At 40.6% G+C, this 144,179-nt stretch overlaps 1 protein-coding gene, 1 long non-coding RNA gene and 1 pseudogene across 7 annotated transcripts; 1 reads left to right on the forward strand and 2 right to left on the reverse strand.

Moving 5' to 3' along the window:
• Nucleotides 1-7,486: 7,486 nt before the first annotated feature.
• Usp15 (ubiquitin specific peptidase 15) lies at nucleotides 7,487-105,132 on the reverse strand. Of its 6 annotated transcripts, XM_021173674.3 has the most exons (22): nucleotides 105,015-105,132; nucleotides 89,664-89,791; nucleotides 83,861-83,991; nucleotides 79,318-79,444; nucleotides 76,447-76,592; nucleotides 71,798-71,859; nucleotides 61,261-61,347; nucleotides 54,637-54,781; nucleotides 29,693-29,866; nucleotides 27,941-28,099; nucleotides 27,630-27,854; nucleotides 24,885-24,968; nucleotides 24,702-24,796; nucleotides 24,419-24,610; nucleotides 22,299-22,414; nucleotides 21,898-22,170; nucleotides 21,459-21,529; nucleotides 20,981-21,096; nucleotides 20,423-20,572; nucleotides 18,021-18,124; nucleotides 15,588-15,676; nucleotides 7,487-10,071 (listed from the first exon to the last, which is right to left on the reverse strand). In XM_021173674.3, the coding sequence occupies exons 1-22, from the start codon at nucleotides 105,101-105,103 to the stop codon at nucleotides 9,889-9,891; spliced, it is 2,946 nt and encodes a 981-aa protein (XP_021029333.1). In that variant the 5' UTR covers nucleotides 105,104-105,132; the 3' UTR covers nucleotides 7,487-9,888. The 6 variants fall into 6 exon arrangements, with proteins under 6 accessions (XP_021029333.1, XP_021029334.1, XP_085699344.1 ...); XM_021173675.3 differs by lacking the exon at nucleotides 61,261-61,347; XM_085843218.1 differs by lacking the exons at nucleotides 71,798-71,859; nucleotides 89,664-89,791; nucleotides 105,015-105,132 and having other exon boundaries at nucleotides 83,861-83,882.
• LOC115032166 (uncharacterized) lies at nucleotides 105,091-107,657 on the forward strand. The gene is made up of 3 exons (XR_003837823.2): nucleotides 105,091-105,198; nucleotides 107,158-107,260; nucleotides 107,345-107,657. It is a non-coding gene; the product is annotated as an uncharacterized LOC115032166 (long non-coding RNA).
• Nucleotides 107,658-142,971: 35,314 nt separating this feature from the next.
• LOC110303778 (eukaryotic translation initiation factor 3 subunit K pseudogene) lies at nucleotides 142,972-143,736 on the reverse strand (annotated as a pseudogene).
• Between the last annotated feature and the right edge of the window lie 443 nt (nucleotides 143,737-144,179).

Here is a 144,179-nt window from a genome sequence, read left to right on the forward strand (position 1 = left end):
TTTGATATGAGATTGTCTCCTAGTAACAAGAGGCAAGTTTTCTTTTAGCACTCAACTATCTCTTCAGCCCCTCCCCCCCTTTTTTGTCCTATCATTCTGTTCAGTAGGCAGCTTAGTTACTGACTAGTTCCTCGATCTTATTAAGACCTTTCCCACCCTTTAAGGCATAGGCCTCATTCATGGCTTCTACTCCTAATACCTAGTCACTTAAGTTTCAGTGGAAAAGCCAAGTCCTTTGTAAAGTTCCTCTGTGTAGTCACGCCTGAACTCCAAACTGTCTCCTTCATGCTGAACTACATTTGAAATCACTGAGGCTTAGCAGCTATTATTTTCCCTGTAGTTTCTACTCTGGGTACAGTGTAGGAATAAGCCAGTAACTTGGAGTTTGAAGGTAGCCATTGTAGCTGCCTACAATGGCACCACCATTTAAAAAATTCCTCCTTTGGTTATTAAAGATACTTGGGCTTCCCCAAATGATGATCCTCTGTATCATGAGCCAGCACTGTACATGTAAGCCCTCTGAACTGCATGGAGTTTGTTAGGATCACAACCAAACGTCTCAGTGCCCCCAGTTAATGCTATTCTATATCTAGATACTTTGTCTCAGTGGTTTTGAAAGCAGGCTTTAAGTTTTTATTCTTAATTTTAGTCTTCTTTTCTTTTTTCTTTCTTTTTTTTTGCGACAGGATTTCATGCAGCTGTGATTGGCTGGAACTCATTCGATAGCCAAGAATTATCTTAAATTCCTGATTCTTCTGCCTCCACTCTACAGAGCTGGGATTACAGGCATGCATCACTATGCTCAGAAATCTTATTAACATAAAAAAAATTACACTTTTTAAAGACAGGGTTTCACCGTGTTGTTCTGCCTGGCCTGAAACTTTTTTTTTTTTTTTTTTGTCTTTCAGTACAGGGTTTCTCTGTATAGCCTTGGCTGTCCTGGAATTCACTCTGTAGACCAGGCTGTCCTCCAACTCAGAAAGCCGCCTGCCTCTGCCTCCCAAGTGCTGGGATTAAAGGCGAGCCCCACTTTGCTTTGGTAGACCAGGTTGACTTTAAATTCAGAGGGATCTGCCTGCCTTTGCCTGTGACTCTCAAGTGCTGAGATTAAAGGTAAAGGCTTGCAACACTGTAGCCCAAATCTTTGTTCTTTTAAATTAGCAAATAACAAAACTGGATCACTGCATGATTACCGTGCTACATGCACAGTCCATGTCTTCCCTTGCAAGGTGGCTGAGGGTGAGAACAGGAACAGTATAAGGGATGATGAGTGGTTTGGAGAAGGGGCAAGAAAATTAAATGTACAGATATAGCGATTAGATTGACCAAAACATGTTTATTACATTTATTGATATTACAAATGGCAATTTCATACATTGCAAATGCAGTAGCTGTTTACATAGTGTACATTCATCTATACTGTGAACCATGTCACTTGATATGATAGCGCCAGAGACTGAGGATGGAGCTGAAGGGTGGGTGTTTGCCTACCGTGTGTGAGGCCCTGGGTTAGAGCCATAGCACCTGAAAAGAAAGAAAAGGTCCCCGGATTGAGAATTTCATGAGCAAGAGCTTTGTGCTAGAGTTAAAAAAATTCTGTTTTTCTTGCTTTCCAAGTTCAAACTTCCCGAGACAAAGCTTGTGGGCTTAGAGATGGAAGGATATACTCTTGGCTCCGAGGACTATAATCTTGGACACTGGCCACAAAGACTGAGAGGATGATCACAGCTGATGTGACACCTCTGGGTTCTCACCCCAGTTTCAAGATGCTACTTTGTGGCTTTTGAGAAAAACTGAACAGAGCTTTTGTTAAAGAAAGACCCTCCACTTTCTAAAAGGTGAAGTCTGCCAGCTGACCACCCTTCTGGACCCCGGCTCCAGCAGGTCTAACTCAATGTAAAACACGGGCACGAGTAGAATTTACTTTTTAAAAAAAAAATCCAGAATTTGCAGAGAAGTACTAGAATATTCCAAACTGACAAGTTTTAAAGGACTATCAATACAAAGTGACAGAAATTGTTTCTCTCCGTCCACCATGTGGGCCCCATGGATGGAACTAGGGTCATAGGCTTACAGGCTAGGGCCCTTACCCATTAGCCATCTCAACAGTCGTAGATGACAGTTCACTTCTGTCATCTAAACATTTTCTAAGGTCCTAGGTACATGACTGAGGCAAACGAGTCACAAGAAAACCCCCAGAAGTATAACCAGGAAACTGGATCACCGAACTATCCGAGCACAGCCGAGAGATGCTTCACATTAAAAAGGCTATGCTTGGCTGCTTCCAGACAGGGCTGTCCATATGGAAAGAGGGCCCCACACAAATGGAAATCTGGGTTGATCTCTGATAAGACCAAAATATAGCAGCAATGTCTTTATTAGAACAAAGAATTCCTTACAGTAAAAGTCCCTTAGAAAATCTACATGAAATAAGAACCATTTAATAACAGCCACTTACTACATACTCTATTTTACTCTGAGTCCAACGTACACCTTCCTGAAAAACATAAAAGCTTACACTGAGAGCGTTATTAAAAATACAAAACCCCCAAAAAACCATGTACTAAGCTGTAAATCCATAAACATGCAAACGGGAGCCTGAATAGCATCTCGGGAAAGTACAGACAGGCACAGCACTTTGGACTGTAGGGAAGTTAATCTGAGTGAAAATCAATATACGTCCAAGTTTGAATCCCAAATGTCATAAATGTACTGGATTTCAAATCCCTCCCAACCCCCATCCCATACTGGGGACACAGGGAACTCCTAGCCCTACGCTATTTTTTAATGCACACCCAAAAATCGTATTTACGTTTAAAACTTAAAGCATGTGCTCATTAATGCTAGAAACATAAAATCACAAGGGCAGCGATGCTTGAGAAAGCTTGTGTGTGTGCTGGGGGCTGAAGCAAATGCTCTACCACTAAGCGATGCCCCCAGCCTGCATTTTCTATGCTGAAGACAGGTTCTTTCCGAAGTCCTAAGTCTGGACTTGAACTCAGTCTGTAGTTCAGAAGGCCCTTAAATGTATGATCCTTCTGTTCCTGTCCCAGCCTCCTGGGATGGGAGTACAGGGTCGCTGTGAGGAAATGTCTGTGTGAAACAGTTTATGTACAGAAATACTATCCTTGATCCCACTCTATTCTATCAGGTGTAGTTGGGGAGGACGGGCTCGGGACTTACAGCCAGTGCAGCAAGCGACTGAAGACAGGTGACTGCCTTTTGGATAGATTTGCCTTGGGAAGAAGTGTCTGGCAGTAGAGCAAACAGACCAGGCAAGGAGAGGATGCATGGGGAAGCCTTATAGGGATGGTAAAGCTGAAGAATGCCTTTGAGGAAAGGTAAGCAGTTGGATGAAGGCCATTCCTAATCCTTTTCCTCAAGCACGATCGTAGCAGACGACATGGTTCTAGCAACTATTGATTACCCTGTGTCTGTTTCCTTAGTAAAAACACCCGTTGCACTCTTTATAAAACTGAAGAAAATCCAAGCCTTAGGATCTAGCTCAAGGGAGTTCTCTAGTGCTGGGGCCGGAGTCTGGTGCACGGGGGACTGTGGTTTCCACACTGGTCCTCAACAATAGAATGGGACATCCGAAGGCATTTCACTGGTTGGCTAAGCAAACAGTTTTCATAGACCAGATTTTTGTCTTCTAATTAACATCTACCTCGGTCTAAGTATTTTCTGAGGAGATTCTGGACTTGCCCTACTTTATAAATGAAGAGAGAGAGAGAGAGAGAGAGAGAGAGAGAGAGAGAGAGAGAGAGAGAGAGAGAGAGAGAGAGAGAGAGAGAGAGAGAGAGGAGTGCACACAAGTGGTAGGCCCACGACACCAGTGGTCTAGCCCTGTGTCTAATGCACACTTACACGTGAAGGGGTTTATATCTACTTGCCTGGGTACAGAGTACCCAATTATTTTGGCTGCTTCCGAGCATGTTCTTGGACGAGATGAACATTAAGTATGGACAGTGAATATGCTTGCCTTCCCAGTGTTGAGTCTCATTCCAACTAAATAAAGGTCGGCATGAACGAAAGGGTTCTGTCTCCCCTTGTGCTTGACTGCCCTGCGCTGGCACCCCTGTCCTCTCTGGCCTCTGGATTCAAAAGGGAACTGGCTCTTCTTGTTCTCAAGCTTGCTGGCTTTCAGGCTGGAAGATTGTCCCTGGCTTTCCAGGTTGTATGGGCATTCTTGGGTCTGGCTTGATAACTGTCGGTCTTAGAAGCTGTTAGCTTCACTCACAGAAACTTTCTAGTTGTACAGCCTATTGGTCTTGTTTCTGTGGAGAATCTGAAGACAGAGGTTAAAAGAGAATGTTAAGGTCAAAACTTGATAGAGGGCACTCTGGTAGAACAGAGAATGCACCGAAGTAGCAGGGACTGGGCTGAGCGATACAATCCTAGAGAGCAGACCTTTCTAAAGATGGAGCTTATGCCACAGGCTGCCGTTCAGTAACCCTTACGCTGAAATGGCTAAGGTTACATTACGATGAGGCCTTATAAACAGGGACAGCTGGCAGGCTGTTCCCTGCTCTCTTGACTATGTGAGGAGTCAGACAAGTATGTTAGCCACAAGCAAATCTGAAAGGTCACAGAAGATGAAACTTAGCCCCCACCCCCCACCCAATTAAACCGATGAAGCTATAAATTCCTGATATGTGGGGGGGGGGGGAACATTAGCAAAATACAAAATAAGCAACAAACCTGGCAAGCTTTCCTACTGGAGAACAGTCAGCTGCCAAAACAACGTAAACATTTAGAGTATTTGATTTTGTGCATATTAAAAATGCAGTCTTGGGGCTAGAAAGAGGGCTCAGCAGTTAACAGAGCACTTCCAGCGCTTCCAGATACTTAGTTTCCAGCACTCATGGTAAGGCAGCTCACGAGCACCTGGAACTCCAGCTCCAGGGCACCCAATCCCTTCTTCTGGCCTCCGTGGGCTTCCCCACACGTGTGGCATGCACTCCACACACACACACACACACACACACACACACACACACACACACACACACATACACACACACAGATAAAAAATTATTTAAAAATGTAGCTTTATTTTTACAGTACTATTTAAAATACCATTCCCAAAGAGATGGTTGTATTTTTAGCACCTTTGCAGAATTTGGCGGGGACCAGACCTCAACAACAAACCAACAGTGAGACCCATCAGACTGGTTGTTGTTGTTTTTTTTTTTCCTTTACTTCTTGAAACTCTTGCCCAAAAAAACAACTTGATTTTTTAGTAGTTTATCTACTTTTGAATTCACATAATAATTTAGGGTCTTTCCCTTCAACTACTCTGGCTAGTTGCAGGAGCCCCAAATAGCTGGGGAATCCTGAGAGCACAGTATGATACAGGTATGTATCTCAGTGCTTGTATTCGCCACAAATAATCTTTGGACTGTGTTTTATATTAGCCATTTCCTTAAAGACAAGATAGGGAAAACAAGGCTTGCTTAGTATTTGAATTTTTACTATACATATATTTTATTTTCCCAAATCTGCTATTTTGGAAACCATGTCCCTTATAAAAATTTAATATATTTAGCTCTAAACAAACATGTCATCTAAACTATTTAGCAATTTCTTCTGTAATTTATAGTAAATATGAATTAAATACACAAAGCATATACATACTGGATCAAAATGTCCCAAATCTGGAATGCTTAAGAAAAATATTTTTTTTTCTCTCATTAGGAAAATCTGGCCACGAAACAATATGTAACACACACCTGTACCTGCACCACCAAGGGAACAAACACACTTGGTTTTTTTCTCTTTATCTTCTGGTCAAGCAGCACTCAAAAGAATTACCTGGAAGCATCAAAATTATTTTTAGAAGAAACTATTTCAAAGTTCCCCAGGCAGGCTAAATTACTCAGGCAATAAAAGAAATCAATTCTGTTATAGAGTAAGAAGTAGGAAGGCTGCTACTGTTCTTCGGCGTCACACAAGGTGGCATTCAATCCTTTCAAGGACCCGACTCCTCAATGGGACACAAGGTCTCTTCACATTGCTATCTTAGCAACACTGGCAAGAGAATCTAACCTGTGTAACTATGCACCAGGACAAACAGCAGCCCGTAGAGTTGAAAGGCAGAAAGCCTGACTAAAAATCGGCCGGGTACCAGTGCTGAGCATGGCCACAGGTGGGAACCGCCTCCTCTTAGGCAGGCTCTTCTTTGACTTTCTCCTTTGGTATGCCACCTAGGACACGCTCACCTTCTCTTAGAATCTCTCGTGGCTTTCTTCTAATAAGATAGCCTTACCTCACCAAAATGAGCTCAGAAAGAAAAAGCGCTGCCCTTGTGCAACATCTATTAAGTTACGAGTTGGTTTTCTTTATGCTGAACTCAATGTTTTGTGTGGTTCTTAATACCTTGTTGTCTGCCACGCAAGGATAAACACAAGAATTACTAAAATCAGATAAGCCAAAGCAAGGATTACTTAAAAGCACCAGGCTACAGCTTTGTCAGAGGTCATTTAAATATAAACACAGGGCCTATGAGATGGCTCAGTGGGTAAAGGCGCTTTCTATGAAACCCTGATGTTCCAAATTCCATCTCTGGAAGGAGAGAAAAGATGCCACTAATCCTCTAGCCACCCTGTGCTCCCCATAGTATACATGTGCCCTTCCCTGAACTAACAAAACAAATGAAGGTAAGATGGCTCAGCAGGTAAAGGCACTTCCATCGATCTCAAGGGGCCCACGTGGGAGGAGAGGAGACCACAGTGCTGCAAGTTGTCCTTTGATCTCCACACGTGCCATGACATGCACCCTCCTTCCCAAATAAAATGAAATATAATAGAGAAATTACATGTGAAGTTTAAAAAAAGAGACTTGAAATTCAGGTTGAAATTAGGGAAATGGTTTAAATCATATACCACATAATATTTAACATGCAATCAAAATAGCAAATAGTGTGATACGTCGATAAAGTTCATTTTGGAATGAAAAGCTAAGTGTACCAGCTGCTACTCTTCCTACTGGAAGCTAAATTCTCTAACAACGGCACTTGCCACGCAGACAGAAGCAATCAGCAACAAGTGCCACATTGTTCACAAAAGCCTGCCTGCTGGAAGACGAGATGAGCTCATTGGAGTTGTGTGGTGAGAAAGGCACTGTGACACAGTGAGGCGGTATGCGTCTGAGGGGACGATGCGGACGTCACCACACAGTAACTGTGAGAACTTTGGGACACAACATAATGTATGGGAGGTGAGGATGATGAATGGTCCTACCACACAGCTCTTGAGGGATGAGATGGGAGAATGTGCGCACACACACACACGTTTTAATAGAGTGACTGGTTTAGAGCAAGCCCTCCATAAACAGTGGCTACTGGAGTTGTCATTACTTTATAGGTCAAGAGACAGGCTAAGAAAGAGTAAGTTCAAAATCATACGATTACTAACAGGCAAAGTTACCAGTAGAATTCTAATCTAAATCTATTCCTAATGACCCTGTATTCCATATGAACATCTCCTTTTTAGTTCTTTTTTTTTTTTTATGCTACAAGGTTAATTTCTGCAGATGAAGTGATCGTCTGACAGACTCAACGGCATCCACAGCATTCTCTAAATGTTTCTTCTCAGTGAGAAAAGGACTTGATGGCATGCATTGAAAGGATGTGGTCTGAGTCAGGGCATGGTGGTTCTCATCTGCAGTCCCGGCACTTCAGAGGCCTAGGCAGGATGATCAAGACTTTGAGCCTGGCCTGGGCTTCAGGGGCGGTGAAGGCCAGCCTAAGACCCTCTCAATAGCCAAGCAAATGGATTAGGAATAAACAACACAAACAAAATACAACAGAAAGCAAATGAGTCAGGGTGGATGCTATAATCTAGGTCTATGAGAAGTTAACATGGACTTTAAACATATGAAAGAAAGTTTAAGGGCAGAATGAATGCATGCTCCAAAGGCAAGCAGAAAACTGCGCTGTCTGCTCAATGAGTATGTGAGTTAAAACAACACCGACCGAAGTTTAAAACATCCTCAATAGGATTTGATTCCCTTTGTAATACTAACTATAATGTCACTGTACAGTCAAGTCGTCTATGCAGAAAACTGGATTTACTTCAGTGGTTTCAGAGTAAGAAATAAAAGACTAAATAAGGCCATCAATAGCTTTATTGAAATCTGTATAAATAAACATGCACATTTCAAATGTAAACTCAAGTGAACCCAAGTGCAGACAAAATATTAACCTCTGTCATGCAGGAGGTCAGTTTACATTTAAAAAAAAAGAAGAGAGAGAAAAAGAAAAAAAAGAAAGAACAGAAAGAAAAGAAAGAAAGAAAGAAAAAAAGAATCGATACCCAAAGCAGCTTTTAAAAGACCAGGATCAAAAACCAGCTTTAATATCAAGATATAAAGCAAAGCCATGACCAACATACCTTACTTATCCTGGCCAAATGCATTTTTTCCCCTTTCTTTTAAAATGTTAACATAAATAAATAATTTACCAAAATGTGCACTCACAGAGTGAACTTTTATTTACAATACACAATTTATAATCTATTGTATTCGATTAGTTCAAGTGAAGAACATTATACTTTCTGCTTTAGTAACAGTGGGACACAAAGCGGTTTCTCAGGTAGTCGGGTGGGAGATGGGCCCCAGCGTTTAGTTTCCTATTGAAGGCAGCACTGCCTGCCTGTCACCCATACATTCCTTCAACTGGATCAGAGGGAGAGAGAAGCAGCAAACGAGAATGTGTCAAATGCTCACACATAGATTTGGCGTCTTGGATCCTTGACTGTGAGAAGCTAAATGAAACCCAAGGTTTGTGTGCGTCATGTGCTGCAAGGCTCTGACTCTGGAACATGCAGATGCTATTTCTCTTACACAAGTTACCTTCTGAGAAAAGCTGTAAGGCGATGGTGAATTCCATCAGGAACACACAGAGAGAGTTAACAGACCTACCTCTATAGCCAAGTTATCGATGAGTTAAAGGCTAGTACGTGAACAGAAAGCCTCACCTAACTGTGATGCAATTCTTACTACAGATACAGAGTGCTAACCAGCCTGCCTTAAAGCTACAGTAACTGGGAGAGCTAAAAAGTTGCCAAATTACCAAAATGGAGTAGGGACTAATAGACAGCCAAAACCTTTAATATTGAACCAACAGTGGAGTGAAGATAAGCATTCTAAACCAAAACAAAATTGAAAAATTTAAATAGATTCCAATTGCAGTGAAAAATACATACATGTAGCTGAAAATGATTCTGATGGCATGTGAAATCTAGAAGGCGTGGCGTTCCCACAGCGAGTGAAGTCAGTGTCACGCCCTGCACTTTAATGAGACAACAAAAGGGAGCTTCCTCAAGACTGTGCCTCATGTTGTGGGAACAGACCCACACTGATTACCAGGGACAGATCAGAACATGTGGTGTACCAAGGACACTCTGCAGTATTTGAGCCACACTGACACAGCAGCTAAGTACCCGAATGGCGCAGACAGGCAGCCTAACGCACAGGAACTAGATTACCCAAGAACTAAGTTCAGCCATGGTTTTCTTGCAGTATTATTAGAGCAAAATTAATGACCAACATCCACAAATTTAACATTTGTCATCAATTAAGTCACATCCAAAAAATTAAAGAAAACATAATTCATCAAAACAGCAGCAAACTTAAAAGGGATTTATTTGTGATTTCCTATATATATTTAGCTTGTAAATACAAGACTGTAAATGTATTAAGAGACAATTTCTGTTAAAGTTTTCATTGTGTTTCACTTCAAGTACTGCACAAGTTAAAATCTGATAAAGGATTTACATTCGGGTATCTGAAACTCCTCATCTCAGACTTCTGTTTCATGTGGTGATAACTTCATCTCCATAGACACCACCAGCAGGAAAGTCTCTCCTATGGCTTCTTGGACTTTCGTTAATTAGTGTGCATACAGTTTTCATTTTCTAGGTCATTGTCATTATCATTGCTGTCTTCATCACTTTCCAGGGGGATACCTGTGGCAGCTGAAGCACCTTTAGTTTCTCGGTCAAGAGGGAAGAAGCCAGTTCCACTGAAAGTGTCCTGTCTCTGGTAGAAGAGCACGTACGCTGCTTTGGACTGTCGAACAAGCAAGGTGTGTCAGCAGTGGCAACATACAAAGATCACAGCTGGTACAGTATCAATTTTTAACTAATAACCAATTTTAGTGACATAAAAAATCAAATAGAAAAACTACACATGATCACATAGAAGCTACTAAAATTGGCTAAATGTAATTATTTCTATATTTAAAAAGAAACAGGTTAATTCTATATAATTTGGACTAAGAAATATATACAGCCAAAATACAAATTAGTGTACTTGTTTTAAAATACCCGTGGTTTTGATTTCCTTGAAGGTGAGTGTCTTTCTATCTAACACCATTACCTTCAGCTTATGCCTGACCTCTAGTGCACCTTCCCTATTATATAACATTTCCCCTGGGGGTTAAAAATGTTGAACATTTCTCTGGTATTTATTGCAAGAACACTGATTTTTTTTTATAAAGAAAGTACAAGAAGGACAATCAGGGAACAGAAAAGGGTAGGAGTGGATGGGGACAATTACAGAGAATAAAGCTTACTGAAGGATACCACTCACATCCCTGAAAATGTCATACAGAAACCTGTTCTTGGTATAACTAACATATGTTAAAGACATTTGTTTTTCCTTTGGTTTTCTGAGTCAAGCTTTTCTGTGTAGTCCTGGCTGTCCTGGAACTCCATCTGTAGACCAGGCTGGCCTTGTATTCAGAGATCTGCCTGCCTCTGCTTCCTGAGTGCTGGGACTAAAGGTGTGTGTTACCATCACAACTTGAAAATACTCATTTTAAAGGACTATTTTTCCAGGGCACGTATTCTCTTCCCAGTAGCTCTCGCAGGCACCTGGGTTTTGCTAAGCCCAGGACTGCAAGATGTTATGGCTGAGCCACTGGGGGTGGGGTTGGGGAGGGGGAGGGAGCAGCTGTTGAAGATGAGACCTGGAGAACTGCCACTCTAGATACTGCTGTGGGATTTCACCCCCTGTGGCAGGCACTGCTGGAGATTTTCATAGAGGTCATGACCCATATTACAGTTACCACTAACAAGGGCTCACCGTGGAGGGCCTGGCACACCTGAGCATGACTGCCTGCCCCACTCCTATCCATGAAGAATTCAACTGTGGCTGACCCTCACGTCCAATAAAAGGTGATGGTTCAGGTTTAAAAAAAAAAACGATCAGCAATCATCACTGTAATCTTTTATATCTACTTATTTTTTGTTTGTTTTTTACTTTGTATAGGTGTTTGGTCTGTATGTATGTGTAAGCATCAATGAGAAACCCCGTTTCTATAGAAGCCAGAAGAGGGCACTGGATCCCCTGAAATTGGAGTGAGACAGTAGTGAGCTGCCATGTGGCTGCTGGGAATGGAACCCAGGGTTCACTGCAAAGAGCAGCCTGTGCTTTTAACCTGAGCCATCTTCATGGCTCCTGTGTTGTTTGAAGAGATAGCCCAGGCTAGTGGGAATGAACACAGGAGTCTACAGGACATGAGTTCTGCAGAGCAAAGGGAACGATGAGCAGAGTGAGCTGACAGCTTACAGAACGGGAGAAATTCTTTTCTATGACTTCTATCTCAAACAGGGTTGAAATCTAAATAAAGAAGTACAAAAATTCAACCCCACACCAAAAGTGTCAACCAATAAATGGGCCAGTGAAAATAAACAGTTCTCAAAAGAAGAAACTCGAATAGATAATAAAGAGTTTGAAATATCAGCCATGCTTAGCCAACAAGAAAATGCAAATTATGAGTCCCTCTCCCCCGTCAGAATGGCTGAGATCCCGACACTGCAGTGGGAGCAAGAACCAGTGCAGCCCTGTATGGACTCAGTATGGAAGTTTCTCAGACACTAAGATGAGAAGCAGCATAGACCCAGCTGAGCCACTGCTGGGCCATCTGCAAGGACCCACCACATACCTTACCAGGGACACTGCACATCTATGTCTACTGCTGCTACCTCCACACTACAGTGAACCAGACCAGTCTAGATGTTCATCAACACATAACTTCATAGTGTGAATGAGGTATACGCACACAATCAGATTTTATTCAGCCGTCAAGAAAAAGGAAATAATAAATGTTCATGAAAATAAATTGATCTGGAAAAGTATTATATTAAGTGAGATAACCTGGACTTAAAAAGACAAAAAAAAAAAAATCACATTTCCTCATAAGCAGATCCTAACTTTTTAAAGTTGGTATGTATGTATGTTCATATTTAAGTGTGAGAGTGGATACAGGCCATGAAACCATATCACAGCCACAAGAAAGGGCCAAGAGGCTTTGAGCACATGGCACCTGTGGGGCTGAGGAGCATGACGGGCAGGGGATGTCGTAATGAGCTCGAGTACTCTGGAAACTAACAACGCCGTCCATGCTGACCTGGGGTTTGCCATGCAGTACAAGATGGCCTAGGACTTGTGACCTCCCTCCCAGCCTGCGTCTCCACTGCTAAAACAGCAGACGCACGCCACAGTGTGAGCTCCATGTGGATTATGTACATGTGCACTACGTACTGTACCAGACATGTCTTGCTGGTTTAAAAAAACACTTGCTTTATTCTGTATCAAAAATCCTTACCATAGGAAGAACTTCCATCCCAATCTCACAGCCTCTCCTCTGCTCCCCTGGGCTGCTAGAGTCTACCCAGCACCTCATAATGAGCTCCAATCCAATGCCACCTAACTTGTCCAAACCACTGTAACAAAATGGCTTTCAGGAGGGCCAGCATTGTCAGAGTCAACTGGCTGTCTTTAAAGTAGTCCATCTTTCAGTCGTACCTGATTTTTCATAGCCTTCTCTCCAGTAACTTCTGTCTTCAGTGACACTGCCTCTCCCTACATCTTTCTTCCAGTTCCTATGACATTCTTCTGTGGCCTCACTAAATCCTTTAAAGACACCATGTTCTGTCTCAGCTTGTGTTCCTCACTTGGCATTTCAAAAGAGCCTGTGGCTTCAACTGCTAGCTAAGAATAACAGGTCATACTCTAGCACTTAGCAAGCTGAGGTTAGCCTGGACTACACAGTGAGCCCATGGTTGGTAAAAATTATCCAGTTCTTACCCTGAACTGAATTTAGTTCTACAACTAGGTTATCATACACTTCAAACGTCACTGGCAAACTTCCTTCCAACTTTGATAAATCATTGCATTTCTATCTTAATAAGGAAGTCCAGTCAGGTTTTACTAATTCTATTCAAATATTTCACACGCTCCTTCTTTTTTGAGCAGAGTAATTTAAGTACGTACATCACCCTGTCAGCCTCCGGTGTAGCCTTTCTGCTGACTCAGTACCTTCAATCCCCCTTGCTCCAGTGATACCAGAGAGCTATGAAGATAGAACACACGATGCTATTACACTATCTGCCAAGCAAGCACCTGAGAGCCGCTCAAGTTGAACGTGAGAGCAGTTACGATACCACGTTCTTTCCCAAGTGCTAATCTGACCTCCAGGCTAATCCCGTCCCCACATCCTGATAGAAACTTTCTCCTTCCATCATGCCAAATGGTCTTTCATCTGTCACAAAGGCAACTGGCACCCTTGTTTGGGTGAAGTTTGGAACAACTGTGATGCTTAACTTACGCTTCTTTGTAGGAGCAGAGGAAGGCCAAGCACTGTCTTTAGACTGAAATTTTCCATACTTACTTACTTCCTCAAGCATGGTCATCCCCTTTCTGTCTCAAACTGTCATATTATGATGTTACTTTGTCTGTATCCGGGTTGTTAAGGGGTAGAGACAGTGAAATACATGGTTGTTTATAATGGAACTACGCTGTGCCTGACATACATACTCAAGTGTTCCTTGACTAAATGAAGACTCACTGTGAAAGTACACAGCATTAATTTCATCCTTGAATTGCTGATGTGCTGCCTCTACTGCCTGGGTTCCGGGACTAGAGGAGTGTAGCACTAAGTCTGGTTTATGCGGTGTGGAAACTAATGGCCTCTATCAACCAAACCTGTTTTGTGAACAAGATACATTTTGACGTGAAAGGTAGGATTAGGACAGTTCATTTTCAGATGTTGGACTGAAGGATCAGAGAAACAGAACTGAAGTGTGGGATTCATACTCAGATGGGAGGTGCTAAAGGGGCCATTTACCTATTTTTAAAAGATAGTATAGCATTCAATATATTGTCTAGGTATGTAGGAAGGTGTTGCCACGTAGGCTTGTGTAAGGACATTCTGATATTGGTACAATGGAGACATTGTTTCAGAACACTACAAGCTACAAGACTGTACAGCATAGTCACAAATACACGCTGGGTGAACAGGAGGGACGAGAGACAGAAGTTATTTTTGATCTGTTTGTTTCACAGAGTAAATGTGTGCCAGTAGGTGGGTTCAGAAGCTTATTAATTTGCTTTAAGAAGGTGAATCCTTGAAATATTATAAACTAAACACTCCTGCCTACAATTTAGTATTTAATCTGGAAACATAAGAGCCAGTCAGCATTTCTAGTATCACGGACACCTGCACTGGAAACACCACCAGGAAATGTTACTACTTCTCTTTCTAAGCAAGGAAAAGAACCCTAAACATTCAAAAATTTACATGTCTAGGTGTTTTGTTACATGTATAGCTATTCTATCTGCCGGTATACCCTGTGCAAGTCTGATGCTGTGGAGGCCAAGAGGACAGCAGATTTGGAATTAGAATACCAGGCCTCACTGTGGGTTCTGGGAAAGGTGCCCGGGTCCTCTGGAAGAGCAGTCAGCGTTCACTTCTGAGCCATCTCTTCAGCCTTGTTACATTTCTTACTCTTTATAATATTGTAATAACTAAAATTCAGAGAAGGACAAACCTCTATGGAATAACTGTTTTCTTTTTAAAACACACCATAGTCACCTTCTATCAATCAATTCTGTCAATAAAAATGTGTTGTTGTTACATAAAACAAACACCAGTGCAGAGAGAGAAAGCTGAGCAGTTTCTCTACTGAGAATGAGAAAGTGACAGTGGATCAGGGCTAACCTCGTAGAGTGACACATGACCAGAGATAACTTTTAAAGAATCTGTAAGTTCTTTTACTCACTCATGTGCTGTCACGTGCTGCCAAGCTTAAAAGACTCATGACTAAAACTCACAGGGGTCTAGCACCCCAACCACAGTAGCCAATGTCTGAGAAGCTCACTGCTACTCCCCTTTCTCCCGAGAAAAACAACTCCCATGAGAAAGTCGTTTCATCTGAAAACGGCAAGAAATGTTCACAGTGTGACTTATGTGCTGAGAAAATTCTCAAGATTAATTTCCAAACAAGCAATTTTCTGTTTCTTGAAGTCAAAATGAACACTGTTTGCACCAAGCTGCTAGAATATGGAACACAGTGTTCTGATGACCCCCTTTCCTCTTATTTATCGGAGACAGGGTTCCTCTGTGTAGCCTGTGCTGTCCTAGAACTCACTGTGTGGATCAGGCTGGCCTCAACAGGCATGCGCTACCATGCCTGGCCCTGGTACTTGAGCACACTCCAGCCGCAGTCTTCCCTTCTGCTGACTTACATGTCTTCCTAAGAGGCTGGCCCCATGACTGCAGAAACTGAAGGCATACTTACCACGATTTGGTCTTCAGATGCAGTGGAGACGCTACTGTCATCGAAATAGTACCATTTCCCATCATCTTTGTTTTTTGCAAAAGCAGTATCTAATGAAAGAATACAGTTACTTCTTGACTGGAAGCCTCACAACTCTGTGATTGCATGCCTGAGAAATATTTACTAGAAGCGTGATAAACATCTATAAGAGGTTAGTGCACATTAACCTGATGGTAAGTATCTTCACGAGGGTAGAACATACTCATGTGATGAGAAGTATCTATACAAAACTAGAACACATTCAAGTGATTTGACAAAGCCTTTGAGAATTATTTCTAGCAAATTTAAATACTTTTTTTTCTAAGTTGAAACTTGTGACATTTTTCAGAGGAAGAAAATAACATAGTTTTTTTTTTTTTTAAATTCACATAAAAAATATACCAGTGGTAATTAGAGATACTTCCATTTATGTAGTGGTTCTGTAAGCAGGTGCAATACTGTGCACTGCATCCACATTCAGGCACCACCCCGATTCTCACTGGAGAGCTAGGAACCTTAGGCTTCCAGAGGACAGTTTGCTCCAGGCAGTGGAGCTGTTACTCAGGCTGGGTCTGATGCCTAAGTCCAGCATCTTTATTCCTTCCGTTCCTATGACATTTTCCTTCCTGACAACCTTGCTCAGTCGCCCGTGGTTCTTACACACTAGGATTTCTCTGCCTTTAACATAGTATAGAACAGGGAAAGATGACAAGTGGTACTTTTTACTCCATGCTTCGTATAAATGACACTCAAACCCCCATGTGCTAACAGAACACGCTCCAACCATAGCTGTACACATACACCATTAACCATCAACATTACGAGGTGCCGAGGAACAGTGTGGCATCACAGCTTCCCCTGGGGAGCTTTCAGCCATTTTCCCTCCTTCCAACCACAAAGATTCACAGTAACCAGCTGTGAACATCTTCTGTCTGTGTTCCTTCTAGGATCCTGCATGCAACAGCCTCACGTCCTTTGTTCTGTATCCCTTCTTAAATCTGCTCAGCTGTGTGAAGCCTAATGCATGTGCTGAGTCTGTCAGTCTGAACTCAAGAGAACTGCAGAGTAGACAGCACACTTACAGAAGAAACATTCTCAGTCTTAAAGAAAATGAGAAAACTGTGAGATAGACTAAGTAAAGGATTTAGTAACATTCTTTGAAAATCTTAGCAAGCTAGACCTTTGGAGAGGGAGATTATAAAGCAACGGTGAGACGAGAATGACACAGCCCAGCAGCAGCTATGAAGAGCAGTCCCAGGTAAGCCGGACTGGGGTGCAGAAGGTAACCTTTCACAGAGGTGACAATGCCCAGATGTAGGCAGCAGCAGCAACAACAACAAGAGAAGACTGACAGTTCATAATGACACGAGATAGAAAACCCATGGGTCAGGCCCAGATGTAGGGATATATTCTAGTAGACTTGTTGGGATAGTTACTGTCCATATTGTTCTGGTGAGTTCAGAAAGAAAAACAAAAGCAATGTAGCTTGGTTTACGACGATAGATTTGATTTCAAAGTGAAGTAATATATATAAAAAAGACTATTTCACTTATGACTGAAATTGTTAAGAACTCTACTCAGTTAATGCAATCAAGCGGGCACTGAGAAGGATAAAACGATGACCATGGGAATGGTAGTCGTCTGCCCAGTGCAGTGCGAGCTGGCACAGGCGGCCTCAACTCCCATCGGCTCAGCATGGCACGCTCACTGTGTGAGGAAGCGGCACTACGGACAGCTCAGAGGCATCCTTGGATAACAGACCATAAATATTGACTCGTTTTTATTCTTACAGTAGTAGAGAGTTAAGTGTAATTTGGAGTGGAAAGATAAATGCCGTAATTGTAATCATAAAAAGCAAAAGATTAAATAGACAAAGAGGAAGTTATTGAGATCAACAGTACCTATTGCTTAACAAATAGATATACATGGTTTCAAAGTACGCAGGGCTGCAGAGATGGCTCAATAGTTAAGAGCACTGGCTGCTTTTCCAAAGGTCCAGAGTTCAATTCCCAGCAACCACATGGTAGCTCACAACCATCTACAATGAGATCTGATGCCCTCTTCTGGCCTGCAGGCATACAGAATGCTGTGTACATAGTAAATAAATCTTAAAAAAGAAAAGACTTGCAGAAGAGCACAGCCGCAGATACCTGAAAGGGAGCGAGGCTTACGGGTGGGAGGGACAGTACCTTAGACAGACAGCATGTGCCTTCCTGGCCTTCAGCTGAAGGGCATTAACTATTCCTATGTAGAACTGGCTTTTAAAATACAAGCTATACAGGTGATTCATTCACTTAAGACTACTGAACAATGATTATAATAAGCAAGATTCATTTGATATTTTATTTACTTTAAAAAGTACTATGTTACAGGAAAAAGTACATGAAAAGGTTAAAATGAAAAATGTCAACTTACAATGTCCTCCTCCCATCCCTCCATAGTGGTTGGAAACAGCAATCAAATTATAGAGGCAAGGGCCTGCATTTGGGTTAATTAGGAATTCTGACATATCCAAATCACTGTTAAAAAGGAAATCAGAGGTTAAGGCATGCTTTAAAAGTGATGAAATATTTCTCTTCTAAAGCAATAAATAGTGACTTCTGCTAATACTGACTCTCCTATATGTATTCATGTATGTGCATTAATACAACAGCATCAGCAACACACACACATACCTCATATAAGAAATTACCTAGAGATAATTTACCAAATGAATTATACATGTACCCTTGAAATTTTAGTGTTTAGGGGTTAATAATTCAACACTGAATGTTATTCTGATTGATGTTTTCATGATTCCACATTAATTTTCAGTGTTCCAGAGAAAAAAATTAAAATGAAAAGTAAAAATCAACTTTCTTAGTAATACCCATAAATTAAAAACTTTGAGAGAACCCCCTGCAGCTGCTTCTGTAAACCAGTATAACCTCTAACTGCACAGTGTTCCACGCTCACAGACGAGGGTGGCTCCATCCAGTCAGAACTGGTTAGACACAGAGACCAATGGGCCAGCCATGGGGTACTTGTTTCCACTTAGTGCATTTACAACCCAGGCCTGCACTTAAATCTCAGGAAGAGCAGGCAGGGGAGGGAAAGGCTGTAAGAGATTGTGTCTTAAAACGACAACGACAGGGGTGGTAGTGCTGGGGAAACGGCTCAGCATGAGAGACCACCAGCTGCTCGTCCACAGGGTCCAGGTTCAATCCCCAGTCCCCACATGGCAGCTCTGGCCTCTGCAGTCACTGCACACATGTGGTACACAGGCCTAGGATGCAACCCGTCTACAAAGTAAAACTAAATCTCAAGAAAAAAAAGAGGACATGAAGGGGGGGATGTGTACAGGAGAGGGTAGACTGCAGGAGTTGGGAAGAGTCTTGAATGTGATCAAATACACTGTGTTACATTTTCAAAGAATGAGTAAAACTACTAAAACGTAAGGTTTTTATCCTATGCTTCATAGTCTGCATGACTCATACACTAGAAATGGGCGGCATCTTTTGAATGCAACATACTGTTCCTTATCTATTGTGTATAAATCGAGACCAAAACCACCTTGTTTCTGGTCATCAGTCTTTTTTTTTTTGGTTTTATTTTTTGGTTTTCCGAGACAGGGTTTCTCTGTGTAGCCCTGGCTGTCCTGGAACTTACTCTGTAGACCAGGCTGACCTCAAACTCAGAGATCCACCTGCCTCTGCCTCCCGAGTGCTGGGATTAAAGGCTTCTGGGAATCTTGCATCATTAAAAGGTAATAATGTGTCCCAATTTTAAATATACTGCTATTGAATCTAGCTTTCCAATACTCACACTGTTAAAATGATATACTCTTCAAACATTATGGCTCAGTATTTTAAGAGAAAAATGCCTTATTTGAGTTTCTAGACAGCATGGTCTTGAACACATTCGTGACCCAGTGCTTCAGGGATGGTGTAGAGGTACACACTTACCCACTCAGCCCCTAGCCCTTTCACTCTCAATGATTGCAAAATGTTTTCAATCAATCAATATCAGTAAAATCCTGAGCCCGATAACTATCTTCCCATTCGCATTACCGACAGCCTTCCAACTGTCTTTGCTAATATACATGCCATCAGCATGCCTACTACTTTACACAGGGTGAAAGACCTGTCACGTCCTCTCACTCACACACACTATAGTGTCCTGCTCATGGCTGAATAATTCAGTGTGGAAGGCAAATAGTGCTAACTGTTCACCTTCTCAATTTCCAATTTTGTGTAGTAAAAACCAACCAACCAACCAACCAACCAACAAAACCCCAGAGACGCTGGCCTCAGATTTTTGAAAATTAACTTTGTTTTGCCCTCAGATTGTTCTCTCTTCACGCACCAGACCATATAAGAAGGAATGTCAAAGATAGCATCTGATGTTGTAGTCTAAGCCTTCCCTTATACATTTGTATCATTTTAGTTTTTTTCTAGAAAAGCATATTTAGGAGTGACTGATGGATGATGATAAAATAATTATTAGGAAAACATAGAGCCACTAAGCCAACAAAGTATCTTATAAATGGTACTGTAACGTAAGGTAATTCAGTACAGACTGAGTTACAATGTATCTTAAAAAAAACACAGACACAAAAACAAAAAAACATATTTTTTTCCTTTGGTCCATGAAAAATAAAAATCTCTTATGAAAAAATATTGTGAAATACTAATTCTAATAAATTATTAGAACTACTCAAAACTTCAATGTTTAAACTGGTTTAATTATACCTGATGTTTTCTAATGCAAAATAAGGAAATCATCACATAAATTAGTAAAAAGAGGCGGCCTCTTGTCTCCTGAGTGGTTTAACTTACCTGATGGGAAAATCAACTAGTGTATCCAGCTTGTCTCTCATGTAACGACTGTAGGAGAATCTCTTGAGATGCACCACAAGAACTGGAGGCAGGGACCACAGATCTAATTTCTTTGTGGCTTGCTGATGCTCTTTACAATTTGGACAATACCTATCAAGAAGAAATCATAGCGCTTGACAGAGGCAGAACCATGACTGCATTACTGAAAACTATGAACCAAAGTCACCACATGGGCAGGTTCTCCATCTTAGCAGTGAGTAATTATGGTATACCTAACAGAGGTGAACACGACATTAATCTTCTACATTTTCAGATGAGCTATATAAAGAAATACTCAAAGGAAGGAGGAAAGTGGTTTACTAGGGAGAAGACAATAGAGTCCTGAGCATAAAGGTTCCACTCTGATACTTCACAGGGCTATCAGCATCCTTCCTTAGACCAGAGCTTATTATATAAAGACACCGCACTCAAATGCCAAGGAAAGCCAGTCTTGGCCGGCCCGCCCGCCCAGCACAAGCCCTCTAGGGAGGATGCAGACAGGGCGTGTCCGGCTCTTACCAGGGGTCTTCAGCACCCAGCTTCTCCTTAGTGGTGAAGAGCTCAATGCAGTCTTTTAACTTCACAAAGGGCCTTTTTGGAGGTTTGTATTCCACGCTTTCATGTTTTTCAAAATCCTAAAGAGACATATTTCTTGAGTTACGAGAACAAGTGAAATGAAACTATTTAGTCATAGGTGGACTATGTCGATCAACAACGCCAACTTTCAGAAGCATCCCAGAGCTTACGCCCCTGACGGGTCACGCAGCACCTTCTGTGTGAGCCTCTGGCTAAGCTCAGGGAAAGCATGTTCAAGACCAGCTACACCTTAACGGCTAAGTAGCTTAATCTGGTTTTCTGCTAAAATCAACGTATCCGTAGAAGCAAAGGTAGAAGGAAGAGAGAGTATCATTAACTCCTAGTTACAGAGAGAGAGAGAGAGAGAGAGAGAGAGAGAGAAAGAGAGAGAGCGAGCGAGCAGAAGACGACGAGGCCTCACCTCTGCAGCATTCTCATCAAAGTATCTCTTCTTCAAGTCAGGGTCCCAGTCCAAAGCGAGAAAAGATCTTTCTGAGGTGCAAAAAAATTTTTCATTAAAAATGTTGTAAGCCTTAAATGTTAAAATACACGTATCTTAGTGCCAACATATACACCATAGAAGAGGAACCCCAGCATGTTTCTGCTTGCACTAGGCGGTCAGGGCAAGCCGCCGACATACATAATCTAAGAGGTAAAGTGATACAAAGCTTAAACACAAAGCTTAAACACACTTTGGTAAACACTGCCACTGTTGAAGGCATTAATTAAGGCTTTTAATTATTACTTATAGATAAGCAAATGTCCTTTTGTTCAAGACAGGCCTAAATTTCATGGTCTCTGACCTAAACACTAATTTGCTCTGCTCAAGTTCAGTGCCCACGCCACTCCCAGATACTCACCGTCCAGCCTAAGCTGCCTGTCATCGAATCGGATGTGACTGGTGTCATCTTTGATGTAGTTGATGTCATTGTTGCCTAAGTTGTTGAACTGGAATGTAAACAAGCGCTTTTTGTGTCCCGTAAGTTGACCTTTGCACGTTTCTTCAGTGCACAATCCATTTTCAGAATCGTTATCTCCTCCGACTGAATCTTCAGACTGACTGTTCTCGTTCTCTGAGGGAAGCTCTTGATCCTGGCTGGACTCATCATCCGGTTCGTCGGTTTCCATCTCACCTTAGTGTAAGGAAGGAGGGAGGTCTTTAAATAAACCCTGGAGTGCACTTCAGAGCCACCGGCTCTGCTCTCCTACATCTACTCATGTGCTCTGGGTTGGGGGAAGGAGGACTTAGAAAAAGTCTTACTTGGTGAACCCTCTTCATGTATGCCATTTGGCCCATTCCCATTAATATTCTGGTCCTCACAGCAACGTAGGTGTCCATCTGTTTCCTCAGTTTCAGTAGACATCTTGACATACCGGCTACAAAAATAAATTAAAATAAAAATCAGGTAATAAATGAGCCTGCTAGAAAATTAACTTTCCATTTTACTTAAGAAAACCAGGTACTTTAACTTAACCTCAAGACCTCACACTTGAAGTAAAGCTGAGTAATAATCTATATTTGTGTGGTTTTTAATAGAAAAGGTGACTATTTACTTCTAGGGTTTTTCCCCTTTTATACCTGTAGGCTTGTTTGTTTGTTTGTTTGTTTCTGAGACAGGTCTCATTGTCTCTCTGAGGCTGGCGTGAACTCTATGTAGACTAGGCTAGCACTGAACTCCTACCTCTCTCAGCTCTGCCATCTCAGTTCTGGGATTAAAGGTATTTGCCCCCACACCTCGCTGCATGGTCTGCTTTAACTACATTTGTCTGTGTGTGTGTGTATGCACGGACATCATGTGTGTGGAGATGGAGGCCCAAGGATACCTGTAGTCACTGGTTCTCCCCTTCTACCACATGGGCCTCAGGGACTGAATGTGGATTGCTAGCCCAGTGGCAAGCATCCTCATCTTACCTACTGAATTGTCTCTTCATCTTGGGGTTTTCCATATTTTATATATTAAAGACGTAGCACAGTGGATCATTTCTCTACTTAAAACAAGAACTTCATAAGCGGCCCTCACATGTGTGTACTGTTATCTTTATACATGGGTCATGAAATTACCATGCTTTGGTATATAGGAAATAATATAAAATATGTCAGCTATAAAGGATAAGAGAAAGGCGTCTAATGGTATTTGCCATTACCTTATTCACATTAAGGTTTATAAAAAGCGGTGTGTGTGTGTGTGTGTGGGGGGTGGGCACTGTTTCACCATGTCACCTGTTAATACTGCTGTGACGTTTTGATCCAGCTGCCATCTGAGATTTACTAGGATTTCTGCTCTGAACTAATATTAGTCATTGGCCAACCAGAACTGCCTTCCCACTGGTGTAAAACAGCGAAGGACTGGGTTCTTAAATTTGAAATAACATCAGTAATGAATTTTATGTGACCAGGGCAATGGAGTAGAATGTAATTTTATTTTTACTTTATTATTTACTTTGGTACTCTTTTTGTAGTCCAGGCTGTCCTCAAGTTTGCTATGTAAAAGAAGTAGAAGCCAGGTGTGGTGGCGCATGCCTTTAATCCCAGCACTCGGGAGGCAGAAGCAGAGGCAGGCGGATTTCTGAGTTCGAGACCAGCCTGGTCTACAGAGTGAGTTCCAAGACAACCAGGGCTGCACAGAGAAACCCTGTCTTGGAAAAAAAAAAAAAAAAAAAAGAAGTAGAATAAGAATCCCTGATTGTACCCAGATACAGCTGTCTCTTGTGAGACAATGCTGGGGCCTAGCAAACACAGAAGTGGATGCTCACAGTCAGCTATTGGATGGATCACAGGGCCCCCAATGGAGGAGCTAGAGAAAGTACCCAAGGAGCTAAAGGGATCTGCAACCCTATAGGTGGAACAACATTATGAACTAACCAGTACCCCGGAGCTCTTGTCTCTAGCTGCATATGTATCGAAAGATGGCCTAGTCGGCCATCACTGGAAAGAGAGGCCCATTGGACTTGCAAACTTTATATGCCCCAGTATAGGGGAACGCCAGGGCCAAAAAGTGGGAGTGGGTGAGTAGGGGAGTTGGGGGGGGGTGTATTGGGGACTTTTTGGATAGCATTGGAAATGTAAATGAAGAAAATACCTAATTAAAAAAAAAAAAAAAAGAATCCCTGATTGTCCCAGTTTTATGTCAGAAGTGCTGGGATTATAGGTATGTATCCTAAGACCTGTTCATGCAATGGGCCACACCTAAGGCTGAGATTACAGATGTAGATCACCACCTTCTCTGGTTGTAATCTGGTTTCTATCTGGTTCACTATCTGTCTAAAAAAAGCTGACTAGAGGCTTGTTTAACATTCTGGTAGCACCCTGCACGATGACGTTTTTTAGATATTTTATATTGCCATGCTTATTTTGTATAACTATATTTATTTGGCACTTACCACATTCTCAAGAGTAGAAGATTATAGAGTTTATCTTCAGTATTGTTTCGTGGTATAGCCATAAGAAAAGGCTGGCCGAACAGTGAAGAGCCAGTATGGTGAGTGTAACTTGAGTGTCTGAATTTTTCTCTTAGGCAAACAGGAATAACTACATGTTCTGTGTCTTCTGTCCTGTTGATGTTAATTTCAAACCTACAAGGGCGACAATGACCATAAACTCTTAAGTTTTGTGTTAGTTCTGTAGACTCTCCCGGAACAGACTGTGCATGGATATTCTACTCACACGTAAATGTCATCCCGCTCCATAATACTACTCAGGTTTTCATCCACGGCAAATATCCTGTGAAATCTATGATTGTATATGTCAGTGACTATCATCTAGAAGGAAATAAATGTCTATTAAGCTGGTTTTACAATACTGAGAAACTAAAGGCTAATTTACACGTTAATATCAGAAACACCTCACCTTATCTGCAGGTACTCCCGACAATGCAGACAGTGCTGTACAAAGATCTAGTATATTTCCAATTTTGGGCACAATAACTTTGTACTAAAAACAAACAAACAAACAAAAATGTGTAATGAATTTATTACATTGGAAAAACAGTGAGTAGCTGAGCCTGGGCTGCCGCAGGCAGGAGGCTCAGAGCATCTCTCTGGGCCTGGGAGTGAGTACCTGCGTCACAATGTCCACCAAGACAACTTTGCTGGCTGGGCTCTCCCTTGGCTCACTGACTCACAGCCTACAGGTGACTTGCCCACTCTTGGGCGGTGTAGAGGTTTCCAGTCTCTAGGATGGATTCTATTTTCCTGATGACATTTCACCATAACCCTACATTGTTATGCTGTGAACTTCCCTGCTACAAAACTCTGTTCTATTTTTTACTGAACTGTGGTCCCCATAGGCCCTTGTTTGAATGCTTAGTCGTCAGGGAGTGGCACTATTTGAAAGGATTAGGAGGTGGGGCCTTGTTGGAGGACTTGTAGCACTCCACACTTAAAACTCCACACCAGGCCCAGGAGCTCTCTCTTCCCGCTGCCTGTGGATTCAGATCTAGAACTCCTAGGTACTTGTCCTGCGTCATGTCTGCCTGCTTGATACCATGTTCTCTACCAGGATAACAATGGACTAAACGTCAGAAACTTTAACTGAGCCGCCATGGTCATGGTGTCTCTCACTAAGATATGAACTTTGTCCTAGCTGTTCGTGTATGCAGAAAGAAATGTCCCACCTTCAGTGTTGGTGAGCTACAAATGACGGTCTAATTCGACACTTCTCCTACTGCCCAGTGAACACTCTGTGTCGCTCACTTGTTCACCCTACAGAAAACATTTGAAGTCCACACCATTCTTGAACTTCCTCGTCTCACTGGCTGCAGAACACCTACTTCACTTAGGAAACGGAAGCTGCTTTGATTAGGGAAGCCTAGTTGGAACCCAGAGGTGGTTGTTCCTCTCTCTGAGCCTATGGGGAGATACTTCTTTGTGTCTGTGCATACCTGACCCTAGCACCTGAGCCTGAATCCTGTCTTCTCCTTCCTTTGATGCCCAAACCCAGCAATTACCCCTTCTTTATCTACCTTAACTTGGTATAAGTGCTGAAATATACACCAGCTTAAAAACACAACAAATAATCCCAAACTCCAGACCACAACAGTCCTTTACTGCATTCCCCTAGCAGTGCCCTTATCTCCTAGAGCCCACCCACTGCTCAGTCTGTAATTCCAGCACTGCTGAGTATGTCCCCATGGCTCCCAACAGCTGTGACACTGAACCCAGGCTCAGGCCTTCCTGGAGCTTTTCCTTACCTTCAAAAGAGGAGCTGTTTGGCTTTACGAACACCTCTGTTCGTAAGACACTGTTCTTACTATGAGGAGTAAAGGTAGTTTTGTTCACAGGGTATTTTTCACTTCTACTACGTATCTACAATCTGAGATATCTGGCCAGACCCTAAAGCACTGGGTGAGTGACACAGATCTGGATGCAATTTTGCACTAATATTGACAAGTCACAGCATGGGGCATACAAGCTCCCTGGGGAGTTGAGAAAGAAAGAGAAGGTGAAAGGAAAATCTTTGAGGTGCTGTAACAGAGTTTAGCGGAGCAAAGGAGGAGCTGTCACTAGAAGGGGTCACATGTGAAGGAATAACTTGATTGAGAAACAGAAAATGTAGCTTTTTTTCTCACAAAACACTGAGGAAGCCAGTGACAGCACACAGCAAAGGCATCAGGCATCAGCTGACATTAACGTGCACCACAGGGACTCTGCACAGAATAGGCAAAGCCTAATACTAAAGACCAGAACAACAACTGAACAAGTGCTTACTAGTGAGGTTTATTACCCGTGCCTATGGGAGTCAGAGGGTAACTGTGGGAGCAGGTTCTCTCCTACCACCCCATGAGCATTAGGGACTGAACTCAAGCCTGTCAGGTTTGGCAGCAACTGCCTTTACCTCACTGAGGAATCCTGCTGGTCCTGAACCAAGTATTTTTATACCAATTTTTTATTTTTCATCAAAATTTTGAAATGCCTGAAGGTTATTTCCACTTCTGTATGATCATTAATTATCATGACTTACAATAAATACAATAGTATTATATAAATATATCATGACTTATAATAAATACATAACAGACACATACATAGACAGCAATAAACACATAAGTAAAATACAACAGTAGCTTTACTTTTGAAAGTGACCAGGAAAAAACCTACAGCATAAAGAATTTGACTCGAGGAGGACTAGAAGACGACTCAGTGGTTACGAGCACGGGCCGCTCCTCCTTAAGAGCCAGGAGCCACTCTCAGCACCCACCATGTGTGGGAGCACATGACCATCTAATACTCCAGGCCCAGGGGATCCAAACCTCATGGTACAGAGCAATATACAGGCAAAATACCCGTAATGTATAAAATAAATACATTTAAAAATATAGACAATACTACTACTATTTTTTTAAGTGGCTATCCATCCCAAATTGTAAAACAAATATCTTAGCTGTCTTTGATGTGACAAAGAAATTTGATTAAATTTATTTTTCTATGATATCCTTTAACTTCTCATATTCTAAACAGGTGCAATTCCAGAGCATTTAGTTTATAAAATCTATTATTTAATACATTTTATTAGTGCTGGAGAAACCAATAAATGTTAAAATCGTCCCATCAAGAAATAAGAATACCAAATGTAAAGGAAGGAGTCATTACTTACTTGCATAGGTTTAGCAAGTGGATCCATTCTAACTAAATAAACTTCCAAGCTACGTTCTTTTTTCATAGGCAATGGAAGAGTCAAGTAACAGAAAGGGTCAAAGGTCACTGAGATCTTAGCACACTCAGGACACACTAATGTAGACTTGAAAAGGCCATGGAATATGTCAACTATGATGGAATCATTTCGCTTTAAATGGTTTTCCCAGGCTTCTTCAGCAACCACCTACAGAGGAAATGAACACAGTTACTACGAGGTGTCAGAAGACTGTAACAATGAAGACACTAACACCATGACGTTCATTCATTTACCTTGTCTGGCCTCCCATCAGCATCTTTTAACTGGATATATGGTTTTTTCCTAATTCTATTCAAATCCTCGTGCAATCCATCCAATAGGAAAGCTAGTAGTTCTTGGCAGTCTTGCTGTTGATATCCAGAGAATTGAGGTGCAAAACGTCCTACCTGTGTCTGTAAGACAAGCAAAATCGGCTAGAGACAGGATTCCTTAAAAAGCACATAGTTGTTCTCATTTTAACCTACTTAGTATAAAGTACTTCTATGCCCCCAAGTTGTGATACATTTAAGCCATCTGAAAGTGTTCCAGTAAACCCTGTTACTGATGTGCACGCCCCTCTGGGAAGAAGGTGAGCGAACTATACTGCCTTTTAGTTTCAGCATCGTTTTGTAATTTTCTTAGTGTTTTCTTCTTTATATTTCGGTGGTTTCCTGCCAGGCTAGCTAGTGCTTGAAACCGTTCTCACACAGAGCGCTAAGGTGTCATCTGTGTCATCTAGAGTTCATAAACACAGGGGTAGCCATGTACTTTACATGGCAAGTACAATTAGATGCATTTTGTTAAGCAGTGAGTTATACATAGGGTTGGTTGTGAAGTCAGGATTAGCCTGTTACCCATATACAATAAATCCCGAGTCAGGAACTGATGACAATGTGACAAGGCTTGATGGACTCGAATCCCGCACTTCCCTAGAATGTGCTTCTGTATTTGTTCATTTAATCTGTGATACCTTTATGGAAAATAACTTGGGAAGAATCAAAACTGGTGTTCTGCCTGCACTGTCTTTGCAGCGTTTGCATACAGTGTCCACTTGAACTGGAGTTACAGACTGTAGGTAGGTAGCTACCATACAAATGCTGGGAACTGAACCCTGGTCCCCTGGAGAAGCAGCCAGTGCTCTTAACCGCACAGCCATCTCTTCAGCTCTGATTCATTTTTTAGGAACAGCTAGATGATTGACAAAATATTTCTTAGCAGGTGATCTAGGAATGCCACTTACCTGTAAAGACCATGGCTTATAATAACTTCTCACTAAGGGTAAGATCTAAGTAATTACATCATACATACAAACACCCAAGTGTAAAAACCAGATTGAAAATACAATCAGTGACTATTTGACAGTTGTTTTATAAATTAGTTTCATTCTGATTTTGTTTTTTACAGTCTACAATGACCACAGGATAAACTTAATGGCATGTTCCAATGAAGCTTAAAACATTCATGTAGTGTTTCCAGAGATAGTCTTGACCATTCTGAAGCTCATCAGTGTAACTATGTGTGTCTGACCATGTGTGCACACGTGAATGCAAACACCCATGGAGGTCAGAAGGGGGCGTCAGACCTTCTCCTGTGTGAGTTACACAGGCATTTCTGAGCCACCTTATGTTAGTCCTCTAGGAGTGTAGCAATTGCTCTTAACTCTAAGCCATTCCTCTCCAACCCATTTCTAGACATTAAGAAAACAAAACCCAAATAAAAACCCCTAATCAGGAGAAATATAAATGGCTCCTTGTGCTGAGTAACAGTTAACACTTAAGTGAGGCTTTCAGGTCACTCACTTCCCAAACTTTTAGTCAGTCACTACTAACAAACAAAACCACCAATACTTGTTGCTGCAAAATTTGCTGCATGCCATGTCTCTGTCTTTCTGAGGCCAGGAGACACTGCGATGGGATTCTCAGCTCTCAACTGAGGAGTTTGTTGTTGTGTTGTTGATCCTCTGGAGACAAAAGCACACTAGCTGAGAATAAGTTTACCACACTAACCTTAAATGCTCTTGGAGTGACGTAGCTAAACTTTCCAGACCACATTTGCTTGATGAGTTCAGCGTATGATTTAGCTATTTCACCTCTCATTCCTAAGGGATTGTCAAAATTCAGCTCTTCTTGGTACTTATCATTGAGGAAATATTCAGTAAGTGGAGGTGTGTTGCTCAAACACTGAAAGGAACAAAAAATATTTTGAAGTAAAAGAAACCACACGCCGCACACTGAAACTGTTAAAATGGCGAGAAAAGCAAGTCAGTTCACACAGAGCAGTAGAAACGGACCCTTGTGCTGAGTAACAGTTAGCACCCCAGCGAGGCTTTCTGAGCACTCACTTCCCAAACTTCCAGTCAGCCACTACAACAAACAAAACCACCAATACTTGTTGCTGCAAAATCTGCATAATTTTAATCACAACAAACTACCTGTTAACTGGGGGCGAAGCTCAGCGGTTCCTTTCCTTCTTGACTTGATGGGCAGAAACTATGGACTGTCTAAGCACCCCAGGCACTGTAAAGTAGCCTGGGTAGGTAAAAACTGAGATGGCGTGCAAGGAAAACAAAACAAAACAAAACAAAACAACTTAAAAGAGGTACAGATGGTTTATGGTATCCATGGACTCAAATCAATTGCAGATAGGAAAATAATTTGGAAAAAATTACATTCATGCTGAACAAAATGTTTTTTGGTCATTCTACTCCAGTCAGGACAATAATAAAGGTATTATAAGGAATCTAGAGATGACTTATGTGATGACCATAAACCTCTTAATATACAGTGCTTGTGGATTTCGATACCAACAGCTCACGGATACCATCACAACCACTATACTTACTACTTCCGCAGCCAGCGCCTTATCATAAAGGTGCAGGTTTAAGCCTGTCACTCAGCTGGTAGTGGTGATTAGAAAGGGGAGAACCGACCAGGAAAGCCTCCCGAAAACCAACTTTAGGCAAACTCTGGATATGTTCTTTCAAAACTCTTAATAACAATTTAATTTTCATTTATGAAAAACTGCAAAGTTTTCTTTCAATTCTTTTTGAATAAATTCCTAATAAAAAATTTCAAAGATGGTAGAAATATATTTTTCCACAGTATTTTTTTCCAAGATGATTTGGGGTAACGTTAAGTCGATGCTGCCTTGTGCTTTCCCCTAGGGGGAGGGAAGACCATGCTGCCTTATTAACGGTGTTTCACATATGCAATGTCTCACATACATATGGACTCAAGTAAGTCACATCAATGTCCAATATAAATCATGTCCTGGGACAGTGGAAAAGTGCTGCATGAGAAATCACTTGCTTGTATGGAAAGTTTTTTTTTTTTTTTTAATTTATTTACATTTCTTTTTTTTTGATTTTTAATATTTTTATTACATATTTTCCTCAATTACATTTCCAATGCTATCCCAAAAGTCCCCCATAGCGCCCCCCACTTCCCTACCCACCCATTCCCATTCTTTTGGCCCTGGCATTCCCCTATATTGGGGCATATAAAGTTTGCAAGTCCAATGGGCCTCTCTTTCCATTGATCGCCGACTAGGTCATCTTTCAATACATATGCAGCTAGAGACAAGAGCTCCGGGGTTCTGGTTAGTACATCATGTTGTTCCAACTATAGGGTTGCAGATCCCTTTAGCTCCTTGGGTACTTTCTCTAGCTTCTCCATTGGGAGCCCTGTGATACATCCAATAGCTGACTGTGAACATCCACTCCTGTGTTTGCTAGGCCCCGGCATCGTCTCACAAGAGACAGCTATATCAGGGTCCTTTCAGCAAAATCTTGCTAGTGTATGCAATGGTGTCAGCGTTTGGAAGCTGATTATGGGATGGATCCCTGGATACGGCAGTCTCTAAATGGTCCATCCTTTCATCACAGCTACGAACTTTGTCTCTGTAACTCCTTCCCTGGGTGTTTTGTTCCCAATTCTAAGAAGGTGCACAGTGTCCACACTTTGGTCTTCATTCTTCTTGAGTTTCATGCATTTAGCAAATTGTATCTTATATCTTGGGTAACCTAAGTTTTGGGCTAATATCCACTTATCAGTGAATACATATTGTGTGAGTTCTTTTGTGATTGTGTTACTTCACTCAAGATGATGCCCTCCAGGTCCATCCATTTGGCTAGGAATTTCATAAATTCATTCTTTTTAATAGCTGAGTAGTACTCCATTGTGTAAATGTACCATAATTTCTGTATCCATTCCTCTGTTGAGGGACATCTGGGTTCTTTCCAGCTTCTGGCTATTATAAATAGGGCTGCTATGAACATAGTGGAGCATGTGTCCTTTTTACCGGTTGGGACATCTTCTGGATATATGCCCAGGAGAGGTATTGCTGGATCCTCCGGTAGTACTATGTCCAATTTTCTGAGGAACCGCCAGACTGATTTCCAGAGTGGTTGTACAAGCTTGCAATCCCACCAACAATGGAGGAGTGTTCCTCTTTCTCCACATCCTCGCCAGCATCTGCTGTCACCTGAATTTTTGATCTTAGCCATTCTGACTGGTGTGAGGTGGAATCTCAGGGTTGTTTTGATTTGCATTTCCCTGATGATTAAGGATGTTGAACATTTTTTCAGGTGTTTCTCTGCCATTCGGTATTCCTCAGGTGAGAATTCTTTGTTCAGTTCTGAGCCCCATTTTTTAATGGGGTTATTTGACTTTCTGGAGTCCACCTTCTTGAGTTCTTTATATATATTGGATATTAGTCCCTTATCTGATTTAGGATAGGTGAAGATCCTTTCCCAATCTGTTGGTGGTTTTTTTGTCTTATTGATGGTGTCTTTAGCCTTGCAGAAGCTTTGTAGTTTCATGAGGTCCCACTTGTCAATTCTCGATCTTACAGCACAAGCCATTACTGTTCTATTCAGGAATTTTTCCCCTGTGCCCATATCTTCAAGGCTTTTCCCCACTTTCTCCTCTATAAGTTTCAGTGTCTCTGGTTTTATGTGAAGTTCCTTGATCCACTTAGACTTGACCTTAGTACAAGGAGATAGGAATGGATCGATTCGCATTCTTCTACATGTTAACAACCAGTTGTGCCAGCACCATTTGTTGAAAATGCTGTCTTTCTTCCACTGGATGTTTTTAGCTCCCTTGTCGAAGATCAAGTGACCGTAGGTGTGTGGGTTCATTTCTGGGTCTTCAATTCTATTCCATTGGTCTATCTGTCTGTCACTATACCAGTACCATGCAGTTTTTATCACAATTGCTCTGTAGTAGAGCTTTAGGTCCGGCATGGTGATTCCACCAGAGGTTCTTTTATCCTTGAGAAGAGTTTTTGCTATCCTAGGTTTTTTGTTATTCCAGATGAATTTGCAGATTGCACTTTCTAATTCGTTGAAGAATTGATTTGGAATTTTGATGGGGATTGCATTGAATCTGTAGATTGCTTTTGGCAAGATAGCCATTTTTACAATGTTGATCCTGCCAATCCATGAGCATGGGAGATCTTTCCATCTTCTGAGATCTTCTATAATTTCTTTCTTCAGAGACTTGAAGTTTTTATTATACAGATCTTTCACTTCCTTAGAGTTACGCCAAGATATTTTATATTATTTGTGACTATTGAGAAGGGTGTTGTTTCCCTAATTTCTTTCTCAGCCTGTTTATTCTTTGTGTAGAGAAAGGCCATTGATTTGTTTGAGTTAATTTTATATCCAGCTACTTCACCGAAGCTGTTTATCAGGCTTAGGAGTTCTCTGGTGGAATTTTTAGGGTCACTTATATATACTATCATATCATCTGCAAAAAGTGATATTTTGACTTCATCTTTTCCAATTTGTATCCCTTTGATCTCCTTTTGTTGTCGAATTGCTCTGGCTAGGACTTCAAGTACAATGTTGAATAGGTATGGAGAAAGTGGACAGCCTTGTCTAGTCCCTGATTTTAGAGGGATTGCTTCAAGCTTCTGACCATTTACTTTGATGTTGGCTACTGGTTTGCTGTAGATTGCTTTTATCATGTTTAGGTATGGGCCTTGAATTCCTGATCTTTCCAAGACTTTTATCATGAATGGGTGTTGGATCTTGTCAAATGCTTTTTCCGCATCTAACGAGATGACCATGTGGTTTTTGTCTTTGAGTTTGTTTATATACTGGATTACGTTGATGGATTTCCGTATATTGAACCATCCCTGCATCCCTGGGATGAAACCTACTTGGTCAGGATGGATGATTGTTTTGATGTGTTCTTGGATTCGGTTAGCAAGAACTTTATTGAGGATTTTTGCATCAATATTCATAAGGGATATTGGTCTGAAGTTTTCTATCTTTGTTGGGTCTTTTTGTGGTTTAGGTATCAGAGTAATTGTGGCTTCATAGAATGAGTTGGGTAGAGTACCTTCTGTTTCTATTTTGTGGAATAGTTTGTGAAGAACTGGGATTAGATCTTCTTTGAAGGTCTGATAGAACTCTGCACTAAACCCATCTGGTCCTGGGCTTTTTTTAGTTGGGAGACTATTAATGACTGCTTCTATTTCTTTGGGGGATATAGGGCTGTTTAGATCATTAACCTGATCTTGATTCAACTTTGGTACCTGGTATCTGTCTAGGAACTTCTCCATTTCATCCAGGTTCTCCAGTTTTGTTGAGTATAGTCTTTGGTAGAAGGATCTGATGGTGTTTTGGATGTCTTCAGGATCTGTTGTTATGTCTCCTTTTTCATTTCTGATTTTGTTAATTAGGATGCTTTCCCTGTGCCCTCTAGTGAGTCTGGCTAAGGGTTTATCTATCTTGTTGATTTTCTCAAAGAACCAGCTCCTTGATTGGTTGATTCTTTGAATAGTTCTTCTTGTTTCCACTTGGTTGATTTCGCCCCTGAGGTTGATTATTTCCTGCCGTCTACTCCTCTTGGGTGAATTTGCTTCCTTTTGTTCTAGTGCTTTTAGGTATGTTGTCAAGCTGCTAATGTGTGCTCTCTCTAGTTTCCTTTTGGAGGCACTCAGAGCTATGAGTTTTCCTCTTAGAAATGCTTTCATTGCATCCCATAAGTTTGAGTATGTTGTGGCTTCATTTTCATTGAACTCTAAAAAGTCCTTAATTTCTTTCTTTATTCCTTCCTTGACCAAGGTATCATTGAGAAGAGTGTTGTTCAGTTTCCACGTGAAGGTTGGCTTTCTATTATTTGTTATTGAAGATCAGCTTTAGTCCATGGTGATCTGATAGGATGCATGGGGCAATTTCAATATTTTTGTATGTGTTGAGGCCTGTTTTGTGACCAATTATGTGGTCAATTTTGGAGAAGGTACCATGAGGTGCTGAGAAGAAGGTATATCCTTTTGTTTTAGGATAGAATGTTCTGTAGATATCTGCCAGATCCATTTGATTCATAATTTCTCTTAGTTTCTCTGTGTCCCTGTTTAGTTTCTGTTTCCATGATCTGTCCATTGGTGAAAGTGGTGTGTTGAAGTCTCCCACTATTATTGTATGAGGTGCAATGTGTGCTTTGAGATTTACTAAAGTTTCTTTAATGAATGTGGCTGCCTTTGTATTTGGAGCATAGATATTCAGGATTGATAGTTCCTCTTGGAGGATTTTACCTTTGATGAGTATGAAGTGTCCCTCCCTGTCTTTTTTAATGACTTTCGGTTGGAAGTCAATCTTATCAGATATTAGAATGGCTACTCCAGCTTGTTTCTTCATACCATTTGCTTGGAAAATTGTTTTCCAGCCTTTCATTCTGAGGTAGTGTCTATCTTTTTCTCTGAGATGAGTTTCCTGTAAGCAGCAAAATGTTGGGTCTTGTTTGTGTAGCCAGTTTGTTAGTCTATGTCTTTTTATCGGGGAGTTGAGTCCATTGATATTAAGAGATATTAAGGAAAAGTAATTGTTGTTTCCTGTTATTTTTGTTGTTAAAGTTGGCATTCTGTTCTTGTGGCTGTCTTCTTTTAGGTTTGTTGAGGGATTAGTCTATGTCTTTTTATCGGGGAGTTGAGTCCATTGATATTAAGAGATATTAAGGAAAAGTAATTGTTGTTTCCTGTTATTTTTGTTGTTAAAGTTGGCATTCTGTTCTTGTGGCTGTCTTCTTTTAGGTTTGTTGAGGGATTACCTTCTTGTTGTTTCTAGGGCGTGGTTCCTGTCCTTGTATTGGTTTTTTTCTGTTATTATCCTTTGAAGGGCTGGATTCGTGGAGAGATAATGTGTGAATTTGGTTTTGTCGTGGAATACTTTGGTTTCTCCATCTATGTTAATTGAGAGTTTGGCTGGGTATAGTAGCCTGGGCTGGAATTTGTGTTCTTTTAGTGTCTGTATAACATCCGTCCAGGATCTTCTGGCTTTCATAGTCTCTGGTGAAAAATCTGGTGTAATTCTGATAGGCTTGCCTTTATATGTTACTTGGCCTTTTTCTCTTACTGCTTTTAGTATTCTATCTTTATTTAGAGCATTTGTTGTTCTGATTATTATGTGTCGGGAGGTATTTCTTTTCTGGTCCAGTCTATTTGGAGTTCTGTAGGCTTCTTGTATGTTCATGGGCATCTCTTTCTTTAGATTTGGGAAGTTTTCTTCTATAATTTTGTTGAAGATGTTTGCTGGTCCTTTGAGTTGAAAATCTTCATTCTCATCCACTCCTATTATCCGTAGGTTTGGTCTTCTCATTGTGTCCTGTATTTCTTGGATGTTTTGAGTTAGGATCATTTTGCATTTTACATTTTCCTTGATTGTTGTGCCGATGTTCTCTATGGAATCTTCTGCACCTGAGATTCTCTCTTCCATCTCTTTTATTCTATCGCTGATGCTGGTATCTATGGTTCCAGATTTCTTTCCTAGGGTTTCTATCTCCAGTGTTGCCTCATTTTGGGTTTTCTTTATTGTGTCTACTTCCCTTTTTAGGTCTAGTATGGTTTTGTTCATTTCCATCATCTGTTTGGATGTGTTTTCCTGTTTTTCATTAAGGACTTCTACCTGTTTGATTATGTTATCCTGTTTTTCTTTAAGGATTTGTAACTCTTTAGCAGTGTTCTCCTGCAATTCTTTAAGGGATTTTTGTGCTTCCTCTTTAATGTCTTCTACCTGTTTACCAGTGTTCCTTTGTATTTCTTTAAGTGTGTTATTAAAGTCCTTCTTGCAGTCCTCTACCATCATCAGGAGATATGCTTTTAGATCCGTGTCTAGCTTTTCCGGTGTGTTGGGGTGCCCTGGACTGGGCGAAGTGGGAGTGCTGGGTTCTGATGATGGTGAGTGGTCTTGGTTTCTGTTAGTAAGATTATTACGTTTACCTTTCGCCATCTGGTAATCTCTGGGGTTAGTTGTTGTCGTTGTCACTGTTTAAAGATTGGAGCAGAAGCTGTGTTCCACTCACCAGCAGTCTCAAAATCCTGTGGCGGGGGTCGTGGGTGGCTGGCGGTACCCCGGTGCTGGTCCAGCCGGAAGAGGCCTGTGGTCCTACTCAGGCCGGTTTTCTGCTTCCCTAACTAATGCAGTCTCTGGTCCCGCGCGCAATTGGATTGGAGCAGAAGCTGTGTTCCACTCTCTAGAAGTCTTAAGATCCTGTGGCGGGTGTTGTGGGTAGCTGGCGAGTGTCAGCCGACCCTGTGCCCTAGCTGCCCCGGTGCTTTTCTCCTTGTATGGAAAGTTTTAAAGATCCATTTTGTTGAGCCTCAATTAATATTCATGGAGATCAAAGTTTTTGAGAGCTGGTATGCCACCACGCTGCATGAAGTTAAATAGGCTTCACAGCTATGTAAAGCCCAGCTTGCTGGGTGTTCATACAGGTAATGTAAATTATGTCTGTATTACGTAGTCTGGCAAAACAAGCATATTTTACTTTTATTTACTTCTTTCAAGTATCTTATGTTACTCATTTTTTGGTCTCGATTATATATTTACAAAAGTGTGTTTCCTGACTCGTCCTAATACCGCCACAGTTTGGATGTTGTCTAAATTGAGTTGCACCCTATCCCTCAGGATGGACTTGGAACTTACTTGTGTCACGGAATGCACTGTTCTGACTCTCCAAGGCCCGCCTGAGGTGCCCTCAGCTGGCAGAGAGGAACCAGTCACTCTGAGTTCCCAACATCCCCACTCCCAACCTCTTACTGTACTCCTGATTCTGAGACAAGATTTTAAGTTGCCCAGGCTGGCCTTGAGCTCACTCTGTATCACAAACAGCCATGAACTTTAATTTTCTGTCCTCAGTCCCTAGAGCAGCTAGCGTTACAGGGACGTGGTGAGGCCTCACTGATACTCTGTGATGCAGGCTGGGCTCTGCAGAGCTTCCGAGTCCTTTACATTTGCTTCCACTATAGACTCTGTCTTTGTATTAAAAGCTACGCATCGGGTAGTGGAGAGATAACGGAGATGGTAATTAAGGGAAGGATACTTTCTATGTTTCTTCCCAGGTCCTTTATGTCCCACCTGAGTTTCATTTTCTCCTTTTGTATTACACTTCACTTTTACTACAAACTCAGCACTAGAGGAGGACAGGCCACATGGATACACCACACCACAGATGCCATTACTTAGCAGAAGTATCCCGATCTGCCACAAGCAGGATCAACGGTAAGAAGACATTGGGCAAAGGGGCCAGTCACAGTAGTATCTGACAGCACTTAGTTTGCAAATCCTCACTTTGTGATTTGGTCAGGGTTATATTAATGCAGCATCTCACTAAAGTCTATTACTACACATATACAAACAACCACATTTATGGCTTTACAAATAGCTAAAAAAAAAAAACCCAAGTGTTACAAACATGAATAAATTCTGAACTTCATTTTTGCTTAATTATTCATGTGCTATAAGTCCTTGACTTGTAAGACCTTCCAAATATAACTGAAGAAAAATTACCTCTCTCTTCGTACCCAGTGATCTTTTAAATATGTTTTTAACCATGTTAATGCCTTGCTATAAAGCCTTTAATAAAGCCTTGCATTCATACTGGGTCAGTTCTTAGACAAGCCTCTTTACTCATCCTGGTCCCTTGCCAATCCCTTTGTGCTGCCCACTGCCAGCCGCTGGACTGCAATACTCCTCTCTGCTGGACGCGCACAGCCTCCTGCCTTCCTAAATGAGAGCAGGCGTTTCCTGCTGCACCTGTGCTGCCTAGTGTTCCTTCCCTCGGAGCCCAGCTCGCATCATGACGTTATTGTTGGTCTATGTCCTGTGGGCTGTGACCTCCAAGACAGTCTATGTATCTGTACTCTCAGCATTGAGTTTATCACTTAGTCCATGCATAATACGTATACATGTTTATTAACAACCTTCTGCCAGGATTTACTAATGCCTTTATTCTCTCAGCCTTTATTTTCCTCTCAATCTTAGCATACAATACTCAATTGTTTTTTGTCAAACGAAGTCTTCGCACATGTGGTAAATATATATTTGCTTATTAAAATAGTATCAAAAGTACCTCAAAAGCCCAGGGATGAAGCAAAAGGGCAGTGTGCACTGGAAACACTCCAGTCTATGCCTGACTTTCTTTTCTGTTGGTTTTACAGTGAGACTCTTTCGATTTTTCTAGACTAGCATTTATTTTCACAGGGACATATGCCAGTTTGAACTCATTATAATTCAGTACTGCCAAATTAAATAATGAAATACAAATACTTTTAACAAGTGGGGCCTGTATTACCCATGGAAATGCCCTAACCAATATTTGAATTTACACATTCCACTTGCTGACTATAATTTGTTAGAAAACTTTCAAGTTGGGTTTTCGGATTATTTGTGAGAGCATATGAATACAGAAACCCAATAGCTATTGTTTGACTAATGCAAATCACAATAATAACTAAAGTGATATCAGAAAATTCTCTGAATCTTGAAAACACTAGTACATCAGAAGTTCTGCTCTTTACAGCACGTAAGGACTAGTTACTAGAACGGCTGCACAAACGTCAAGATACAGGCAGAGTAAAGGTTAAGCATCCAAGTGCTCCCTCCCATACTGTAGGAGCGCTGCCATCCACCTTCAACAGCACCATTCTGGGAGAAAAGAAGAAACCAGGTTTTAAATTCTGGTTGTGTTGCTGTTTGATCTGAAATTATTACACACAACCCATCATTTTAAGTTTTTATATGAGCCTATCTTAAAATCATAAAAGTCTTTGATGACTGAAACATCTGCTTGGACTGCTGCTATTAAACACGGGGCTCTAAAGAATAAGTCCCTCCTTAAATATACATATGTGCACATTTCTTCACATTTACAGCATGAAATTATCCTTTCAGCCACAAAGATCTTTGGTTGATAGAATATGGACTAAAAGTCTAAAGTTAAGACTGTCCCGGCAGTCTAACTGCTTCCGTGATATAAAATTGAACAAGACAACTCTAGCTGCATAAGAAATATGGCAGTGGTCAGCAGAACCAGACCACATGAGCATGCTGTATGAAAAAGCAAAGGTAGGCACGCAATTAGTTCATCGACTGCTTTGGAAATTTCTGCCATGACACCTGTCTCTGTTCATTTATTGAAATTCAACTATTTGACACCATCACACATCAAAATCAAGAAAATCAGGTCTCCTAATTATCTGTAATAAGATGGGGCCCAAATATGAGGAAGCACTGATATTAAGACACACATGTACATGTTTTTGAGATAGGGTCCTATTACATAGCCAAGGTTGAATATGAAATCCTGATCTTCCTCCCTTAGCTTCCCTACTGCTGGGAATAAAATACAGAGATCTTACATCATGTTTTGTTTTAATTATAATGGGCTTAAAAGAGTTTGCTCTTCAAATGGAAGATAAAGTGTTTGAAGATTATATTAAAAAGAAAGTAATATTCTTGAAAAAGTCACAATGAAGCTACTAACAAGCACAAAACTTCAATACTAATTAAAAATAAAGCAATCACCAGATATAAGAGATTCTTAACAGTATCTTCAACTGTTACTGCAAAAGAGGAAAAGAGTAAGCGACTTACATTAATAAATAGTACTGTACTTGACAACTGGGCTAAATACTTCATATTTAAATATTCAAACATGATCGCTATGCAAGCTAATAGTGTACACAATTGTCAAGGACAACAGACATTTAAGTGTGAACAATCTAACTTGTCCATGGTGTCATGTGCATTTCCAATGTCGTTCTCGTTACAGAATGAAGAGAAGGGGCTGATGAACAAGCACCACAGTCATGAGAGCATGCACAAGAGTAGGCCAGCAAAGGTCAGACCAAACCCCAGCACAAAGAAAGGAGGTAGCATGGAACCCCACCCCTGGTCAAGGAGCTAGTGACAAGTGACAAATACAGGAAATGGAGCGTAGTCCCTGATAAGCCTGATAAGCCGACAGGCCACATGTCCAGAAATAAAAGGGCAACACAAATTGGATTTGATGAGTTTAAAAAACAATCAAAAACCAAAGGACACAAAGTTAGGTGGATGTGTAAACATTAAGGCAGCGGGGTGACCATGAGCAAAACATTACAGAATTCCCAAAGAACTAATTAAAAATAAATATACGCTGAGAATATAAGCAAATCAATGAGAAGTGACTGCTCGGTATCTGTTTCTGGAAGGGCCGTGTGTACTTGTGTGCTCTATACTGGACCCTGGAGATGATTACTGTTACTGACTCTTCTGGGTACCTGCACTTCTAACTCACTCACAGAGCCTCAGCATCTAGTCCAATGCTGGCCTGACAGCCCAAACCAGCGTTAACCAAGTGATAGCGGAGAAGGGAGAGACACAAACAGTCCCAGGAGAGACTCAGACACTGGTACAGGAAGAGACTCATGAAATTGCTCCAAATTATTGGTTATAATTCTTATCCAACAGTTATGCAAGTTCAAAAAGTCCTCTTAATATCTAAAGAGATCCTATGTGCACTTAACGCGGGAAAACAACGCCTGTCAGCGTCCCAATGTCTGCCAAGCTACATCTATACGAGCTAAAACTGCTGTTTTAAATCTGTAAGCAGAAACCAAGATACAATTCTACAGCGATTCCTAAACACCCAATGTCTTACTTCCTGGGCATTCTGATATGTGCTTCAATGTAACAGACCTTTACCTACTACAACTCCAAGAACTACATTATAAACAAATACAGACAGCTTCAAGTATTCCATAAAGAATTACCTATGACAAACAACCCAGTTTTACGTGTCCTTAGCACAACATGCTAGAACTGGGATACCATGTGGAATGCTTGGTTACTTAAAAAGGTAGAAGGAATTGTACCTAACTTTCATTTATATACATATAGTTTTTCATAATTCACAGTTTTAAAAAGACTTACTATTTTATTAAGTATGCTTTGGTCAGTGTGATGCCTTGTGAATTCTCTGACAAAATTTTTAGTTAGTGGATGCTGAGTCTTAATTATCATCTTCTATTTAGTTTTTTGTTTGTTTTTTGTTTTTCAAACTGAAGAACTCAGTCTTACTATACAAGCCAAACCAAGTCGGAAATCAACATATGAATAGTTAATAGCCATCCCCTAAGTAGTAATGAATCTGGAATTGCCCCAGTACCTGGAAAACAGTCCAAGTATCCCCTTCAAAAAGAGAGTTGCCTTTTGTAATGCTGAGTGTGACCCTCGCCCTCGCTCAGGCGTCCGTACCGACTGATTCTCATGTGCTCATGTATGCTCACTACTTTAGAAAACCGGTAACTACAACAGGAAAGAAAACACACTTACGTGTTCATTACCTACAGCTTTTGACTTCTGTAACTCATTCTGTAACTGGCCAAGATGGATGCCACTCAACACTTTTTAAAGAACAGCTGTGCCTTCAAACTAAAAATAAACCCAACCCAAAGTAAGGGGCTCGCTTTTATTTTCTGATGATTTTTAAAATAAAACCTGAAGTTATCCATGTTTACAATCATTTCAGAATATTCTCAAGTAAGTTTTTCTTGATTTTAACTTAGGTGAATGAAGAATCTTTACATTTCCCCCCAATCAGTTGTTGTCCTGGCTGTTAAGACAACCGTGTGAGCACTGTGAGTGGTATTCACACTGATCGACAGCACTCTGATTAGCAAGATCGCCGCCCCAGTTCTGCAGCCAGTGGGCACTGGGCAGTCTAACATAACCGACCATTCATGTGATGAGTACATATGCGGGGCTTTGTCAACTAGACTCAAAAAAATAAAAAAAAGCTGTTTAATAGACACTTATTTTTGTAAAATTTCTTCTAGAAAAGTAAGATCTCAACACCCTTGAAAAGAATTAGAAGGATCTTCAGAAACTTTGAGAGACCATAAAATTAAGGCTCTTTTTAGCTTTACATTTCTATTTTCCAAGCCTTTTGTATTTTAAGTTTAGGTAAATAAAAGTAGATATCCTTTCTTCCTTTATTTTTTGCTATAATTCCCCCTTCCTTCCAAGTAGTAGGTATAGTGAGAAGCAGCTCTACTACAATGCTGGGATCTTACGTAAAGTAAACACCCTTTGCACCTGCCTTCCTTCCCATCCTCTCTCAGTCTCACATGGGGTCTGGCTAGGTGATTCAGGCTGGCCTTAATGTCACTGTCTTTCTGCTTGAGCCTCCCAGGCACCTGCAGCAGAGCGTGCTACATCTAGCTGAGTCGATATGTACTCAAGGGAAGGTTCTGGCAAAGATGTTGTTTTCGCCCTACCACTGTTAGTGTAACCCGGAGGCATATGCCACCAACCTCAGTCACTCCTTCTTTATGACGTCTCTTTATAATCCAGAAAAGGATTATTATCAAAGTTCTGGGATTATGACATACACTTTTTTTGGGTAGCAAAGAAATATTCGTTTCTTTCCTTCTGAGAAAGGATAATCTAAAGGATTATCTAAATTTGTAAGAAAAGATTACTTAAAGTTTATCCTTTACTTATGGATGCCATTCACGATTCTCATATTGAACAGCAAGAGACTGGAGATCAACTACAGCACTGCCAGGGCTAGGAGGCTACTACAGACTCTAGGTATATGAGTGATTTATGTTTACAATTTTATGGAAAACAAGTCAAAACCACATGGTTAGAATAATTTTAAGAAATAGTATAAGTTCTACTTATTTTCATAGCTTCCCTAGTTTAATTTGAATGCTAAATGACCTATCTCTTAACTCTTTTGAAGGAGTAAACTAATGAATGAAAAAAAGTACATTTATTATACTCTTTAAGAGAAACAATGAAGTCATGTGCTTCTCTGTATCGATTACATCAGGCTCACACTGCAATGAACAGAAGCTGAAGCATCATAGGACAGTTTGAAATATGAAGCATCATATTATTTTTGTAAAAAAGAAAACAACAACAAAAAAAACCCTTCAAGTAATCATTCTAAAAGTATTTATTATGGAAAACCAGTATTTCAAGAGAACTGTGGTGACAGGAGTACACTTCTGGATGGTTCCCTTCACAGCATTCACTGTACCACCATGAGGGCTCACCCTGCAATGCAGTGCTGGCCTGGCCTGTCACGCTGGGACCAACAAGGAGGTCTGAGTCATTTGCCATCACAGTGCTCACACTTGCTGAGTGCAAGCTGTAAGGCTGACACAATATTTCTTGTTTGTAGCGTTTCCATTTTTCAGTTGCAAAAACTTAACTCTTGTATGTTGCAGCTCTATTTAAATTATTGTGCTCTTATGCAGTTTGACAGCTAATGCTGCTAATCAGGTACAGATCAAGTACACTCCTGGTAAATGATTATTTTCTATTGCAGTATTTCTTAAATCAATTTTGTGGAGAGATCAAAAGAAAACAAAACCACTTTCAAACTACCGAAGACTGATACTTTTGTGAAGCAAAATGAGAGAAATTAAACACACCTTTCAGAAACCAAGTCTTATTATTGTAGAGTGTAAAATGACTCCATCAAATTGAGATAGAAAACCTGGAACACTTTCAATTTCTAAACCTTTTTCATTATTGACTAGTCCAGTGATATCATAGACAAACCATAAACTGTGAGAACCACTGTGCTGGCATTATTATTATTATTATTATTATTATTATTATTATTAGGTATCATACGAAATACTGAAGATGTGAAAGAAAATGAAGGACAGCCTGTGCTGTTACAAGGACCAGTGTAGCTCACTCTTAGAAAGTAACAGAAGGAACTGGGAAATGCTGACAGTGTACACAAAGAACGGAAAGTCCTTTATATGGATCTGCCTTGAGAGAGAGCTGGTTACAATGTAAATTTTATCCTTTAGGTGACTTAAAGAAATTTAAGCATACCATAATCCTATTTACTTCTTCAAACTATGAATTTGGAAGCAGTATAGTGAATGGCCTGGATGATGATAAGAGAGATGATTGGCAGATAGATATATTTTGATTGTTCACACCAGAAAAAGCAGCAAAGTACTGATATAATGTATACTCAGAGGAAAGGACCAATGTGCTATGCAAGATGATGTAGTCAACAGGACTTGGAATATTGAGTTTTGGGTTTTGACCTGGGTTACTGGGTAAATGGTTGTATCTATCAAGAAGTATAAGGAGACAAGAAGGACTTCCAGTGTGGTCATATACTGATAATCACAGCACCGGGGGGTAGGGAGGGGGACAAAGGCAGGAGCACTGCTATGAATTCAGTGTCATCTTGTCTACGCAGACAGTTCCAGTACAGTGGCAGACAGGGACCCACAACCACCAACCAGTCCAGATCAGGACCAGCTTTGGCAGACATGTGAAGTCTCAGTCATTTAAGCTCTCTTGGCACAAATACCCACTTTACATTGTATGTTAAAGTTGAAAGCGATAGATCTGAGATATGTCAGTACATAGATAAGACATCTGAGAATGCATTGAATGGCCTTAGCTGGCAGACAGCCCACAGCGTGTCCAACACATCTTAAAGCTCCTTATCTTTACAGATGAAGAAACTACCAAGTTTCTTTACTCAAGGTGATACAGGTTAAAAGCAGAAGAGCTCCAGCTTGAATTAGGTAGTGTGGTTGACATCCATGCGTTGGCCCAACATGCTGCTTAGCTGACTGAAAAAGCGAGGAGAAAAGAGGAGGAAGGACAGACTACCCCTTTCAAGGAGATGGGCCATCCTACCCACATGCTCCATTTACAAGACAGGGGAGAACTGTGCATGAGCGGAAACGAACAGAGAGGAGATGAAGCTAAAATGCAGGGGATGCAAACAGAACCTGCCAAAGCATGGTGATTCCAGGAAGGTGGTGGGATAATCATGGCAATTTATGTGTTACCATTTTTAGTGTTCAGTGATAGTACTGTAAGTGTAAAAAGCTGGAATTACATTTCATTTCTCTCAGAAGACTTTTCCTATGAAGCAATAATGTTTTTTGTTTTGGTTTTTTGGAAAAACAAAAACTGAAATAATTCTGATAAAATTACAAAATATTTAGAAAAACTCTATGCAATTGATTCTTAGCCCTAATAATATATCAATGTCAGTATAACTGAGGCAGCCCAATCTGGTATACACAAAACCTGGCGTACAACCAAAGCACTACAAAGAAGCATTCCAAGTACTCGAAGTATTTTATGCTACTTTTTTTTGTTTTTGTTAAAAAAGCATTCTAACATGTAAAAAGTATCACTAGTATGGAGGGGTTCTAATGTACACTTATTAAGTGTAACAAAGTATCATTAGTATGGAGGGCTCTAAGGTAATTATCTAGTGTAACAAAGTATCATTAGCATGGAGGGTTCTAATGTAATTATTTTTTTTTTTTTTTTTTTTTTTGGTTTTTCGAGACAGGGTTTCTCTGTGTAGCCCTGGCTGTCCTGGAACTCACTTTGTAGACCAGGCTGGCCTCGAACTCAGAAATCCGCCTGCCTCTGCCTCCCGAGTGCTGGGATTAAAGGCGTGCGCCACCACGCCCGGCTTTTTTCTTTTTTTTTTTTTTTTTTTTTCTAATGTAATTATTAAGTGTAACAAAGTATCATTAGCATGGAGGGCTCTAATACATGTATTAAGTGTATGAGTTGGTATGCTTTTGCTGTGGTGACGTAGGATTCTGTCACAGAGATTTCTATGGAGAAAAAAATGGAAATAAGACATGAAATATAACATATAGTCTGTAAGTCTGGTAATTCTCTGCTATAGTATCATACTATGGATAACCTGAATCAAGATGTACTGTTCTCTACCAAATAAAATGAAAATTAATTCAAAAGGCAACGTCTGCTCAAGTGTGCTGGAACATGCGCCTAACAAGTGCATGGCAGTAATAAAGTATTTAAAAAAAGCAACAAAATACCCACTTCCTCATGACACTTATTTTCTGATGGCTTTCTTTTCTTCTTTCTCAAAACATTATGCATATCATATATTTTAATATATCTTAGGTATTCATAAGACCATACATTCACCAGACCATGAACTCCTAGAGATAGGCAGTGTCTTTGAATTCTGTATTAGTAATGTCTAGAATAAATACTCAATGAATATTTTTTGAGCAGATAAATAACAAAAACAATTAGTTTATTTTTCTTAGTTGCTTCACCCTCTTCTCAGTTGAACTTTGCTCATTTTTTTCTAGATTCATTTAGTCAATTGTCTCATGTACCATATAACTAAATTCTGGGGGAAAAACTTCAAGTGAACAAATGAATTCCACTCCAAATCAGTGCTGCCTCATCTCGACTAAGCCCCCAATCTTCTAGTTCTCTGCAAATGATTGAATGCTGTTTTTCAGAGATAAAAGAGCTCATTACAAAACCTAGAAAATATTTGCATTCACAATTCTTTTTTTTTTCTCCTACCAAACAAAAGTGTCTGTCCTCTGTATAAATACTGTAGGGCTTTTAAAGATGATCTCTTTAGATACAATAGCTTCCTGTCTACACACATTTTCCTTCCTCCATCAAGGTTTTTGACCTATACTCCCAAACAAGAATATCTGGCTACGTATAATGTATTTATTTGTATGTTTCATAAAGCACCATGAAAGAAACATCTATAATTCATAATCTTCCCTCACTCAAGTCTTGCCCTCTTTTCCACTATGAACTCACAATGTTAATATTCAGTACGATAGTGCACAAGACAAACTACAGACACTTAAGACTCCTTTTATCCTTAGAGTTTTCTATATATGTGTTTTTAAAAATTAGATATTTATTTACATTTCAAATGTTATGCCCTTTCTCTGCCCTCCCGCCTTCCCGGAATCCCCCTATCTCATCCTCCCTCTCCCTGCTTCTATGAGGGTGTTCCCCCACTCCTGTCTCCCCGCCCTGGCATTCCTCTGCACTGGGGCATTGAGCCTTCACAGGACCAAGGGTGTCTCCTCCCACTGATGTCCAACAAGGCCATCCTCTGCTACATATGCTGCTGGAGCCATGGCTCCCTCCATGTGTACTCTTTGGTTGGTGGTTTAGTCCCTGGAAGCTCTGGTTGGTTGATATTGTTGTTCTTCCTATGGATTGCAAGCCTCAGTTCCTTTAGGCCCTTCTCCAACTCCTCCATTGGGGACCCCGTGTTCAGTCCAGTGGTTGCCTGCAAGCATCTGCCTCTGTATTTGTCAGGCTCTGGCATCTATACTTTGGTCTTCCTTCTTCTTGAGCTTCATATGGTCTGTGAATTGTATTCCGAGCTTTTGGGCTAATATCCACTTATCAGTGAGTGCATACCATGTGTGTTCTTTTGTGATTGGGTTACCTCATTCAGGATGATATTTTCTAATTCAATCCATTTGCCTAAGAATTTCATGACTTCATTGTTTTTAATCGCTAAGAAGTACTCTATTGCGTAAATGTACCACATTTTTTGTATCCAATTCCTCTGAAGGACATCTGGGTTCTTTCCAGCTTCTGGCTATTATAAATAAGACTGCGATATATGTGTGATGTTATTCCAGGTAATAGGGATATATGGTAACTAAAAATAGCTGCATTAAAAAAAAAACCTACCCTTTTTTATTTATGCTGTATGTGTAGGTGAGCTAGGAGCAGGACGAGAGAGGAACAAAGCCCTCTCAAATACAAATGAGCACATCAGCTTGTCACAATGCAGGAAAGCAGTGCTCTTTTCTACAGGTAGGGCCTTCAGCTACTAGAGACCTACCAAAGTTAAAGGGTAAAGATGCAGACACTCAGAGAAAGATTATCATAGACACAGACACGGAAACACACAATGAGTCATTTCTGATAAAGTAGACTCATAAAATGGTGGGCTATAATGCACCAGCTTAGATAATATAGGACTCTGCATTGTTCTGAGGATGGGCAATGTTGTATGAATGTATGTGCATGCACACACGATCAGACACATTTGTGGAGGCCTGAGGTGCAGGTCTGGTGTATTCCTCTGTTGCTTTCCATCTTATCTTTTGAGACAGACAACCCCTGGATCCTCTTCTACTTCCTTTTCCACACTGGTATTGCATGCTTGGCTTTATCCTTGGGTGCCTGGGAATTCAAACTCAAGTCCTCAAACTTGCATGGCAAGTACTTTACCCAATACACATCCCTCCTAGTGCCCAGAGCTTGGCAAGCTGACAAGGCACTGTTACAGGCCAGAGTAGCAGGGAAGTTTCCTTAGGCTTGAGAGGAACTCTGCTTTCTTTACAGACAGGACTGAGGGTAGAAACAATGAAAGCAGCGAAGAAATGAGACGTGGCAGCCTGAAACTCTCAGGAGCTCCAGAACACATTCACAGGTAAATTCTGGTGACTTGGCTTTCTATCTTTTGTTCAGCTCATTCTGTCCTCACAAACCTCACTTATTACTCCTCAGTGCTCCCATGTCCTCCCCACACCTGATGAACTTCAGGGGCTTGAGACATGTTTTTACTGCATCTAACTTGAACTCACATATGCCTATGTCACCCCCGTTGCTTGGTCATAGCTCAAATGTGAATGCCTGAGAATCGTTACAACCACATTCCACCCCCCCCCATGTTCCCCCTACTGTACACTCTAAACCTGACAGAAACAAACTGCGTTGCCACAGTATAATTAGTACCTCTCAGAGTGAAAGATGCTCAGTAGGACTTAAATATATGCAGAGTAAATTAACAAATGACATCACAAATGTAGCTTACCTGAAAACTACATTTGGTAACATAATATTCTGAACATAATGATCAGAATGAATAACTTTTGGTTTTTGAAAAATTATAGGAAAATTGATTTTAATTATATACCTGACAAACATAAACAGATATATTCACAAACTATTGACAACTAGGACTTCATACGTGTGATTATATAAATCTAAGACACTGATTTTATCATAAATGGAATAAAAATAGCAATGATATAAGAATGAAATCCCAAGGGAATGTGTGAACTATTTCGACCATGCTTCTGATCAAACCATCATGTGCGCATATAACTTTTAAGGAAACTGCTCTGATGACTTAAAACTATATTATGCTATATTATGAAATTACTATGAATTTTATGGCCCATTCATGTGTCACAAATATGTTTATAATGGTTACACAAGAATGTGAGTACCTGCCAGGTGAGGTGGCACACGCCTTTAATCCCAGCACTTGGGAGACAGAGGCAGGTGGATTTCTGAGTTCTAGGCCAGCCTGGTCTACAAAGTGAGCTCCAGGACAGCCAGGGCTACACAGAGAAACCCTGTCTCGAAAAACAAACCAAACCAAAACAAAACAAAACAAAAGAATGTGAATACTTTTAATTTTATAGTAAAAATTTTATAGTTAAAATAGTCAATTTTGTTATTATAGTTTACCATAACAAAATGAAAATTTGTTAGTTGATTAGCATCATTTAAAAAATATTTATTTTTTATTTTATGTGAATGAAAATTTTATTTTACTTTGCCTGCAGACCTCGCAGGGAGTGTTGGATTCCCTGAACTGGACATAAGGATAGTTGTGAGTCTCCGTGTGGGTCATGGGAGCCAAACCTGGCAAGTACACTTAACGGCTTGGCCATTTCTTTAGCCTCTGATTAGCATAATTTTGAAAGACGATGTTATCTCAGAATATTCTGTGTAACAATTCTGTTTAACTCACTTATTAATCTCAGTCGTGCAAACTCCCTTTGTCTGTTTCCTTAGTAGTCACACAGGGCTACTTGGACCTAACTGACTGACCTGTCTGGAGAGGAAGCTAGGACATGAAAATGGCATGGACAACACCTTGTAGCATACAGACAACACCTGGCACTATTAGTTGATGACCCAATTCAACCTTGGACTGGCAATGTCTCTCTATGGCTTAATTTGAGAGCTTGTAATTCATTTGAAGATAGTCACTGAACTGTGGTTCCAGTAAACAATTCATTAACCCTTTTATTGCTCCAAACTATAGGTTTTTTAAGCCACTGTAAAACAGTGGTTGATATTATTTAGTATACGGTTTGTACATAAACTGCAAAGAATCCTGAACTTTACACAAAGCTGGCTTTGTGTAAAGTGCACATCCACAAGCTGCTTTTTGATATTAAAAAAGAGAAAGAAGACAGGGTCAAGAACAAAGTGTGTGTTGGGGGCGGGGGGTGGGAGGGGAGAGAAGTAAGGGCTTAAAAACTGTCCACAAGCAATGCTGAACCAATTAGAGCTGAAATAGCGCCAGTTAAAGGAAATCAGCAAAAGACAGAGGACGATGATGGGCTCAGTACACTTCTCATTCTTCCAAGAGTTTACCAATGTGATCTATCACACTTTAGAGTGATTATCTGATGAAACTAGGGTGCACTAAATTACTACAGACTATAGGGCTGACTGTAGGCGAGGGGGAGAAAAGACAGAGCAGAGAACCTGGGGGAGCTGCTCAGTTTGTGTCCCCTAGAAAGGACAGGGAAGCGTCACCCAAGACACCTTGTTGACAGGGCGGCCTAAGCCTGATGTGAACAACGACTAAAAGACATGCTAATATGGCAGGAAGAAATTTCACAGACCCTCAGATCTACACAAAGAGCTCGGAGCACCGAAGGAGGGTAGAGAGTGGGAAGACAGTCTCGTTCACGGATGACCTCTAACTGGTCATCACTGCCAAGCAGATGGCCCAGGAATCATACAGACACAAGTCACACTCCACAGACTGAGCAAGTTGTCGTTATGATTTGTTTACATGTTTCGGTTGCAGTAACACAGAAAAGAAGGCTATAACTTACGAGGGAGTGGGGGGTTGTTGTGGGAGGGACTGGAAGGAGGAAAAGGGAAATATGAGGCAACTATGTTTTACTTTTAAAAGAAAAACGGAATCTAAGTCTGAAATTTAAAACCTTCCCTAAAAATGAGTTGATGCTGAAAAGCATTTATTTGGTAAAGGTGGTTAGTTTAAATACCATTTTTATATTACAGAAATAAGTTAAATTTCATTGTTCTCTAACTTCCCACACAAATCATACAATGGGGTCTGGTGAGATGGCATAGCAAGTGAGAGCACCTGCCACCAAGCTTGGGGACTTTAGTTCAATCCCTTGGAACCACATGGCAGAAGGAGAGAGCTGACTCTCAAGTTGTTCTCTTGTGTATGCACATGTGCACTCACACACATATATAAATAAATTAATGTGAAAAAATTTAGAGGCAAAATTTTCCTACATTAAAATAACTTAAAAAAAAAAATCAGGCTGCTTCAGTCTACTGATCGTGAGAAGTGCTGCTAACAGATGTGACCATTCCGACTCCTCAGTAAGTCAGCTCTTAAATATCCAGGGATGCTAAAACCTGGGGCTGCTCAAGTCCTTCACATGAGACGGTATTCTGCATTAACTTATTCCTTCTCCTGCAGCCTCTGTGAGTTTCCGTCCTTCTATCACTTAACCGTCCTTCTATCACTTAACCAGGCTGCTCAGCCGCTGCACGGTCTGTTCCAGGGATAAAGACAAAAATAATGCCAACTTCATATGCAAGTTAGAAATAGTTTTTGTCTGTAGTTGGCTGAGTCTGTGGATCCAGAACCCACAGATACAGAAGGTTGACTAGATTTTAAAATCACTGCTGACCGTGTCAGCCATGTCATACATACAGTCTGTATTTTACAATCTGATGAACTTATTCATCATTCTTTGGAATATTGTTTCTACTAGGATCTATCACAGTGTGTCACTCTCATGACACAGAAAGACATTTAATAAGAACACTGGTTCTAGAGAAATGCGCTGGACAACAGGACAGGGCAGGCAAGTTCCGTTCTTTCTCCTCAGCTGAAACAAAGACTTATGTTCAGGACAAGAAACCAGCATTGTGGGAGCCACACAACGGCAGGATGTTGTTTTAGAGGCACACTTTCTTCTCTATGTTGTGTGTACTAAATTCTCCCAAGAGTACACTACAGGCACAGTGTTTCCTAAACCACCTGTGGGGCTCTCCTTCCTCAACATGTCTGTGAAGCCAGAATCCAGAGAGGACAACGTGACCACACCCTGCACACATTTGCACAGTGATTGCCTGGCTTGAGAAAGGCTCTGACTGTGTGGACTGTCTTACAGGTGGTTCTGATAACCGCTGTTTTCCAAGTTTTTGTAGAAGGACTGGAGTAACTGAATTCTTAGGTTGTCAGAAATAATTATTTTCTTAAAAGATCTGAAACTATTGTTTTCAAGTTTCTTATGTCTCAGGAATGACAATTTTTCTTTCTTTCTTTGATGGGCAGAATAATTATTTTAAAATATAAAGTTGGAAAAGGCCTGTAATAAATCCCAGCTACCTGGCAATCTGAGTGAGGTTAAGGCCAACCTGGATCTTCTCTCAAAAACTAACAGAGGGCCAAGGTCAGCAGTGGTAAAGCACTTGCCCACTATGTGTGAAGTACTGGAGCAGTCCCTAGAACAATGCAAAACTCAGTAACTAACAAAATTACAAAGTTCCATGTTAAAGTGGGCCTTTGAGATTTGTATCATCACAACAACGAAAAGGAAGTCCTCAAGACCAATCGTATCCAAAGCTATGGAGTAAGGCAAAGGAGCGCTGCTGTCAGGGGCACATTACCGCAGTTCTACAATATGATTCTCTAAAGAATACATGATAGAAACAGCAGCTGTAAGCATGTCAACTGTATCTTCTTCAGACACTAGGTCTTTGTGAGATAAACACAGGTAAGTCTCCTCCACTGCAGTATTAGAACTCGCCTCCAGCACACAACCTTCAGAGGGAGCCAGCTTGCTTTCCTCTGCTCTCCTCTGGGAGCTCAGTGCCCATTGTTTTACTGCTTCCTAAGCAACTATGAGGGTAATATCTTGTTAAATAATGTCCAGACACTAAGAGTCCTTGAATTGCTCATTCCCAAACAGTTTAATTTATGCCGTCTCTGCCTGACACACGGTATTTCCTGAGTGGTCCCACTAAGAAACTACCTGTGTCCCTGTCCCCTCCAGTTTATTGCCTACTCCCGGCTTAGATACATCAGCTACACTTTAATTGGCTGAGAAGCTGCGAAGAGAAGGGTTAATTAAGTTAGGACTCAGCTAACTGATGACAATGTCTAGATGACAAAGCCACGCTGTTTGTGGTAATCCACCAGCCATGCTCTGTACCTGAGTCTAGCCTTCCTTCGGGCTTTTAAAAACACATAATTTTATCTATAATAGGAAATGGAGCAACCTGCTCTAATATATATATAGGATAGCAGCCTTAATATACATTTCTTTCATTACCTCAGAATTAAGAGACATAAATATCTAACAAATATGGAAGGCCACACAGAACACAACACAATGAAAAGCTCCACAGGAGACATGGGAAGAAAGCAGTAATCTTTCTTGTACACCCAAAAAAAGCTCTGGAAGAGAAAGTGGTTGTAACATGTCTCATTCTTAAATATCAAGCCCTAGTTAAGGGTTTTAAGCAACAGAGTTCTATTGAATAAAGGAGAAGTGTCATTGCTTCTACTTTGGGAATTACAGTTCCTGCTTGAAGTGATGTTTTGCATGAAGTAACAATCAGTCTGAACGCAGCAATAAACCACACGACCTGAGTGGCAGAATAACATCCTAATTCCAGCAGACGCACATGCCTAAATATCCCACAAATTACAAACTGTCAAAACACATGATGTTCTGGTACTAACATGAAAAGACAAAGACAAAATAACTCTGTTCTTTCAGTAGCAGAGCTTCCATGAGCACAAGTTTCCCTCTGCTTGGAAAGACCTACCTGAATGGCTGAGTTCATGAAACACGTATTTCCCAAGTTACTTAAGCCACACAGGCCTGGCTGTTCATTGTTTCTTCCAGGTTCTGAATAATCATAGTTCTTATAAGCAGTATATGACGGGAGACAATAATTTGAGTTTTTCACACTGGAAGAAAAAATTACAAAAATGTGGCCAATTACATCACAATATAGTTACAATAAAGAGTACTTTAAATCTATTCATCAGATATGTAGTTAATCATTAAATGTCTTTTCCTGAACACTCAACTATTACTTTTTAAGATAGCATTTTCAAAGAAACCTTAGTTATGGTATTCTTTATCCTAGCACATTAACTACTCAATAGCCCCCCTATTATATCATTCTACCCTGCGGTAATGGGAGGAGCATCACGGCTTGCTCCAGTCTGCATCGCTCCATCAAAATTAAAGCAGTCAGATTTTAGACACCACCTGCAGCAATCAATCATCTCATTGATGTCCCTTGTGAAGTAGTCTGCTAGTATAAGGGTGAGGACTGCAGGGGCAGGAAGAGTTGGGCTTTAGTTACAGATGAGCACTGAGAAGCCCAAAGCCACTGTGATGTCACTGTTGAGATGCACTGAAAGTTCTATTTATAGCTTCTATGCTCCGCTAGCAAAGTCAGCACTGATGCAGAGAACATTCCTGATCAGGAACACTGAAGGGACTGTGTGCCAGGAGACCCTGAGTGCCCTTTCTTCCAGTTGCTGCAATACCGTGCTTTAACTTTATCAACTCAAAAACTGTTTTAAATCTCTCTATAATCTAAAATTTAGCAAATCAAAATAATTTTAGAAATAATTAAGTCAATAGGCTAAATCTTATTTTTACATATAATAATTTTGTGAAAAGGTGAATTCTTAATTTTTTTAGGGACTGACTGTTTTATAAGAATATTTATAAGAGATTCTTTAGAGCTGTTTTAAAATATCAGACTTTTAAGATTCTTTTATTCCTTAGGCCGAACTTGAACACAAATCAAAGTCAGGGGCTAAAAGTAAATGTTGATGTAAGTAAAATGCAGTTTTACAAGTATAGTAAACCAATAACTAGTAATACTGACTGGTTATAGTTTATTTTTGATAGCTCATTTCAAAATAAAATATTTCATTTTATTGTTCCATAATTATACTCTCATTAGGATATTATAATGGTTTATATGAACTATATCACTGCTTATTCTAAAAGCATTTTAGTAAACATACACACACCGTACCAAACAGGTAATACAGAAGTCAGAACAAGTCAGCCTAAGAGACGACAGGTGGCAGGCAGTGTGTCAGACAGACAGCCTGCAGCTGGACATCATCAAGCACAGACCCTTTAACTCCTGCCCTCAGGTGCTGGAGCACTGTCACCATACCACACTAAGTTTAAGACAGAACACAATCCCAAGTCCTGTCTCTAGCACTGGAACATCACTCCGAGCTTGGCTGAGGCACTTTCTAGGAATGCGCTCTCCCAGCAAAGCATGGCTACTCTGTATTTATTCCATTTGCTTTCTTTCATTCCTTTTAAATCTTCTTTGTCAGTTCTTTAGTCAACAGAATTGGATCTGAGCTTTATCTCTGGTCCAGAATGGAAACATGCCATTCTAAACTTCCCTTAAGGTTACAAGGTTACAAAAACATACTACTGCCCTTCCCTGTCCTAAGAGCTTTGATGCAGTTGCTTACAGATCTTCAATGTCAAGCCTAAGAGCCCCTGACCTCTTTCTCCTTCTCTATGTTCACGTCTTCCCCTCCCTTCTCTCCCTCCTCTCCTGACACAGTCCTCATTCCTCAGTGTGCTTGCCCTGCCAGTCAGGGCTGTCTCAGGCCTTCTGTAAAGGACTTTCCTCTCTTCTGCTGCTTTCTCTTTCCCATTCCCCACTTCCATCCTCCCAGCTGATTCAGGTGAGGGTTGGTTTCAGCCTGTTCACCCTGTAAGTTTCCTCTGATACAATCCAATAAGATCATCCTGCTGAGCCAGTTTTTAATGAGACTATGCCGATTCTTTCAGTTAAAAATTACTGAAATAATTTATAAATTATTTATAAATAAATAAATAAATGAATGAATGAATGTCAGCTTCCAGTCTTCCTAAAAGGGATCTAACTCAAAGATTAAATGAAAATATCAAGGTCAAGAGAAACGCAAGCTTGATGAAATCAAATTCACAGTGCAGGACTTGTAGCTGTTTGTTTCAAACTTGATTATAAAGCGGACACAGAGCCTGCCATCAAGTTTCTTCTTTGTAAAATGGCTGGCCTTATTAGCCCTGCTTTCTAGTCCTAGTAACTAAAAGCTTGCTAGGTACATGGTGGCAATTTAATGTATCATCACCAGAATTTAATTAAAATCAAGATCTTCTCTACAGTTTTTAAAAGGCCAGTATTTGTGCACATTTCTACACATGACAGAGAAAGAAAAACAGATACGCCCTGGCTGTGAAACAATAGTGAAGTTTAAGTAGCCACAGCAATGAAAGCGCACTTACAAGCTTATCCTAGAAGGAAGAGAGGGGGAGGGGTGCGGGGGAGGGGAGGAGGGGGCAAGAGCGAGCGCAGTCTTTCCTTACAGGTCACAGATGCTGGAAATTTTTTATTCATTAGAATGATAATAACAGTCTTATGCTAAAAGTAAAACAGACTATTTTGATGGGCTGAAATTTTTACTTACTCAGAAATGGGAAACACTTATGAGCAAAGTAGTTTTCTCGTTGTTTTAAAATCAGAATCTTTTAAGCAGTGTCTACACTTTCTTTGGCTTAAATATGCAAAGATGAAGACAGTCATCTGCTCAAAGATGATACTGAAAGTCAATGAATTCCAAACACTTAGCTTGTACCCTCTTCTGATTTATATTCCACTTTAAAGCTTGTCAGGGAAAGTACAGAAGCTAACAGCTGCCATACAGGGACTTAAAAAGCTCTCCTGCCCTCTGAGTCGCCACGTGCTTTCTCTTTGCTCATGACGAGAACCGAGTCATCATCTCTGAAGCATATGCTACTTTGGAAAATTCAATTTACAGAAATATTAATAGGAGTTTTAAAAGTATATTGTGTTAGGCTGGGCAGTGTTGGTGCATGGCTCTAATCCCAGCATTCAGGAGGCAGGGTCAGAAAGATCTCTGAGCCGGGCGTGGTGGCGCACGCCTTTAATCCCAGCACTCGGGAGGCAGAGGCAGGCGGATTTCTGAGTTCGAGGCCAGCCTGGTCTACAAAGTGAGTTCCAGGACAGCCAGGGCTACACAGAGAAACCCTGTCTCGAAAAAAACTAAAAAAAAAAAAAAAAAGAAAGATCTCTGAGTTTGAGGCCAGCCTGGTCTACAGAGCAAGTTCCAGGACAGCCAGGGCTACACAAAAAAACCCTGTCTCAAGAAAACAAAACAAAACAAAACGAAAAAACAAACCCAAACAAGTAAACTGTGTTAAATAACTCTGTATTGTAAACTCTCTTTAATACATGAAAATGGAAAGTTTTAAATGGAATCTGACTTTTTTTTTGTTTGTTTTGTTTTGGTTTTTTTTGAGACAGGGTTTCTCTGTATAGCTCTGGCTGTCCTGGAACTCACTCTGTACAGCAGGCTGGCCTCGAACTCAGAGATCTGCCTGCCTCTACCTCCCGAGTGCTGGGATTAAAGGCGCGTGCCACCATGCCCGGCGGAATCTGACTTCTTAATATAACTTTCAGATTGAATTTTCAATCAGTATTACTGTTTGACACTGTAAACATATGACCAAGCTTACTCTGCAATTAATGAAAATGTGTTCAACCAGGATATTTAGCAAAAACAGATGACAAGTCCTATATGTCTATAAAATCTACCATTACTTCTATGACGTAATCTCATACAGGGCATCATTTCATTTCAAAGGAGATTGAATAAAATTAACAAAACACCTACTTTGACACAGAGTGTTAAAATCTAAACAGTAGATCATTAAAATACCTTGAGTAACAATGTTAGCAATATATCAAATACAGTAGTGTAGAAAAATAAGGTAATAAAACAATTTAACAGTTTAAAAAATTGGCAGATTTAAAAATCATTTATAAGTTATAATAAAGGCAGAGATATTTTATCATCTAAGAGGTAACATTGCTGTATAGGGTAAATGAAGTGCACTCTAAAAACAGATGCTTCACAATATTTTAAATAAAAAAAGATTTTAAAAATTAAATAAGTGTATGTGTTCTTTATCACATTTACAATAGCAGTTTTATTTCTGGACTTGTAAATGTTTTATACAATCTTATCTGCTGTTCTTACTATATACCATATCTGCACTTTCTAACACACTATAGATTCTAACCTACAGTTTAAATCTGTAGACACATATATCAAGTTGTAAGACTGTACATTACCGAGAGGTCACGAGCTTGTTACCCAACTCTTACTGAAACTGCACCATTTCCATCTCAAAGTCTTTGCCTCCTACTTATTTCAACTCAAATGAAAATCAAGAGATAGCCTTATGTAAAATAGTCATTAAGTATAATATTAATTCAAATTACAACACACAGACACACACAGTACACACACACACACACACACACCCCTCTAAATTCTGTCTGTCACTCAGAAAGGTAAATGATGCATCCAAGTTCCTTTCAAGCTCACAAAGGTCCCCAGAGGCTCAGGAAGTAGCTTCTGTTACAGGTCCCTAAAATCACCTCCAGTTCCCCTCAGGCGTTTCTTCTTTCAGAGGTTCTGAGACTAGAGTACACTAGGATACTTTTATTTTATGAAGAAAAAAAAATTAAGACAAAAACAGAAAACCAAGAGACCACATACACCCACACAATGACTCTAGCCAAAATACAGTCTGTTAGTAAATACCACTGTATCCTGCTGAAACAAGTGTAAGGGCACAGCACACCTGAAATTTACCTATTTTATAGCAAACGTGGAAACCATCTGCAACTGGTATAAACAAAATTTTATCCCCTACAAAAAGTAATTTTGATGAATTAAAATAAAAGAAAACCTAAGCTGGGTTGGACAGTCTTTTGTGCTGGTATGAATGTTTACATGGAGGAGAAGTCAACACAGCATCTGAACAGACACACTGCCCATGCTTCTCTACTGCACGGCAGTACAACGCTAATAGTGAGTACTTTTTTGTGAATTATGAAATGAAGTTATGTTTTAAGATTGCTTGAGTTGGGAAACATCACTAAAAAGGTGTGTTAATATTCCAGCCACTCAGAAAAAGCCTTACAGGAACAGATTTTATAGTTTCATTTTTATGGTTTTAGTTTACAACATTAATTAGTGGGAAGTTTGGCAATGTAAAATACTTACACTCAATCCCTTTTATTACCCATTTATATTATTTAGTTTTCTGATTCAGAAAATGTCTTACCTTTACAAATGTGATGTTTATCCATAAAAAAAAAAAAGATTTTCTTTTTTAATTTCTTTCCCTTCTTTTAAATGCTTGATTAATCTTGGATTAGAAGTTCAACAGAGAAGCCATGCAGAAGACTGCAGTCTTGCAGTTCCTTTCCAGGGGGCTCTGGGGCGCTGAGCCACTGGCCTGCATGTGCACTCTTTGGAGGACTGTGCAGTTCACATGCCTGGGTTTCTACTATGTCAGATCTAACCCTCCTCATTAGCCTTCCCTTTAAAACCATCTTAGCTACTATCATCTACTTAAAACCCAGACATGTCAGAAGCACTGTATTTAGCAAGTTCCTATAGAACATAAGGATGTTAACAGGGAGGCTAAGATGGTAAGCAGAATTACTGCTTGATTTACGAGTACTTCACAAACTGCTTTAGTGTTTTCAAATTTATAAATGTGATGCCATTTGAGAAGTGCACTAACGAGTTAAGCCATCTGAAGTGTTAAAGTAACATGGACCACAGGGCACACATCACACCCACTAATAAAGATGGGTGGTCTTTTTGGACAGAGAACCCAGAGTTCTCACACTGGGTTGAACAAATCACAATTAATTTTTTTTTTCTTTTTCCCAGTAAAATGAAAATGTCATGTTTTGCCAGTAAAATGGCTCAGGATGTCAACTGTTTAGCATGCAAGCAAGCCTGAGAACCTGAGTTCAGCGTACATACAGTTCACATGGTACAGGAAGGTCCACGTGACTTTCAACCTTTTAAAATACAATGAAGCCAACTACATATTTTCACAAACTGCATAATTCTAAGTATCACTTAACAGTTAATATTTAAAAAGAGTGCTTTTTCCACGGTATCTGCTTTCCGGGTAAGACTCACTGGCACATCCTTTATTATGGGTGATTAACTAGACTAAGATGGCACATGAGAGTTAGATTTGTCCTTGAGCAGTAAGAAAATCCTATAAAAATTTCAACAGTTAGAATCTAAATTTTAGAATACAAAATTCTAAAATTTAAAATGAAAATTTCTAAAATGAAAGTTCATTTTATTTTTTCAGTCAGCTATTATACTATTCTTTATTAAGTCAAGTAGTTTTTAAAAAGTGTTTTATTTCTTGTAAAGTGACTCTTGAAAGAACTATCAGCAATTTAAAGGAAAGCAAATTTTGATTCACGAAGACTTTGACCCTAACTTTGGATATGAGAGATTGTTTTGCCAACCAATTAAACAAAGAGGTTTTAAGATTCAGTGCTTACTTTCTGTTGTTGATGTTGTTATAATTATTTGATAGAGATGAAGGAGAGATCTTTGGTAAAGTTGAAAAATTGGATGCACCTGGGGACCTTTAAAAATATGAAAATGTCAAATTAGATAAAAAATGAAAATTTATAAAATTATGAAATAAAGAAAAGAAACAGATGACAATGTTTATAGTAAATGAATACTGGAAAACAGATTTTATGGTCAAACTAATTATAATATCATTTGGTTTTTAATTTTCAATGTATTTTTCCTTTGAAATATAATGGTATAAAGGGAACTTTTTCAAGTGAAATTATAAAACTTGCTGCTATTCTTATAAATCTACTAACTCAACATACCACTTCTCAGGGTAACAGTTCCTAGCACTTTACAGCCAGCGTCTGTGCAGGTACAGGGGTGAGGCTATTTACTTCCTCTGTGGGTACCAGGGCACTGTAGATACACACAGTGCTGACCCAGCCAGGCCTCAGACAATGTCACTGACTCATAAATCCTGATGTCACTTGCAAAGAGCAAAGGAGAACTCCAAACATAATCCCAGGAAACAGTGTTAGGGCAAAACTGTCTCCAGAAAAACTCAAGAACATATATCTACTTGACTACATGATACACACTTCATTAATTCAGAATCCTCTTGTGGTGAGGGTGTTAATCTCTAACATGAATGGCCTTTAGATAGTAAATGTACTTTAAAGACAGAAAAATCAATAAATTTATTTCAAACAGATAACTAAAGTACATAAAGGTGTCTGAGGACTCAGTTTTCCTTGAGTTCTGTAAACCATTCCTATTTGCTGTGTAAATCTAGCTGGTGACTGTGGACCCGAGCAGTGCTCCCTCAGTCACAAATCCTAAACAAGGTCCAAAGGGACAGACAGACTCTGAATCTCTTCCACGTGGGTACCAAATAGGCAGGACAATATAATGTACAAAATTTATGTTTAGTCTTTTTACAAACATATATTATATGAAATAAATGGCAGGCAATGAAATTTCTTAAATATAAGAAAAAAATTTAAAGTGCAAACATTTAAAAACTACTAGTAAAAATTGCCTTTCTTTGTGAAGGAGATTCTTCTCGCTGAAAATCGCTTATTGATGGATTATGTTAGGTGCCTTTCCAACAGGAGGCCCTTCACAGGATAATATTTTACTGTGCTAAGCTAAAATAGAAGATACAGTCTGCTGAGTTTTAAGAGAAAATACGGTAAACATTTTAAAGCTTTAATGCCATTAACATTTTAGCTAGTTATATTAATAAACAGAAATCTTTGCCTTTGATAATTAAAGTCTTTTGTTTGTTTGCTTTTTGAGATAGGGTTTCAGTATGTAGCCTTGAACTGGCTGGCCTCGATCTCAGCATCCACCTGTCTCTGCTGCCCCAGGCCAGGGACTGAAGGTGCATACCACTATACTGGCCACTTGTTAAACATTTTTATGTAGGGAGAACAATCTAATGGGATTAGAGTAGGAGTTGCAGCAATGAATTGAATATATTAATTTTCAAAACTCAGTTCAGTAGTATGGTCCAAAACTCCCTTCCATGTTATGGTCTCCATTTGAGCGGAGACATATATTTACATAGACATTTCTTGCCTGTCCAGAGCTTTTCCTCTTGATGAGTAGCTGAACTTATAACACTAATCAAATGACTACTGCGTGCTTTGTTTTTAGTGCGTCTGAGAATATAAGAAGATAGAGCCCCTGATCTCAAGCTTGCGATCTAGTGGGCGAGAAATGATGTAAGCAAAATAGATGTAGACCACTAAGTGCTTTAATAACGTCTAATGAGAAATTCTGTAGGTGTACAGGAAGCAACTGGAAAAATGATGCAGGAATTAGGAGTATTCAAAGTAGGAAGAAAACAGCATATGTAAATGTGTGGGATTGTAGACACAATTTCCTTTAGAGAACTAATAGTAAATCGTCCCTGGCTGACATAGGTCTATGGTGGTAAGAGGAGGAGGTGCTAAGACAGGGATGATAATAAGGAGCCTTTGAAGGAATCAAAATGTCACCCAACTGATGGAACATTACAGATTTTAATGAGGATCATCAATGTAATCAGATTTGCATTCTAGTAAGATTACTTATGAGGGGAGAGAGAGAAACACAGTGGTGAAGAGCATATAGAACAGGAAACCATCAAGGCAGCAGAGGGGACTCAATAACGGGTGGGCTTAACAAAGTGGAGCAAAAGAGGGAGTTCTCAGAGCAGTGTGCATGAAGACCCAACAGACTGGTGTGGCATATGACGTGAGACAACAGAATGTTATTTGATAGCTTTTTCTGGATTGATATATTCAAAGTCAATGTTGATCAAACTCCTGGCACATGGGGATGAATTAGACCACACCACCATACTGCAGTCTTTACCACTCTGAACCTTGTTCCTAACACTTCACAATAGACCTTGTGGCACGCATGAGAAAAGGTCTGGAAGATGGGAGTGGGTGTGACAAAGACTGGAACAATCCTGAGTGGGAAAGGGATGAGATTCAATGTAGAAATAGTTCGACTGGTACTATGAAAAGAGAGATGACTCAGGGCCATGGGTACAGACTGAAGGCTTGGGAGATTTGATCTTGGAAACCTGTGGAAATAACGTCAGTATGTTAAAAAGAAAAACACGGTTTGACAAGTTTATCTTCCTTGACCCCATTAAAAATACCAAAAAGGCACTTGAAAATGACGTTTACTGGGCTGTAGTAGGTACTTGGATATGTGTGCACCCAAGTGCAGGTCCCTGAAGTAGCAGAAGCCAGAGCTGTTGATCCCTTGGAAATGGATTCTAATCAACTGAGGGTTGCCTGAAGCGGGTGCTAGGACGGCCTCAAACTCAGGTCCTCTGGAAGAACAGGATGTACTACTGAGTACTACTGAGCCTTCTCTCCAGCCCACAACACTTCTTTTAAATATTGTCTGGCAAACTGGAAGCCGGCATAAAGCAGATGTGCTGCATGCTGAGGCTGCACAGCTGGTGTGAACCCAAGTGTGAACTAGTTACTAGGCCTCACCCATTCTACTTCTGCATCAATGACTGCCTGTGGTTCCTCAGACAAGTGTACCTACAGGACATTCTTTCAAAAACAGGCAGAAGCAGCTTAGTACTCCAAAGAAAATAAATGAAAATACTAACTAGTAGTGACAAAGTCTGAACTTTCAAGCAAGATACCTAATAATGCTGATTTCCCAACCATAATGTTGATAATTTCAAACTTCTCCCATAAAACTAATTTTTTAAAGTGTGAGTTCACAAGAGCATTGTATTATAAAACACCAGTGTTCTGAAGGCTTGTATAAGTTAGTGACTATTTTTCAAATGATCAAAGGCATAGTTAAATATAGATCTTAGTGTAAGATTACAAGTCACTGATTATCCTTCAGATTTCCATATTGCAATGAATCTTGTGTTAAGTCTGTTTTACCCGCGAAGTGCTTCCCTTTCCTACTACCTGTCTGCATGGACTCTGCCTGTGCGCTACCAGACAGTGTGTCAGTCACCGCACACAGAACTCTGAGAAGTTAGCTGTCTGACACTTATGACACTTCACATTCTCACTGAGAATATTAAGGATGCCTCCCCCAGGGTGGGCACCATGCCCAGTAGCAGATGGCTAACACAAGATGAACGTAATGGTGTTTTTGTAACTCTTTGTCTCATACTGCTGTTTTGACATTTTTTTCTGTCTTATTAATCTTTTGTTTGCATATTATGGTTTCCAATGTAAGTGTCTTGTGTGGTTCTTATACATTTTCCTTTTGTTTGTCTACTTGTTTTATAAGGAAAGGAAGGGAGGGCACTGAGTGTATGGGGAGGTGGGGAGGAGGGTCAGGGGGATTAGAGGAGGGAAAGTGTGATCAGAATATACTATATGAAAAAAGAATACAAATAAAAAGTTTTGCAAAAGTGTTTTAATGCTACTCTGAGTGTCTTCATTTTAAAATAGTTAACTTTATGAATATGTTCTGATGTTAAAATATAATTGTTCAATATTGATATTCATAAATATTTTACACTTAATTTTAATTATGACAAACTCATAATATTCACATAAAAGAAGTTCTTGGGTGGCTAGAAACAACAGGACACAGCAGCAATGCTTAGCACTCACCATTCCCAGGTGGAGCCAGGGAGATGGGTGAGCTAGGTAAGTAAAGTGTGCCTGAGGAACCAGGATCCTGATGGCGCCTGCTTAATCAATGCAGGGAACATAGAGATTTAGGCATGCAAAACAGACAACAAATTATCTGATTCAAATAGATGTAGTGTCCTGCATGATTTTAGGAAAAACAGGAATGTTGGTGATGCTGTAAGTCCTACTACTACTGACAGTATTAGCTTGCTTTTCTTCCTTTATGAGAAAGGCTCAGCACTGAACCATCTTGTCTCTGAGCGCCTACTATGAATGAAAGAAGAGTGTCACATAAGTCTGAGGATTACTAAGACGTGCAAAGATACAAGGAGCGCACTGCAGAGACTCGGTGAAGCCAGGGAGCGTCTCAGAGACTCAACATGAACGATTTCCCCACAAGAGAAACAGGATTTTATTAAGTTGTGAATGGTAGTTAAGGATAGCTTTGGAAACAGCTACACGTCTAGAAGACAGGCAAGGAGTGATGGTAGTCCACCAAAACAAAACAGAACAAAAGCCCAAAAGGGACTTGGGAGAAACTGATGCCTTGTTTCCTAATGTGGTGGGTTTTTTTGTATTTGTAAGAAAGTGACACTAGAGAAGGAGCAGAGATAAACTAGGGCCTCCTACATGGACAGTGTGACAAGCACCATACGCACAGGCAGATGAATTAGTAAGAGAAGCAGCAAAGTCTAGGACGCAGTGATACAAAACACAGGTAAAGGTTGTCCTTAAATAAAGATCAAGGAAATTACAGCAAAAAGGACAATGTTGGCTACAGATAAAGTTGAAGTTTGCTGTTAAAGAACTACTGATAAATGAACACAGCTCATGCATTGATTTAGACTTCTAAACCAGATTTCACATAGCCTTTTCTTTCTCTTCTCTTCTTCTCTCTCTCTCTCTCGTTTTTTTTTTTTTCGCGACAGGGTTTCTCTGTGTAGCCCTGGCTGTCCTGGAACTCACTTTGTAGACCAGGCTGACCTTGAACACATAGCCCTTTCTAGCTAGACTTTAGAGTTAATGCCATGTTATTTATAAGTTAGTCAGTCTTCTGAGGGTGATCAGTGTCACGTGGCTCTCACTATGACCTAATCTGAAAATTACCCTGTCCATGTCCCAATGGTTTTTCTACAGAGAACAAAGGAAATGTTTGGAATACTACATAGGGACTGACTGGGTACCAAGTCATTTGCCTAGCAGTAAACTAATTTTGGCCAGTGTAGGCTACATGTAATATAAGACAGTGTATTTATCTCTTTCAAAGTCAGAAAGGTCTGATGCTAACTTCAGAGGAAATTAAACTTCAACAGTTCCATGCCTGTCGTATCTGGGTTTTAGGTCCAATATGGTGTCTTAATTAAATGAATGCAATTCAATACTAAGCCTACATTCTTACTTCAAAAGGAAAACACAACTTGTCAACTTGTTCTTGTCAAATTAACTAAATATTTAACATACATTAAAAGCTAACACCACACTAATGAGCAGCTAAAATGGAGGTAATTGTTCTGACAGACTAAAACAATCATTCTAACTTTATGAAATCTAAAGACTAAGTAAGAAAAACCCAAAATAAGACAAACTTATTATTTCTACCAATTCTTCTAAAACAAGTACTTAAAGCAAAATTTAAAATTTCTTCAAGTATTAAATATATTTACTTTGTGATCCTTCCTTTTGCTGTGTATCACCTACGAGACTTGAGACAATTGACCATCCAAATCCACAGTTCTCATAGTCAAGCTCGGCTTCCTTTGTGAATTTCTATCCCACAAGGTTTTGTGTTGGCTGTTCCCTTGTCTTACACACTCTGAGCAATAGGAAGAAGGAAAAGGCAAGCATGCAGAGGTCTCAGCACAGTGACTGATAAAGTCAAGTGTACACTTTGTGGGCTGAATTTCCCAGCATGCACTTACGAAGACTTTAGCCCAGTTACTTCTATGTACTAGTTCTTTTTATCCTTCTGGTTATACAATGCGGCTTCTTCTCTTAGATGTTCAAGGAGGTACTTTATACAGTGGCAGAGAAGCAGAGACAATTACTAGTCACCTCCATGCTTACTAAGTATCCCAACAAGAAGGTGATAAGCACTTGTGTTACCTAGAGTGTTTCTTCTTTCCTAGCAGAAATATGAAAACACTACAACGTTAGATTAAGTCTATGCTCTATAGTTTCAGAATTCCGTTCATCAGAACACCATAAGGAACAGAGAGTCAATGCAGCGGTAAGAATTACTGTCACGGAAAGCAGGCTCAGCAGCTGAGAGCACTCAGTCTTGCAGAGGGCTTCACAACCTTGCTTAACTTCTATCCCAAGGGCATTCTGTGCAATGCCCTCTTCTGACCTCTGCATGTACCAGGCACCCACATGACACACATACAAACATGCAGCAAATCACTCACAATGTAAAACAAAAGTTATTGGCACAGTTTATCTTTCAGTCACACACGCTTTGTTGATGACCTCCTCTGATGTTTATTTGTCCGTGAGGCACAGAACCATCACATTTCAACTTCTTCCCTCTAAATACCTTCTCACATTTTTGTCAGGATTTTTTTTAGTAAATAATAAAAATGAATGTATTAAATTATGATGTTATTTTCACAAAGAAGAATTTTTACTAGTTCAGAAAAACAATCTAGTTTTCTGTGCTATGTAATTTTAATAATAACTTAAAGTGTTATGAGACAGTTATACCTAAGTGAAGCAATACAGAGAGAATTATAAGGGCAAACATGTTAAATGAGCTGGCACCCTCGAAGCCACAGCTCAGGAACAGAGTGCTTTCTAGCTCAGCTGCACGGCTGCGCTGTGCGTTCTAGGAACCGCAGGGCGCCCACAGTTATCTTACCTTACAGTTTCTCATTTGAAACACAGCTTAGCCACCCATGCACCTACAACAGCTCCTTCTCTAACACTAGGGTCTTTGAAAAGCAGACACAATGAACACAATAGAAACTTAGGAGGAAACTTTTACAGGTAAAACTGGAAGAGACTGGTTTTTGTGAAGTATAAGACAGTGTATACTCAAAATATGGATTATACATCTAAGTTCTAAAGCAACTAATAAACATGGAACATTTTAAATTTATTATACATATGTATACACACACACACATTAAAACATCAAATTGTATGTTGATATTTAGAATGAAATTTTAAATCACATTTGAGGGGTACTTACATTTTTAGATTTCTAACATTTTTTGGGCTGCTTTTCATGCTAACTAAAATGCATATTTTAGCTGTTTTAAGCAAAATGATGTTTTCTCCTTAATATTTATATTATTTAACATTTCTTCTCTTTAAGTGCCACTTAAAAATAAATGGTTTAACACAAATGCTAACGATTTCAATAATGATCCAAATGGGGCTGGTAGAACCTGCCTATAGGCAGACTGTGTTACATTTTCTTGATTCAGGATTGATGCGGGCTACTAGAGCAGGGGTCACAAGACAGTCTAAGCAAGAAGGCTGAGCAAGCCCTGAGCATCCGTGAACAGCATCTCTCCAGTTCCTGCCTCCTGATTCCTTTCTGAGTTCCTCCTCAAGTTGCTTTAGGTCATGGTGCTTTATCAGACCAGTAGAAACCCTAAGACATGCCTCTAAACAGCAAGCAAACAAAAGTAGAAAACAAAACAAAACCCCAGAATACTCTTAGAAAGAATAATATCCTGATATTTTAAACCACCGACTGCCCTGACTTAAAATGGTCTTTCCGAGCTCACCCATTTCTTCCAGGCCATTTGTCTTTTTTTGTTTTATGGCTCCCCTGTCCCCCTCCACCCCCATTTTCTGGGTAGTGTGGCATTAGAGGTCTTTTACTAACTATTGTACTAATTCAGTTATCTACCAGATAAATTTTTGCATCCTTAACCATTTTTGTTAATTTATTTTCTACATGCTTTAGTATTAGTATGGATCATAAAATAAATTCAAGCCTTTTGTTTATATATAAATAAAAATTTACTGTAATACAAGTACAACTTTGTGGTAACAATGCTAAGGGTGCTTGCATGCCCCATCAGCAAAGTTGCAGATCATATGATCCATAAAACTGAAAATCCCTATCAGTCATCCTACCGAGAAAAGGCCGCTGGCCTGGGCACAGAAAAGGCCTACTGACTTATAATCTGCCAATGCGCTTAGTTTCTCCAGCTCTCGGCGGGCTGCACACCGAGATGATTTACTTATCTTCCCTTGAATTATCATGTAATTACAACATTTCTCCCTGCTCTTTTCTCCTTCAATCCTTGTCAGGTACCCTATCTTCCTTCAGAGTCACAGCTTCATCATTAATTATTATGTATATATATGTATATGCAAACAGCTCATATGTTACTTGTATGTATGTTTTCGGGGCTGATCATTTGGCACTGATCAGACACTGGTGATCCTCTGGCATTGAATGACCATTTGGTGTGCTCTTTCCATCGAGATATTTGGTCACTAGTGTTACAAGGCCCTTCCACAGTATGTGCCAATAGTGAATTTATCTATCCTTTGTCTTAACTGAAATGTGTTCCTATTTCACAAGGAAATACACTGTTTACTACTACTGATTTTGGCTACATAAGGTTTCTTAAGCTAGGAGAATTTTCTTTTGTTAGCTTTCTAAGACTCCTTTCATACACAAGTGCAATATTAAACATTTTATATTCTGACAAATAGTCATTTGACAATACATTACAGTGAAGTGCTATGTTTTACATTAAGCAGCACTAAAATTTTTGTTAGCATCCTTACTGAACTAATAGATACTCTACTGTACTTCCATGCCTCTCCATTATTACATCTTCATTCATCAGGATTTATGACATGAGTATGGTCTATCAGGATTAATTACATAAGTATGGTATATTAGGTACCGAGAAACTGTTTTCGACTTTAGTTCTGTGAACAGATGACAATGATTATGGAAAACTGATATGGACTGACTGGGGTCTTTAGAGTGTAGCCCCCACCTAATTTGGAAACTGACATAAGAGAATTACGTGAGCTCCTGAGTCAAGGTCAGCACAGGCAATCTCTTGATTTTAAAAAGAGGAAATGATAAGAGGAAAACAGCCAGGAGAACTCAGTAAATTTATACAGAAAAGGTTTTTCAAGCTTTAGAGCTCATGATATCTGAATAGACGACAATTTTATTACTTTAAAATTGTTTCAAGATTCAGTAAAAATATGACAATATAAACCTAATTGATAAAAACAAATAGGATTTTGATTAAGCACTAAAATGAATGTTTATAAAAGTGTGTAACTTCCGATTTTCTACCTGTTAAGATATCCATGATGCAACTCACATGCTTTTAACTCTTCCTATTAAGACTTCTAGTTTTACTCTAAATTAGACCCTTTATTATGTTCAGCTAAGCAGAGTACTGAGCAATATATACCTCTAAGTAGTTAATATATTTAGGAAGCAACTCACAAGAGATTTGAACAACAACAATAACGACACCAACACTTCACCTAAGATAAAAAAGATAGGACCTCTTCCTGCAGGTGCCATTTCCTTTAGAAGAAAATTTGCAGTCAAGTAGCAAGCCATTCTCTTTTACAGATTTGCTATTATCAGCACACAATAAATTACTCATTTAATTACAAATCACTATTTTAAAGTCTTTCAAAATTCAGATCTCCAATCCCTCATCAGAGAACCTGAAATTCAGAGTTATGGACAATTAAATGTCCTCCAGTTGCCTGACAGTAAGCTAAGGCTGAACGGCTATGGAGCTAGCGGTCCGCAGCTCTCACTCCTCTCACTGAGCACAGTGTCTGCAGAAGAGCCATCGTGTAAGTGTACACACCCTTTACACTACAGAGATATCACTACTACAGACGCACGGGTGACCTCTCAGAGAGCTGGAGTTTATGTACTGAAATACAGACAGGATCAAGGGTTTTTGATAATCTTAACATTTTGATAATCTTAACATTTTCAACTCTTCCTTTGTTTACCATCAAGAGCACTCTTAATATTCTAGATATTATCTTCATTTATTCACTTAAACTCTAAAACATTTTGTATAATAAAAACACTACTCTCGCCCCAGACTGCCTTTCATAAAGAAGCATTTAAAAAACAGGTATACATCACAAAAATACCCAAGATAATGTAACAAAGTGCTTAAGGATCTGACTATATTAGACCACGCAACGTTGATTTACACTGTAACTTATTCTAAAAGCTACTTGACCTTGAAGACTTGAAATCTGTAACACGTTAATCTAAGTGCAAGCATAAGCTTAGAGGATGTCCCAAGAGTGAACTGTAAAAGATGAAGAATGTATGTATTGTTGCAATTTAGTTAGGTTTTGCTATAATTTGGACTTCAGCATCTGAATGAGACCCAACATCATGCAATAAACCACAAGGAGGAGCACTTACTTAGGAGTAGAGGGACCCCTGGGCCACGTTCCATCTTCATTTTTTTGTTCTATCACTAACACCTGCAAACACGACACAACAAAGGGTGTTTTTCCACAGCTATGAAGGCAGAACAGCTTCAGGAGACAAGTGGATAAGGACTACAGTAACCGATTATTTAAAGGACACAAGACAAAATGCTCTGAAATAAGTCAGCATTGATAGTGAAGAAGAAAAAAGGGGAAAATATCACTGGTTCTATTAACTTTAAGAAAGTGTAAGCCAAGTAATAGAATAAACGTCGTTTCCGTTTAAAGTGTATACTTTTAAATTGTACTTATACTTGTAACATATATTATACAATTAACAAATGCCCTATCACTGGCTATATGATAATTTAATTATTATTAAGCAAATACTGAGAAACTGTGGCAAAAATAATTCTGAACTATACATTACATATAATTTATTTTGGGCTTTGAAGTTAGTGTTCATTTATATTATTTATATGAATTCTGAAATCTTTTTTTGGAACTGTTTTTATTATATTTATGTATTTATCTGTAGTGTGCATAGGTGTCAATGTGTTTAGGCACCCATGATATATGGGCATACATGTGCCTTGATGAAGGTGAGAGGACAATTTGCAGGAGTCATTTCTCTCCCTCCATTAGTGTGCATGAACCTCAAAGAGTCAGACTTGGCAGCAAGAGCCTTTACCCACTGAGCCATCTTGCCAGCCTTACATTATGAAATCTTTTACTACACAACTGATAGGCACATTGAGAAGAATCTCATAATAAAATTATGAGCACTCAAGTTCCCTGCTGCAGCATGTGTCAGGCAGGCAAAAACCATCTCAGTCAATATAGAATCTATGCCAAACACAGCTACTTTAAAACATCCCAGCTCTTTCCTTTAAATTTTAGGTTAATAAAGAAGCCCCTCTTGTAGTGCCAATGAAGGATCTGTCTATGTAAGGAAGAAAACATTTAAAAGTACTTAAAAGAAGTTTGTGATATTACTAACAAGGAACTAAAAATCTAAATTTTCATGGTAAAATTATAATGCAAAACAATAAACATTAACTGAAATATAGTTAACTACAAACTTGGATATATCCTACATATTTAGTTTCATTAACTTTTTCTTATAGTTACAATTCACAAAGTACTGTACATACTACAGCAATATTCTTTGGTGGACTGTGTGCTTCAAAACCATTTAGAAATTGGCTTGTTGACGCTAGTCATAAAATACAACAGATGAAATGTAACGGGTATAGATGTATAAATTCTAAAGTTGTCTTTAACTAACACATTCCATACTCGGAAAGCTTTCTGTGGGGTGTGTGTGGCTCTCAAAGAGTAAGTGCCCAGGCACCTACCCCTGATCTCTCTCCTCTTCTGCCTACCAGTCATGCACCATCTGAACTCTCTAACCATCATCTCAACGTGCAAGTATATGCTTTACAAGGCTTAGTAAGTAGCATTTGAGTAATTCACAGCTTAAGATTTTCTTTACTACAACTTGCAACTACAGTGACACATTATCAACTATAGCTGTATATACATAAATATTATGATCACTTGGAGGAGTTAAATCAGGTATAAAACAAAGAATTTCAGCTATTAGAAACTCCCAGTTAGCATTTACTATTGTTTAGCAACATTTCAATATCTAACAGCACTTTTACTTAAACTCCATATTTTATAGTCATAGATAGTATTAATAAGCCACAAGAAGTAATTAAATTCACTCCTTTATATAAATGTATCAGTTTTTGAGTAGTTTTGCTTAGTTAAAATTTTTGAAAAATCCAAAACTTAAAGGGAGACAGGGGAAAAAAAAAATCAATATTCTTTCTCTCTTACTTTCTTTTACCTGTTTATTTTTAAGTAATGTACATTTTTGTGTATATGTACTGATATGTACACATGAGTCCGGGAACCCGAAGAGGCCCAAAGAGGCTTGGAATCCTTTGAACCTGGAATTACAGATGGCTGTGAGTCACCAATGTGGGTCCTGAGAACCAAGCTCAGGTCCCTCTGCAAGAACAGTATGCGCTCCGAAGCACTGAGCCACTTCTCAGATCCCACTCTGTCTGTCTCTGTAATGAAGGTGCTTTACCTACAGTAAGAGTGGAGTGGGCAGAATACAGTGTGGGTTAGGAGACAGCTCAGTGAGTAGGAGTGCTGTGTGCTCTGATTTCAAATGCTCGGCATGCACATAATAAGACTGGGCAGGACTGTATGTGCCTAGACCCCAGCACTAGGGGCTGGGTATTGGGATGAGAAAAGTAGATTTTGGGAACTCAAAATACTGAGCTCCTGGTTCAAGAGAATAAGGTAAACATAGAGAAGGTGACACTGATATTCTTCTCTGGTCTCTGTATTCACATTACATGCACAATACTTTTATTCTGAAAACTTTAGGGTATATTCTTTGAATCATACCTCCTCCCAAATGAACAGAAGTTGCCACAAATATTTACTCTCATTAAACTAGCTTAATTCTCTCATCAAATCTAGTCTTCAATTTGACTAATGTTTATTTATGAAGAACATCAAATTCTTTCACTTTCTAAGACTACATTTTCTCTATGTCTGGGAAAATAACATCCACTAGATAAGGCTATTAAAACATTGAATGAATGAACTCTACATCATTTCAAACAGCATGCTTCCTTCAAGTACCAACAGATGGTGGGTAATCAGAGCAGGGGTTTGTGTCTGGTGGGGATGGAGGGGACTCAGCAGTGAGGAGACTGACTAGGTCTGATTTCATCTTCCATCAGGAACTTTCCTACTGTGTGTACTGAATTTTGTAATTTCACTTAAGAATATAATGGCTGAAATGAGTTTGAAAATCGTTGCTTTGAAGTTTTTGCGATTCTGGAGGGAGGTATATGGCTAATAGCGCCATTTCTTTTATTCTTTGAAAGATTTTAATTGTATGTGTTCAGGTGTGCTCGTATGTGTGTACATCATGTGTGCCCAGAGGGCAATGCCAGGTGTCACTCTTAGGAGTGATTCACCTTGTTTTTTGAGATGGGGTCTCACTGGAACCTGGGCTTTGCTTGTCTCTATCGCTCCAGTGCTAGGGATCAAACTCAGGTCCTTACGCTTGCATAGCAAACACTTGGCACACTGGACTAGCTCTTTGCTAGCTTAGTAGAACTTGACATATAGCAGGCATTTACTAATAGTTAATTATCTTACTTTCTCTGAGTTTTTTATAACTCTATCACATTACTGATGTTGATAATAATTTTCAAATAAGCCGGTAAAGAAAGCCATCTACACACTAAATCACCAGTCACTCTGTTAGGTACTAGCTACTAAAAAACAAACTAATCAAAGCATGAACCTTATAGTCTAAGTATATTTTTAAAAATACTAGTAATAGAGAAATTAAGGGAGAAATTCTTTAAAGTAAGATCAATGGATATTGAGAAAAAGAGGGACAGCTGAAGAGGCGCCATGACCCCTGGGTTAGACTCTGAAGGTAAATTAATGTGATCTGATGCACCTACGGAATGGGATGAGATGGCTACCATGACCATTGGAATGGTTCACACATTTTCCTGGATAGATGCAGGGAAGTGGGAAGAATGGTACACCAGGCAGATGATAATGCATTTAAAAGGAACCCTATGATAACCAAAAGACAAGAATAATCTACAGATGGACAAGCAGACAAGAGGCTCAACCAGGACCCGCATGCTGGCTAAGGGGTCTGCACTTCAGAATCCCTCAGGACGCAGAAACGATCTCTGAAAGGCAAATAACTAGATTTGTATTTCAGAATGAATTCGGTAAAGGAGGACTCTGTGACTATGTAAGAAACTAGAGGTAGCAAGATGTGCTGAGCCTGAAAGGTAAGTGCTGGGACAGGAACAGAAATAAAGAGATAGTTCTAAGGTAGGACCAGTTCCTCACTGTAACTAAATATCCTACATTCTCAATCTATTGATTTTTTAAAAATTATATCATAAGGGAAGATGAAGAAATTGAGAGCTGATAGACCCAAGAGGGATGGGCAAACTAGGTTCACATAGCCTACAGCTCCGTTAGGTTTACTGTAACGCAGGTGTATGCATCACAGACAGCTACTTTTATACTGTTAATATGGGAGAGTTACAACTGCAACAGAGGCCTTATCATGTATGGCCAGTAGAGACAAAACCACTATTTGATCCTTTATAGGAAATCTGCTGATCTTACAACATTAGCTGTTGTTACTGAAAACACTCTTAAGAAATAAAGTGCTTCCAAGTGCAAGAAGGAAATTAGAAATTGCTGTTATTGACCAAGGAGGCTGGAGAAGAGTTAGAAAGAGGTAGCGTGAGACAGAACCGACCATACACTACACAACACCCACAAAGTCTTTCATTGCAAAAAGTTGCATCTAAAATAAGCATCACTGTTGAGCTGGAGAGATGGCTCAGCTTTTAGGAACACTTGCTGTTCTTGCAGAGGACCTAAGTTCAGTTCCCAGCACCCAATTGGCTTACAACCACGGGTGACTCCAGGTCCAAGGAATCCAACGCTGCTTTCTGGTCTCCATGGGCACCAGGCATGTATGTGGTACAGACATACATGCAGGTACTCACACATACACATAAAACAAAATAAATCTTAAAAACACGATTGCTAATGAATGAATACCTGTCCTTGGTATAGGCCGGCATCCTGGATGGTGCTGTCTGGCTTATTCAGTGGCTCAAATGTGTTGCTCATATACTTGTTCCACAGTCTGGCCTCCTTCTCATCTGGAATATTGAAGATTTTTCTTATTTCCTTCTCAATCGTATCTGAGATTTAAGGAGGGAAGATATGTAAGTACAGTACAGAGCTAACCTCTTACAAGACTAAACATTATAGATTTATTAAAATAAGGATAAAATAGCAAAAACCAGATAAATATGTAAGAAAAAATTTAAAAAGCTTTGTCTTAATGGTTTCTATGTGCTGTTGGGGAAATGCTCATTTTAACACTGACATGATTATCTGAGGAATTTAACATTGTAAGAGGGAAGAATTAAATTGTCTAACACTAAAATATAATTTGTTCCACAGGGTAAACTTTTATCACAATATAAAATCAATGTATTTCTAAGACTCTGGAGGAGTTAGAAACTAAACGATGGGAAGGAAATACCAGCAATGGAGAAAATGTTCGAATTCACAATGCAATCAACTGAAGACTATCTCACACTGAAACAAACGCTTTCCGCTGTGAGGTTATGTGTGAGATGGTAAAAAAACATCCAAATATCACATTTTTTTTCCTTAAAGATTTCTTTTTTAGACAGGAAGACAACTGATACACTTATGTGTGTTTCCTTATTTGTGTGTGCGGGGGCATGGGCATGCACGGGCACTGTGGGCAGAACACAACTTGACTGGGTTGGTTCTCTCCTTCTACCCTGGAAACTCTGGACACAGACTGTCACGTGTGACTACAAGTACAACTTTCCCTGCGGAGCCACATCACTGGCCCAGTGCACCTGAGGTTTTTATTTGCAAGAGAAGATAGTTAATTACTGAGGCAGGGAAGAACATCACATAGAAGACTTCTCAGCAGGGGAACAAAGCTTAACTTTACATATGATTAAGACTCTTAGCAGGCATATGTGAGGATTGGAGATAGCTGAAATGGTAAGTAAAAGTGTTGGATAGAACAGTAGCAAAATATTTTAAGCCAGGAAATTAGATAAATTATTAATTTTTATTAATCAAGAATTTTTAGGAAACCTTACAACAAATTATGTTCTTAGCCGTTGGCCTCAAGTATATAGTGTTGCGTTTTACCTCCAAGTGGCCACCTCAGTACCACACAAGCACTCAGAAGGTGACCACCAAAGACAAGGGTTTCAGCCACTGTTGTTATTTTACTGTAAGTCATATGGGCAGTACAAGCTGAAAGCAGAGTGCCTTATTAATTTAGCAGCAACACAAAAATGGAAATTTAATTTTCTCATTTTGGGTAGACAATTTAGTAAAGTTTTTAAAAAATCAGTTTCAATCAAGGTTTTAAAAAGACCACAGGGGAAAGTATATATATCCATGTTTTCCTTATTATCCTAATTCTAAGCAATTTGGAAAACATCCATTTCAAAGAGTAAGAAATTTCAAGTTATACAAAAACTCAGTTCATTTACAATTTTATGACATCTATTCAATGTCTGTACCCTTAGACAGCGTTACGATATCTAAAGTATTTGAGTTAAAAGCTGTGTCAGATCAAGCTTTCTGATATTTACAAAATTATCCTCTGTAAATTTTTATTTAGTATATCAAGTAAAAATTTCCTAATGGTTGTTTTCAATGTAGAAATTAAAATCAGTTGATTTCTGGAGTTTGTAAGTAAAATAATCGCCTAAACAAAAGTTTCTGATGGACTCAGATTTTCTATAACATTTTGGTTAAAATAAAGATTTATAGATTGCTATAGGTTTTATGATTACTTAAAATGTAGCTTATTTACATTCCACTTGGCTATTGATCTCTAGCTGGCTTTCCCAGAGCCAAAAGGTGGTGGGCAGGTGATGGGGACAAAGTTTTCAGCAGCCTGACCCAGCCAGTGACATGCCTCTGCGCGCCACAGTGGCCAGAACATCCTGCAGGTCCCCAGCGGCTGTGTGACTGGAGGGAGGGCTAACTCAGCAGACAGCTCATGCTGGGGACACCACACCTGACCGAGCAGCTGGGGCTGGGCGTCGCCCAAGAACATGACAATTTACTATTACTACTTTGCTGAACTGGTCCCGTTGCCTGAGAGTGTTTCTTCTTACAACTGCGAGTACAGGCTCTTACTGGCTTGTATTTCCAATGAGATCACTGGTATTACTATTTTTTAAAAAAATACTTTATTTGAAGATCAATGTGTCCTTATTTGTTAGCACTGTGCATTATAAAGGTAATAGGAGAAGACAGGCTAATGGGGGCAAATAAAATCTATTTATATCACATACATATATGAACATTTCACAGTTATTAGCATACAAATTAACATGTGTAATTACAAAGTTTAATTTGTTAAATTCACTGTCAGTATTTGTACATTTATTTTTTTTATGGCTACAGAGAAGTAGGTCTACTGAGAGCTTGACTGTTTTTCAACTTATTCAGGAACAAACCCTCAATATGATATAATAACACCAAGCCTGCGGCCTCAGCTCCTTACCTGCAGTGAAGGAAAGACCGCCTGGCTTTTCCTTCCTTTTAATCCTTTACCAAGTTTGGATTAAAATTTATATTTTGTTGTTATAACTATGGCATGCAACTTCCCAAATGCTAATTTTAAAATGTATTTGGTTTTCTTAAATTAAAAGTGGCACAAACATTAAGTTCATTTACTAAACATAGTGAGAAACAAGCGAGCCCACTGTAAGCGAAGACACATATACAAGGAAGCTGAGATGCTACCATGCTTATGAACAGCCTCTCAAAACGCTAACACCACAGTAGCCTATGACCAAGAATCACAACTGAACATCTAAAGCAGTGGCCATCTGGGACGGGAGCCTCCATTACCTATTGTGTCAGCTTTGCTAAACCTCCGAGTTACAACATTGTTCATGTTCCCATTCTCACAGAGCTTCAGTTCTGTGAGGTAGACTTCTACTTTGCAGTGCTTTACAAACATACCCTGTTCTACCACCTTAAAAAAAAAAAAAGAAAGAAAGAAACAAATTAGTATGAATTCTATCAATATAATGCATTCTCACAGTAACACATCTCTTAACAAAGCTTAAGAAAAGACTACAGATAGCCAAGGAAATAAAGCTAGCAAGTATAATCATAATTTAAAACATTAACAGTTTAGAAAGGCATTCTACTAATCTGTTAATATTTTGGTATGTCACAATAAACTTACTCGTTTAATCAAAATGACTGTACACAAGCTTTCTCTGTACAATTCACATACAATGCTGAGATAGAAAACGTACATGTATCTGTAAGTACGTTTGTGCTTTATGTAACTGTATCTACGAGGTCTGTCACTACTATTTATGTTAAAATACGTCTTTTAAAATGACAGCTCTGGCCCTGTAATGGAGCTCTCCATTTCATTCTAAGCTGGCTTTGTCTGACCTTCACATGTTACTTAGTAAGTCTACGACAACACACAAGCAAATGAAGGAGCAGTCAAGCATGCGAGTGAATCAAGCATAAAGTGATAAAGCGCTTCATCTTAGTTTCACCTTGTAAATACGGGTATTTCCTTTTGCTCTTCTAAAGGTTAACTGCAGGATTTCAGTCATGAACACTGCTTCTGAAAATAGTAATTAGCCTGATACATGATACATTAGACAGATATGGCAAAGGGAGGCTCCAATGACTTACGCAGACTAGCAGCCTCATATCAAACTCGACACAGGAATTACAAACTCCTCTTTCACGTTCAGGAAAAACTGTTTCAACTTCGGTTATAAAAGAGTTTATCTGAAGTTTTCTGTATAATCCAACATGAATTTAATTTCTTGGATATGTTCTCTTAATTATGTTACAAATCTTTAAAACAGTCTAACAGACTACCTATCTCATATTTTAATAGGCTCAATTCATAGTGTAAAACTTAAATTTTGACTCAACTAAGATGCTTTAAATCTCTTACACAGAATGATGCTCAGTATAAAGGATACAACAATATATGGAATTTTAATAACTTTCTTGTAGCTAATTAATAATTAAAAAACTAGGAACCAAACATTACTGCTCCAACAAATGTGGGCCTGGGCCTCCCCAGCTGAGTGAAGCCCTCAGATACTGCACTGTAATTACATGTCACTGTACTGAGGTCTACATTACAACATCTCTCTACTAAAATTAAATGTCCACTTCTTAACTCGAAAAGGACTGCTGCTGTTTCCTTCCTCTCGACATCTGTATTTACCTGTAAACACCCCCACAGTGACTGCCCACTCCTTTTCTTTTCCTTTGTAGAAATGGACAGAGTGTCAGCAAGGAGCTGAAGCCAGCCCCACTCCACCACAGATTGCAATGTTCAGTATTTGGGAGGCAGAGTAGGCTTTTTAACCGTTTTTTAAATTGTATTTTTATTATCATTTAGTTTAAATTATGATTTTTGTCTCTCCGCTGGTAGTCGGGGTTATCAAATATCTCTTCATTATAAATTTCTAGCTTAATCCTAACTAGGGACTTGGAAATACACTGGATAATTACTTTTGGGAGTTTGATGACCCCGGATATTTTACCAGCTTCTCAGTGACTGTCATTAAGTATGGCATCCTAATGTCTAATGGACTTTGTCAAATGTTTCTGTGAGACATATCTATGACTTTCCCATGGTAAGGTTACAGGCCACACTTTGGTTTTAACAGCTAGTAAATTATTGCTCTGTTATAGTTAAGATTCCATCTTTAGCTTATTATCCTTATACAAGGACTCTAGGCAATACAAGTAGATGTTGAACACTACTTTGGCAAATCACTAAATTCATGACATAGTGTTTTTAATCTTTCAGTTTACAGTAGAGACATTTGCAAAGGTTATATCCCTCTAGTTTCCAAGACTTCCCCACTTTTTCTTTAAGTATATTGGTATTCTCCTCAATCCCAAATTCTCCTCAGTTTGCTTAAGGCCGCTTAGGTTTTTATTGATACTCATGTTTTATACTTTCTGCTCACCGTGTAGCCAAAGCCATAGTTCTTGCTATGTTAATATTACAGTACCCAGATAACTTAACTAGTATGAGCCACCCACCACTACATGATAACACCCCACATCATTTCTGAGGATAAGAACCTGTAGATTTAAGCTATGCTTGTCTGGGGTGAGAATTCTCATGAGTTCCTATCAAGCCCTGGGCTATGGCTTCCATCATCTGAAGCCTCATTTAGAACTGATCCACATTTTTGTCCAGGTAGGCTTCTTCCTGGAGTATCTGCACAGCCTTGCTATGCACAGCACAGAGTGGGGAAGGGAGAAAAAAATACAACTGCAGGTGTGTGTAAGCTAATCTTAAAATATATCACAGCAGGAGTAGAACAGACCAGTTATCCTAAAACTAGGGAATTAGCATCAGAAAAATAGAGAGGAGGATAAAGAATTTAAGGTCTTTTTCTCTTCCTCTCCTTTCTTTAGGCCACAGTTCTTGTCCTGTAGTCTACTGAGAGTAATACACTGTTTCCTGGCTTCCGCTGTCCCTGCTGGCAAACCATTTCTTTGATTTATGCTTTTTTGAGGACAGTGTATCCTAGCACTGCTGAGGAGTAACTTGCTGTCTTGTGAACTTTTGATGTGCTTATATTTCTTCAGTCTGAGGCAGCCTGAAACAGAGGTTTCCTGACTAGATGTGGTCTCTCTCTCTCAGTGTGGAAGCAGCTTCAGCTGCCCTCGTCCGTCAGGCAGTCCTCTACCTGCTTCAGTGACGCAGATGCACATTAGACTTAGTCACCACACCAAGTACAACTGTGAAGTTTAAAGACTTTAAAGGTCTTTGCTGTAAATTCTACATTGTATATTTTCTACTGACACCAACTGGTTTCAAGATTCACTTTTCACTGGTCACCACAACACTGAAATGTAAAGAGCATTACATTACTTATTGTTTCACAAGTGTTGGGGTCTTGTTGAATAACCTTGTACACCTATTCAATTGTTACTAAGTCTAACATCACAGTTAGCTGGATTCCGATGGAGCCCCTCTCTACTGTTACTTTTCTAGTTTGGCCTCTCATTATTACCCTGCTTTCTGATCAGTCTGTTTTTAAGGCCGAGCGCCTGACAATGAAGTTGAAATACTTCAAAGACTGAGTGAGTCCCCAATACATAATTACTTTATGCATCATAGATTTGTTAATGTAACCAGACTGATAAAACTCAGAGCTTGACACGGACTCTAAGAAGTTAGTGTTTATTTCTTAAAACAACTTCTCTCTGGATGGGTAGGATGCACGACGGCCTGCTCATTCAATGTGGAGGAATGACGCATCTCTAACCAAGGTGCATCCAAACAACTTCGTGTATATTAACACTTCAAATTTACATGTTGAAAATTTGCATTTTTCAAAAAATTTTTCACTTTATTAAGAACAAATGTATGACAGACTTCTCAAACTTTTCTTCATTCTGTGTGAACTTTTGATTCTTTTTCCTTGCTCTTTCATTTCCATAGTTTTCAAAAACCACACTTCAGTCCATCTTTTTAGAAAGACTAAGGATGTTTACATGTCAACAAGTTGCTTGGTAGGTCTAGCCTCACACTGAAGTCTGTAGCATCCAATGTGCTAGCTACAAAGGTACTGGAATGTGCTGGTAAGGAAACGTAACAGATGCATTTCCTGTAACAAGTGAGTTCCGGGGATGAGAGAGAGGACAGCAGGCTAAAGATACTTACAACATACTACATAGGAAATTGTTAAAAAAATTTTAAGGAAAAAAAAACCATTTTTTTTAAATGAAGTTTTCTTCCAGCGCCATTTCATGGGTGTAGGCTGTCCTTCAACAGGTCAGAGCATTCAATTCTCCAAAATTGACAAAAAAAAAAAAAAAAAAAAAAAAGAAAGAAAGGAAAAGAAAAGAAAAAGACCTATATTATACAAACCAGAATAAATTATTCAATAGATATATATGGTTACCTCGTTTAGCTTGAAATTTTGTATTTTATAGGAGGAATGCCCATTTTATTCCAAAAAAATGTTCATTTCTCTAAATTATAATTGTAAAACATCAAAAAAGACTGAAAGATTACATTTTCATTTTTAAAAATATCTTATGTTCCAAAACAACTTCAACTTTTAGTTTATTTTTTAAATTATCTTAGGAAAAAAAAGCAGTGTATGCATTTTGTTCTTATGTCCTCAACTGGACAATAAAGATGACATTAATTCTGTGTTAATCAGCTAATCACATGCATTGTTATGTCCTTAGAATGGTGAAAATGCAGGTAAGTTCCTGTGTTTGTGGTCAGCTATTATAAGAATCCAGTGCATAGGAAAGATTTTCTGGCTTTTCTCCCAATGTAAGTTAAGAAGGGTTGAGAATTCATTGAAATACCGATATGAACTACTCAACAGAAATATATTTATACTCAGTTACCTCTCAAACATACCTTTCTTGCTATTGGCTCCTGGCCCTCCATCAGCGTGTACCAGCTGACAAGTTTATTCCAGCCCTCAGTTGGCAAGAGGATGTAATCCAACTCATCAATAAGGTGCTCCTTAAGTGACTGTGCGTCGCCATCTACAAGGGGAGAAATAAACTCAGCACAGAGCAGGACAGCACAGCACGCAGCTCTCAGCCCACATGCACGGCTACCCACGACATAAATACTGAGACTCATGAACACAGTCTGAGGTATTTACAATAATGAACTCTGAAAAAAACTCCAAGAAGGTTCAAATCAACATATTTCAATATAAACTGTTGCCTGAGAACTTACAAAGGATTTTCTTAGATTCCTAAAATACTAACACATTAATACTAGCTAAGATACCAACAGAAGAGGTTCCTCAAATATTTGAGTATCAGTGATCCAGAGGGAGCCATTCTTATGTTAGATAATTAAGTGTAGGAAATTCATGAGTAAGTAAGTAACTTTTGTTTTTTAGGACAGGGTCTTGTGATGAGGTCCAGGCTAGACAAGAATTTGTAATCCTCCTGCCTCAATCTCCCAAGAATTAGTACAGACTTGCTGATATCAAATTCACAACATAGTAAATGACTCCAAAATATGGGAGCTTGGAAACCGTGATAAAGGTTTTTAAAAAGTTATTTTGCAAAGCATCTACAGGATTCCAGGAGACCCACAATTTGGAGCCATCCCTGAAGCTAAAGCAGTGGTAGCTACACAGAAGTCAGACTTTAGTTCTGAGATGCTTTAAAATGTCTAAGCTAAATTCACAACTTTTGTATAATTCAGGGCAGAAACCTAGGAATAATTTCCTAAGTCAGAACAATGTCACTGTCCCATTCTGGGACTCATTTATTAATTGGTCATTTGAGGTTCCAAAGTACTGAAAGAAAACTAGCTCAACTAATCTAAAGGTGATTTTCTTGCCCCGAGTTGATTTTAATCATCAAAGGAAGGAACATGTTTTCAATACATTACTACTACAGAAAAAAAAAGCTCAAGAGAGTAATAGAATATTATTCTTTTACAATTCATCTGTGGATTTCTGAAGTTTGAGAAAGGTATGTTTTATTTATATAGAAACAAAAGCTGGCAATGTCTGAATTTTACATTTTCTTCAATAGAAGTAAAATGAGCACTAGTTAAAAATGATGACATTTACTGTGTATGCGTAGCGCATACACGTATGTGTTACGGCACACATATGAGGGAGGTCACAGGACAACTTGTGGGAGTTGGCACTCTGCTTCAACCACATGGACCCTAATGGCTGAATTCATGACCTCAGTCCTGGTGATAAGCGCCTTTACTATCCAAGCTGTTTGACCAGCCCTGAGTATGAATTTTATACATAGCCTCTTTAACTGTGATTGTAACTTTTAAATTGTCAGCAAATACAATTTGGAATGCATTGTCAGAAACTCTGAGGATCAAAGAAAATGACATATGCTAAGTAAGCAAGCCATACTATGAGACTTCGCACAGCAGGTAACTATGGCAGACACACTACTGTGAATTCTCAAACAGCCTTGCAGGATGGGTGTCCTGACTGTAACTTGCCTAGGGTAATCATACAAAATCAAGAGCAATGGATGGAGCATTATAGTCTAGAAAACCTTGCTATTAGCTGGGCATGGTGGTGGTGCACACCTTTAATTCCCAGCACTTGGAGGGTGGAAACGAAGGTCATCAGCTACATAGTATATTCTGTTCAAAGGACAACCTGAGCTTGGAAGGAAGAAAAAAAGAGGAGGGGTAAAATCCTTGTATTTTATTCAACGTTTATTTTTTCAGAGTAACATTAAGAATTAGATAGTTCCATTTTCACTAGCAAATAGACCAAGAGATAAGTTACCCAAGCTTCAATAAACACACATTTGCAGAGACTGAATTCAAACATGAATGTATACATTCTAATTCCATGTGCTTTGTCATATAAGTACAATATAAGCTGAAGAAAACTTTGGAAGAATTTAAAAATCAAGACTCATGTGTTATTTTCTATATATCTAAGTTTAGATAAACAGTCTATGTGACAGAATTCACATAATAATATACTGAATAGACAGAATGAAATAACCACTTTGTGTGTGTGTGTGTGTGTGTATGTGTAGAGAACACCTTTCAAATTAAAGAGAAGGGATTACCATTTGATTTATCACTTCTGTGTCTAATGAGATGTAACTGTTGAAAATAAACTCTATTTACTTAAATTACACAATTGGTAATTTTTTTAACAGAGGAGAAAATTTATTAGGTTACACTTGCAGAGGTCCCAGTGGCTGTAATGAGCTAACAGAGCCACATCCTTCTACAGGACAGAACACACTGGAGTCACAAATTCTAAGTCTGGGTTGTACACATCTATGAATTCAGCCCTACTGTCCCTTGCATGATGAACCAGAATGGAGGCTCACGTTTCATCTTCACAGTCCCGTATGCTGGCCTCTCACTTGTCAAGCATGGGCTAGACGATGTTAACGAGCTCACTCAGGCCTTTCAAACATGGCTCCACAGTCAAAAAAGCACCTCTGATCTGAATGTGCAAATGAATTTTGTTCAAGGATAGGTTGTAGTATAGCCAGAAAATTCCACTTCTTGGTTCTTCTGTACTGTGTAAGAGATAATTTCCTAGAGTATGATCCTCCGTGTGCAATACAAGTGTAACATAGTGTCTATGTGTTCCAGCTGCCAGGACCTTTTCAAGACAATCTTACTCTTCTGCTAGTTCTCTACATCTCAAATCCTGGTATTTTTCTCTACAGCTTCTGATCTCTTTTATTGCACTTGCTTCCAGGGTTGTCATATGGTGCAGGGGCAAAGGAACCCGTGTCTCATGCCACAAGCATATGGGCAAAGCAGAGGTAAGCTCTGTCCTAGCTACACAAATGTGAAATGATAACTCATCTATCACTCCAGAAGTCCCCCTGTGGCTCTGTAATCTCCTCCCTGCCTGTCAAGATTCTATTGTTACAGTAATCATTATTTATGTTTTACAATGGACTAATTTGTATTTCCTAGAATTTTATGAAAATATTACCTGTCTTTTGTTACTGTAAACAGATCTACATCACCTAAAAATGTACATAAAACAATACATTCTCTTTTTGTTTGGCTTCACTTACACTATTATATTTTGAGATCTATTGATACTTTATCAGCAATTTATTCATTTTTAAGTGCTAATAGGGTTTCATTATATGAACATACTATCATATGCTTATCCATTTAGATATTGACTGGCATTTGGGTTGCTGGCACGTTTTTCTATTATGGATTACACTATGTGAACAATCATGTGGAACTTTCCTTACGGACAAATGCTTTACTTCTTCATGGTCTCTTAGTAATTACCTCACATACTGTGCCTGGGTACTATGGCTGACAGATGTTTCACTTCAAATTTGTTGTCCATGCTGGTCAGCAAGTGTCAAGAGTGATTCTCTTAAGTTTTAATTAAATTATACATATGTAGTGTGGTATGTATGTATGTATGTATGAATGCATATATGTTTGTGTGTCTGTATCATAAGGCGAGGCACCCAATACCCCTGAGCTAAGTCAAGTCGGAAGCAGCTGTAAGCTGACAATGCTGGTGCTGCAGACTGACTTGGGTCCTTTGCAAGAGAAGCACAAACTGTCATCTGCTGAGCCACCTCGTCAGCCTCTACACTCCCCATTTCTTTTATACTAACAAAGGTGAACACTTAAACCTACTCTCCTGGAAAACTATTTTCTTCTTTGGCATGGTAGCAGGTGGATGCACAAATTGTATGGGCATATTCATGTGTGTGGAGTTACATGTGCAGTATAAATAGAGGGAAGGCTACACTAGGATGTTCTTACTCATTTAAGACTTAGCAGAGTAGACTGGCAGGCCAGCGAGCCCGGTCTCCTGGTCTCCAGCACAGAGATGGTGGGTGTGCACCAGCATGTCTGGCTGTTTACACGAGGCTCAGACTCGAGTCCTCATCTGCATGCACTAACAACTTACCCCTCTGCGACGTGACCAGCCCCTCTTCTGAAAAAGTCAGGGTAAAAGATTTGTTCAAATTTCTTGCCTATTTTTTTCCCACCGGGCTCAAAGTTTTCTTAAAAGCAGGTTTTATTCTTTCATGGCAAGTGAATATACTTTGATGTGAATGCTTCTAACTACTGAGACAGGTTTTATGACATAGAATGCGGGCCATTTAGTTAAATGTCCTTCAGATGTACCCATTAGTCGGGCTAGAGATTCTCAGAATCTTTCAGTCTTTCTATGCATGTGTCTTTTCTGTCCTTTGCATGGATATCATCAACTACAAGGGCTTGTTTATTTCTTATTTTAAATTTTGTCCAGGATTCTATAATCTCTTCCTCTTTAATATTCAACTTAGAAACCACAGGTCAGAGGCATACTCTACTCCTCTTGCTCCTCCTGTAGAAACATCTCTGGTCTGAGCATTCCTTCATCTTGCAGAGCTGTGCTAGCTGTAGCAAGCCCCTGCCTCTTATTTTTATCTTTCCCTGTCAAAACTAAGCTGCCACCACTAGCCCCTGAGTGTGACACAACAGAAACTAGTCTTCAGGTAAGCACACGGATACAGGCTTAGTCTATTCCTTGACTGTGGGGAACAACCATCCAGTTCTGCAACATCTAATACACAGGCTGTGGCAACTAAAGCCAGTGTCTTCCTCACTGTCCTTTGTTCTTCACTTCTCGGCATCCAAACCACACCAGTGTGTGTCTACATACGGAGCTTAGACAGAAACCAGTCCTGCCACTGTCACCAGCAAGCCAAGATGCTGGAATGTGCCTTGTTTCTTACTGTCTGTCCTGGCAGAAAAGCCTCAACCTCAGAGTGTTCTATTACACCAGCCAACCGGGTACTATTGGCCTCTGTGATCAGCTCCTAGACATCAGAACTAGCCTGATCCATTCAGTGCTCCACATGAAGTGAAACATTAAGCAACTTGGCCACGAATGGAACTTAGAGGCTAACCAAACTCAAACCTAGGAAGTTAAATACACATTCTTTATTGTCTTTCTCTTAAATGGAGACATCTTGTGGTTATATAATCCTTTTAAAACATAATTGTAAACTATATCACTGTGTTACACATGGTGGTGCAGGCAGATGTCCCACTGTGGATCATGGATGGAGGTGGATGGAGGTTAGAGCTTCAGTTATTCAGCTCTATGGTCTGTCTCATCCCTGACCCCACTGGGTCACAGTGTGATGCTGGGATGGACGGCTTCCTCTCTTTATATGTAGGAGCTGGAGGAGTTCCAGCAAGTGGGGAAGGTTGAAGAAGGACAGTGCAAAAGCCAAGAGTGTGAATGTATACTAACTAACTCTGAAAATGTCCTAGCTCCATTAAGAAAAACAGCATGTGGGAGAACATTTCCCCAAACCAGAAAATAGTGCTTGCTAATTTACACACTTCCATTTTAACATTTCAATTCTAAATCATGATCACATCATAAATATGAAAGGATAATATGGCACATACATACCAAATAATTACAGAATGACCTGCAAATAACTATCTTGTTCTCCCCACCTCCAGCTTTTTTTTTTTTTTTTGGTAAGAGTCTCATTATGTATTCATGGCAGACTTACAATAGTGATTCTCCTGTTTTGGCCTTTTATCCAAGGAATTCAGGTGTGTGCTACATACCACCCCATACTTACACTGAATTGCTATCAGCTTATCTACATTAACTTTCTCCATTAGTATACCCATGGACACTTACTCATTAAACTTAACACATTTACAACTTGACTGAAGAAAATAATACCTTTGAGAAGTCCAGAGTTATCAATGGGTCCAGGATAGACATTTTGATCTCCCATCTGGTATTTGTCCCAACTGTCAAAGCCAACATATTTTTTCCACTGTTTGAACCACCGACTATCTACTAGATACCTAAAAAAGACAAGACGCTGGTTAATAAAAATACCTGCAAGTACAGGAGAGCAACAATCTGATTCTGTTACTCTGTGCTGCATTAAAGAGAATGTCTCCTTCAAGGGAATACGAACAAGAGTAAGGTGTGCTCACAGCTGCACTGCACTTAATACATGGAGGAAAAGACTTGGGTGTACAAAACATTGTCATCATTCTCAAGTACTCACTACTTGAGGCCATGTGCTGCTGTAAGAATGGGAAGTGATCTCTGTAGCATGATACAAAAGCATCCAAATGATAAAGTCAAGGAAACCCTTGTCAGTTGAACAAAAATTGTAAGAATCAATAAGAATTTAAGCACAATGTAATAAGATATAAAAATGGCTCTTTATTAGAGATTTACAAACACAATATGTATATCATATGTTTTAATGTGTTTTTAAGAAAGGAAAACTTGTTACTAAGGGTTTTAAAAGTTGACTATGTTAATTGTAATCACACTTAGAATCAATAGTTATCACACAAGTTTTCAACTCTCCTCCTTTGTACTGACTTGCTAGAGTACTATACACTCTCCCTCTGGACATTGCCACTTTGCCAGGTTCGAATGCAGGCCAAAGCAGCAGTAAAAGTTAACAAGATGCTTGAAGCTTGGTGTGCACTGCAACTCTGAGGGGATCACCATTCTAACATTTTTGGGCTTACCACATACAGCACAAGGAGAAATGAAAAACCCACAGTTATGTCTGAAAATAGATAAGCAAAGGCACCGACCGAACAAACCCTTCTAATTCTTAAAGAATATTCATGAGCAGTCTCCCTCCCTCACAGTGGATCTGAAGAACTCTGCAGTACCCAACCCCACTGCAACTCAGGGCCCTCCTCACACTGGACAACTTTCTGAGGTAGCAATTCTTAAGACAATCCATTTCTAAACTTACACTTGGTTTAAAAATCACAGTACAATGTAATAATTTGATATTTTTCCCATGAAAATATGATCTTTTCCACCTAAATTCTTTTTTTAAAAAAACTAGTAAGTACATTAAAAAAAAAAGGAAATCACACAGTAAATTTTAGATTTTTCTGCCTTTTCACTTTAGTTACGATACTAAAGCATGTGACGTCTTTTCTCAAGATGTCACACTAAGAGACACTTTCCCATTTCATTCATCTACACCTATTATTATCATCCCAATTCTATAGTGTTTTAATTACCTTAATCAAGATACCATATAAAACACTTCCTTCAGCTCACTGTTATAGTTGCCTTGGCTGTATGTGTTGTAGTTTCAAAAGAATTTTATCAGGTTCTACCAAAATGTAAGATTATGATTAGAGTGCACTAAAATTAATAGAAAGATTTTCTTCCCATAAGAATCCAAGTTAATTTGTTGGAAGAAAACACTTCATTCATACAAAATATTTCATTGTTAAATAAGCAGTTAATACTTGGGGTCAAGAAGGAAAAACAATCCCCTTTGCACTTTACAAAAACATCCACACGTTAACAATTCATGAAAAGCCCTAGTCTATCGAGCAAAAGCTGACCAAAGGATAGAGCAGCCCAGTCCCTGCCGTGTCTTACTTGTCAGCAGGTGCGGGGCCCACGTGCACTCCCAGCACCAGGAGACTCAGCAGGAAGAGAGCAAGCCTGACTTCAGCCTGGATATCCAAGCGAGCAACACACACACATGCTAGCTCAAAACCAAACCAAATCAAAATTATTCTCTGGCAATTATATTTTATAGTTCTTGGTAGTTTTGTTATTCTTAACTGATACCTAGAAACCCTGTTTATAGGGTACCCTGTGCTGAATTATCCACGTACAGAGTGCGATGTTTACATCAGCACGAACAGCATTCCTTCAGGCATTTATAAAGTGCTTTTTTCTAGCTTTTTGAAATATACACTACATAATTAGTATCTCTAACACCATAGTGTAACACCAGAACTTAATCCAAACAATCTGGTGTCCACAGACCAAACTCTCCCTAGCCTCTAAGCATTCCACTCCTAACTGCTATGAGATTAACTTTTAGATCCACACTTGAGTGATTTGCGGTTTTTTTATTCCTGCCTTATTTTACTTATTTTATGTCTAACCTGGAAATCCCGGAAACTCCTGCATCAGCCCAGGAGTGGTGGGATTAGTGGATATGCCAGCATGCATTAGGCTCTTCTTGATTTGTTGAGTATAAAACACATAATGTTGCTGTAAATAGTTTTCTAATTCAATTTTCCCTTCTTATCTAAGCACTGACCAGACGGCTACAGTAAGCTAGAAGAAAAACTTTCATTTTTGAGACAAGGTCATCTTGCAACTCTGGTACACTTGCAGCGAGGTACGGAGGCCTGGCTGGCTTAGCACTGCTAGGTATGGAGGCCTGGCTGGCTTAGCACTGCTAGGTATGGAGGCCTGGCTGGCTTAGCACTGCTAGGTATGGAGGCCTGGCTGGCTTAGCACTGCTAGGTATGGAGGCCTGGCTGGCTTAGCACTGCTAGGTATGGAGGCCTGGCTGGCTTAGCACTGCCAGATTGCCTGCCTCTCTGCCGCCGCTGCGCTACCACATCTAGCCAAAATCTTTTTTTTTTTTTTTTAATAAATAGGACTATCTAAACTTTTACCATTTGATAAAATAATATGCTGTTGTGCTAGACAAACCACCTTCTATTTAATGAGTTTTTATACTATCATGACTATTGTGTGAAAATTTTCTGCATTTAGCATGACTTCATTCTTCTACTAAAATGTCAGAGAAGCTCCTTTGGCGAGGATGGAGATGGTCAGTCCCTAGGCATCTGATAGCACTTACATCACTGTTGGGGAAACTACATTTGCTTTGATGACTAGTTAATTTTTCTTAAATACTTTTGGCTTTTACCTTTAAAATGGAGACACAGATTCCCCAACTAGTTGTCTTAAATATCTATAGCATTAAAAAGCAGAAATACAAACTTGAAATGCCATTAATATGATAATTAAAAATGTCCTACATTAAAAATGCAGAATTTAAGAAATGTAGAATTTATGAAACAGTATTAACTTTCTATATACTGATACTATAATAGACGTTTTCTTTGATATTTAACTTCTTTCAACACTAGTTTCTAAAGATTACATTTCTACTGTAGGCTTCTATATCTTATTGACAGAATTATGTAGGAATGTTTTGGAAACATTAACATGCTAGATGCAATTATTATGTTAGGTGACTCCTAACAACAATGAGTACCATCTTCTACCTACTAGGACAGGTGTTAGTTAGGTCAGGAGCTGGAGAGGACATGGAGGAGGTGAGGACAAAGTGGAGCCGTTGAGCTTTTGCAGAAATGAAAAATGGTATATTACTTGTGAAAAACAGCATGGAGCTTCCTCAAAAATAATAATAAAAAAAGCAGAGTATATATGATCCAGCAACCCACTTCCTATGATATATACTATCAAGAGCTGAAGACATATATACATTTCCATGTTCACTGAAGCATTAAGACACAAAACCCTAAATATCTACATATAGATAGCTAATAAAGAAAATGTGGAATAGACACACGATGCAATACGCAGCTTGTTACAGGAAGAAAATCCTGTTATATGTACTAACAGATAAGCCTGGAGGGAATTATGCTAAATGAAATACTGGTTATAAAGACAAATGTTCCAGGATTTATTTACATGAAGTATATAAAATATTCACAGAATTGGAGAGTAGACGGTAGGTGTCAGGAGACCCGAGAGAAGACATAACTTGCTGTTCAGTGCTTAAGGTCTCAGTTATGCATGAGGACTGAGTTCAGATGAGCTGTGTGCGCTTACAGTTAACAAGACTCTATTTATCGCAGGGTAGATTTTATGTCAAGAGTTCTTATCTCTAGGCCAGGAGACAGTTAAGCGGGTAGACATACACGGCCATGCCTGACTGCCGGACCTCGATCCCTGATATACACATAGTGCAAGAAGAAAATTAATCCTTTAACTTGTCCTCTGACTTCCACATGAGTGCTGTGCATTGCCCACACCCCAAATCAGTGATAACTGTAAGAAAATGCTTTTTAAAAGTTCTTAGCACGATATAAAAGTGATGATGGTTCAATTTGAATCCAATACAAACTGCGTTGTACACTTGAATAGTATTTTATATACAATTGGGCAGAAGTGGGGGGAAGCAAGTGGCGTGCCTGTGGAGCTGGGAAATGAAAGGCACTTACCTCTGGTGCTCTAGAGGCCACTCCCTAACCTAACTCTGCTTGTAAGAGACAAGTGAATCTGAAAACGGCCTGCTGGACTCAGCCTGAGGAGTGGACAAGTGCGCACAGCTCAGGCACCGACTTACTTTACCATGGGCTGCAGCCGTGCACTTCTCACCTGATCTGAATCATCCACTTGGCACCAACTCACAGTGACACACAAGCCATAATACTTCTCAGTCCCAGCTATGAGCAAATCTCATCTTCCACAATAAAATTCCATATTTATTGTGGCATTTGTGTATTTCTTAACCATTTAACATTAAAACTGTCTTATAACTTTATAAGGCTTTTAAGGAAAGACCTTTAAAGTAAATAAAGATAAATGTGTTTGAACCCTAAGCCCAATATTATGGATGTTCTGTGCTTGAGTGTTGTACCCTAAACCCAATGTGTCTAGTAACTTGAAACCGATTTCTACTTTATGTGCGTGGGCATTCTGCACGCAGCGCCTGAGGAGCACCCTGGATCCACTGGAGCTGGAGTCCTGGAGAGTTGAGTGTCGTGTGGTTCCTGAGAACCAAACCTTGGTCCTCTGGAAGAATAGTTCTTAATTGTTGCACTGCTTCTCCAGCCCCATCCCTGTCATCTTTTGCATGCAAGGTGGTTTATAGATTACAAGTGTATTACAGCAGAGCTGGCATAAAAGTTACAGTTGGATGAGAATATTCCTGAGAGGCTGGGAAGACAGTGATGGCCTCTTCAGAATGGTGGCGGCCGACTGAGCAAGCGGGAGGAAGGAGGATTAGGAAACAGTAGAAGAGGCGTGCATGGTGCTTACATTCCTTCTGACAATTCTGTCTGATGTCATGAGGACAGTAGACTGCTTCCCTCTCTACTTTGCAGAAAAGCTAGAAGTGTGACATCTGTCCCAACGTCATTCTTTCTGTTAGTGGACAGTGTAACTCTTTAAATCCCAGGCCACCCATCTGGCTGCTGAGCTTTGGCTCTAACACACTCCTGTCTCTGTGGAGGTTTTCCCAGCAGACAGCTTCTTCTCTTATTTCTCCCCAGTCTGTTTAACAGCCAGCATACGTACGGAAGGTTCACTTCCCAACTCATCCACTTCCCGACTGCCTCATTCTCACTTTTCTGACAGGGCTTTACCATCAGCCTTCAGTTTCCAGTTTCCTCTTTCTCTCCAACCTAGTATGGAGGCTGGCCTTCCTATGCCAACATCAGCTGCACACAGAGTCAACAGACAACCAAACGAAGGCTGTTACAATTTGACAAACCTGCTCACCCTGTAAAACTTGTCATGCTGATTTTGCGGGGTTGGGGGGACAAATGCTGGATTTTAGCCTGTTCCCACTTGAGTGCCAGTGTCAGAAAAGCGATTCTGTAACCCCCGTTGCTGCAGGCCCTCCTGGGACCCAGTTAATAGACCATACAACTAGATTTTTCCATAGAAACTTCAACCCCAATCTTCTTCACCTCTATCTTTACTAATTTTTATTATCATTCAAATAAATTATTGCCCCGGTGATTTAATTTCCTGAGCTAGCTGCATCCTATGTAACAGTAGCCAGCACATGTAGGACAACTGTGACCACTTGTAGCTCTCCTCTTTACTGTCTAAAGCTCCTCCTTATCTGTGGCCTCCCCACTCCCTCACTTTTAGTGGCACAAATTACTGTAAACGCTGTTCAGTTTCTCTCACTGCTTCTGATTGTTCTTACTTAACTCTGCTCTCCATTCTGCAGCTAGAGTAGTAAGGTTTTTACATTGTCCCGAGGGTGGGTGTGGTGGGAAGGACTGAGCATATGCGGAAGGCAGAAAACGCCTGTGAGAGTTGCTGCTCTCTCCTTCTGTCATGTGGGGCCCAGGAATAACACTCTGGTTGTCACGCGTGGTTGTCACGCGTGGTGAGCACCCTTACTTGTTCAGTCACCTTACTGGACCCATTGCAAGATTTTAAAAAAGAAAAATACCACTAGAACAGAGACTTCCAGCGCTTTAGTAAAAGCAAAGACAACTGTAAAGTAGTTCCCAGGTAGCCCGTGGCCTGGCTCACTGCTCTTCATCCCTCAGATTTCAGGCATTTCTAACCTATTTTCTGCTCTGCACCTTAACTTCATCACTTAGAAAGAACTAATTTGTATGACCCATTTTTAAGCCTAAGCTAACACAAAAAGGAATACAAGAAGGAGGTCAAGTATGATTGTTCTTAAATTGTCCATCCAGAAAGCAAAGGCACACTCACTGACACCTCGAAATGCAGAGGCCACAATGAGATGACCCCGCAACTCTGACATGTGAGTTAGGAGAAGCACAGGAGAAGCAAGAAAGAACCAATGTTAGTAATGGGAGACGTTTACTGCATCAGTTCCCTCATCTCTCTCTAACTTCTCTTTCTCCGGGAAGAAGGAAGGACAGAGGACGGTACGGAGGGAAGGGACGGGATTAACATAGGAAACATACCAGGTCATGCAGGACAGCCTCTGAACCAAAGTCCTACAACGAGCGTCTCTTTAACAACGACTTCATTGCAGGCACACACCATAGTCCAGACGCCAGGAATCATCCATGCGCATACTACCGAACTATGTGAACAAAAAGCACCGCACACAGCCCTTCTGGATCCCTCTTTGCACACTCTTACCTGAAGTTAGCATTTATTATTGCATAAATGTTTAGGTTTTAAAAACATAAGTGTATTTAAAACCCAATATGTAGACTCCTTAATGTTTTCAAAGTTCAAGTGTGAGTGACTGCTTTTCCACTAGAGGACTTCATGTGTGTGAAGCACCCATGTAAGATGCCACATGATTTCCTGTGGCTGAGGGTGTTACAGTGTCCTTCTACCTTATCAGATAGAAACAATGAAAACCATTTGATGTTGTTTTGATAGTCAGCAGCCCTATCTTCCTTTTCCTTTAAATTTTATCACCTCTATCCATCCACCCACCTATCTATCTATCTATCTATCTATCTATCTATCTATCTATCTATCTATCTATCCATCCATCCATCCATCCATCCATCCATCCATCCATCCATCTACCTACCCACCCACCCACCTACCTACCTACATACCTGTCATCTCTCCATGCATCCCTCTATGTCTCCTCACTGCCAGTGAGTGTGTGAGGATGCACACACGCTACAGTGTATGTGGTGAGAGGAGGACAACGACGGAGCTGGCTCTCTCCACCATGTGCGTCCTGAGGCACAGATGTCACTGAGCTTGGTTGCAAACTCCTTTACCTGTTCAGGCACCTACCTGGCCCTTATATAGGCTACTCACACAGTAAGTAGTGTTTACATCTTTAGGTCATATATGGTAAAAAGTCAGGAGAGCGATGTCTGGGTAAAAAGATGTACAACATTTACAGTGTGAATAATACTGTCAGCTATCATACACAACATTCACTGGGTAAATACTGCCAATTATCGATCGCCAAGAAATACAAGGGAGGAGATAATCTGCTTACTGATAATGTATAGTGAAATACTTATATATACTTAAAATACTACATAATTTCAATATATCATACTGACGCAGGAAAGCCAAAACAACTAAAACAGAGTTGCTGGAAGAGTCTGGGCCGAAATGGGAGGTGACTGCTAACGATATGGAATGTCTTTAGGGATGATGAAACTATTCTAAACTTGATTATGACATATACTCTGCTATCCAGAGGGCTGTCTACTCTTAGTGGGAATATTATGTAGTACATAAATTATATCAAACTACAGCTGTTTTTCTGTTTTGATAAATCAAAGTGTGGAGGGGTTACACATCTATATTGACTACGATGGCCCACCAGTTACAGGTGCTTGCTGCCAAGCCTCATGCCCTGAGCTTGGTCTCTGGGACCCAGATGAACAGATGTCATCCAGGGAGATGTCCTGATCCTCACCCTGACGCATACCGCCCACACATTTACACAATAAACATGTGTGATGGAATTTTTAGAAAAGAATCAGGAAGATGTATTCAGATGAAGTCAGTGTAAAACAAAGTACAGTAACACAGGATAATACAGGAAGTAGTAAATAATTCACAGGAAAGGGCAAACCCCACATGCATCAAGTCAGAAGATATAAGACAGACTGTAAGGACAGATGATTCCACAGGTACCCTATATGGGTAACAGATGAAACGATGTTTAACTAGTATGACTAAGTTGGCACCTCTTGATTTCAATACTTTTTAATTATCTACTCTTAGAGAGTTAATCTGAGTATGGCTCCAGTCACTCATGGGAAGATGATCTAGCTAGAGTCTTCTGGGGGATAGACTGCCTAGGTCAGAATCCTTCCTCTCTCACTAATCCACCACATGACTGTGTACATGTAACACTTCAGTTCTCTACCTATAGAAACAACACTATTTATTTCAGACATGTAAGAACACTGTTCATACACTAGTGATATTTTTGTAAACCACACCCACAGATTTATGTATCTTCTTAGAACCACAAAGTTCAACATTAAATTTCAATAAAAACATGATTTTTCTAAATCTATCAATGATAAACCTCTTGACTTATCTGTTACTTTGTCAATATGTAAAAACAGAATAGAAAAACAAACCCAAATTATCAAATAAATTATCTTTTTCCAAAATAAAGGACCCTGTTCCTCTTTGTCTTGAATATCCCCAGGCTTTGGTCTAACCATCTCTGTAACAAAACAGTCCAGCCTTAAAGACTCTTTGGGTTGCCTACGACAGCCTTTGGGAATTTTGTTTTCTACAAAGGGAGCTTTTTTGTGGATACTTCTGCTAAACAATTTCCAGTAACAGTAGAGAATTCATCCTAGAACCTGGGCCTGTCAAACTACCAGAGGGTAGACAGGGCAGTCACTATTTTTAGTCCTCCTGCTGAAGAAGAAAAAGCAGCCCAATCCCCCCCTTTTTGTTTGGAAAGCTGAGGAGAAACCATGTAGGGACTGAGGAGATATTTATTCTCTTTGGGTAAAGACCTTCGTGGGCCTGAGGAGCGGTATCCTCACCGCCAGAGCTGTACTGGTGGAAGAGGCAGACAGAAGACTCCCCGGAAGCCTGCGCTGGCCAGCCTGGCCTTCACAGAGATGAACAGCCCATGTTAAGGTGGAAGGTGAGGACCAACTCCCATGGCTGTTCTCCCTCCTCATGTGCACCCACGGCATTCACAAGACCACATTCACTCTCGTGGACGGAAAATAACAAATCCATGTAACCCTTAGCTCCTGAATAAGGAAGCCATTACAAATGCAATCAAACACACATTACAAATTCCTAAGAGAGCCTCCTACCTTATTTCACAATCTGAACTCATTTCCAAAGAGCATTTCTTGATGTCTTCCTTATATACTATAATGTATACTAAAAACCGAGGCCATCTAGTTGCTAGTCTTCTCTGGGGTTTGTTAGTAGTGTCTTTGTCTGTCTGTCTGTCTGTCTGTCTGAACTAGCTGATAAATGTAAGGATGTCGTCATCTCCCCACCTAAAGACTAGATAAGGAAACCTAAAGAAGAAACCTGAGGGCAATAACGGACGAAAGCAGACTATGAATTAGATGGTAACCCAGAGAATGGAAACAGAAAGCACAAGCTGGAATGACACTACCGAAGAAAAAAACCAGAAGCCAAAACCCTAGCAACAGGAAACTTTCTGTGTGAGAACTAAGAAGAAAACAGAACGGCTACTGTCTGGATTACATTTAGTAGTAACAGCATCAAATTATTACTAGGGGGAAAATGATAGCACCTATGACTTTAGAATTACAACTGTGTATTTAAACAAACTCAGACATCCAACAGAGTTAAGGGTATGCATGCACTTTAAGGCATACATGCTGAAAACATTGAAAACAGTGGCTGGCACGGCTTTAGCCGTCAATAAATGCGCATCTGCAGTGGTGTTATCCTGTGCTCCACTCCTCTCACACTCCTCACAACGACATTTTGGGTACCGATTTTAAGGATGGACTAAGATGCTTACATTCAGCCTGCATCAATTGTTTTCACAAAGTCCCTTTTACTTGTCAGTCCACATGCCCAACAGTTTAGACAACCTTCCAACAACAATAAGATGGCAAATAATAAAGTGATCCTCAGGTGAGGAAAATACCGTTTTACGCTCATTGTGAAACAGACGCACCCAGTGATGAGACAGCCCCACAGACTGCTCGGCAGCCATGGAGCCCTGAGGCCTGTCGGATCCTCAGGACACTCCTGATGTGGCACCATGGCTATGCCTTCCATTCTCTGCAAAATGACTTTTGACTTTACAAGTTCATTAAAACAGTACTAAAACTTTTCAGTTGGTAATTATGGACCATAAACTATGTTTTTTTTGTGTAGTGGCAATAAACAAATGCTTTTAAGATACAGACAGACTACTAAAACAAAATACTTCACAAGACCTTACTACCATGTTTGTTGTGATAGTTCTGCAAAATAGTAAGAATGAGCTTTATCACCTGTAATATAATTTTATGATTATTGATAATTAAAATTCAAAAGTCTGTTATCAGTAATGATCATGGATAATTTGGTCAAGAGCATTCAAACAAAATGACAACTGTCCCATATATTCATTTATTTGCCTGTCAATCTTTAACTATTATTTATTTTCTGGAAGCAAGATGCTAAGATATTCTACATACTCCATCACATCTAAACAAACAGCCACAAGAGACGAGTGTGGGATAAAAACGCTAGAATTCTGTTGCTAAATATAAAATGGGCTTTCTTTAAAGAGGAAAAGAGGTATTTTTTTCTCCTTAAAGTATAACTATTTTAAATAAATCTTGAAAAACAAGAGGCAGTTTAGACCAGTGACTTAAGGGCATAAACCTAAGATCCAAACTAGTTAGGGTGAAATTCCAACTGCTGTATGAAGGTCTCTGGGTCTAGGCTTCCTATTTTGTCAAATGTGAACAACAGCAGCAGTTCCCTGAATTTTAACAATAAGTACTTTAGTCAACATATACATGTAATAGCTCCTGGGCACGTCAATGCTTTGAAATGTAAATCTATACACTACAGGCTTCGAAAGCTAATATCTTAATACACAAGCAAGAACAGTAACTGTCACAAAAACCACTTGGTGGCGCACACCTTTAATCCCAGCACTGGGGAGGCAGAGGCAGGCGGATTTCTGAGTTCGAGGCCAGCCTGGTCTACAGAGTGAGTTCCAGGACAGCCAAGGCTACACAGAGAAACCCTGCCTCGAAAAACCAAACCAAAACAAAACAAACAAACAAACAAACAAAAAAAACATTTAAAACTTTGAATGTACTAAGGGGAAGTTGTATAATTTGAGTGAAATGAGAAGTCCAACAGTCATGAAATAATGAAATCAGTGATTACCTCTTGATCTTGGACCAGTAGGCCTCATTAGCTCTTGATTCACTAGCAAGCTTGTAGTCAGGGCTACAGAAGGAAACTTCCCTACTATTTTAAGCATTTAAAATAAGAAGAATATGCTTTGGGCTGGAGCGATGGCTCAGTGGTTAAGAGCACTGACTGCACTTCTAGAGGTCCTGAGTTCAATTCCCAGCAACCACATGGTAGCTCACAACCATCTGTAGTGGAATCTGATGCCCTCTTCTGGTGGGTCTGAAACAGCAAGAATGTACTCAACATAAAAATAGATAAATAATAAACATATATATATTTTTTAAAAAAGAATATGCTTTAATGTGACTTTCTATTTTAAGTTTTGCTAATATGCTAGTAATTCAAAAATTTTGCTTCCTATTTTCATTTTCTGTGATATAATATATGCCCTACTTTGGTGGGAAACACATAACTTCTTTTGTAAGTATGTACTTTGGAATTTATGTCAATGGGTGTCTTTAGTAGCTGAGCATATTTTCTATCAGATTATCTTGTTAGAGTCAAAATCCCATAAACCTAAACAATCAATTAAAGACTCAAAGGTTCCTAGGTAAGACAGAAGGAATGGAGGAAATCTCTAAACATTGAAATCAATATCTCCTGTCCAAACATCAGTGATCAGATTATTTGGAAATGTATTGAAACAAAAATATTGACATGCTACATAAAAGTAAGGCTACTCTCTAAAATTACCTTAAAGGTACTACACTTACTAGGGGCTGTATAAATACAACAAACATCCCAGCTATTTTGGTTAACAACAAATTATTATTAAACATAACACAAAAATGACTGGAAATGATTAGCAGACATAATTTAGTAAAACTTGAAAGAAATATTTTGGTGATGATGTGCACAGCTACTCATTACAGATCGATTTTGAAAACCATCTCAGAAAGGAACCCTTTACATCCCACAGCTCTCCCTGCACTTCATTCAACTATCATTCCTTAGGTTCCTAAAGAGCTTACAAGTAATGAGAACATTGTGTTTAATCTTACCAGCGTTAGGAAACCCATCACCACCTGTGTCCTAAAGGTGTCTTTATTCATCCTAGGCTAAACTTAGTTTCTCAAGTCTTTTCCTGAATTTTCTAAATTCTAATTTAACTTTGCTTATGGTTTCCTCACTGTCTGGTCAGAACGGAAACAGACAAACAACTAGCGTTGTGAGACTGCCGATTTATTCCTTGTCCATGAGTGTCACCTTGCTAGCTCACCTTTTACAGGCAGAACTCTTGTATCAATGTTTACGTTCTTCTTACTACACATCCAGTACCAGTCATACAGAATGCTTCTCTGTATCTCAGTACAAACTGTGTACTCAATTTGTAGTAAAAAATCACCACCCATAAACAAATAAAGAGAGATGGGTGTTCATGAAGACCCAAGTCTTTGTATCTGCCTAGGTAGTTGAGTTCTTTTGCAAAGTGCCCAGGAGCTAATGTGGTGAAATTTAACACACCTCACTATAATTTCAAAACTCTGTATGAAGAGTTCCAGATTATGGTAAGCCTATCTCTTTTTTTCTTAGTAGCAGAATCAGCATGAAGAACTGTATTAAAAGGTAGCATCATTAGGAATGTTGAGAACCACTGATTTACACAAAATAGAAAATTAACAAGGAGGTAAAACTTGCATATTTAGCTGCTGCCTAAAAACTGGACTTCAGTTCTTTCTTGAAATTAAGGCATTGTAATAACCCAAGTATAGACTTAACTTCTACATTTTAACGTGGTTTATGGTAACTGTCAAGAAAAATATACTTGCTTAAAAATAACCAACTTTAAAAGTAGTTTAATATCCACAATACAGGTATTTCTTAAATCATATATCACTATGAACACCAATTATACGTGATATTACTCAACAGAAAAACATTAGTGAGAAAACTATCTACATTCTAAAAAAAATTTCTATTTTATCGGTAGTCATACTTATATTTGTATGACACAATAAATGAGTGAATTGGTTTTTAAAAAATGTTCTTCAATATACCAGAGAGAAGAAGCTTGAATTTATCTGTTAAGATCGCACAGGCCACGGAGAGCATAGGTGTTCTAGAGAATGCCCGATTTCTCCTCAGCAATAAACTCCGTAAGAAAAACAAAAGCAATAATGACTTAAGCCTCTGCAAGGCTGTAATGCAACAAGTGTGTTTCCCATCATCAAGGTTCTTAATTACACAAAGTGTTTGCGGTTTTACAAACTAAGGATCCAAAAACTTCAATTCAGGTCTCCCAGCTGTCGCCTATTAGCTAACTCGAAAATGATTCCAACCCCACAGCACTTGTCTGGAATTAATGGCAGAAATAAAAAAAGATCACTAAAACTTAGTATTTCATGAATACCAGATACTTCAGAATATTTAGCTGAATTAATATAGAGCAAACACAATAAAATCGTTATTGCTCTTTAAACAGATGGAGATGCGGAGGCTCAATGAATGGCTTGGATGAATTTGCTTCCAAGTCACACTGCAAAGTATGAGGTGGACCTGTGAATAAATCAAGTCTAAGTCTCTTTCCACCGCGCCACACTGGAGTGCCTAACAAGCACTTGAGAACTGTGAATAAATCAGGTCTTAAGTCTCTTTCCACTAGCCACACTGGAGTACCTAACAGGCACTTGAAAAGCTATAAACCACTAGTACGGAGACAGAAGGAAGGAAAAGTAACTTTAAAAAAAAAAAAAAAGAAAGAAAGAAAAAGAAAAAGAACACACAGGCACACTGCCCTTCCCCTAAAACAGTGCTTTCCCTTTATTTAAATAATTCTGTAAGTTAACTGCTTTGGCTGACAAGTGTTAAATATTGTACAAGCTTCCTTTAGTTATTTAGGTACAGTACCCTCTTATTTTGGCATTGTACAAGTTTGAATATGAGCAAGCTTTTAAGCTTCAAGTGGACTTATCTACTTTCTGCAGGCCTACGTTATCCTTCAAACCGTTGGGAAGGGCTGCACTTCCAAACAGAAGCGCTGCCGGCTCCTATCGAGCCAGGAGCAAAGCACAGGACCACGTGGTGCCTCTCTCTCTCTCTCTCTCTCTCTCTCTCTCTCTCTCTCTCAAGAAAAAAATAAAATTAAAAAAAAACCAAGGTCCCTACACCGCTCCCTCCTTTTTGACAAGGAAGTGGAAATTAGGGGTTTCCTTTTCAGCGGAGCCCTGACACACACCACCTGTGTGGTCCCCGCCGCAAACATCCTGAAGCCCGGCTCCCGGAAGACTACAAGGATCGGAATAATGGGGAACTTGGGTGCGGACGACGCCGGGGAAGGAGTGACCGGAGAAGCGCGGCGGGCGAGCGAGGAGGAGCGGCGCGACCAGGATCTGTCAAAAAAACAGCGGCAGGCAGGCTCACGCCGAGCCACTGCACCCGGGCTCCGCCAAGGCCCCAAGTGGGAGCGGCACTGCCGGAGGGAGGAGGACCCGGAGCCCCGCGAGCCCCGGCCGCCGCTTCCGCGCAGCCCCGGGCGCGCACCGCCCACCGCGAGCCCTGGCCCTCTGCGCCGGTCCAACCTTTGCCCCCAAAATCTGCTGCCCGGGCGGCCGCCGCCGGACCTGTCCGCACCTGTCACCAGCCGGCGACACCAGCCCGCCGCTCCCGCCCAGCTCTCCGCCAGCCTCGGGCCCCCGCGGGCCCCGCGACCCCGTTCCCTACCAGGTGTCCCCTTTCCGGAGCGAGGTTTTAAGCAGCGTCGCGATGTCAGAACGCTGGGTGTCCAGGTCCGCCGCTCCGCCTTCCGCCATCTTCTTCCACTAGCGGTAGCGGAGGCGGCAGCGACGGCGGCGGCACGCCCCGGAGCATTGTGGGAATGGCGTCCCCGGCCCCGCCCCGCCGGCAGGTCTGTACCAAATGGGGCGCGAGGGCGGGGGGCTGGGGGCGTGGCTCGGCGGGGAGCGCGGCGGGTGCGCGCCTGCGCTCTGCTGCCCCCTCGGGTCCCCGCGCGCCCCGCAGCACGGCGTGGTCGCCGCCGCCGCCGCCGCCCCAGACCTCTGAGTTTGCACGGTTCTCGCCGGGTGCCGCGCTTTATGCCTTTGCCCTGCCCTGCTCGGACTCTCCTTGCCATGCTGACCCTTTTCTTGCCGCAGCCGCCTCCAAACCCATGATTTTGCGGGTTCACTCCTGCTGGAGGGCGGGGCCGGCTGGGACATGGCAGAAAGCGCGCAGTTCCGTGACTTGGGGCTTTTCCTTTCCAGCCGCAGAGCCCAAGCCCACTGAATATTGGCACAAAGAGGGCTCTGAAACCAAAGGTTTGGGCGCAGTGCCCTTCCTAGGTTCTTCCCAGCACTCCCATGCTTGCTGTCTGTAGGGACTTCTACCTTTCATAAGCTCTTTGTGACGCCTCCTAGCGCGCGCGGACACACACACACACACACACACACACACACACACACACACACACGTAGCTGCAGTGCAAAACATGTCCCAGTTTCTAGGTGAACAAGCAGTTAAAGATGTATTGAATAAGGCCAAGTACTAAAGGGGGTTAGAAACGTGGGAGAAACCTCATGGGTGTCAAATTAGCATTCCCCTAGATTAAATTTCATGGTTGTATATGTCTAAAGTTAGACTCGATAATACACGCTGCATTTGAAGGCAACAATTACAAACGGGGAAATTGAGCCTCTTAAAAATCAAACGCCAAGGTCACACAGCAACTGGAAGTGCAAGGTTATCACCCAGATTTCAAATCCCCAGTACTCAGTACCTCCATGAAAGTCTGAATTAAGATACAAACTCCATAAAAGCTGGAACTAAGCTCTCTTTGTAATTTGGCGTGTGAGTGTGTGTGTGTGTGCGCACTGCGGTCTAATGGTCTAGTACCATTCTACACCATTTGAGGCAAACGTTTCAAAATTAACTAAGACAAAACTGCTGTTTCTAAGAATGAAGACAGCTACCTCAGTAGAACAGTAGGTGACAAGTTAAAGGATGGGAAATGGTCTCTCCATTTTTTATGCCTCCTAGTTTTGGTGGGAAACTCAGTAAGGAAGGGCATGCCTGCATTAGCGAGGAGTGCTGGCCCATCCAAGAGAAAGCAGCGTTTCCCTGGTTGGGGTTTGTCACAAGAAACTAAAGTCACTTGGAAAGAGGGGAACCTTAATTATGGGATTGCCTCCCCTAGAGTAGCCTGTGATGAGTCAGTGGAGCATTTTCTTGTTTAACGAACAGTGTAGTAAACCCAGTGTGGGCAGGTGGTCCTGAGTTGTGTAAGAAAACAAGCTGAGCAAGCCATAAAAAGCAGTGCCCGTCCACATACTCTGCTCTGGGTTCCTGTTGAGCTCTGGCTGTGACCTTCCCCCAGCGTAAGCCACCCAGACCCTTTCTTTCCTAAGTTGCCTTTGGTCGGAATGCTTTGTCACAGCAATAGAAAACAACTAGCACAACCGGTGTGTATTGGCGTCATACTTGAGTGAGTCAGTATGTGACTGCTAGTTTCTGTGCAGTACTCTTTTGTATTACTTCAGCCTCAATGAGTCTAAAAGTCATTTCCATTTATGGCTATTTCTTATGTTATTTGACCACTCCTGATTATAAAACCGAGTTTTCCTAACTATGGACATTCTCAGTTGTTATATATCCACACCCCCACCCCCATCTTCTACCACTCTGTGAAGGAAAGCAAAGTAAGTTTTCAAGGAGAGACAACTTGGTTTGCAAAGAATATGCTGTATCCTCATACATACATGGCTTAGGACCTCTAGCTGCCAACACTTAATCTGTAGTCTATTTACAAATTTAAATAGTCTAATATTTATCTTAAAGGATTTTAAAAGCATGCATTGCATTTATTTTCTAGATGAGTTGAGTGTGTGCCTGTGACAGCCTACTGTGGAGATCACAAGTCAACGTTGCAGGCATCAGCTCTCTCTACTATGAGGGTCCCAGGGGATCAGACTTGGGTAAGTCACAATTATGCCTGCTGAGCCAAATTGCCAACCTAGACTTTTAACAGTTTTTAAATTTTATTTTATCTTATTTTTCAGAAAGGATCCCATGCATCCCAGGTTGGCAGTGCAACAGAAGATGACTTTGAACTTATCTGATCTGTCTGCTTCCGCCTCCCCAGTTCTGGGATGTTTCTGCAGCACTGGGCATCAAGCCCAGGGTTTCGTGCTTGCTATGTAAGCACTCTTCTGCCTGAGTCCTATCTCTAGACCCCATTAAGGATTTTTTTTTCTAAAAAAAAAAGAAGATTAAATGAAACAATATGAGTTTTTGCCTGGAACTTAATAGCTAATCAACAAATGTTAGTAGGAAGAATTGGACTGATATCAGGATAAATTGTATAGTATGTGTGTTATATCTCAATAAAGCTATTTTTAACAAAGCATTCAGGACTTTAAAGGTAAAACTGTGTCATCTGTTATTTTATAAGCATAACAGATCCATGAAGTAATAAGGCCACTGCCCTCTCTTCTAGTTTCCCACCACACAGAACTGCCAAAGTCCATAGCCACGTAGAAAAACAAACAAACAAACAAACAAACAAAAACCCACAGTCATCTTCAGCTACACTGTGTTCAAGAGGAGTCAGTTCACATTATACATCAGGCTGATGAGATCTTCTCTCCCTGGGAGACCTTGCTAGTTTGTATCACAGTCAATAAAGTGGTTACACACAGTGTTTCATTTACCAGGCACTCAAATACCAGGTGTTCCCTACTGCTCTCTGCCCCATTCCTTCGAGACAGGGTGTCTCTCTGAATCTAGAATGTATCTTGTTTCAGCTAGACTAGCAGCCAGCACCTGCATCACACCCAGCCACAGAAATGTGACTGTGAATGAGGGATTACTACTGCTTATTCACAATCACTGTCTTCAGGTTGCTTCCCCAAGTCGACCTTCTCCATTGGGATCTTCAGTTAGTCGTTGCTATCTTCTCTTTTTTATTTCAGTGTGTGCACGCCTGTTTGTGTGAGTACGTGCACACGCGTGTGTGCACACAGAGGCCAGCAGAGAGTATTGGGGTCTTCTAGCATTCTCCACCCATTTACTTAAGGTGGCATCTCTCCCTGAACCTGAGACTTTTCTTGGGTACGCTGGAAGCCATCGAGTCTCACTCACCCTCCTGTCCCTGCACCCCTTGGAGCAGGCATGCTGGGATGGAACAGGCATGTGCTGGCTGCACTGTGGTCCTCACGCCTGCACAGCAAGCACCCAGTCTTGGTACTCTCTTAGACTCTCTGTACCGTTCTTGTTCATTAAGAACCCTAGGGATATGGGCAGGGAGAGGAGTACAGAGAGTCGGGTGCTTTAGAAGGATTTACCGTGAGTAGAGCGGACCACACGGAAAATGTGCCGGTTTTGAAATTAGAGCTCTTCTAGGGAGGATTTTTTCTTCTTCTTATCTTGTAATCGCTCTTTCTTCCACTCGGATTTGAACAGTCCCTTGTTCAACGTTGACAGATTACTGTACTGAACAATTGAGAGACAAAGCTTCATGTATAAATGCTCCAGAAGAGAATACGGCTTAACCCAAGGTGTCGGTTTAGCAAAACAGGAGAGGCAGGTTCTCCAGAACCTATGACCTTCTCTACCACGGGTTCTTAGCCAATTTTATCGTACTAGGAATGAGTTCCATGCTGTGGAGCAGATGTCAAATCTAATAAGTGCTTAGCTACTCCCTGATTTAGCTTAGCCCAGGGAGTGGCACTATTTGAAGGGGTGGTCCTGTTGGAGTAGGTGTGGTCTTGTTGGGGTGGGTGTGGCCTTGTTGGAGTAGGTGTGGCCTTGTTGGAGTAGGTGTGCCACTGTGGGCCTAAGCTTTGAGACCCTCATCCTAGCTGCCTGGAAGCAGGTATTCTGCTAGCAGCCTTCAGATGGGGTCGTGGAACTCTCAGCTCCTCCAGCACCATGCCAGCCTGGATGCTGCCATGCTCCTGCCTTGATAGTGCTTGCCTGAACCTCCCGGCTTGTGGGCCAGCTCCAATTAACCGTTGTCCTTGTAAGGGTCACGGTGTCTGGTCACAGCAGTAAAACCCTAACACTCCTACAGCTATCATGTTATTATTGCAGCAGTAGCTGCGTCTTGCCAGATAGGTAATTATTGTGGTTCCTGGGGTCCATAGCTGGGTAGGAACATTGGTGACTGACTACCATCCCCAAGCACCATGATAGCTACCCATCAGTGAGAAACTGCAGCACCGGTCCAGTGTGATTTCTCAGTGTCCAGTAACCCAAGTGTGTGGTCTTCAGCAATAGCGTCATTCAAACCAAGGGCCCTGGCATCAGCCTGTAGTGTTGTGGTGACTTCTGGGGCTCTCTGACCAGACTGAATAGGGAGGTGTTCTACACCTAGTACTGGAATTTTCATTTCATAACCTTTTAGAAAGTGTTATCCACGTATCCCTATGGAATTGTCAAAGTTTCTGTTTGTTTGTTTGTTTGCTTGCTTGCCTGCCTATGAAATTGTCAATGTTTTTTGTTTGTCGGTTGGTTCTTAAAGAACAACCCCTGACCCTGGTAAGAGGAGCAGTTATTCAATCTGCGGTGAACAGAGAAAGAGTATAAAAATCAATGTCGTGTTTATTAATGAAACTGAATGGAAGTAAGAACAAGTGCTAACCAACCAGACAGCATACACTAGCTGATATGAGGCCTCTGACACACATACAGCCTGTTCTGGCCTCAGTGAGAAAACACACACCTAACCCTGGAGAAACTTAAGGCCCAGGGAGTGGGGAGCAGGGGTGGGAGTAGGGGGAGTAATGACATCATCCTCTTGAAGACTTGGGAAGGAATGAATGGGATGAAGAACAGACTGGGGGTGGACTGGGAGGGGGATAATGACTAGACGTAAAAAAAGAGTGATTAAATAATAATAATAATAATAATAATAATAAAGAAAAAAAAGAACAAGTGCTAAGATTAGCTATGCCATTTTTACAGTTTTGTAGCACTGGCTCGACGAACCCAAGAGAACATCTACCTGAAGTCACACGTTTCTCTTCTCGCTTCTTCCAGGAGCTGTTCCCTCTTGTAACCCAAGCACCCACGCATTACCATTCATCTTGTAAACCCCTATCCCCTGTTTCATAATCTTGTAACTTCCCCTCTTCTCACCAGCTCCCCGAACAGCCAGGAGACGCTGAGAAGGCGGGGGAGTAGTGCAAACACAGAAATAGCGTGTAGTAAGATGCTTAATCTGCTAATGATATTTTGAAACTGGGAGTGTGAATAAAAACTGTAAGCATCACGACGCAGCTTTTAAAGCTTAAGAAATATCCCCGCTCCTCCGTCAAATGTTAGGCTCTGATAAAAAGAATGAAAAGGTAGTGACACGAACACAGTACCCCACGTCAGACGACTTGGCTTTCGACTCTGGCTTGCTGCCACTAACACACCAAATATTTTTTGCCAAGTTATTTAATCTCTGTGAGCATTCATTTTTCTCGTTATACCAGAAGGTGATTAAAAGCATCAGCTTAGACACAAGTGCTTGCAGAGTTCAGATATTCCTAAATGTCAATGGGTGAATGGGTGAGACACTTCACTTTGAGGAAGTACGGAATGTGGGGGACTCCACTGAGCTATGCGCCCCAGCTAAAGGTATTAAGTAGAACCAGAACAAATAAATGTCTCCTGCTCTATAAGATCTGAGAAGTTTAATTTTGACGTGAGGCTGTCACTTGTATGTGCTTTCCCCAAAAACACATACAGAGTACTCTGAAAGGTTATACTTTACCTAAAGGTAGGCAGCAGATGACCTATACGTCTTGCCAAGTGATGAGAAAATCAGGCTGATTTCAATCAATTAAATTAGACCTAGTCTAGTAGGTTTAAGTCAATAGCAAAAGAATTTTGATTGAGATTATCGCCTCTGGGTTCTATACATTTTAGGTGAAATATTTGCATACGGTGGGAAACTTTTCCAAAAAAGAAATAACTTACACTATCTAAGCAAGAGTGAAGTAAACAAAACGAAAGCTAGTATTAGAAAAAGAAACTTTTTTTTTTTTTTTTGGTTTTTTGAGATAAGGTTTCTCTGTGTAGCCCTGGCTGTCCTAGAACTCACTTTGTAGACCAGGCTGGCCTCGAACTCAGAAATCCGACTGCCTCTGCCTCTCAAGTGCTGGGATTAAAGGCGTGTACCACCACACCCGGCAAAAAGAAACTTTTTAATTAAAAAAAAATGTATTTATTTTATGTGTGAGTGTTCTGTCTCTGTGTATGTATACGTATGTGCACCATATACATGCCTGGTCCCTGCGAGGGTCAGAAGAGGGTGGGTGTCAGGCCCTTTGGCACTGAAGTTATGAATGGTCATGTGAGTCACCACGTGGATGCTGGAACCTGAGCAGCAGGTGCTCTTAAGTACTGAACCACCTCTCCAACCTCTATTTTATATATTTTATTTGCTGTTTAACTTAATGGATAGACTTTAAAGTTGTGAAGAATCATTTAATAATTAATACTAACAAACTAGAACTGTTTAAGCAGCAGCCTCTGGGTCCTTTCCCAAGCCTCACTCGCTCATAGCAGACGGGACACAGAGAGCTGAGTGATTTAGAGGATGCTAACCTTGAGCGCTCACATTTAAGCAGCTCATGGCTTTTACACTCTGTATTTCATCATCTGTACTTTTATCATTTCCTCCAAGAGTCTCACAACATCCCTGTGCTGGTGGAACTGTGAAACCCGGACTACCAAAGCGAAGTAGAGACACTAATGATGCGCTGATTCAGCAAACGCTCAGATTCCAGGGAGATTAGCATCGTCTTCTCCCGAGAAAGGACTGGATTATTCAGCTTTTCTGTTTGGACAGCCCTTCTCTTCATTTGGCCGGAGGATCAAAGAGATGCAAACGGCTTACAAAGGGTTTTAGACGAATATAGTCGTAATTGTTAAAGAATATATGTGCTCCAATACCTATGGAACATAGAGAAGGCACTCTTCCCAATACTGCCTTCCTGTTATCTGTCAGCAGCAGGGCCCTTGTAAAAGTCACTTTATTCAGCTGGTATAACTATCGTCTCTGAGGGTTACTGCCTCGGTCAGCTCACCTAGGCCCAGTCCTGGAAGCTTCTGGCCTCCATACAGTCTTATCTAGGCCTAGTATGTTTTCAGCCTCTGAGACTTACTGCTGGATAAGCTTACCCTTTCTAGTTCTTTCTGAGCTCTAGCTGGCTGGTCAACCCAGCTGTTCTGGCTCAAACTCCTCTCTGAGCTGAGTGATTCAATCTGGCTTCTCTCTCTCAGCTTCAGAATTGCTCTGCTTGGTCACAGACTAACTCTGGCAATCTGTTCTAATCTTCTGGCTCCTTCTCATTCTCTGGCTTGTTCTGTCTTCACCTGTGTCTAGCTTGTTCTCTCTTTCTGCAATCCATCTCTATAACTGTTCCAATAAAATGTCTCCTTCCCTCTCTCTGCACAGATCCTTAAGTAGCTCCCCTTTCCTCTCCTTATGAGAGAGCTAGGCATATCCTATACTGTCAAATCTTTCTCTGATTTGCCACTTTGTCTGCCACTCAGTTAGACATCACATTATATCCTGCAATAGACACTACTGAACATGCAGCAGGCTTGGGTAAAGTTAGAAGACGCCAGTGGTGAAGAAAAGCAAGCTTGGTGATATTATAAAAACATTTCTCATTGTTATGCTAGCCAGTATGCTTCTGCACAGGAACTTTTGGATTATGTTAATTATGTTTTTATAAACTTGTGATGGTCCAAGACTGCCACAGTCTGCTACTGGACCGAACTACAAAGAGATTCATGAGAAGGGCAAGAAATAATTGTATACTTCCATAGAAAATCCAATTTCCTTAATCATATACATCTCCCCTTCTATGTACTAGTTCTGTGATACTGGAAGATTTGGCTTCATTTCTTTTAAGTGAAGATAACTTCATACTTGTTCAAAAACTGAATTCAATCCTGAATATGAAGCTACTTGAAGGCCTCAGGATACACGGTTGGACTGTTACTAATGTGAATGTTTAGACAAATTTATATTCATTAAGACCACAAAATTGTTATGTCATAGCAAACAGTTTAGTTAAAATCAGGGAGAAAAGTAATGGATCCTATCAAAGACATCCAACTGCGGCGTGGTGGTGGCGCACACCTTTAATCCCAGCACTTGGGAGGCAGAGGCAGGCGGATTTCTGAGTTCGAGGCCAGCCTGGTCTATAGAGTGAGTTCCAGGACAGCTAGGGCTACACAGAGAAACTCTGTCTTGAAAAACCAAAAAAACCACAAACAAAAAAGACATCCAACTACTGAAAATGTTAAAATGAATAGTAAGTATAAGTTTACTAAATTTTTTTTTTTTGGTGAAGAATTTTTCTTGCTTTGCCTTGTTTTTGTTTTTATGAGATTATGAGACATGGTCTTGGTATCAGGCCAGCATGGCTGGAATGCACTATGTAGCCTAGTCTAACCTGGCCTGTTGATCTGCCTTCCACTTATTGAGTGTTGGGATTAAAGCCTGCACTACAATGCTAAATCTGTATGAAGGATTCTTATGGATAAAACAATGTACTGAGAAACAGATAGTAGAAAAATGATAAGGCATATTCTATATGTTTATGAATATTCTCCAATTAAGTCGTAGCATTACAGATAAAAGACATGATTTTACCTATGGATTGATAGCCGGGAAGGCAGAATAGTGACTCTCCAGTGATCTCCATGTTCTAATCTCAGAATCAGTGAATGTGTTATAGTCATGGCTTAAAGGGACTTTGTAGATGAGGTTAAGGTTACAGACCTTGAAATGAGGAATTATTTAAGAGAGTCCAGGCTAACCACAAAAGTAAAAGAAATGTTTTTCCTGTGTTTATAAGGTGAGAAGACTACGGGGACCGAGCTTAGAAGACGGGATAAAGAGCCACGAGCCAGTAGTGACATGGATGCCTTTTGGAAGCTGGGCAAGGCCAGGAAATATGAGCCCCCTTCTAAATTCAGCAGCAAGGAGCATAGCCTCACCAACACTGTGAGTTTAGCCTCATTAGATTTGCATCAGAAGCCTAAGCCATGTGACAATGCTCTGCCACTATCTCTAGTCACAAGGTGTCTGGTAGGCCATTATACAGCCGTAGAAAACTGATAGACAAATTGTAGAACAGAGTACCTCTAAGGAAGCCAAAACAAAGCAAAAACTAGTCAGGCCTGGAATTAGTCATTGCATCCACTTACTAAAAAGAAATGTGACTTATCATAGATTAAGAATAAGAAGAAATTGGTTTGATATTCTCTGGGTTACAAGTTGGAAAAAAGTAGATGGCATATCTGTTTAGCAATGAGCTCTGAAAGGACCATGTGCAGAGTGACAGGCCCAGGCAAGACTTTGGTGATTATGGGATTATTTTAACTTTCAGAAGCAACACCATCAAATTCCTAACATCCAATATTAGTAAGTGACACTTAACAAGGAACACCTAGAGCTTATAAATCATGCTGACTGCATTTCAGCTGGTCTGCAGAAGCCAAGGATAAGCAACAGTCGATAACTAAAGAGGTTCTAGACAAGCTTCCACAGAACAATCAGTGATGCACCACGCACAAGAAATTCTACGAAGACTTCCAGTAGACCCTCTGAAGCAGTTCAAGGAAGTTAGGACAGTTGCCTCCTGAACCATATTAGGGTTCTCCAGGCAAAAAGAGTCAACAGGTTATAGGCACGGACAATATAGAGATGTAGAGAAAAGCATTTATTAGGAAAGATTGGTGACTAAATCTGTATTCCGTGGTGGCACACACCTTTAATCCCAGCACTCGGGAGGCAAAGGCAGGCTGATCTCTGAGTTCGAGGCCAGCCTGGTCTACAGAGTGAGTTCCAGGACAGCCAAGGCTACACAGAGAAAAAAAAAAACCAAAAAAACCAAACCAAAACAAAAAATTAAGTCTGTGTTCTACCATCCCTAAACTGGAAATGAGAAAAGTGCAAGTTTTTTTCAAGTTTGCACCCCTGAGAGCTGTAGAAACTAGCAAGGTTAACTCCCAGTTTCAATCTGAAGGCCCAAGTACTTGGGGAGCTAATTCTTGAAGGCAACAGAAGACTGACAGCCATTCAAGCAGAGGGGCTTAGCACCTCCTCCACCTTTCTGTTCGTGTCTGTCCCTTAGAGTTTTGGGTGGTGTCTGCCTTCATCAGTGAGTGTAATTTTTTTTACTTAGCCTATAGATTCAAATGCTAATCTTTCCTTGGAGCATCTGAAAAGACATGCCCAGAGACAATGTTTTACTCACCTCACCTGCATCTACAGTGCAGTCAATTAGCCCTTGAGTTGACCATCAGAGTCATGCATAACAGTCGGAGAAAACTGAGTCAGGTGACTTATGAGAGTAGAATCCATAAATACGCATAGACCAGGATATCACTGCCACTTAGAAAAAGGAGGCTAGAAATCGATGTACATGGTTTTTTTTTTTTCAGTTTTTTAAATTCTTTAATCCTTTTTTGCAGTCCAGTCTTCATCCCTCTCCCGCTCTACCCCCCAGACTGCTCCCCACCCCATACCTCTTCCCCCATCCCCCACCCCCTCTGCAAGAGGATGTCCTCATCCCCCCACCCCCACACCACCAACAGTATTATTTTGTCCTCTCTTCCTCTCCCCTTTGTTCCTCCCTTCAATCCTTTCTATCTCTAAAGGCGTTTGATAACGATTGTATATGGACAGTGGTGAGTGTATGTGGCTCCTTGGTGAGCCCTTGATTGATTGACTCTGCAGGGAAGTTAACTCTAGGTCTATTGACTACTTAACGTGGCGATTGGAAAGGAGAATCAGACCAAAGTGTTGTCTGACACTCCTTTAGAGACACGAGCAGAGACCATCTCTAGATAGGGAGCTAACAGCATAGCAAAGTTACAATACCACCAAAGACCAGGTCAGGGAACAAATAATTGCACGGGACTTACGGAGCAGAGGTGAGAGGTTGCTCATAGGAACATGGGTGGCTCAGAGGCAGCTGCATCAGCATAGACGCACTCTGGCATGGCTGACAGTGGGCGAAAGCTGAGACCCTGGAGCTCTCTGCACAGCGCTCAGGCAACTCTACAAAGCGGGGAGCATCCTCACCTCAAGAGTCCACACTGTTCATAAAACCTTGAGCATCTGCTAAGTCTCAGCAAGTTCTTGAGACTTGGAGGTTGTTTACTTCCTGAATCTTGTAGAACTTCTTGAGTTGTAATGAACTTCCTCCAGGAGGAAAGGTTTCGGTTTGGAGGAAATTGCTGTACAACCTAAGAAAAAAGAGCAACACCCAAATCTCTGTGTTTTAACCAAAGCAATGATTAATAACACCCTTTAGATGAGTGGTTCTCAACCTTCCTAACGCTGCGACCCTTTAATTCAGTTCCTCATGTTGTGCTCACCCCCAGCCATAAAATTATTTGCATCGCCACTTCATAACTGCACTGGCTACTGTTATGAATTGTGATGTAAATGCCCGATATGCAGGCTATTTGATATGCAATCTCCGTGAAAGGGTCGATTGACCCATAGGTTGAGAACCTCTGGTTTAGAGTGTAGTGTTGTAGTTCTCCTTGCTTTTGAATGTCTCCTCTAAGTGGCGCAGTACAATGAGCTTCCCTAAGTCCTTGGCGAGAAAAAAAAGCCGCTAATTTTTTTTTTCATGAAGACAATCGAAGTGCAAACTTTAGACAGTTCAGAGAAGTGTCAACCGGCCAGACCTCCTCCCCCTCCCGCAGCGTCCCCCCTCCCCCCAAGCTCCCAGGGACTAAGCCACCAAACAAAGAGTACACATGGAGGGACTCTTGGCTCCGGCCAGCCACATATGTGGCAGAGGATGGCCTTGTTGGACATCAGTGGGAAGAGCTGCCCTTGGTCCTGTGGGGGTTCGATGCTCCAGTGTATGGGAATGCCAGGGCAGGAAGGCAGGAGTGGGTGGGTGGCTGGGAGAACACCCTTATAGATGCAGGAGGGAGGGGGGAACCTGGAAAGGGAATAACATTTGAAATGTAAGCAAAGAAAATATTCAATAAGAGAGAGAGAGAAAAAGAGAGATATCAAAAATAAATAGACACTTCACAAATTTCCTACTGTTAACGTGGTTCGCGGCTTGAAAACACTAATTTCCGGTTGTTAAAAATTCTGAAAAAGAAACAAGAATTGGACTTGGTGGCTTGTAAGCTCTGCTCCGGGGAGGCAGAGCAGCACAAGGTTGAAGCCCTCTTTAGAAGTCTTCATAGGGAATTCCAGGCTGGCCCGCAAGGGTCTATAGTGAGAGTCCGTTTCAAAATGTCAGTGTTCCCACTGTTTTTCTCACCAGCCTTTCAAACACAGAGTGGGCAGACAGTGAAAGGAGGGAACTTTGTTTGCTCCAAGGGAGTACAAATTCAAAAGGGAAAACAGAAACTCTGAGCCCCTCTGTGGTAATAGAGCGCCAACCAAGAGAAGCTGTGAGCTTTATAGCCCTGAGCAGGCTTTGGAGTACCTGGAGCGGCTTGGCAGCTGCGGTGGGAAGGAGTCCCCCTGCCTGCTGCTTCCGGGGAGTCCTGGAGGCTGGAGCTGTGAGAGTCTTCCAGAGTTCTCTTCCTCGAGGAGTCAGAAGCCTCAGGTGGCTTCTGATGCGACTCTCTGCAGTGTCTTCCTTCTCAGAAGAGTGTGGGGTTGGGCTCCGGTGAACGGGGTGCAGACACAGATACAGTAAAATCAGTAAATAAAAGTACATTTGCCTTTCAGGTTTGAAAAAAGTTTAACACTCTTTTGTTTAGTTTTTCTTTTTATTGAAAATCGTTCCATCTCCTCACATAATGTAGCCTGATGACCAGTCCCTCTTCCTCTCCCCCCAGTTCCTCACATCTAGCCTCCTGTCTGGATCTTATCTGTCTCTCGTTAGAAAACAAATAGGCTCCTAGGGGACTAAAATAATAATATAATATAATAAAAATTAGCACACAGGGATTGGACAAGACAAACCAAAGGAAAAGAGCCTGAGAGAAGGCACGAGAAACAAAGACCCGCTTATCCTCACACTCACATACAAACAGTAAACGGAAAGCCATAATAGTTACCCAGAGGTCCTGGTACAGACCAGCGCAAGCCCTGTGCACGCTGCTCCAGTCTCTGAGCGTTCCTGAGAGCTTTGATCATGTTGATTTAGAGGGCCTGGATTCCTTGGTGTCCTCCATCCCCTTGGGCTTTTACACTCCTTCCAATCCTCTTCTGTCCTGTGCCCTGAAGAGGGGAATTTGATAAGAACACTGTTTTAGGGCTGAGTTTTCTAACATCTCTTATACTTTGCCTAACGTCTGGCTGTGGGTCTCTGTACTTGTTCCCATGGGAAGCGTGTATGATGGTGGTGGCTAAGAAAGGCACCGATCTACCAGAACAGCAGGATGTCATTAAGAGTCATTTTATGGCCACTTTTTATTTGTTTTTGTTTCTAAGATTTTATTCGTTTTTGTTTCTAAGAATAGTAGTCTTTGGTTTTACCCTAGCTCCCTGGGCTGCTTAGTCTCAGGCTCTGGATCACCCAAACGGTATCAGGCATGGACTCCATCTCAATGATGAACTTAAATCGAATCAGATATTGGTTGGTCACTCCCACGAGCTTTGTGCCACCAATGCTCTGGAATATCTTTCAGGCAGGAGAGCACTGGCGATCAAAGGCTCTGTGGCTGGGTTTTATGGTTTACACATCTCTTTTGGTAGTGTACCTTCCTGTACCAAAGATGCTTGAACAGAAAGGTAAAGGCTTTGTGTAGGCACCAGCTTGACCCTGCTGTTTTCAGTGAGTTTTAAGGCGATTATCTTCGCAATGGGGCCTTGCTGTCACTTTGTGGAGAGCAACCTATAATAGTCTTGGCAACAGCCTGGGTTATTTGGGGATTCCTAGGGGACCCACTAGGCGAGCAACTCAATTCGGGGACTAGAAGCTTCATTTGGTGACAAGAGATGGGCAGTTGGGGGCTCTGTTTCCCCCATTATTTGATAATTTCAATTAGATCACCCTTGTGTGTGTTTTAGGAAGTTTCTACTGTTAGGTTTTTATACTACCCTTCAATTTAATTAGATTTAATTTTAGCATTTCTCCCCACGTTCCCTTCCTCATTCCCCTCTTCCCTCCGCCTCTTCACTTAACCCCCCATATCCATTCATAACTATTCTGTTTCCCTTTCTAACAAGATCTGCCCCCCCCCCACTTTCATACTCTATACAGAACCTCTGAGGTTCTGTGAATTGTAACTTGGTTATCATTGACTTTCCAGCCAATATCTATGTGTAAGTGAACACACACCATATTTGTCTTTCTGGTATACCTCATTCAGGATAATTTTTTCCTAGTTCCATCCATCTAGCTGAGAATTTCACAATTTATTTATTTTTTAAACAGCTGGATAATGCTCCACTGTAAAATGGCTGGATAATGCTCCGTTGTATAAATGTACCACATTTTCTTTATCCACTCTTCTGTTGAGAGACGTCTTGGATGACTCCAAGTTTTGGAGATTATGAAGAGAGCAGCAGAACTCTGTTTAAGAAAGCATATAAGCTTAAAGCGCAGAAAGATCCACTTAAGGGAACTTAACAAGTTTTTAGACAGCAAACCTTCACTAACGCGACTTTTATTACGTATTTATTATCATGATGTAAAAGAAAATTTATATGAAGTAAAAATCAAGCGACTGTGTAGGTGTTTCTTTTAAAGGTTATAAAAATGGTGTCTCTATTGACGAATATACCTGGACACAACAAACTAAACTGTGGAGTCCCTCAAGAAGAAAACAAAAGCCCTTAGATCAGGAAGAAAGGCACCTAAGAAGTGAAAACAATTCTTCTCCTTCTTCTCCTTCTTCTCCTTCTTCTCCTTCTCCTCCTTCTCCTCCTCTTCTTCCTCCTCCTCCTCCTTCTTCTTCTTCCTCCTCCTCCTCCCCCTCCTTCTCTATATTGTTATTATATTAAAACCTTTTAAATTATAAAATAACTATACCACCCACCTCAAATTCATGGCTCCATTTTATATTTCTAAGTATAATATAACTTAGGTCAGTCCATATAACATGACTCCCCTACCCCCAAATAGCTACATGATTACAAAGTCCTATCCCCTCATAAATGATGACATAGAAGCTACATCATGGAGTCCAGCGTTTAGATAACCTTCTACTTCCTGTCTCCTCAACATATCCACAAATCATGTGCAGCTGGCAAGTAGGTAAGGTAGGAAGACATAAGAGTTGGAATTCCAAGTGAGAATTCAGTAACCCTCTCCTACCCCTTCCACTATGGAGTATTAACATCTTCATCACCATAAAAAGTATTCACTTTATTCTTAGTTATGTATATGTGTGTATCTGTGGGTGGGTGGGGTTCATTTGTTCAGGTGCCCACAGAAGAAACCATGAGATTCCTTGGAGCCAGAATTAAAGGTGGTTGTGAAATACCCTACATGGATTCTGGGAAATAAGCTCAGGTCTTCTGCAAGAACTGTGTGCACCTTTAACCACTGACCCTCTCTCTCCACCCTCATGCTCCGTTACATTTACATGTACATAGCGATCATTGTTGTTACCAGGCTATGGTTGTGTCTATTTCAAGATGGCAATTGGACAATCATGTCATGTCTGGAGGTGCTGCTTGTGCCCTGGACTACTCTACCTGCCCTTGGGGGTTGGAGGTGAGGTAGTACAGAGCCAATGACACTGACTCTGGGAGCAGGTGACAAACACCCCAAACAAGCTCATCTGAACACTATTGCAAGCTCCTTTAATACCGGACACCTGTGCTTCATTGCTTCCAAGAAAGCATCTCTTCTAAACAGCCATTCCTGATTGGCTAGCATTATCTATACCAGCAATCCTTGGTCTCCTCAACTAGGTCCTCATTCCTGCTACTTGGAAGAAAAACCAAATCCATGCGAAACATCCTTCTAGTAACTTTTCTTAGTAACTCAGCCTCTCTCTCTCTCTCTCTCTCTCTCTCTCTCTCTCTCTCTCTCTCTCTCTCTCTCTCTCTCTCTCTCTCCAACTGTATGTTTGTGTGAAGAGGCCAGACATTGGTGCTGAGTGTCTTCCTCTATTGTACACTAATCTTACTTGTTGAGACTGGGTCACTCACTGAACCTGGAGCTCACTGATTGGCTAGACTGCTTGTCCACCAAACACTGGAAACCAGCCTTTCTCTGCCCCCAGTGTTGGGATTACAGGTACATACTGTTACACCTTGTCTTTATGTGAGTCCTGGGGTCTCCATGTTTCCACAGTAGGCACTTTGCCAGCTTTACCCCCTGAGCCATCTGCCCAGCACCAGTAGCTATTTGAGTTGAGACACAGTTAATTGCTAAGAATTGTGTGATGGTAAATATTTTTTTAGTAAATGATGTGTGAAGGTAATATTTTGTTGAAAGGGATGTATTTTGTATAAAGTATCTAATTTAGAGCTTGCTAATAATAACTAAATATGAATGTTACACAAAGATATGTAATGAATTTTGTATAGTACACAAGTATAGGGAGCTAGTGAACTCCTGAGTGAATGTACGTTGTTGTATGGACACAGCCATGCCAAAGAACCCAGTACCTCATCCCCATTGGCATGGCAAAACCTTCCCCTTAGGTGAGCCTCGCTAGTCTGATAGTGAATAGTGACAGTGTGTGCAGAAATGTCCATCACAGTTTTCTCCCTCCAGATGTTTACAGCCTGAAGACTGGTCCTCTACAGAGACTGCTCCTACTGACGTTAGCTACACCCACATCTTTGTTTAGTTGTATATAATGAGTGACTCTGCATCCTTGTTCAGATGTGTGCAACAACCCAGCCACCCTGCTCAACTGTACATAGTAAACATATGAACATAATAAACATATGTACAGCTGGATGTGCAGTTTGCCCTTTAAGAGCCCAGTTCACCCCCACCCCAGGTTGTCTGTGTTCATGTGTCTGTCCTTTCTCCATTCCCTAACTGCCTCAGTTAGATCAATCCCTGGACTCATGCCAGATGAAACACACAATCATCTATAACAATGGGTAATATTCATATGGGAAGAATAAGATAATTGTATAGTATCTACTTTAATCTGCCTTTGATGTAAATATGTCACAGATTGCAAAATCTTGTAAGTACTAAAGCCTTTTAGGATCATAGACCTATTTACTATCTTATTTGCTATGCTAAAACATTCTGACCTAAGGCAATGTGGAGAAGAAAGAATTTATTTTACTTCCTGGTCACAATTCATCACTGAAGGAAGTCAAGGCTAGAACTCAAGGCAGACATTTCAAGCAGAAACCATGCAGGGATTCTGCCTGATGGATCCTCCTCTAGCTCATTTAACTAGTTTCTTTATATACCAATACCCAACTGTCCATGGATGGTGCTGTCTGCAGTGGGACTGAGTCTATGTCAATCACAGATCAAGTCAATCCCTCACAGACATGACCACAGGCCAACGGATCTAGGCAGTTTCTTAGTTAAGGCTCCTTCTTCTCAAGAGACTCTATACTGTGTCAAGCTTTTAATAAAAGAAAATAACCAGGACAATTGCTATAGGTGGTTACTCTATACTTAGGTGAGGGGAAATACTGGATAAAAGCAGCTGAAAGAAGAATGCCAGGCTTCACTGTGTTTCATAATTCAAGGGTATGGACCATCATGACTGATGTGTTTATAAAAAGATAAGGAGATATAATATATGTTCTATGGGTATGTGGTGAGGTGTGGGGGAAGGGGTGTCTCAGTGGGCCCATGCTGAGGCACCCCTTCCCCCTGAGGGACCAGCCACACAACGGTATAGTATAGAACAGAATTTATTCAGGGCATGGGGAGGGGAGTTCAGAGGGTAGTAGAGGCAGAGAAAGGCAGAGAGAGGGAGAGAGTAGAGAAGTAGAGGCTGGCCATGAACACGTGGAGAAAGGGGGAAGGGAATGGGAAAGGGAGGGGGAAAGGGAAGAGCCCATGAAGGCAAGAGAGAAGCAGGAGAACAAGAGAACAAGAGGCGAGACAGGCAGGAGTGGGACAAGCAGGCCCCTTTTATAGTGGGTCAGGCCTACCTGGCTGTTGCCAGGTAGCTGTGGGGAGGAGGTTAGACAGAATGCTAACAACTGACAGGCAGGTCAAGGAGGCAGGCATGTGGGCCAGCTGGTCACATCGCTCCCCCAGTCAGGAGGTAGAAAGAACAAGGAGTCAGGATGCTCGGCTGGTTTTCTCCCTTCTGTGGAATGCTGCTGCTCACATTTAAAGAGGGCCTTGTCCCCTTAATGAGCCTTGATCTAGACACCCACTCACAGTCATTTTGTCTCAGGGTTTTACTGCTGTGAGCAGACACCATGACCAAATGTTGTCCTTTAAGGACAACATTTAATTGGGGCTGGCTTACTTGTTTAGAGGTTCAGTCCATTATCATCAAGGGTAGAGCATAGCAGCATCCAGGCAGGCATGGTGCAGGAGGAGCTGAGCATTCTACATCTTCATCTGAAGGCTGCAAGTGGAAGACTGACTTCCAGGCAGTTAGGATAAAGGTCTTAGAGTCCACACCCACAGTGACACACTTATTCCAACAGGTCTACACCTCCAAATAGTGTCACTCCCTGGACCAAGCGTATTCAAACCATGACACATACATCGCAACTTGTCTCCTAGGTGATTTAGATTGTGTCAAGTTGACAATCCACGTTAATGATCACATTGGATGTAAGGACTGCTACAACAGAAAACACTACTAATGAGAGTTGGTTACACTTTGCAAATGCTGAAAAGGCAGTGATTTTATTTGGTAAGATGCTGTCATCTCCAGCTCTCAAATTCTAGCATACAAAAAGGAGTCATGGAAGAGACTTGAAAACATGGCTCATCGTTGAGTATCAAACTTAAAATGACAGTGCTCTTTGCTTGATCAGAGTACCTGGGGGTGCATCCAAAATGTTATCTTGGTTCTTAGAAGGCATGGGTTTTACGGGTTCTTTCATAAAACTATTTGAACTTATAACATTAGTGTTGAGTCACATCCAACATAATGACTATATTAGAATTGCCTTTTAAATTACCATATTATAGTCAAAGGTATGACTGAAAATCTCCTGTTTATTTTATCCCCAAGGGAGGACAAATGTGGTTTTATATCTTATGACACTTGTGCTCGCTTCGGCAGCACATATACTAAAATTGGAACGACACAACCCTGACACTTGATTTCTAGTGCGCAATAATGTAGGAGAACCTAATGAGATTTTCTATGAGATGCAACAAAGGCAAATATCGATGTCTATTTTACAATATTCTGTCACAATCATGTCTCTTAGGTGAAAATGAATGAGAAGTACAGTTGTGCACAGTGCTACCTCTTGACTACTGTGCTGACTCAATTTTTTTTTGGATATTATCTTTTTATAGCACCATACAGAAAAAGTTCCTGATGTGGGGGAAATGGTTGGAAGAGCTAGTTCTACATTGTGTGAAGGCACATCTGCGAACTTTACATCTTCCTAAAACAACTGTGGTTAAAAGAATCAAGGACCACATTCTACCAAACCCTTGAAGAAGAGCCCCCGTAAATTCTCATCGAGTGCTCATAAAAATAGAAAGAGGAAGGCTGGGAAGATGGCTCAGCTGGTCAAGTTCATGCTGTCCAAGCATGGGGACTGGATTTTGATCCCTAGTACTCATGTTAGAAAGCCAGGTGTGTGCCATGGGGAGACCCACCACGGAGTGGGAGGGTCTCCCCAACCACCATGGCCAGCAGAGTCAGGATCTGCAAGAGCTAGCAAGGTAGTTCAGTTCAATGTGACTCAGTAGCCGCACTGGTTCACACTTTGAGACTCTGACCTTGAGTAGTTTATTTTAGGTATATAAGCACAGCACTATTTGGACAAACCTTTCCTGGTGATAATGAACTCAATCCTATGTGCACAACAAAGCTTATGACAACGATTACCTTGAAACTCTTTGTAATATACAAGTGACATCAGCCATAAAAACAAGTTCTACAGTTTAACTGAGAAAACAGGCTTAAGATAAATAAGCTCGTGATAAGTGGGGGAGGAACCAGTGTAGCTTGGACACCCAGCTAACGCAAAGATCATCAGCCTCTTCACGGCGTCCACTCTGGACAGAAGACAGGTTACATGTCTCTCTCTTTGTGTTTAACATTCCTGCCTGCCCTAGTGCTTACCTGTGAGAACAAGCACCCACAGGCCTCCTAGACCAGAGAAATGGAGACGGGATGATTCCTAGGGTTCACTGTCCACCTAGTCTACCTGGCAGATGAAGTGTAGGTTTAGTGAGATATTCTTTCAAAAATTAAATTAGAAAGTCGTGGAGCAAGAAACCCAGGGTCAACCTATTCTCTCTCCTTTCACATGAATATATGTGTATGCACCCCCACGTGCACATACAAACACATAAATTCATACACTTACACAAACAGAAAGGAAGTAATACTACCATACTCATCTATGAAGTCGGTGTCATCTTACCACCAACATTGGATAAGGATACAGCAGCAGCAGCAACAAAAACAACAACAACAACAACTATAGATTCCTGATAAGTACATATGCAAGGATTCTTTTTAAAATTCTGTCAAACTGAATTGAAGAACATATTAAGAGCAAACAGCATGTTCAAATTGACTTCACCTCAAGCATGCAAGTTTGTTCAGCATACACAAGTGTCTTAGGGTTTTACTGCTGTGAACAGACACCGTGACCAAGGCAACTCTTTTTTAAAAAATCATTTTATTTGTTTACATTTTAAATCATATCCTCCTTCCTGGTTTCACCTCCACAAACCCCTCATCCCATCCCTCTCTCCCCTCCCCTTTGCTTCTATGAAGGTGCTCCTCCACCCACTCACACATTCCCACCAAGGCAATTCTTATAAGGATGACATTTAATTGGGCCTGGCTTACAGGTTCAGAGGTTCAGACTATTATCATCAAGGTAGGAGCAGGGCAGCATCCAGGCAGGCATGGTGCAGGAGGAGCTGAGAGTTCTACATCTTCATCTGAAGGCCAACAGGAGAAGACTGGCTCCCAGGGAGCTAGGATTAGGATAGGATTTTAAAACCCATGCCCACAATGACATACTTTCTGCAACAAGGCCACATCTACTCCAACAAGGCCACACCTCCTAATAGTGCTATTCTCTTGCCCAACCATATTCAAGTCTTCACAACAAGTGTCACTCAGCATATAAATAGACTTAAGGGACAGAAATCATATGATCATCTCAATCAGGGAAGATAAACTTTCAACAAAGTTTAACATCCATTTGTGAGGAAAAACCTCAGAGAAATTAGAGGAAAAGAGAACTTACCTCCATATGGTAAGGATATATACAACATACCTAACAATTGAGGAAACACTCCTCAAATCTGTAACAAAACAGGGTGCTTAGTCTATGTTATTTGATACATTATCCAAAGTCTTAGCAAGAGCAACAAGACAAGAGAAAAAAGGTAAAGGAGAGACAAAGAGGAGAGATTTTAGAAAAAATTTCCCTACCCATAGACAACTTGATCCTATACATAAAAGATAATACAGACTCCACTCCAACCTCTAAGAACAGATCAATGTATTCGGTAAAGTAGCAAGAAACAAACCAACATACAAAAATCAGTAGTTTTCTTATATGCCAATAAGTGACTTGCTGAGACAGAAATCTCCAGAAAAGAAAAACTACTGACAAGAGTTTTGTTTTTTTGTTTGTTTGTTTGTTTTTTGCTTTTTTTTTTTTAGGAAAAGAAAGAGAGAAAATATCTAGAAATAAGCCTAACCAAGAAGTTGGAAGGGGTATACAATGTCATATTTAAGACATTTAAGAAAGACATTGAGCAACACTAAACAATAGAAAGGCTCCATTACCAGACTGACTGAATCAAGATGGTAAAATGACTATATTACTAAACACAGTCTATCTATGCAATGCAATCAATCTATGCAATGCACCCCCCCCCCCGTCAAACTCCAATGACTATCTTTTGGAAATAGAGAAAATGATCCCAAAATTCATATGGAAGCAGAAAAGATCTCAAATAGCCAAGGCAATCATAAGCTGAAAGAAAAAAATGCCAAAGGTATCATATACCCGTTCTTAGAATGCAATACTATATAGCAGGTATCATATACCCGTTCTTAGAATGTAATACTATATAGCAGCAACAAAAAACATGTTACTGCCACAAGACGGAAACAAAGACCAATCGAGTATCAGAGAGACCCAGAAATAAATCCACACAGTTACTACAACTTGAATTTTGACAAAGTTGTGGAAAGTAGGCATACATTTGAGAAATGAAAAAAATCTTTGACAAAGGCTACTGGGAAAATTGGATTTCTACATTTAGAGAGCTGAAACTACATCCATATATCTAACTCTGCTCAAAAAAAAAAATAAAAATAAAAATGTATCAAAGTACCCCAATGTAAAACCCAAAACTTGGAAACCGTGAAAGGAAAATCTAAAAGCCTTAAAGATATACATACAGGCAAAAATTTTTGAATGCACTTTATTTGTATAGCAAATAATTTCCAGAATTGACTAAGAGGATTATGTGAAGTTAAGCTTTGGCCAAGTGAAAGAAACAGTTACTCAAGGAAAGAGACAGCCTATGCCATTGGAAAACCATCATTGCCAACTTCACATCGGACAGACGGCTAATGATTCCGATATATTAAGCGCCAACTTCTCTAAAGCATGCAATCAATAAATGGGTCAATGAACTGAGTAACAGTTCTTAAACAAATAAAAATGACTAGCAAATACTTGAAAACGTATTCTACATTTTTAACAATCGAGGGCAAGCAAGTGAAAACTGCCTTGAGATTCCATCTCACTCCAGTTAGAATGGTTGCCATTAAAACAAAGCAAAAACAAAAACAAAAACAAACAAACGAACAAACCCAGAAAGGGAAAGTCAACAAATTCTGGTAAGGATGTAGAGAAAGAGGAAAGAGGAACGTTTATTTGCTGTTGGTCAGAAGTTAAACTTGTGCAGACACTGTGGAAGTCAGTCCTCAAAACCTGAAAATAGACCCAGCTATGTCACTTTTGGGTGTACACCTAAAGGATTCGGAGTCGAGACACCCCAGAGATACACGGTCATCCACGTCGGATGCTGCACTGCTCACAATAGCCAGGAAACAGAACCTGCCATCAGTAGATAGATGAATGAAGAAATTTGGTGCATATACACAGGGGGATTTTGTGCAGACGTAAAGAAAGGTGAAATAATGACATTTGCAGGTAACTGGTGAGAGCCGGGAAGCCATTCGGTTACACAAGCAAACAAGCAAAAAAAGCCAGGCTCTGAAATTCAAATACTCTTCATTTTAGCTCATGTGTAAAACCTAGACTTGAAACTGAATGTTGGCCTTGAAGGGGATGCTAGAGGGTGAAAAGACTCCATGGTCATAGAATGGCGTAATCAATATGGTAAAAAAAAAATTGTTTGTATTACCATAGCAGTCTGCCTATGACATTTGGGACAGATGGGCTGACATGGTCTGTTGACACTTCCAGACCTAGGCTTAGTTCTAGTAACAATTTGAATAGGAAGTACTCAAAATGTACACACACACACACACACACACATGTACACATGCACACACACATACAGGCACATACTATGCACACATGCACACTCAGATGCACATACACACATGAACATGCACACACTGGCACACACACACACACACATACAGGCACACACTATGCACACATGCACACTCAGATGCACATACACACATGCACATGCACACACAGATGCACACACATATACACACACATGCTCACACTGGCACACACATACAGGCACACACTATGCACACATGCACACTCAGATGCACATACACACATGCACATGCACACACAGATGCACACACATATACACACACATGCTCACACTGGCACACACATACAGGCACACACTATGCACACATGCACACTCAGATGCACATACACACATGCACATGCACACACAGATGCACACACATATACACACACATGCACACACTGGCACACACACACACACTATGCTGTATGATTATACATCTGTCTGTATCTTTATCTCCATCACCCAAATATAATTTACCCATAGGGTCAGGAGAATCCTTTCAGAGATGAGTTTGACTGACATACTATTGATATTTCTTTTCTGCTTTCTAGAGTTTTCTTTGCTTTTGTTAGTTTTCCTAAAGAACATTACTAATAAAAGGAAAACAAACAAACAGAAAGAATGGTGGGGACTTTGAAAGTGTAATAAAAAGCAGATACTCTAATGGTTCAGAGACGTTAATATCTTACTTTTGATGCTATCTGCAAATCCATTGGGAAGGGATTAGGATGCTGCCTCTGTGTAATGATTGATGAATAATAGCTGTAATAATTAGAGAAGTTTTCTTCAAGGCTGCCATCTTAGCGTTCTGTATTTACACAGTGCTTATTTTTGCTGGTTCAAGTCCCTGGCGTTTAAGCACACAATAAAACAGAAAATTAGTCTGTAAGTGTAGCCTTTACGATAACTATGAGTGTATGCTGCTGCTTGGTTTAATTAACTGCATAACGCTTTTCAGAAATTGCTTCATTTATTTGATAAACTGAATCTGCTATAGGGCTTCTTCCTACCCTACAAGATACACGATATGCATTTACAAATATGTACTTAGGAAGCTTTTAGAGTCAGAAAATGACAGAGTTGTGTTTTGGGTCCATCAGCTGTATAACATTTTTCTATCATACTTTTCTAGCGCTCAATGGTTTATCTTGACATCCAAACTAGGACTCTATACGAAAACACAGTGGCAAGGTGACCTCCAGATGCTTTCGGGATTAAAGGAATTTTCACTAGTATCTTACTTTTGCTAATACTTAAAAACGCTAACGCACAGCTGAACAGTTTCCCCCACAGTTTCAGCAGGACTGTGTTAGGCATTGCTACTGACGGCTCAGGCCATTGGATCATTCACGGGGCTTACGCGAATCTGGATTTAGAGAACAAAGGCGGTATTTTGTCAAGGTTCTTTCTTCCTCCTTTCGCGTGTATGTCTGTAGTGTGCATGCATGCTCACAAGGGTGTGTGTGCATGTGTGCAGGGCCACGGGGGATGCTGGAAATCTCCCTCAGTTCCTCGTCTACCTTACTCTTTCGAGGCAAAGTCTCTCGGCCAGACCACGTCCCACTAGCCATACTGTTCCAGGCATCCTCTACCCCCCACTTGCCAAGGTTGGGATTATAGGAGGGTCACCATACCCACCTGGCACTTACACAGGTCATGGGGACCCAAACTCCAATAGTTCTGTTTGTGCACTAGGTTCTTAACTGCTGAGCCATCTGCCCAGATCCTTAAAAGAGTTTCTATTGGCAATCTTATGATTACTTTCCTCGTTACTTATAAATTGTATTCACATCAGTACATACAATTCCATCTATATTCATTTTACTACAAAATACAGAATATTCTCAGTCTAAGAAGCGTCACTTTTTAATCCTATATACACAGACCGGATGCACAAAACCGGGTGGAATTGAAACAAACTCTGAATATATATATGTTAAGAACATGAAACCACATGGTGTTACAAAACACACGCCCATATAATAGCCATCAAGAGTTCTTGGCAGTTACAATTTGGTTATATTTATCTCAATATGGAAAATGAAATAATCAGAATAACTCAGGGTCTTTATATACTCAATCCCGTTTTCCTCCCCACCTATAAATTTAATGCGTATCCTTCCAACTCCTATTCAAAATGTATTTTTTGGATATATAAACATATATCCAGACAAAATTAATAGTATTACTGTCACGAGACTGAACCCCCAAATTTCTTATAGCTTCTTGTTCTGGCAGTTTTTCTGATTATTTGCAAAAAAAAGTGAAGGGCTGGGTGCTGATAACCACACGCTCACAGCTGCCATCATCCAGTAATCAAGTTATCACATAGTTTCGTTTGTAGGATGAAAAGCAGATAGGGTGTCAGGCTGGCTTGATTCAGTCTGAGCACCATGTCCACATTGTAGACAATCTTATTCTCCTAATAATCCATTAAGAGCATAAAAAGACACATACCCATGCAAGCACCTGTACCATAACAGAACATGTACCATATCTGAACATGCCCAAAGTATGGGAAAAGGGAACTCACATCCAGATCCCTGGAAAAGTCTTCTCCTTCCTAAGATGAGCTTCGTGTTAGCACACACACTGTGTGCCTCCTCATAACTCCGCCCCAGTGAGGGCCAGACTCTAGATCTGTTTGGTAGGAAGAAGCCTTTAAAGTCTGGGCTCCTCTTCAATACTCAGTGGCCACTGAATACAATTACAAACAAAACTGAGTGAGAAATATGAAAAGAACTGGTTATTTCATTAACACTACTCACTGTGGTCATTCGGTCTGTACAAGTGGTCTTGTAACTGCTTCTCCTGCTCTACAAGTCAATCTATACAATTGATTTTCTATATTGATTTTACACACACATCACATATGCACACACACATATGTGTGTATACACACACACATATATACATTTATATGTATATAGTACTAGTGTATTACTTCCATCTGCTATATAATATTTTATCATTTAAACATATCAAAATTTATTTATATATTTACTCTTCTTTTGGTGGACATTTCTATTTTTGACCAATATTTTGCTCCTACAAACAATACCGAAGCTAGCGATCTGCCTTCTCATACAATGTGGGAGTTTCTCTAGTTTGTATCTAGAAGTTGAAATACTGAGTTACGCAGCACATGCATGATTTTATTTCTTACTTATTAATTTTAAGTCAACAATGGTTGGGTCTTAACATTTTATTCATTATGATATTTTTAAAATTGGTTAAAATTATCTCATGGCTTCCAAACTTCCATAAACTATAACTCAATGTAATTTGTTATTCGACTTAAACCGACGTTAATTTATTAGTTCTTCTTCTTCTTCTTTTTTTTTCTCATGGAAACACTGATACTGTGTCTTATTTTCTTTTTGGTTTCTGTGAAGAGACACCATTACCTGGGCAACTTATAGAAGAAAGTATTTAATTTGGGGATTCCTTACGGTTTCAGAGGGTTTGAGCCCATGACCCTCGTGGCAGGGAGCATGGCAACGGACATGGTGCTTCAGTAATAAACGGGAGTTTACATACTGAGACAACATCCACAAAGTTGAAAACTGGTAATGGGGTGGGCTTTTGAAATCTCAAAGACAACTCACAGTGACATATCTTCTTCAACAAGGCCACACCTAATCCTGCCCAAAGTGTTCTACCAATTGGGACTAAGCATGCAGATATATGAGTTTATGGGGGCCATTCTTTTTCAAACTATCACATTCCACTCTCTAGCCCCCATAAGCTTATGGCCATAACATAATTCAGAAATTTATTCTGTTCAACATCAAAAGTCCCCATGGTGTTTCACGGTCTCAACACAATTTGAAGTCCAAGTTCAAGTCTCTTCTGCGTCTCAAGGCAATCTTAGCTGTAGCCTTCTATAAAGCCGAAAAGCCAGTTACCTACTTTCACCATATAATGGCACAAAATATACATTGTCGTTCCAAAAAGGAGGAATAGAGACACAGTGAGGAAATACTGGACCAAGGAAAGAGCAAAGCCCAGTAGGGCATCAAAGGACTTAGATGACTCCACCTTCCAGCTCTGATGACTGCTATAGATAGACTTCTCTCTCTTGAGCTGGCTCAACTGCTTGTATGCAGTACTCACTGGCAGACATTCCACAGCTCTGGTATCTCCAATATCTTGGGTCTCCAATGCAATTCAGGCTTCACTTTCACAGCTTCATGCAATGGTTTAATCTGTGCCTCTATATAGTGACTCCCCTGTTACATACCTGACCTTGCTGGCTTTTCTTAACCACAGAGGAAACTTCCACAATGCCTCCCTTTACTGCTTCATAACTCTAAAGCAGTGGTTTTCAACCTGTGGGTCGTGATCTCTTTATGGGTTAAATGACCCTTCCATAGGGGGTCACATAGCCGAAATCCTCCGTATCAGATATTTACATTATTCCTCAAAACAGTAGTAAAATTATAGTTATGAAGCATCAATGAAATAATTTTATGGTTGGGGGTCACCACAATACAGGGAACTGAATTAAAAGGTCAGAGCTTTAGGAAGGTTGGGAATCATTGTTCTAAAACCAGAACCACTTTGCTGATGCCTAATTCAGATGTCTTCTCTGCTTGGGATGGAATCTTGGCCCTTCCTTGAATAACATTTGCATAAGTTTTGACTCCTTGACTCCTTGATGGGAACAGATAATTCCTTAGGCCTTTTCTTTTCACAGATTGTGGGATTAACTGGAGGGAGGTCTCACCCTGAAGGCATTACACTACCCAAGGCTTCAACATTAAATTTTCTAATGTTCTTGTCCCCTCAAACTGCATATCTATCTATCTATCTATCTATCTATCTATCTATCTATCTATCTATCTATCTACCTATCTATCTGTGTGTGTATGTATATTAATTTCTTTTGCCCTGCTTGCTCTATCTTATTGTAGATCTAAATAAGAGTGATCACTTATAACCACGCAACAGAGTCAACATTAGACTTGTCTTGAAATAGCCTCTGGAAAGAAATAAGTACTAAGCTCTTCAGTTTAGCTTCAGGCAGATTCTTAGAACTAGAACAAAAAGTAGTCACATTCTTTGCCGAATCACAAGAATGGTTTCTAACCCAGTTCTCTTCTGAAACCTCTTCTGGAGGACCTCCATAGTCCACATTGCTCTCAGAACTGCTATCTTCCAAGCTCCTACTAGGATGGCTCATTAAGCCTCTCTGACAGCATCTAATCCTTCTCTTGTCAAAAGTGCCAACATTTTCTACATACCTCAAAAACAAAATAAAAGTAGACATAAACAAAAGAAATCAACAAATAAAAACACTAGCATGGTCAGGCCTGTGCTAGATCAAATAAAAACACAGCAACACCCCACTCCTGACACCAACTTCTGTCTTAGTTACTCTTCTATGAATGTGAAGAGATCCATGACCATGGCCATTTATAGAAGGAAACATTAGATTTCAGGCTTGCTTATTGTTTCAGAGGGCAAGCCGAGTCCATGGCCATCATGGTGGGAAGCTTGGTAGCAGACAGACAGGCATGGTCCTAGAGCAGAAGGCAGGAGTGTACATATTGAGACAACAATCATGAGGCAGAGAATTAACTGGAAATGGTGTGGGCTTTTCAAACTTTAAACCCACCTCCCAAACTTTAAACACACCTCCTCCCACAAGGCCACACCTCTTAATCCTTCCCAAAGAGTTTTTATCAACTGCCAAACAAGCATCCAAATCTATGAGCATATGGGAGAATTCTCATTTAAAGCACTACATACTAACATAATATGTCTACAGGAAGGCTACCCATATGAACTGATACGTTCTCTGCCTTGAGTGTCACTGTAATCTTTGAGCTTCTCTTACTACTTTTGGGCATCTTTTAGATCTCTCTGATCTTTTTTCTGAAGCTGAATGGGGAAAGAGAGGAAAAATGTCCCACTGCTTAGCATCAGTCCTTCTGCTATCTTCACCTATGCCAGTTGTTGGCATCAACCTCTAAAACTTGTGACATTACATATGTGGGACCCGCAGATCCATTACCAAGGCAACAGCCACCATATTCCTAGAATCCACTTGGCTCACTTCCCACCTTTATCTGTGTTACATCATTACCCATATATATAAAGAAAGGCCACTGATCTCTCTCTCTCTCTCTCTCTCTCTCTCTCTCTCTCTCTCTCTCTCCCTCTCCCTCTCCCTCTCCCTCTCCCTCTCCCTCTCCCTCTCCCTCTCCCTCTCCCTCTCCCTCTCCCTCTCCCTCTCCCTCTCCCTCTCCCTCTCCCTCTCCCTCCCCCCTCTCTCTTCCTTCTTTTTCTGCTGCCACCATGTCCCTCTCTCTCCCAATAAACCTCTTATGGCTAGAAGGGGTCTTATCAGAGTGGCTTACAGGCTGTAGTACAACTGGTGACTAGTTGCTAATTCAGCAATGGCTGTCTACTAACAGAAAGTCCAAAGAGACAGTGATTGTTAAGAAGCTGGATGGCTCAGCCAGTCTTCAGTATCTTGAAGAAGCAGGCTTTAATGCCAGTGAAGGAGTGGACCTGCCAGCAAGATTGAGAGCAAGCAGGCAAAGAGCAAACATTTCCTTCTTCCATGTCCTTTATATAGGCTGGCACCTGGTGTGGCCCAGATAAAGATAGAGCATCTCACCTCAAAAGATCCAAAATAAAGATGGATCTTCCCACTTCAAATAATTTAATTAAGAAAAATCCCTCACAGGTGTGCCTGGCCAGTTTGGTTTTAGTTGATTCCAAATATATCCAAGAATGGCCATCATACATTGTATAGGTGCTTCAGCCATCTTTTCTTTGTAACAACTCACCCCCAATTCAATTACTTCAAGCAATAGCCATAATATATTTTATCCACAAATCTGTACCTTGAGTGTGCCCAGTAAGGACTGTTTATTTTTGCTCCAGGTGGCATCAGGAGGAATACCTCAGGTGACACACTGAAGGTATCACATAAAGACTTCCTTATGTATCAGATAGCTAATGCCAGATGTTTCCTGGGGCCTTCACTGGGACTCTTGGTCTTGAGGGCAGCTCCTTAATACACAGAATGTAAAGAAAAGTGAAATGGCAGGATATTTTAGAACAGGAATTTTATAAGGAGGTCAAACAGCAGGATACTCCAAGGCGATGGATCTCAACCTGTGGGTTGCGACCCATCTGGGAGTCGATCAACCCTTTCACAGGGGTGGCCTAGGACCATTTGAAAACACAGACGTTCACATTACTCTTCATAACAGCATAGTTACAGTTATGGAGTAGCAACAGTAATAATCTTAAGGTCAGGGTGTGGGGGGGTCACCACCATATGAACAACTGAATTAAGGAGTTGTAGCATTAGGAAGGTTTAGAGCCACTGGTCTAAGGGAAGGTGAAACACCCACATCCCATAAAAAACAAACAAACAAACAAAAACAAACAAACAAACAAACAAAAAACCAGGTTATGTAATCTTGGAACTCTGGGGCTTCAGGAATTTCCAGAGAATGGGCAGATTCTCTGGGTCTGTCAATCCCCGAGAGTATCCAAGAGTCCTTCTCAGACAAGACAGAGAAGATACACTGAGTTTCTTGGAAGAAGCACAACGCAGCTGAAAAGAAGCAGAGACCAGCCAAACAGCCTAGAGAGCAGAGCTGCCTGCAGGCTGAGCACTGTGTGCTCCAAGCAGTTAGATTTTGTGATTTGTCACCGCGGTGGGGTTGGCTTTTGGTGAAGCAGCTGGCTTTGAGTCACTTCTACTCCCGTAAGTTACCTCTCACCCATATTCCTGTAAGTAGCTCTGGTAAAACTCACTAAGTTGAACTTTGGCGGTATCTGTACTTTGGTCTGTCTTCAGTTCTCTAAATGGGGTGAGGGTCACACAACACCTCCACATGAGCTTGTGTGCACACGAATAAAAAACACAATTAATAATAATAATAATAATAATAATAATAATAATAACCAAAACAGCAATTAGAAAAAAAAAGAAAATACCCAAGGTCTTCTAAGAATTGAGAAGATTTGCCTTTTTTGCTCTATTATTTATTGTTGCCACTGAGATTGGATTTTTGAGAGGTTACAGAGACATATTCTAGTTATCTTAAAGGAAGCTTGAAGAGCATCTGACTCAATATTATTTAGTCACATTCATAACAAAATACTCCTACATAGATACCTATACCATAAAATATCCAAACATAACATCTTTACTACAGCATCCTACAGTTCACTGACAACTTCCAAATACAGCTCAGCATAGATTAGGTTTAGTTTGACAGTCACTTAAGAAGTACATAAAATATTTTAGACATCAGTTGTCAGGGTTATGACGAAGAATAAAACAAATTATTGCTATGAATTTAGTGAAATGGTCAGATCTGAAAATTGTATGTTCCAATTAAAATGTTTAGGGCTTAAGGGTTTGGATTGTGGACTCAACATATCCAGCCGTGGGCAAAAATTAGTTTCTATATCAGAGCACTGTTGGGAAGAGTAAGTGAGAACATATGAGTGATACGTTCAATTTAGTGCTTGGACACATGGAAAGTTCACAAATTGAGTACTGGTTATGGGATATGAATAAAATGGTAAATACAAAGTTTTGAAAGTGCACAGGATTTCACAAGGTCACAGACAATGGGGTATTTATATTTGTTTATTTATTATTGGATATTTTATATATTTACATCTCAGTTGTTGTCCCTTTTCCTGGTTTCCCCACTGGAAACCTCCTGTCCCATTCCCCTTCCCCCTGCTTCTATGAGGATGTTCCCCCATCCACCCACACACTCACTGCTTCCCTGCCCTGGCATTCCCCTACACTGGGAAATTGAGTCTTCACAGGACCAAGGGCTTCTCTTCCCATTGATGCCCGATAAGGCCACCCTCTGCTACATATAGAGCTGGAGCCATGAGTCTCTCCATGTGTACTCTTTGGTTGGTGGTTTAGTCCCTGGGAGCTCTGGGGAATCTGGTTGGTTGATATTGTTGTTCCTCCTATGGGGTTGCAAGCTCTTCAGCTCCTTCAGTCCTTTCTCTAACTCCTCCATTGGGGACTTGACAACAGGTCTTAACCAGTCCACATGTTGGATCAGTGCAAGGTAAAAACTTGGTGCTCTTGTCACGATATTCCTATGAATTAAACATTAATAGGTTGGTCATTACACTGTATATATGATCTGATTAATTCAGTTATACTTAGGTACCTTTGTTACATTTATAAAATGATGATCACTTTGCCAGAGAGCAGGTTGTCCCAGCTGGTCCTATCATCTAGCACACAGACGGTATGACTACACAGGGTAGGATGGGACATCTCTCCCATTTTGAACAGGCATCTTTGGAGAGTATGACAAATAAGTTGTGTCTTGAAAGATAAGATTTACCACAAAAGTGAAAAGGCAGAAATAATAAGTTCAGAGCATAAGAAACATCGTGGTGTATGATGGGAAAAACAGAAAGTCTGTAGTGGCAGAGAAGAAAATTCAGATTATGGGATGAGGAAAAGTTGGGTGAAGGTAAGGAAAGGGGAAAGGATTATGGAGGCCTAGTGTCATATCAAGTAGCCTGGCCTCTAAGCTGATGGCTCCTGGGCCCATTGATGGATTCTCAGCAGGGTCCCCTGCGTGACTGTCTTTAGGTGACCTGATCCAGTCTGTCAGGCCCAACCTGATTGATGCCCATTGGTAATCCCAAAAGTGATATTGTTCCCAGAAGGCGGGCAGTTTAGTTCAAGATGGTATCAGATGTGCAGGGGCAGAAGTGGCAACTCAAGATAAGACTGTCTAGGACAAAATCTCCAAGCAGAGGAACCTCAGCTGAGCTTTCTGCTCTGATTCACGCACTCTGCTAGGGAAAGACCATATACAGTGAGAGCAGACTTGCTTTGGCGGAGCCCATATCCTTGGGGCTCTGTACAGAGAAGGAGGATTACTAACTTCATCAGGAAAAGAGGAAAAAAAAAATAGAGAAGAAATATTAGCCGTATTGGAAGCAATCTAGTACCCAAGAGGGAAACCGCTGTCTAGAGCAACGGATAACCCGAGAGGGGATTCCCCAGAAGCCAGAGACAACAGAATGGCTGAAGTGGTCACCCAGGAAGTGGTCCTAGTACTTGTGGGACCTCTCCAAGTCTTCGTATCTCTGCTGGAGCCCCACTTACTAGACCTGTCCTGACCACCAGGAATGCACTCTGGGGCGAGACTGAGTGAGGGAAATAAGAACAGAATGAATTCAGAATGCTGGGGATCTGGGAAGGCAACTCGCTGCCCCCCAACCCCCCTTCAGAAGCCACAAAGCTGCTGAGCTCTTCAGAGCCGGGGGTTAATTCCTAACTTGGAAATCCCAATTAAAGACATGACTTTTAGGTGTGCCACCTGTACTCAGGTACCCCAAAGGGGGAAGGAGGATCCCACAAAGGGCCTGGGCTCAAGAAAACAAGCCTGGAAACATTGGGAGCCAGACTTTAATGAAATCGGGACTACCGTTTATGACTATAAATATTTGCTAGTGTTTGTAGAGACTTTCTCAGGATGGGTGGGAGCCTTCCGATCCCAGCAAAGACTGCTCCAGTAGTTACAAAGAAACCTCTTCAGGAAATAATTCCAAGGTTTGGACTGCCCCTAGCTTTGGGTGTCCAACAATGGTTCCGGCTTCATGGCCAAAGTGTCTCCAAATCTGACAAAGGTACTAAATATCAATTGGAGGTTACTTTGTTACTACAGGCCACAGAGCTCAGCTCAGGGAGAGAGGATAAATAGAACTCTAAAGGAGGCCCTGATCAAATTGGTCTTGGAAACTGGAGAAAAAAGGAAGCAACCTCTACCCCTTTGCCCTGAAACCATATGTCCACAAACAACAAAAATGGGTTCAGCAGGGTATGTGTGTGTACATATACATAATGCATGCATACATACACACACATTCACATGCACATACATACAGCAAAAAATAATTTAAAAAGGCTATCAACTTGGGGGGACATGAGAAGAATTTGAGAAAGAGTAGTTGAGAGGGGCTATAAGGCAGAAAGAGAGGGGGAAATTATATATCCTATTTCAATTAAAAGCATATTGAAGAGGCTGGAGAAGTATCCGAGTGGTTAAGAGCACTGGCTGTTCTTGCAGAGGACCCAGGTTCGGTTCCCAGCACCCACATGGTGGCTCACAACCACCATAATCCATGCAATTCCAAGGGGTATCTGTTGCCCTTTTCTGAACAGTATGGGTACCAGGCACATAGGTGGTGCACATACATACATGTGAGCCAAACATCCAGACACACAAAATAAAGAAAATTAAAAAAAATATTAAAATCTGTGATAAGCAAAACAATATTAGAGTCCTAAGATGCAACAGTATTTTTAATTATTTCTATGGGTGTTTGCCTGAATGTATGTCTACATACCACAGGCATGCCTGGAGTCCTTGTAGTCTAACATATCCCCTGAAACTGGAGGTATAGATAGCTGTGAACAACCACGTGGGTCTTCTGGAAGAGCAGGCAGCACTCTTAACTTCTGAGTCACTTCTCCAGCCTGCGACAGCATTTGAGGGATAAACACAGAATGGGCGGGAGAGAGAACAGGCATACAGGAGAAGAGGAAGCAGGGAGGGGTTGGATTTGAGAAGCTAAGAAACCAGAGAATCCAAGGAGTCAGGAGGACTTGAAGATGCTCACACAAGTAACGAGCATCGCCCTTTTCCTGAAAGTCATGTAAAGCAGAAGACAATAGCAGAGCCGTAAGAGACAAGAGCTCCATCCAGTTCACACGGCGGTGGCTGCTGACAAAACTTTACAAGGGAGGAGAGAATATTTACAAGAAAAAGCCGAGATAGCACATGGCCTAGAACATGCCTGCAGTAAACTTCTTCAAGGCAATATATTGCTGGGGAGAGTAGACCTAAATACTTTGGGGGAACGGAGTATGTCTTAGTGTCTTTTCCTGTTGCTGTGATAAGTACTCTAACAAAAGCAACTTTAGAGAGAAAAGGTTGGCTGGGCATGGTGGCACACACCTTTAATCCCAGATCGCCAGGGGCAGAGGCAGGCAGTTTTCTGTGAGTTTGAGGCCAGCCTGGTCTACAGAGTGAGTTCCAGGACAGCCAAGGCTACATAGAAGAGATCTTGTCTCTCTCAAAAACAGAGGAGAGGGGAAGAGGCAGAGTCACACAAAGAGACAGAAAGACACAGACACAGACACACAGACACACACACACTCTCACACACACACACACAGACAGACAGATGACTTTGTACACACATACTTGGGGATCCCACCTAGGAAGTCTTTTCAGCCATTAACGCAATCATGATAATTCCCTACAGCCATATCCAGAGGCCCTTCTCCAGGGCCATTCTGGATTCTGTCAGTCACATTGAGTCAATGCCTGTCATCACAGAGTCCATGCTATGTGACATCATCTGTAAGATAAGCCATGGGATATGACTGCACCATGGGTATTTTGATGAACAGTGGAAAATTACTGTCCACAACTTATGAACTACTATGTAGCTAGCCGTCCTGATATTAGACAAGCTGACAGATAGGTTTTGGTGGATCTTTCTATGTATGCCTTTCCTATAACAAGTTTATGTATTCTTTTATGACTAAATGCTGTTACGTCTGTAGATCTTCCATTTTTCTTTTCATCCCTAAGCAGATGAGCCATTTTTAAGTTATAAAACTTTGTTCTATTTTAAAAAACAGTGTGGTGGGTGTTTTCATGTACACTGATGTGTATGTGTGTGTGTGTGTGTGTGTGTGTGTGCGCGCACTCATATACACTGCGCACTCATATACACTGCAGGGTCCAGACCAGGATACCTGGTGCTTTCCTTGATTATTTTCTGGTTTGCTGACCCAGAAGTATTTTACTGTCACGGTGAGTCAGTGAGCTCTTGGGATCTGCTTGGGCTCCACCATGGAGAAATTTCCCGCATGCACATCCATGCCTGGATTTTTATGTGACCCTTGAGACTCAAACTCAGATCCCCGTGTTTTCAGAACAAATGCTCTTACATAGTGCACGGTCTCTCCAGCCCTCCATTTTAAAATTGTTTTTAATGATTTTAAACAGTATAAGTATAGCCAGATTTAGGCAGTGTTTCCTCTCTTAGAAATAAAGGCTTTTCTTCTCTGGAGATTATAAAATTACTCATACACAACTTCTTCTAATTTATTTATATGTGGCTTTTTGATAAATCTTGAATTGTTTTAGTCATAAGGTAGGAAGTAAGTGTGCCCAATTTTATTATTTTTCTGAAATAATAAAACTTTTTAAATTTTAAAATAATAATAATTATTATATCTTACTTTACAGTCTAGTCATTATTCCCCTGTCGGTCCACCCTCTGACAGTTTCTCATCCCATTCCTCCTCGTCTGTCTCCAAGAGGAGGTCCCTGCCCCAAACCACCCTCCCTCCCTGGGGCCTCAAGTCTCTCGAGGGTTAGGTGCTGAAGGTTACTTATTAAACAGCTTATTTTTTGTCTAATAACTTGAAACTTCAACCTTCTCATTATGTTGGAACCGTATCTGGACATTCTAGCTCATTTCTTCTGAGTTGTCTCAGTTGTAGGTTTTTTTGTCTTGTTGATGAACATTTACAAACTCAGAGTGGAACTCAGGGATGATTTATGGAAGTCAGCCAGGAAACAAGACAAGGCTGGCGAGCAGGGATCTACTCAGCTGAGGGAAGAAGACAGGAAGAGACCCACAGAGATCTTAAAGTGCATCTCATAAGACCAGGTGGGCACTCTGGGCCCCAGGGAAAAGGCCTGGCTGTGGAGATCCTCTGTTCCTTGGGTGTGTTTTATGTATTTATTTTTGAGATTATAGTGACATCATTTCCCCTCTATGTCTACAATCTCTATGACTTTTATCATGAAGGCATGTTGGATTTTGTCAAAGGCTTTCTTGGCTTCTACTGAGATGATCCTGTGGTTTTTTTTTTTTTTTTGTCTTTAAGATCATTTATATACTTAGTAACTGTGTATATTGAACCATCCTTGCATTTTAGGGATAAGGCCAACTTGGCCCATGGTGAATAATTTTTTTGAAGCTTGTCTATTTTCTTTTCTTTTCTTTTCTTTTCTTTTCTTTTCTTTTCTTTTCTTTTTTTTTTTTTCCGGAGTGAACAGATCTTTATTAACGCACACTGGGTCACTGGGAGGAGGCCATGATGCTGGATACACTGTCAAAGTCAATCTTCTCCACGATGTTCTTGGGCTTAATGCTCTCTTCCTGGCTGCAGATGAAGACCTGCCCTGACTCGTCAGCGCTCCAGCCGTACTTGCTCATCCACACCTTCAGCTGGTTGTCAGTCAGGTCTCCGAGCATTTCGGCCAGCAGCCAGCGGTCGATGTGCTGGTACGTGATGCCCACCACATGGCAGATAAATTTTCGGACAGAGTCTTCAAAGCCAGTTATGCCTTCCAGAAGGTCCATGTTCTCATCCAGGGCTTGCCAGAAGGCTTGAAAGTGGCAGGTCTCCAGCAGGTCCCCGAGGTACAAGATCTGTCGGATGGGCCGCTCTTCTTGATGTGCCTGGTCGATCATACACTTACACAGGGTGAAGTCGGTGTGGGGCAGGTTGGTGAGGGCTTTCAGCAGAATCTGGGCAGTGACTGTGGTCTGGAAGAAGGCTGGGTTGAACTGGTACAGTTTCAGGACGGCCAGGTTGGCCTCCAGATCATAGGCATTCTCTTTGGCCTGTGTCTCCACATACCGCTCCAGGGTAGCCAAGTTCTCAGGATTGTACCTGTCGATACCCTTGAGCAACTTGCCCACGTTCGCTCTCATCTGCTCAAATATCGCCATGATCACTGTTGCCTTCCGCAGCCTCAGCTGGAGTCGAACACCAGGCACGGTGCTTAGCACTAGAGGACCGGAAGCTATTTTCTTTTCAAGTATTTTACTGAGCATTTTTGTGTCTATGTTCATCCTGTAGTCACTGGCTTTGCAGACTGCATTTGGAGTGCTCTTTCTGTTTCTATTTTTTGAACAGTTTTAGAAGAATTGGTTGTAGATCTTCTTTATATTTCGGGTAGAATTCTGCTATGGATCCATCTGGCCAGGGACTTTTTTCCTCTATCTGGGAGCTATTTATTTATGAATTTAATTTTATATTCCCTCCTCCTCTCCCCCATGTCCCTCCCCACCACATCTTCTCTTCACCCACTCCTTTATTTCTCTTCAGAAATGGGCAGGCCTTCTTCCATGGATATCAATTAGCTTTGGCATGTCAAGTTGCACCAAGACTAGGCACCTCCTCTTCTATTAAGGCTGGGTGAGGCAACCCAGTAGGGGAGAGGGTTCCAAAGGCAGGCAA

This window comes from Mus caroli, unplaced genomic scaffold (genome assembly GCF_978045245.1).
Source record: "Mus caroli unplaced genomic scaffold, Mus_caroli_1 scaffold_9, whole genome shotgun sequence".
NCBI classification, from domain to species: Eukaryota; Metazoa; Chordata; class Mammalia; order Rodentia; family Muridae; genus Mus; species Mus caroli.

What these genes read in the sequence shown, in the direction of transcription:
- Usp15 (XM_021173674.3), bottom strand. Translation starts at nt 105,103, where the DNA reads ATGGCGGAAGGCGGAGCGGCGGACCTGGACACCCAGCGTTCTGACATC. An exon ending in TAACTCTGGACTTCTCAAAG is followed by an intron (nt 83,992 to 89,663) that starts GTATTATTTTCT and finishes CTCCCCTTGTAG; the next exon opens with ATGGCGACGCACAGTCACTT. An exon ending in CATCTGAAGACCAAATCGTG is followed by an intron (nt 10,072 to 15,587) that starts GTAAGTATGCCT and finishes CTTGTTCGACAG; the next exon opens with TCCAAAGCAGCGTACGTGCT.